Genomic DNA, 142,792 nt, shown 5'->3' on the forward strand with positions numbered 1-142,792 from the left:
TTATCAACTGACACAGGTAATTTGACAATTAGTGGCTGCCAAGAATTTTTTTGTGATATGAAAATGGTAATCCTATATTGAATTCTATGTGGAAATGTGCTCGGAAAGAAATGATAAATAAAATTAATTTTCAAAACACATGAATGTGATAAGGTATGACAATAATAATTGTCGAGCAAAATATGAAGACAGCTATCTTTCACTGCATTTTAATACTCTTATATGTCCGCTATATCATTCACAAATCCAATGCACCAGCACTTTTCAATTCATTAAATAGTGAATATCCATATTCTAGCGAAGTTTCTTATTTGCATAAAAAGAAAGTATCATTTAGTAATAAAGTAATTTCACATCTGAATATCTTTAGAAACAAGTGTTGAATTGCAGATGCATTGTATAACACGTAAAAGTTTCTACATAATTGTAGATCTGTTTCACATATTGCAGTTAAAGCACCCATGTGAGAGTTCCCACTTATGTCCATGGCATTTATATGTTGTCAATAGTAAGCTCTAATTCTAGCCATATATTAAACATACGAATACACAATTACAATTAAAAGAGAAAACTTACATGAGGTCCATATATCAGAACATGTCCAGGTAGAGGAAGATTATAAGTGCCAAGCAGCACCCCAGAAGTGAGAGACAACAACGCTATGGTCCCTGCAGATACATGAAACTGGAACATCACGGAAACCACAGAGCAGGAAGAGAAGTAAAGATTGTGCAAGCCAATTATTCATGTAAGACATAAGTTGTTTTGCAATGTTGAAAGTTCAACTGAAGAAAAGAAAGAAAACAAAAGAAATGGTAAGTAGTATGAACACTTCATTCGGTCAATGTTTTGCGTTTCGAAAACATATCGGAAACTTGGCGTTTCAGACTTGTAACCTCATTTTTAACATAAGAAACCTTAGAATAACAACGTTTTTCCGTGTCGAAGTGTCAGTTTTCTATTGATGCTGCATAGGCTATATGGCACAACACATTAGCAAATGCAATTAATTCGTAGACAAAAAGTAATGTTATGTAAACGCAATTAATTCGTAGACAAAAAGTAATGTTATGTAAGCATGACATCAACACAGAACCATTGTATGCTAAAATCTCAAATTAAGCTTTCTGATGTACCAGTTGTTGTGTATGCGTGCTTGTGAACAAGTATAGACAGAACAAATCAGTCTAAGCATGACGAATGTTCAACTGAGAGCTACAATAAATGAAGTGTAAGGATTTTTAGAGAGAAATACCTACTGTTAATTACATCAGTACTAGCAGTTCCCATCCAGCTCAAAGATGATAAATTTTCACTAATTACTTTGTCGGAGTTTCTCTCCTTGATTGCATACAGGGAGACAGGATCACCCAACTTCAGTTTTCCATACAACCCATGACCTCCTAAATTGTCCGTTATGCTTTCATCAAAAGGAAGCTTGTATGAGATAACTTGTGTATCATGCAGAGATTCCTCAGAAATAGTCAGCACAAAAAGAAATTCAAGCGGTAATTCACCAGTGCTTTTTGTAATCTGGGGCAATCCATTTGAATTAGATGTTGCATGTACTTCAAAATTCCTATCAGATTCCACACTACATTCATTTACTGCAAAGTGAAGTATAGTCTCTTTTCCTAAAATTAATGACTTAGCTTCAGATCCAGCAGTTGAAGCAATAGCATCAAGTTGTGCAGTAAACCAAGCTTGCAGAAGTCTTCTTAATCCTTTCCTATTATCAGATTGATTTTCATCTTCTTTGCGAGGAGAGTCATATGAAAAAGCTGCAATAATTTTGTCATGAATTGACCAGTCCGTGGTTCCTATATAAGAGACTGAGCCAGATCCCGAAACAAAGTTTTTTGGCTTTTGAATTCTATGGTTATTGAGCACTTCTAAATTATAATTATCAATAGCCTTATCTAGCCCAAGCATCTTAAAGTGGCAAGGAGAAAGTGATAGGGAGGCAAAATCCTCCTTCAAATCCATGCTGCATATCTTTAAATAAACCCCTGAGACGCAAGAGAACAGTCTCAGTCTGGAAATTAATAATACAAATGAGAATCAAAACCAAAATGCTGAGCTATGCATATCTAAGAAAATCTGATGTAAATCAGTTAACATTCCTCCAATGATGTTTATTAAAACATATGCAGGACCAAAACTAAAATTGATTTGCGTTGAAATCATTGAGAGTAACATAGCGTTGAAATCATTGAGAGTAACATACATGAGTGCAAGCTTGCTCTCAAATAGAGACGAAGAGACCGTGCTATCATTAGATGTCCTTTTGCCACTGAATCTGAAACTAAAATGCGAACAAATGCTTGGCGACATTCCTTCTTGTCAGATGAAATATCATTTTTGAATTCCTTGGGAGCAGAAGAGTTTTTCGTTCTTAAATCATCACTCTCCTCTGTCTTTATATTCTCTTTTGGTGACACTTTTGGCACAACGGTGACCAACTGACAAGCGTCCAATGAAAATCTTGTGGCAGTTTCAGGATGCACATAAGCAACGGAAGTGAGCACCACACCAAGCTCAGCACCTTTAACTTCACTTTTGTGAAACAGTCTTCTATCTGAATCCTGAAGACGCAAGAGTGCCTTTGTACCAATGAACTCATGACTAGATGCTCGCAGATTCTGTTTGTTTAAATCTGTTTTGCGTCTCTTAGGAGCAACTGCAACTTCAGTTCCTGGCACAAGTTGAACTGAAAACAACCTCACACGTCAGTCACAACTCGCAACTCCAGTAAGATATGCAATCAGAAAACATTCTGCAACAAACATGCTACACAAATTATAAAGTAACATAACTTAAAGAGCAATAAACTGCATTGATGAAACATAATAGCATAAAATAAAAGAGGCACGGAAAAATCCAAGAATTGGAAAGCACAGTTGGCCCCAAAATACGTGAGAAGCTACTAAATATGCTATTATGTTGTAAATGCTATCATGCTGCGAAAAGTTAGTGCATGCGCACGACGAAGAAGATACAGCCAAAATCAAAGAGGATCAGACCTACACCGCAAGGACTGCAATTTTTACTTTGTTATTTAACTTAGTAATACAAAAATTAACATAATCGAAGAGTCACACAGAAATAATCTTACCCACCGCTTTCTTGGGATCTGTAGAAACCACAAGAAATGTGACGATGGTACGGCCATGCAGCCACAACGGAAATCTCATTGTTTCATGAACAATCCTGACCTGTTACACAGCAAAAACAATCACATGAACAAACACTTGGAGAATAATATTCAAACCTAACTACCAAAGAAATACCTGATTCAAAATAACAGCCTCAGCTTGTTCAGCATTAAGTTCCATAACTTCCCAATCATCTTCACTACTAGGCTCTATCGTAACCGAACCAGCACTAGCCACATTAGGAACCGCTCTAATTTTAACTCTGATACCGTCCGGCAGCGAAATACAATCCGCAAATTGCCTAGCAATCTTTATTCATAAACACAAAGCCAAAAACAAACTGAATAATTCTACGAAAATAAACATAAATATTCAACAAGACCGATAAAAAAAGAGAGAGGAATCAGTACTTCGATTGCTGAGGTGGAAGAGGTGGCGCCGGACCAAGCGACGAGCCAGGGGCGGTGGCTAGAGGAGGAAGATCGGAGCTCGAGAGTGAGAATTTGAGAGTGAAATCCGCCGGGTCGAGTGGATTCTAGGGTTTGGATGAGCTGAAGCGGGAGTGAAATGAAGCAATTTTCTACTCCGGTGACATGTTTTACTTCAAATTCCATTGAGAAAAAGTAACTGAGAATGAATTATCAGAGAGGAGAGTGTTTTAGTGAGGATGAACTGTCTGTGGAGTGATTAAATTGAAGCTGACAGTTAATGGTATTCATAACTTTTATTGGAACCGCGAAATGTGACGCCAGAAGAAGATAAAGTTTAACTGAATTTTTTGCATTTTTGCGTTTCTCGATGTGTTTCGGTGAATGGACTGAAATTGGCAAAAGGTACTGATAGCCCTCCAAATTGTAATCGATGAAAATTTATACTGTCATATTCTATTTTGATACAATTTGATTCTTAAACTTGTAACATCAATACAGATCAGCCAAACCAAAATATAAACTAATTTACACAGAATTTATGATTTTAAAAGTCGGATTGCACCAAATTAATTTAAAAGTATAAATATGAGTAAATTTTTATGAGGCTCTTCATGTATGTGATAATTTATAATTTTGTCTCTTTTATTTGAAAATTAAACGATATGACCTCTCATGTTTGTTCTCATCAATGATTTAGTTTTTCCGTCCATTTTTAAAACTAGTCAACCAATTTAAAGGATTATATTAAAAAAAATTGGCTTTCTATTTTTTTTATCAACGATTTCGTCCTTTATTTTTGAAAATAAATTTATCTCTAAAAAACTTAACTCAGTTGACTAACATAAAAAATAGATGGAGGGACCAAACCATTGACAAAAATAAAAATGATAAATTATATCATTTAATTTTTTAAACAAAATAAATAGAATAATTTCCTTTATAAATGTTTATCAATCATAGCTTGAAGATGTTTCAAATTGTCATAACTATTTAATCTTAAAAATATATTTTTTAATTTAAACATCAAATAATTAACACTTAAAAGGATATTAAATTATTTAAAATTGATAATAATGATACAAATTTTTTAGTAAATTTATTCTATATGTCCTAATTAGTTTTATTCCAATGATGAACTAATTATACATCGTATTGCTATTTGACTGTCACTTTTATGTTTTTCAGTCAACTTTTTATTTTATAATTTTAAAATAAAATAATTAAAACATATTGGTTAGAATTATTTAAATTTTATTTTATTTATGGATAAAATTTTATATGATGTTTTAATTAAAAAAAGTATACGATGTGGAAAGAATAAAATATATTTAATTACTCATTATATTTGTTATAAATTTAAATTAAACTAAATTTGTTATTTTGGCAAATCTGTTTTGTATGTATCACATTTTTTCACTATCCAGAGAAGTTTTGTCATTGTATAAATATATTTCATAATCTTAATTTTATTTAAAATTGAAAAGGATGCATATACATACTTGATTTTTTGATAAAATAGTACTTTATATCATTAAATGCTAGACCCTTAAAATTATAAATTAGTACAACTCTAACTAAATTATTTAGAAAATTTTCACTAACAGTATTTCATAATGTTCATTTCTTTATGATGGCATAGATGGGGAAAATTGTTGACATAAGTGATAAACAACAATAATCTTAATGACAAATCAAGTCATCTTTTTTTTTCCTCAACAAGTCGAATAGTACTACTAGTATACATTAATAAGTAATACGACATTCAAGTCATATAAGCTCGAATTCGATCAAGAACAAACAATCAATCAATCGCATGAGCCACGCAATTAATCAATTTAAAAACTCAATCACAGAAGACGCCTTGGATTACGAACACTAATCAACTTAACATCATCTAACACAGGACCGCAAAGCGAACCAGAATTGTCACTCTTCATGCTATAAAACGAGCTCAAAAACATAATCCTCGTCCTTGTCGAAACAGCTTTGAACCGCAATTTAGCAGCCTTGAATCCGCCTTTGCCTTTCGAAACATATGGAACTTGGATACTGTCCTTGCCTGCATACGCTTCGATAACCATTGAGCCTTCACAAGCATTGTTGGCATCACCAATGTTGAATGTTAGGACATAGGTTTTGTTAGGAATGGTTTTAACTACTTGTGCAATGGCACTTTCTTTTCCTGCTACGAGTTCAATTGCTTTTTTGCCTTGTGGGACTGTGAAATGATCCGAATCAATGTATTTTACGGCTTTTAGAGATTCGATTATCCAGCCTGGTAATGGACTGTGATCATCTTCTATGTGTGATGGAATTAGTACTCCCCAGTCTGTGTTGGGGAACACATAGGGTCCTTCTTCAAAATTTCCATTCTTCAGCAGATTGTCTATTGAAATAAATAAATTAGCAAACAAGTTAATACACTGTAACAAACATCTCTATAATATTGCACGAAAACTTGTCGACTATTATGCTTCGATATTTCATTTTCAAAAACACTTCTGGAACTTTAAAAATCTATATTTATAAGTTATGACTTATTCTTGTAAACGAAATATGAACATTATAGAACTTGATGTGGATATTCTAGTGAACTAATTTTATGAGTACATGCCTAGTCTGATTGGCTCGAATTAGACATATGCTTGGGCCTGGATGGTGAGGCCCATCCAAGCCTGCCCAGCTTGAGAGGATTTGAAATAATTGATTTTGATATCAAATTAGGGGGATATCATTCCCACACTAAATCTGTCTTTTTTAAATTAGGGGGATATCATTCCCACACTAAATCTGTCTTTTTTACGGACAGGCTATTGCTTTTAATTTTAATTAAAATTACATGTAAACTCAAAAAAGCTCAATCCAAATCCGTATAAATCTCATTGATGGGCCGGGCTTGAACTTGTATATAAAAGAGTCAAGCCCGGTTGGGCCGGTCCGAATCCATCAGATACGGACTACGGAAATGAAAATGTAACGCTAAAACGTAAAATTCAATAAATTTCCGTACAACATAGAGAGTCAGCAATTGTGCTAAGAGCTATTACCTCTTGTACGTTTGGGATTGGACAAGTACTTCACCGCAACCGAGTCGAGAAGCGGTCCGCAGGCCGGATCCTCCTCGACACCCGGGTTATGAATACTGATCTCAACTTCAGAGTAATCAGCCTGAAAAGCCCAAGAATACGAGTCCCACCCATTGCTGCTATACATTGTCTGCATTGGTAGAATCCCCCAGTCATTTGGCTCATTATTTGGTGAAACAGAAACATTTAATTTCTCCTCTTGGGCACATGTCCGAGCCACATTGAAAGTTATAGCATAATAGCTGCCTTTTTTAACACTAATCTTCTGCTTAATGGATGCTTCATTGCCTAATCTTACTGCAAAAGCTCCACTAGGCACAATTAGAAGCATGTCACCCTGTTTTTGCCCTGATTTAATGTATTCAACATATCCTGAAATTTCCCAGTTTGGGATGGCTTTTTTTGCTGTTATTACTGTTCCTTTCAGTTCCGATGGTTTCGGTCCGTACTCGAAGTTCCCATTCGGTAATAATCCTGAAATTCATGTACATGTATTAGAATTCAGTGGATTTAGTCGATCCATTACGGAAACGGAAACAAAAACGGAAAATTTTAAATTATTTATGTGCACGGTATTTTATTAATTTAGACCAGCAAAGCTAGACTGTGTTTGCCTTCAAATGTAAGCTATCAATTAATAAATGCTTTTGGTACCATCACATGGACTGTTCCTCCTAACCCTAACCCATGTGATATAAAGAATTCTGTGACAGGGGATTCTTCAATTTCTCTCTAAAAACAAATTAGGTGAGCTATTCTATTCTAGTACTCCACAGTTTATTGAAATGATAAAAGTTAAATAAGGAATTTATTCATGTGCATTAATTATTTTCTGCTTTTTTTAGTACAACTTCATTAACTACCTGGCTTGTGGTCCAATTGGGAATTAAGTTAAATTAACATTATTGCTTTAAATAAAGAAAAATAATTAATGTTTCTGTAAAATTTAAGGCTGAGATTCTCAAGAAGTAAAGGTTGCTATTCAAATCTATCTTGTAGTACTAGTAATTCTTATCCAACAACCAAGAACATGAAAATAAATGCTCTTAAAAGCTGAGTGAGCTAAAATGATAACACTAGCAAATTTAACTCGACATTGGAAATTTTAATCATGTACTATATCTATCTACTTTTGATGTATATTTGCCATATATATTAGTATGATTTTAAAATTTTATCAATTCAGTCAATATCTTTTGAATATTGTTAATATATTTATAATTCATTTATAGCTGACATGACGAGCGTCGTATGTGTCAAATATAACTAATTTTATACACATGAACGTATAAATGTCAGCTATAAACTAGTTGTGGATAATATTTAACAAAAACCGAAATATGATGGACTAATTTAATAAACTTTCAAAATCAAAATATATTTAACAAAGTACATTCTGCATTTATAATTCTATATGACAAAACTAAATCCTTACATAAAAATTTGTTTTTTTTGTGTGGCATATAACGAAACTTCAACAAACATAAACATATACAAAATTTGATCTTGCACCAGCAATATTTTTAAGAAAGAATCCAAAGAAATTATTAGTGCACTTATAAAAGAAGGGTAAGAAATGGTAGGTTACCATCAGTAACTGAAAATGCGACATGGAAGGTGGTGCAGAGTAGCAGTAGCAGCACAGTCTCTCTGTACATTTTGACTGTGTAGATCTATGGAGGAAGAGAAATTAGAAAGAATGAGAAGAAGAACTGTGTTTTGAATATGAAAATGATAGAAGCTGAGCATGGGCTTTTATTTGATTTAGCCAATGAATAAGACATTGGCTTTGCTATTTATTTACATCCATGCCACTGGAACTATCCTTTTACATTGCTTTTGTTTCTTCCTATTTCCATGCAATGTATTCAAATCCCTAAAATGTTTGTAGGATATGTTTTATTGAAGACAAAGTAACAATATATTTTTTTTTTATCAGAGATAGAATTTGGTGTTAGCAAAAACTAATTAGTATTAATATTTATTTTTTAAATTAGACGAAACAACTCTGTGGATGTACAGAAGGACTTAGCCATTAGGCTAAATCCTCAAATACACAATATTTAATTTTATAAACATGAAAAACTTTGGTTTACATCCTTAATTTTATGGTCTTGTTATGCCGGTTTAATTTGACTAGATGCATAATTTAATTCCTGAACTTGTATTTTTATCCATTTAATTTTTTATCTTTCATTTTATTTATTTCTTTGACATTCTAATTTTAATTTTTTTAATCTTTAAATAGAGAGTGGCGCATAAACACACCGATGTAACAAGAAAGGTGACTGAACTATCATCCAGTTTGAGATGGAATATAAGATAATTCAAAACGGAATATCAGAAGTCAGATAAATGAAAAGGTACAAGATAATATAAAAACAAACGTAGAATCGTTTTAATAAAAAGACTCATAATTATAGAATAATTAAAATCAAATTCAAAATTAAAAAAAATTATGTTTAGTTTAAAAGTTATAGATAGTGTTTTTATTTTTTAAGTTTATTTTATCTGTAGAGATGATTTCATTTTTTTATATATAAAAATAAATTTAAATTTAAATTTTATATGTTACTATATTTAAACTTTATTAATATCAACATTAAATAAATATTTTAATGTACAATGATTTGTTTTAAATTTTAGAAGGATAATTTTAAAATGTTGTTCTAATTTTAATACACTTTATCATATCAACATTATCGATTTATTTGATCATGCATGGATTTTAGAAGATCATTACCACAATTTAAGGACCGGATATCTTGGTATTTGTTACTAAATTCAGATACTGAAACCAAGCTTAATTAGTTAATTATTAATTTGATTTGGCTCTTTTTCAAAAGGAAATTTAAGTAGATATCATTTGGGGAAGGTTGGAATTATTGGCAGTCTGTTGCAAAATGGTTGTCTAAATACACAGTGGATGGAGAAAATTTTAAGTAAGTCGAGTCTACTACGTTATCCGTACACAAAATTAATTATATTATAAAAAATTAATTAAAATAATAGTAAAATTGTAATATTATTATTAAAATCTGAACACATTTATTATAAATATATGAAATATAGTTTTACTATCATTTTAAGAGATGTTATAATAATAGATTACAGATGACGTGATTAACTCGGTTTACCTAATAATTTTCCGGATGGACTATACTTTGTCTTGCAGTACTGTAAATAGGGTGAGATGATGCACATGGGACTCAATAATGAAAAGGGATACGTGGTAGTTCTGAGAAGGTGATTGCTGTCTGCGATCTATATATACACTAATTGACACCAATACCCTTCAATCACACACCACATTTCAATGCTAATTTCCAAGATTTGATCAAATTTTCTTGTCTGTAGCTCGTGTGCAATTAACACAACGCATCAGACCCAAACGTGATCATGAACCAGATCAAATGGCTTGGCAATGCAAACCCATGTGCTACAAGATGAGCATAATATTTTTTGGTTGAATAAAATATAGAAATCTTTTTTTTAATCAACATAATAATCTTTATATTACCTCGGAACAACAACAACAGTTACAGTGTCCGAATCAGGATTAAATTATAAATCTGACAAAAAAGATGATCGATGCTATAGATATAAACGATTTAATCGCAAATCTACCTTACAAACCTATAATTAAAAGGTGAAATCAAATAACTACGCTATAGCCAGAGACGAAGCTAGGGTAGGGCCAGGCTGTGCCTGGGCCCTACCTCAAGCTTCTATAAAAAAATATTTTTAAAATATCTTAATTGATTTATTAATTTTATAAGGCTTGATAATAGAAAAAACCCTCCATTTAATTTTTTTTTTCATTTCGACGTTACAATTTTATCCAAATTACTCGAATTCACACATTTGGTTTTCAATTTCACCCTAAAAAATTAAATCATTCACTTGAAAAAAATATCAATTTGATCCTTTATTTTTAGCATAATATTTAAAAAATACTAAATATTTCAAAAAGAAAAAAAAATACTCTTCTCCATAAATTCACATAATAATAAAATTTTATTTTAATATTATTATATAAAAAAGAATCACCGCTACACTTCTTCGTCCACTCCGCGTTTTTCCCGACTCTGACATATGTTTAAATAATTAATATTTTTTAATTAAAGGATATAATTTGTATTTTTTTTAAGTGAAAAAGGGTCAATTTGGTTTTTTAGGATGAAATTGAAAACTAAAGGTGCGAATTTTGGTGAATGGGACAAAAATACAACATAGGGGTGAAACTGAAAAGGGATTAAAAAGTCGGAATTTTATTTATGATTAAGCTATTTTATAAATATACCTTAACTTAAATTTATAAAAATGTACTTTAAATGTATATTTTTCATGTCATAATATTTTAATTTATTTTAATTAAATTGTGCCCTACCTCAAATTATGGTCTAGCTTCGTCACTGGCTATAGCTGAATATAAGTTTAATTTTTTTAGAAAATCTGCATCTTGTAAACTTGAAATGTCTCGAAAACTGCTGAAACCAACATAAATTTGCTACAAATAAATTTAAACCATAACAAAAACTGCTTATATATTGACAACATAATGATAACACATCATAGCGGCGAAACAACCTCACCGGTATTGTAATTTCGTTAAGTCAAATAATTAACCGGCAATACCGTGAACAGATCTATCGAGATACAACATATATATAGTATCCCGGTAGAGGCTATACGAGATACACCAAAGGACGATCGAGACACAACATATAGCATGTATCTCGGCTCGTAATAAGCTAAGTAACCAAGATATAAAAACATAACTGGTATCTTGATGAACACAATGTCTCGGGAAGTATGCGCGCTTAACAACTTTACCACAGAAGAATATCTGACACGCGAGAATGTTCCCTACGTTGCACGCATCTTACAGCACAGCTCGGGACATAACGGAATATGCCAACTCAGCTAACAGAAAATGGGGACCAGAGAAGGAGAAGGAAAATCTCGGCAAAGGTTTGCACGAGTTGGTCTATATAAACCAACTTATGTGCAAACCCTAAAGGTACTTTTTTATTTACTCATTTTAACTCTTTCTTTCTCTTCTTCTTCTTTCTCTCACCAAACTAACTTGAGCATCGAAGCGAACGGCCGGTGTCCCCCACTGGTATTCCATCTGACCTCTGTTTTTCCTTTATTCTGATCAGGTAACCCGGAGCTCGGAGCTTCAATAAATTATCATATAGTTTTTTTGATTTATTCAAATATACAAATCTTTAATTTAACTTAAATATAAAAACAATTATAAATACAAATCTTAAGATAAATTGAATGATCGGATAAAAAATACTCCCTCCGTCCCACTTAAGAAGGAACATACCCATTTTACACATAAATTAAGAAAATATTAATTACTCTTGGTTTTTTTTATTTTGCCCCTATTAATTATTGTCTTCTAGTTTGTGTGAAGAGTATTAGTTTTAATTATAGAAAGACAAAATAGGGGTATAAGAGAGAATTCTTTGTAAAATGGCACAAAATTCATGATTTGGCCTTCTTATGTGGGACAAAAAAAATTGAGATATGTCCCTTCTTAAACGGGACGGAGGGAGTACTCTTTTTGTCCTGTTTTAAAAGGGACATCTCATCTTTGTATGTCCCATTTAAGAAGTCCATGTCGTAATTTTTATATCATTTTATATAAAATTCACTCATAATCCTCTCTTATCTTTCTAAAATTAATGACTATTGATTTATACACAAATTAAAAAATCAGCATTAATAAAGATAAAATAAAAAAATAAAGTTTTTTTTAATTCATCAAAATCATTAAACCAAAAATGAAACAGTTACATTATAAGAAATTCAGGACAATTTAAAAATTAAACACGATGACTTGACATGAAACAGAACATATTGTCTTATTCGCAAATTTTACTTACGAAAATAAAAATAAATTATTAACTATGCTAATTTAGTGCAATCTTCAATCAGTTTTTGATCAAACTTCTCCAATCACCAACAATGGCATCTGATTCAACCACCGCCTGATAGATCTTCCATAAAAAAGGGATAACAAACTTTTAAAAAAAAAGCAACAAACCTTTCATAAATAAAGGACAAAATAAAATTTTCAAAAAGAGACAAAAAATAAATAGAATTAATATACGTCGTAGATGATTTTATTTTATTGTTGAAAAATTTTCAATTTATCTTCACTTCTTGATAATTTGATTGGATATGCGTTTCTTTGACAAATTCTAATCGATTAAGAAAAAATAAAAAAATTGATCTATTTATTATAGTTTCCTATAAAACCAAGATAATATAGTTTAACCATTGACGATTGTTGAAAAAGAAATAAGAAAAAAAATTAGGCGGTTAGGGTTTTTCAGAAAGAAAATAAATATTTTAATAATTTTTCTTCATGGTTAAACTTTCTAAATTTATGTGTAAAAGTCATTTGTTTCTTTTTAAACGGGACGGATATATCTTACAAATTTTTAAAAAATAAATTAAATAATTGAATAACAATTAGTATAAAATTTAATTCTTTGAAAAATCTACTACAGTAGATCCTCTAATAATTAATACTCAATAAATTAATAATTCTAGTAATTAATAAAATTTTAGGGAGCCAATTTGAATATTACGTCTTATAAAGTATTTAATAAATTAATAATTTTAATAATTAATAAATTTTTAGTCCACCATGTATATTAATTATCAGAGGGTCGACTGTACTTAAAACCTTAAGTTACAATAGAAGATCATTCATGATAATAAAATTTTAATCGAATATAAAAAAAATATAATAAACAAATCTCTCGAACAAAAATGGCAAAAAGAAATAGAAAAAAGTTGGCGAGACGCTTTAGCGAAGCTTAAGGTATGTAATCACTTGAGCGAAGCGAGAGGAGGAGACTCTGACAATGTTTTCGCTTAATGAAATTCTATCGTAGATCGGACTATAACACAAATTATTTAGTAAGAAATCAAAGATTATTGTCTCATATCTTCATCCTTAAAATTGAAGCTCAGAAAAAATAGATATCAACGGTCGTTTAGTTAAAATCAGTATCCCGTTATGTATATTTTATTTTTAAGCATAATATTTGATTCGAGTATAATTTCAGTTTCTTGATGCACATTTACTACGTACCCAACTAATTTATGAGTTTTGGTTTGCTTATATTCGTTTTTTGGTCGGCAATTATGCAATAAACTAATGTTGGGTAACATGTGCATGCAGTTAGTGAACTCATGGAGAGAAGGTATCAAGAAAAGCTGACATTGGTTTGATTATATCAAGATTTATGCTGCATTCTACCTGTCATACTCTGACTCTAACTGCTTTTTGTTTTTATTTTTATTTTTATAAAAGGATAATTTGGAGATGTTTATGTCCCTGCAAAATTTGTTAAAGCAAATGCCCATTTTCTGGAAAAAAGAAATGAAGATTAACTCTGACTCTCTTCTCCCTAAAATCAAAAAACTTTTTATTCTTCATCTTCTTTAAGAATGGGAAAAAATGATTTTTCCGATTAACCGAAAAATTATTTTTTTTTCCGTCCATAATACTATTAATCGAAGATCTGCTCTTCTTGTTTCAATAAGTCTTATTCTATGGTGTTTGTTTGAATTTCATTTTTATTGAATAAATTTTTAAAGTCTTTTATCTCCTCTTTGATCTATTCAAGCTTTAAATTTATGTTTTTATAGATCTAAAAATTGAGATCACTTATAGATCTATATTGAAGATGGGATTTGAAAAGTTTGAATCTTCAAGAATCAAGCGGTTTCAAGATCGTATTTTCAATTTGAACCATGTATGTTAACTTTTTGATGGTTGAAAAAGCCCTAATCGATGACTGTATTAACAGCTCTCGTCATTATTTTTGAATAGTTCTTTTAATTTGTTGAAGAACCATTCATCAATGTAATTTTCATTCTCATCAATGAAAGTTTTAGCCTTTGTTAAAAAAAACAAGTTGGAGGCTATACACGATAAAAATGAGAACAGAAAATTACAAAAATAAGATAAAAAAATTTACGCAAGTCGAAGGTAGCATTATTCTGTCAAATCGACGTGGATTGTTAAGCGCTGTATGCACGCAACGGCGAAATAATTGTTATTTGTATATAATAATTCGAGTTAATTAATAATTTGTCTATTTAATTTCTATCTTTAAAAAGAAAAAACCTAAATTTAGTTATTAAAATAATATAACTTTTATGGTTTATATTTTTTAATTTTAGCCGATTTTTAGATTTTAATTTATGATATAACCATTTATTTCGTTGGCGTATAAATATATCAATCATATTATTTCATGTTTAAAATTATTAATAATAAAAGGATAAATAAAAACAATAAACTATATTAATAAATCATGATAGAGCAGTCCTCTAATTCACTTTTGGATAGAGAACAAATAGTGGTCAGAAAGAACGTTGGAGGAGGGTCTACAGGTGTTTATTTTGACGCTCAAATCAACTTTTCTACTAGGAAAAGAAGAGGAAAAAGAAAGTAAAAAATATCAAGTGAGTAAAAAATTACTTTTAAGGTTTCTTTATAATGTGCCTTATATAATTGGTGGTCTCCCGTAGCATTGGGTTCAAGAGGATTGTTGAATTTAAGCTATCTCTAGTGGCTAAATTGAAAATCGAACATATAAAATAGAGTATAATTAGTTGTTTTACAACGTGGAGATGCGATTGAAAAAGTTCAAAAGTCAGTGGTTCTTTTTAGTAATTTGGCTTATAAAATTGAGTTCAGTAATAAAGGAACACTATTTTGGGTTCAACTTTATTTTTATACGTTTGATTAATTAAAAAAATCTATTTCTCTATTTCTCTTTTTTTCTTTTTATTTAATTTTTTTCCATCATTTTTTTATTTCAGTTGTTTTAGCACACATTACGCTCTAATTCCTCTCAAATTTTAAAACTTTGCTTCTTGGCTCTGATTTTACTTTTATTTCTTCTTTTTTGAAATCTCTTTTTCATTCTCACTTCTCCTTAACCTGATGTTTTGAATCCAGATGTTTTGCGATGGGTTAAAAATCTACTTTGCGATATCTTTGTAAACACGGTGATGTTCAATTCTTTAAAAGGTGACTTTTATTCTTTACCGCATAAATTGACTAAAATTTAAAATTTAAATCGTTTCTCGTGGTACAACTACAATCGGAAACATCATGAGAGTCTCATACTAGTATTTGTAATTGTTACGGATAATTATTTATAGTCTCATTTTATTCTAAAATATACTACTATTTTAATTTTAAAAAGTTATCTAACAGTTAATCAAAATCAAATCTGCAAGTTGATTTGGTTAAGGTTTAATTATTAAAAAAGTTTATCCATAACGCCTAAATTTATTTATTTATTTTTCAAAAAATAAATCCATGGAATTATTACAAATTCAACTAAATTTTAAAAATAGATTATAATTATTTATTAAACTATAATATATTATATAATTATTTACTTGGTATATTTTTTTATTTCTTATAAAAAAATTGTTATAATAAAATTCATTGTTTGTTACCCCTATCAGTCAAATAAAAAAAATAAAAGGATCGGTTATCTGAGAAGAATCAATCAAAGAATTTTGTGAATTTTATTATACCCCTTATAAGATCGTCTCTTTTCGTCTGGTATTTAATAGGAATGAGAGAGAATGTTTCTTTTATTTTCTACAGTAGAGAATGTTTCTTTTCTATATTTTATTTTTAACCAATATTAAATATTTTTTTTCCGAATTTTACTGATTTATCGATAAATAATCATGCTTGTCATAAGAAAATATATGGTGAAAGACCAAAATGAGTAAAATCAGATTATCAATAAAAATCAGATAATATACGATTTCAATAACACCACCTACTTTTAATACAAAAACTTTTGTTTTATTTAATTTTAAGATTAATGTCACCTTATAGCGCAACTTTACGCGTTTTTTTGATTTAGGCACATATTAAAAAGTGTCTCATCCATTAGCAAATCTTTCCAAACTTTTCATTCTATATAGACATGGCCACGGTCAGGAACGACCGATTCCGGTTCGAAGCCGACAGTTCATGTTTCAATAAAAATGTGAACCGGCCCGAAACTGTCTAAGAAGCCCAAAATTGCCTGTTCGGAATCGGTCGGTTCCGGTTCACGGTTTCGTCCGGTTCCAAAACTTAAATAAATTAAAACTTTATTTTAAATTTATTTAAATTAAAATATATTATTTTTTATGTCAAAAATCAAAATTTGAATTAAACTAGTAAACTTATTAGTATTGGATTACTTTCTTTAGCCTTATAAGGCTTCAATATATAAACTTATAATTTCTAAGGAATATGGGATATTTCATAGTGTTTTTTTTATCAAGATTGTAATCTCACATGGAAAAAAATATAAAAATAATAGATAAAACTAAAGAATAAATATAAGATGTATACATATGATATCTATATATTTAAGAGTTTCATTATTAATGGGCTTAAATGATAGATTTTTATTATATTTGAAGTTCATAATATTAAATAAACAATTTTTGTTATACTTAAATATATATATCTAAAATAATCAAATTTTTACGGTTTGGACCCGGAAGCAGCTCATAACCGTTGAACCGGCCCGAAACCGACCTTCCACATGTTCCGGGCCGGTTTTTGCCCAGTTCCGGATTTGACTGGTTCCGGGACGGGTTTGACCATTAAAGCCAGTTCCATGATCACATATACTATTGAAACATTCGGGTATTCATATATAATGGTATAATAATTATGTATCTATTTGTATTTGTATATTATCATCACTCCTCACTTTAATTGAAGTTTGAGTGAAATTTTTAGATATATATGATAAATCACAGACTATTAATAAGAGTTTGAGCTTGATAAATCGAAAGAAATCCATTTAAAATAGAAGAATAACACGTCAAAGATATGACAGGAGCGTATTTTAAGATACTATTCTGACGGTCAAGTCAATTTAAATAGGAGAAAAAAAAAGTAGTAGCTGATGCTTTACTTGATTTGGGCTTATACTGGGGATGCCGACGTGGCCGAGTTTGTTTTGAGTGACGTGTCCCATTCGCTTTTTTTTTATGGGGTGTCAGACGTTCCAATATCAGATGTTCTATTGTTAGATGATCTTTTATGGTCCTCTTTTCTTTTCTTTCGTGCTAAACTATATTGCTCATTAGGTTTCTTGAGACCGAGTCGTATATATTGAATTGGTTCTTATTTAGAATCCGAGTCCAAACATGCCTAGTTGGATCTTATCTCGGGTAATTCGTGTCAGAATTTGTACTGCCAACCGTTACGATGTATAATTATTTATATATAAAAGAAGAGAAATTGAACAAATAGGCAGATGCCAGAATCTGGTAAATCATATGGAAGAAGAAGATAGAGGGTGGATGCATGATAAATAAAGTGCAAAATTAACCATCCATGCCCATACACGCCATTAATGATCAGAAACAGTCGTCTAAGCTAACCAGTAACCACCATAACCTGAGCCACATCTTTGCTTCCTCCAAATTAGACATGCCATCATGGTCATACAATTCTCCATACCACATATTTACAAATTTAATAACTAGCCAGTTTCCAGAGTTTGTACCTTTTCGTTACCTGTATTTATGCACATATATGGATAATTTTAGTATCTATTCATAAATTATACAAGCAAAATGTAGGTAAGATTATATTACATATATCCAGACAAATAAATTATTTAGGTGAATTGATAAGATGAGCAAGTGACTTCAGTGTCACATTATCCAAATTTTTATATTTCCAAGCCAAATTTATTAAGCTAGACAAAACACATGCTTCTTCACCTCTAATTAATAGTGGACCCTTTTGAAATGAATAAAAGGTCTGCGCCCTTTAAACTTGTGACATAGGGTCATTTAATCCAGTTTTAACTTATTTGAACAAATAACCTCAAACTCTTTATTTTTGGGTCAGATAACCCCATAATTTATTTTTTATTGCAAAAAATAAATTTAGAATAATTTTATCGCAACAATTAGGAAACTTTTTAATTTCTATTTCGCATTTTCCACCTCCGATTTGTATTTTACGCGTTTTTAAAATACAATTATGGAGTATCTGACAAAAAAAAAAGTTGTGGTTAGTTGCTCAAACAAGTTAAATTTTAGTTAAATGATACTGTATCACAAGTTCAGGGGATGTGTTGATCCTTTATTCCTTTTGAAATATATACACACTACTTGGCCAAAGGCAGTAGTAGCTTGGAAACAGTCAATGATATGAATTACGCTAATCAGATCTCCAATATAAAAAGTATGATTTTTAATTTTAGTCTAATAGACTCTTCAATTCATAATTTTTTAATTTATTTTATTTTATATTAAATAATATTAATCTATTAATTTATTTATTTGTAATTCGTTTTTATTATCTTTAAATATTAAAAATAAGATAAAATTATATTTTCAAAAGCAAAATCATTAAAATCCTTTTAAAATTTAAATTTTTTGTTGATAAGATTTGAAGTAAAGAGCGAATTTGCCTCTTTACATGTGGACATCCAAATTCACTTTCTACTCTAAATTTTAAATATAAAGAGTTCATTGAAATTTATATTTTGCATTAAGCTCTTTAAATTAAAGAGTTTTATGTTTTTAAAGAGTGTATTGGAGATGCCCTTACTACTCCTTCCATTTGAAAATAGTTATCACTTTAACCATTTTCACACAAATTAAAAAAGTAATAAATATGTCTAAATTTATAAGTATTTTTACTAAATTACTTTTTTTGAAATTTGTTGACATTTATTATTATGACCCTTTGTTTATATTTTTATATGATTTCAATGAATTGATAAAGATTATATATGAGAAAATAATAATAAATTTTTAATGATATTTTTTTTGATGAATTTAATGATATTATAAAGTGACAATTATTTTGAAACAATTTTTTTTTCTAAAACGACAACTATTTCAAAACGGAAGGAGTATAATTTAATAAAAATAAGTACATATTCAAATTAAAAAATTTAATAATTTATAAATTATATTTTCTTAAATTATATTTTATTAAATATTCATATTAATAAATTGCAAATATTTTAATACTTATTTTTTAAAAAATACAATATTTATAGTATATTAATTTAAATAAAAAATCGTATATTAAATTAGTTTTATACTTAAATATATTTATATTAGTTAATTATATATAGAAAGACTGTATTCAATCATTTTTTCGTGAGAGTGTATTTGAATGTGTGCAGTATTTTTATTTTAACCAATTCATTAGGTAATAAGTCATGTTTATCTGTATTGAAGTAAGCAACTATAGCAAAAACAACCCTAACCTCTTTTTTCTCTTTTCTCTCTAAAAAACTCTAACCGTCCATAGCTCTTTTTTCATTTTTCTTCAGCTGCCGTTAATGGTTTAGGTATATGCCGTTAACTGTAGTCATCTTCTTTTTATGTTATTTTAATTTTATATAGTATAATAAATAGTCAAATCGTTTTCATTTTTTTTATGGATTAACATTTATCAACAAAGCGCAAATCCAATTTAATTTTTTATAAATCAAGAATCGAAGATATAGATTGGAGATCTTTTAACAACAAAAATGAAATCGTTCATGGGCTATAATAATTTTTTTTATTTTTTTAATATTGTATTTTGTTTGTTCTGAGAATTTTGTTTTGTCCTATTTATATGAAATGTTTGTTGTTCTTTCTATGTGAAAGGTTATTATCCCTTTTTTATGAAGGGTTTTCATGTGTTAATTGTACCCGATGTCACAGCTGTAGTTTCTATAAATTAATTTGTGGATGATGGTGAAGATTGAGCGAAGATGACATTTTATTAGCGAAACAGTTAAATAATTTATTTTTTATTTTTATAAGTAGATCTGCGAATGAGACAGCATCTGTTCCATGTCAGGTCATTGAATTTAGTTTTTAAATTTTTTAATTTTTTTCATAAAATATAACTGTTTCATATTCGATTAATAAAATTTGATAAATTTTTTTAAAAAAGTTATATTTATCTTATTTAGCGATTACAGTATTGGATTTTTTTAACAAGTACCTATGTAATAATAAAATATTCTCAAAAATACTAGTCATACTTTTAAAATTGAAAAATACAATACCCACTTTTCTTTTTTTGCAAAACTGTACTTTGTTAATTATAAAAATATAATAATCATTATATAAGGAATGTATTTAGATGAAAGTCAAGACTCTCCTACAAACAAAATCTTTTCAAATAAATTAAGATCTTTTCAATTAAGATTTTTCCAAATGAAATCAATTAATATCTTTTCAAAATAAAACCAATTAAATATCTTTTCAAATAAAATCAATTAAAATTTTTCAAAATCAAATTTAAATAAAATCAAGGGTAATATCTGGTAAACGTTTATCTTGATATATAATTAAAGTTGATTATATTCAATATTCGAAAAAATACGATTTGGTTAACCAATGGTATACTAACATGTTACTAACGGTAGACTTAAAACAAATTTTATTTAATTAAAGCTGATTATATTTAATATTCGAAAAAATACGATTTGGTTAACCAATGTTATACTAACAGGTTACTAACAGTAGAATTAAAACAAATTTTATTTAAAATGCCCAATTAAGGTTTACTAAAAAATTATTCATGATATACTAAATAATACTTAGTTATATGTTTGTCAACGATTAACTTAACGTATACTAATAATGTACTAAAAACAAGGTTATTGGTGTACCATTAATACACCATTAGTTAACTAGCAATAAAAATAAAATTCAGCAACAATTTACTAACGATTTTATTAATAATATATCAAAAGTAAAATTTATTACAAGTTAACCAACGGTTTACCCAATGTTAACCATTAGTTACCCATCCAAAAACATTACAATTCTTATAAGCATTTCTTCAAACACCTAGAGTGCAGGCTGAACATTGATTCTATATAATCATCCACGACAATCCACCACCAACCTCCACAATAAGCCCAACAAAACTTAATAATCCAGTCACATCAAAGAACAAAACAAAGCCTGTTATAAAAGAGAGCAGCCGCAACTAGTGGAAAAAGAGAGCGGCATCTTCGAACGGCGCATCGCAGCATAAGCGGCAAAGAGGTGGAATGGAGCGGAAGCAAAAACGAGACGGAAAGCGGTTACGACGTTGACAGCAACATAAAAGAAAGATAAAAAATCTCAATAGCAGCAATAGTGAAGATGACGACGGCGTGAGTGAGTGAGATTTAAGCTCAGAGAAGAGAACGGGAAGAGAAGACGAAAAGAGACGGCGCCGGGATGAGAAAAAGAGAAGAGGCGGCGAGTTATTTAGGTTTCTTGAATGAAATTAGGTTTTGCTGCTTTAAAGGAATTTATTGGAGTAAGAAATATTTGTGAAAAAGCAAAAAGGTAGAAATCTAATAAAAAAAAGTCAAAACGTAATTGTCAAAAATGAAATCTAGGCCCGTATTTTTGAGATTAAAATGATATATTGTAGTATATTGTCTAAGTAACTCTGCAATATTTGGCTTTTAATTGTGCTGACCTCAGTTCAAGAGAAAAATTGATAACTACCCACTATAAGCATAAATAATCCCAAAGATACGGGGCTAAGTTTTCAAATTGATAATTACGATTCTCTTTTTATTTATTGCAAAAATATACTTTCTAAATTGTAAGAATATGTTAATCATAAAAATAAGGAAAAGAATCAGCTCATGATCCACACATTCTTAAAGTTGCTCTCAATTTTTAAAATTCAAAATCAAAATCAGAAAGAATAAATGGAATTGTATCAGAAAACAAAGAAAAAATCGAATTGATCAGAAGATTCAGCGCGGACGTGGAGGTCGCGATGGTGGAGGCCGTGGTGGCGAGTTTGCGTTCCGTGATGAAGACCGTCCTTCTTTTCAACAATGTCCTCTTCTCCATCTCGTCTTTGTATCATCAACGCTAGCAGCGATGTTATTTTATCAACTCGCCGTCGTTCCTCGGAAGTGAAAACGTCGCCGTTCTTCCCACCATTAGCAATGGCACCATCACTGGAGGCAGCGATTGTTCTGCTTTAATGTTCCTCTTGTTTTCTTATTTAATTTCTTTGTAATTTGAAGAAGTTGTCTAATTTGCTGGTTGTGGATGATGGTGGTTGTCGGGGTGGTCTGATTTTGATGTTGCACTCTAAGTGTTTGAATAAATGCTCATGAGAGATGTATTGTTTCGGGTGTTGGTTAACTAATGGTTAATCTTTGGTAAACAGTTGGTTAACTTGTAATAAATTTTATTTTAAATATATCGTTGATAAATTGTAAATAAGTTGTTGGTAAACTATAATTGTGTAAAAAGAATTATTAATTTTACTTTTAGTATTCTATTAGTGAATTGTGAGTAAAACGCTGAAAATTTATAGTCTATTAATTAGTCATCCAATGGTCAACCAAACGATGACCAACTATATACTGAATTAGACCAGTTCATTTGGTTTTAAAAGTTAACCAAAAGTTGACCAATAAAATTCATCACCGCCTCATTATACTAAACAATAACCAATTGTGTGCTAAAAATATTGTGAATTAATTAACACAATTTAACTAATTGAAGTTCTCATTCTATGCTAAAAACATATAGCTAACAAAATCAAAATATGTTGCAATCTGAAGTCACACAATATATTGCAATTTATGGTATAATGGTTAACTAGCAACAAAAAAAAAATTCAGCAACAGTTTACTAACGATTTTATTAATGATATATACAAAATAAAATTTATTACAAGTTAACCAACAGTTTATCTAATATTAACCAATGGTTAACCAATATCCAATATATTACAGACATTAATAGATATTCTCATAAGCATGTCTTCAAACACCAAAAATACAGGCTGTGCAACACCAAAAAATCGAACCACCACCGTCGTTCACAAAAAAAAAAGACTGCAACACCAGAAAAATTTATTACAAGTTAACCAATAGTTTACCCAATATTAACCACTGGTTAACCAACACCTAAAATATTACACACATTGACGTTCTATTCTCATAAGCATTTCTTCATCTTGCTTCAGTAATGATTTTACTGGTAATACACAAAGCACCTGCCTAAAAAATAATTATCTACATTCAAGGTGGATGCTTCAGTGGTTGGTGCTTGACTGCTTTAGTGATGGCGGAGGGCTTGCGTCGGAGGCGAGCTTACGATGATTTCTGCTGTGAGCGATGTATAGCGGCACATCATCTATCCAAAATATAAAACTCTACCAACTCCATCTATCCAAAATTAAAGCTTTAACAATGTCACGACCCAAATTTATGAGCCGCGACCGGCGCTAGGGAATGGGAGTGGTAGCTCCAAATCCCGTAGCAAGCCTAAAAACCTGTGTAAATTTTTCGCAAATCAAAACATATTCCATATATTAAAATACATGTGACCCCATTTACAAATAATATCAGAGTTAAAAACGCGTTATACAAAATTCTAGTTAAAATATCTAGACTACTGCGGACTACTAGAATGAAAATTTTCTTTTTCTTCTTGTACAAATGACTTCCGAGAATTAAAACTTCGGAAGCTTGACTCTTCAAATCATATCATGCTATCCCTGAAAAATGGGAGGAGCAACGGGGTCAGTATAAAACTGAGTGAGTTCACCAAATTACACGCAATATCACATAAAGGGTTAAAACATTTGAAAACCCATTTTATATATAGAAAATACTCTTTTGAAATCATATTGTGTACTCTATTTACTTTCCTTCATAACTCTTTGTTTATTTCATAAACTTATAGTTTATACGTATCTGACATCTTTGATTTCTTATTATGGTATTGATATTTTTCTTTCTCGTTTTGTTGTAATAGTTTTCGATCGGATCTTAAATCTTAGGTTATATCATCATGATTCTAAATCGAATTAAATCATTGGCAAGTCTCTTGTGACTTGATCCTTATGGTTGGGTCCCGAGATAGTTCAACCGAGTTACCCATAACCATATGGTACAGTCCCGAGATAATTCAACCGAGTTACTTGTACCATTTCTCAATCCCAAACGATCGATAGGAGTCCCGAGATAATTCAACCGAGTTACTCCTTAGACACGGGTCCCGAGATAGTTCAACCGAGTTACCTTCGTGTCTACATTCGGACTCTGCACCCTGCAGGTCTTTTGAACTTAACTGTCGATTCATATAATTTCTATTGACATTTAATAGGAGTGTTTGTTCACATTGTGTCTCGATCTTGTTTCGTATTGATTCTCAATGTATCGTACTTACTTTTTATTACGTATGAGTTCCGAGGATTATCATCGAGAATGGATGAGATACAGGTTCCGGGATAATTCTATCGAGTTCAACCTTGTATCTCAGTTCTTATTATTGGGTGTACCATAGTACAATTCTCATTTTACGTTTACTAGTTGATTTTGTATTTTTCGTTATGTTATATTGATCCTTTATGGACCATGGCATGCACATTACATCCACAAGCATACATCTATAACACACGCACGTATGGGTATTTATTATGTTTGATAGTACATATCGGAATGTACTATATTTCCTTATTCATATTTGATTCGATTCATGTCATTTTACTTTACCCATCCCCGGTGCCTTAACATTTATGTTATTATCAAAATAACACATTACGATAAAACATGATTTTCAAAGCATACATACGTATACATTTTAAAAACAAACATTTCAAATATATAAATATTCATATAGCTTTTCGAATTAAAATACGTAGCTTTATGAATATTAGCGAGTAATTTAAAGTGTACTCACCACTTGCTATCCAAATTCTTTAAATAAGCACGACGATATCTCGATCCATTCGCCTCGAGCCTTATCGATAGTCGCTTCTTCGAGTCTACGCAATTTCGATAACGCTATGAATTAATAAAATTTCTAAGTATAATTAATTTATCAAAAAGCTAATTTTCTAGTCTACTTCAGCTAACAAAACTCTTATCTAAAAATAGTCCGACCCCAAAACAAAATTGACATTCTTAAAGTTTAGAATGTCGCCTTCAACTTTCGTTTAGGTCTCGGACTATGAAACGCACCCGAAAGTGTCGGAATCTAGCCCAAAAGATTTTTACGTAGGGCTGTCCTAAAACTGTAGACCTGCTCTGAGCAATAAAATGTTCTGCTCAATTTGATCATCTTAGAGGCAGAATTAGAGAAAACTTAAAGCTAGACAATTGTAGTTAACATCTCAAAGTTTCCGTACCAACAAACGGAACTTGATTTGGATTTATACAGCCCGAGATATTGCCTCTGCAATATTTCTGTTTTGCAGAAGAACATTTTTACAAAACGCCAACTAGTTTACGTAACTCTTAATCGTAATTTGCGATACCTATAATCTATCAAAACCATGCTTTATCAACAACACAATCCAGCCACCTTAAATATCAATGCCATGTACAATCCATCACTTAAACATATCAATTCCACTTAGTTATGAAACCCATCTAGGCCAAACCTATTCATCCATTTTCATTTCAAAGCTTTAACAATCATTCTTGACTCAAATGCAATTTATATTCAGCCATAACAACATGATCCAATGCCAATTATCATCATTTGAATTACATTCCTTTAACCCTCATCATGGCCAAATACTTAGCTCTATTCATTCTAAAATTTAATCAACCAAAACTTACGATTTTCTAACACAACACCATCAAACGTCAATCATTATAAACAACACATGATTGCCGAACCATAAGCTATAAAATTCATCAATATTTATCAATCAAATACTCATCAAACTTAGAAACTTGCTCACCTTGAACGATGCCTCTATGTCAAATGGTTCTAGTATGAACAATCACCATCAAATCCCTTTAATCAAGCTCAATTTCACCTTACAACACACAATCAAACAAAAACCCCAATTACACATCATAAACCCTAATCTTTACTATCATCAATCCATGAATACTATCCATGAAACCTAAAATTGATTATCTTACCTTGAAAACCTTAGCTCCATCATCATTTTGCATCCAATTCAAGCTTATAAACTCTCTACAATCAACAATTAATCATTATCATCTTTAAACCTAAAAATCCCGAAACTAACAGCTCAATTTTCAACCAAATAAATCTATTTTTACCTCAAATTAATGCCACATATTTGTAGATAATCGTTTTCTCGTTCCGTGGCCGCAAGAATCGCTCAATTTCGTTGAGAAACGAAAAAGTTATGGACATGTGAAATTTGGAGAGAAATGGAGAAGGAGGGTTACGGATTTTGGCTGCAATTTCTGTTTTGAATGAATGAATATTCATTCTTAATTGATGATAATAAGTGGGAAAAGAGTCTCTTTTAGTCCTTGAAGTTGCCACCTCCTTTTTCTTCACTTTCTAACTTTTATTTTGTCCGATTTAGTCCATCAATCACTTAATCATTCGATTCTCGATAAATTCCGTATTATTTATTTCCAAATAAATTATTTTAATTCCATATCTTATAGCTTTACTTTCCAATAATTTATTTTGGCAATTTTGGCTAAAAACGCTCAAATTTTCATTTTGAGCTAACTTGCACTTTTTCGTCCAATATTTCACTTGAATGACCATCGATAACCACTTAATCGATATTATTTTCTTATATTGAGAAAATAGAGTAAAACACAACTTCCTCCGGAAGTTTGTGGTTAAAAGTCCACTTTAGTCCTTAGAGTGGCTAATTTGCACTTTAATCCTTATTCTTAACCAATCGTCAAATTATCTTCTAAAACGATTTCGTATACTTACGAAATTTTGACGATCGTTTATTAATAATATTTCACGGACCTTGGCGTGAATATTATTCGCTCTGACTTTCCAACTTATTTTATTTTATTCTTTTTTTTTTGTCTCGATTAAATCCAATTTATCGCATAATAATTTTCCATTTAAATTATTATTCTACGATAATTCCAATAGACCCGCTTCGGTCTAAGTCCTTATTATCCAACCCTAATCCGATATTCTCGTTCTTAATCTTTAAGATTATGCCTCGTGGCACTACACGTAACACCTCAAAAATTTAGGTTATTACAATCTTCCCCCCTTATAAAAATTCGTCCTCGAATTTTCATAATCTTCTTATACTACTTAACCAATCCTTATTCATAACTTATCATTCTTTTCCTTCCACGCTTTCGCTGCAATACTCTGATTAACTATTCACCAACTGTTAACTTTATAGTTAGGTTTACACAATCATTCATCTAATACTGTTTTTAGGTGAAAGTGTCTCGATATACTTATCGAGTAACTTCTTATGCTAACCATTATAACCATCTTATTACTACTTGATTCATAATTATTATGAATCAATTCTCTTTATTCGACCTTTTTGAACAACGTATGTTTGTTCGTAGGGTTCATATCCCCTAACGTAACTAACTTCTATGTTCGATTTTCTCGTCCTAGAGGTAAACGTGCTTCAAATTTAAACACGTCCGCTGTCACTTTACATGTTTGTAAAGTAGCGTCGTTGTTCTTGTATTTAATATACAAGACCATCTTAGAGATTTGCAATTCAAATCTCAATACGTTGCGATTCGCATTACACTACTCGTCGTTCTATATACTTGTCGTGTTACATACGTATGTTTTCATATAGGCCTAACAAGATGATCAGTCTTGTCCTATGCCTCTATATACAGAGTCCCTGTCTGAGCTTACTTACGTTTAAAAACTTATCCGCTTAAAACCATGATACCTTTCATTTCTCAAATCATGTCATAATTGTGCACCGGTGTGATGACTTCTCTCATCACAAGAGTTGCAATGACACTCCTCTTTTCTTTTCAGACACACAATGTATATGATGCATGTCCTACTAGTGAATGCAATATGGATGTAGTGATGCAATTCTATTCGTGTCAATGCAATGTTTTTTTATGATTCGTGTCCGGGCACAATTATGTCTTTTCAAAACATTTCATTTCGATCAAATGCTTTTCTTTTCACAAAATGGGTTTTACGTAAGTTTCTCTCGACATAAGACTCTGCACTATCTATCGATTATCGTTCTATCGTTCGCAATTTATATACATCTTTTGCATATGAAAAGATGTAGTTCTATTCGTCTGCTTCCGACGTCGTTCGAAGAGTACACCCTAAGCGTTCGTGTTTACACTAGACTAGCTCAAAAGGTCTGGTTGCTATTGAGCTTCTAGCGTTCGGACTTCACGATGTTCGCTTCGACTACGTAGTCTATCTGGTTGTATCTAACCAGAAACTATCACGAGAACTATGTCATTCAGGAGACACTTGATTCGTGTCATCCGTGGTATTCCACTACACGGAATGTGAGTATTCCTTACCATAATGACCTTGTTGTCCACACCGACTGCATACATCTATCATAGTTTGACCTTTACCCAAGTGACTTCTGCCGCATTGCGGGCACATGGGATTTGCAAGGTTGGAACTTCTTTGTTCCGAAGATGGACTGATAATGCTAGCCCTCTTGGCTGCCTTCCCTTGTCTATCGTTCTTATGAGTCCGGCTATATCGCCTTTTGGTCTTTTCGCTTTTATCGTTCTTCTCGATCATCTCCTATTATATTCCTCATATTAACCTTCATCATATCTTCTAGTCTATGTGATACACTTCGTTTATTCACTCCTGATGAGTTTCTCGATTTATTCAACCTTTCTTACCATATGCTGCTTTTAGCAGTTTCATTACTTCCATTTATGTTACTTATCTTGCTTATCGACTTTCGGGTATGTTAACCCACTCTCTTTGATTTATTTGAGTCTATCTCCTTATCCTTGCGGGGAGCTTTGCCAATTCCTATGGCACTTGTTAACATCCTTTACAATCGTTATGATATCCTGATCCTCCTGATCACTATCGTGTTCGAATCCTCCCTGCCACCATTTTGGCACCTTATAACTTATTTGCATAAGTCTTCTTTAGACCTTGCGTCCCTTCTCACTGTATTCTCACTATTCGCAACAAGGCGAATTCGTCCTTTAGGCTACTATTAATTATAGCATTAACTCTTGGTATATGCTTATCATTAACATCTTACTCATTTATCCAAACGTGTGATATTCATACTTCTTATGTTTACTTTTTATTTGACCTCCGTCATAATGGACCAGTGCACTTTCTATTTTTCTAGCACTATCAACAAGCTAATTAGATTCTTTATCAGTCTGGGTCAACTTTCCCACCACTGTGATCCTAATCCTTTCTCCAATATCATATAGATTCGGACTTGGTCTGTCATCATAATCTTGAGTTTATTTGTCTCTTCGAGTTAACGACATTAGCTTTTCTTGATTGTCCTCAATCAAGGCAAATGGTAGAAAGAATTTCTTTAAGTCGGGTCACTAACTCCATCCATGTTGCTTGACCCATTATCGGTGAAATTACTTATCGAAACCATTCTTTAGTTGGACCTTTCATTGACATCTTGATCAACCATACCGTTTGTCCTTCCTCCGTTCGACGTCTACGGGCATCTTAATTTACTTTTCCTAGAAGATCTAGCATATCGCTTGATCCGCCAAACTTCTTTAGTTTTAACTTCATGTAAGCCAATATCTAATCTCTATATGTTTTCCTCTCTTCACTTTGATACTGTCTCTGTATCCATCATCCTATTATTGGCATACTATTCCTTTAGTCAGTTACTTCTTACCGCTAACTGATTCATATTGACGTTGGGTTGTTGCGGCACTCTCAATGCCTATACATTCCACCTTGTCAATACTAGGTTCCTCTGACCTTCATCTCGTTCCTGAAATCTAGTGGCCAAATGGACTGGTTTACATTTTCTTTCGTTACTTCTGGCTTCATCACGGGGCCTTAAGCACTTACTGTGCAGTGGCACACGTTCGAGTAGAATGTTTTATGCGTATTACTATCGTGGGTATAAGCAATCTATGTTGACCGACTTCAAAGAAAATTTGTATCCCCTATATTTTTTTTTTTTTTTTGGCTATGCATCGCATCTTAAGTCTTGCGAGGATTTCGCTCAACATAGACTTAGCTAAATATCAAGAACGTCTAGTCACAGCATTCATGTTCTATTCGTACTTTACGCATATTTATAAACAGCCTATATTGGTCAAATCCAAAGAAAATCGGTGTCACCTAGATTTTCTTCGGCTATTTCGCGTATTTTAAGTCTCGCGAGCCTTTGGCTCACCATAGACTTACCAAATTAAGCAACGTTCAATTATAAGGCACAAATCCTATTCAAAGCAATCAATCATGGTATACACATTTCATGTATTATATAAATTACCACAGGTTTACGTACCTGTGAGCATATCACTCTCCTGAGTGATTGCACTGCAAAACAATTCATATCTTATTCATCAATCATATAATATTCGATTAACTCGATCATAATCCATAACAACATTTTTATACAATATGAGTCTCGAGAGTGTACAACTCTTCGGAGACTATATATACTCGAAAGCGTATTGCTCATTCGAGTAAACACAGTTCATAGATTGTGTAATACACACATCTAACTCGACTCCTAAAAGCACATATAGAAGAGGACATTTTTGGTAAAACGTTTCAAAAATCGATGAAAATGATGATAACGTTCAAAAGACATGACTGGAAATCCCTATAATCCGCAGTAGTTCCTAGGATGTAACTGACTATTTCCTAAACTCCAATCACAAAAGAACAATGGCCTAGGAACACTAAACCAGGCTCTGATACCACCTTTGTCACGACCCAAATTTATGAGCCGCGACCGGCGCTAGGGAATGGGAGTGGTAGCTCCAAATCCCGTAGCAAGCCTAAAAACCTGTGTAAATTTTTCGCAAATCAAAACATATTCCATATATTAAAATACATGTGACCCCATTTACAAATAATATCAGAGTTAAAAACGCGTTATACAAAATTCTAGTTAAAATATCTAGACTACTGCGGACTACTAGAATGAAAATTTTCTTTTTCTTCTTGTACAAATGACTTCCGAGAATTAAAACTTCGGAAGCTTGACTCTTCAAATCATATCATGCTATCCCTGAAAAATGGGAGGAGCAACGGGGTCAGTATAAAACTGAGTGAGTTCACCAAATTACACGCAATATCACATAAAGGGTTAAAACATTTGAAAACCCATTTTATATATAGAAAATACTCTTTTGAAATCATATTGTGTACTCTATTTACTTTCCTTCATAACTCTTTGTTTATTTCATAAACTTATAGTTTATACGTATCTGACATCTTTGATTTCTTATTATGGTATTGATATTTTTCTTTCTCGTTTTGTTGTAATAGTTTTCGATCGGATCTTAAATCTTAGGTTATATCATCATGATTCTAAATCGAATTAAATCATTGGCAAGTCTCTTGTGACTTGATCCTTATGGTTGGGTCCCGAGATAGTTCAACCGAGTTACCCATAACCATATGGTACAGTCCCGAGATAATTCAACCGAGTTACTTGTACCATTTCTCAATCCCAAACGATCGATAGGAGTCCCGAGATAATTCAACCGAGTTACTCCTTAGACACGGGTCCCGAGATAGTTCAACCGAGTTACCTTCGTGTCTACATTCGGACTCTGCACCCTGCAGGTCTTTTGAACTTAACTGTCGATTCATATAATTTCTATTGACATTTAATAGGAGTGTTTGTTCACATTGTGTCTCGATCTTGTTTCGTATTGATTCTCAATGTATCGTACTTACTTTTTATTACGTATGAGTTCCGAGGATTATCATCGAGAATGGATGAGATACAGGTTCCGGGATAATTCTATCGAGTTCAACCTTGTATCTCAGTTCTTATTATTGGGTGTACCATAGTACAATTCTCATTTTACGTTTACTAGTTGATTTTGTATTTTTCGTTATGTTATATTGATCCTTTATGGACCATGGCATGCACATTACATCCACAAGCATACATCTATAACACACGCACGTATGGGTATTTATTATGTTTGATAGTACATATCGGAATGTACTATATTTCCTTATTCATATTTGATTCGATTCATGTCATTTTACTTTACCCATCCCCGGTGCCTTAACATTTATGTTATTATCAAAATAACACATTACGATAAAACATGATTTTCAAAGCATACATACGTATACATTTTAAAAACAAACATTTCAAATATATAAATATTCATATAGCTTTTCGTATTAAAATACGTAGCTTTATGAATATTAGCGAGTAATTTAAAGTGTACTCACCACTTGCTATCCAAATTCTTTAAATAAGCACGACGATATCTCGATCCATTCGCCTCGAGCCTTATCGATAGTCGCTTCTTCGAGTCTACGCAATTTCGATAACGCTATGAATTAATAAAATTTCTAAGTATAATTAATTTATCAAAAAGCTAATTTTCTAGTCTACTTCAGCTAACAAAACTCTTATCTAAAAATAGTCCGACCCCAAAACAAAATTGACATTCTTAAAGTTTAGAATGTCGCCTTCAACTTTCGTTTAGGTCTCGGACCATGAAACGCACCCGAAAGTGTCGGAATCTAGCCCAAAAGATTTTTACGTAGGGCTGTCCTAAAACTGTAGACCTGCTCTGAGCAATAAAATGTTCTGCTCAATTTGATCATCTTAGAGGCAGAATTAGAAAAAACTTAAAGCTAGACAATTGTAGTTAACATCTCAAAGTTTCCGTACCAACAAACGGAACTTGATTTGGATTTATACAGCCCGAGATATTGCCTCTGCAATATTTCTGTTTTGCAGAAGAACATTTTTACAAAACGCCAACTAGTTTACGTAACTCTTAATCGTAATTTGCGATACCTATAATCTATCAAAACCATGCTTTATCAACAACACAATCCAGCCACCTTAAATATCAATGCCATGTACAATCCATCACTTAAACATATCAATTCCACTTAGTTATGAAACCCATCTAGGCCAAACCTATTCATCCATTTTCATTTCAAAGCTTTAACAATCATTCTTGACTCAAATGCAATTTATATTCAGCCATAACAACATGATCCAATGCCAATTATCATCATTTGAATTACATTCCTTTAACCCTCATCATGGCCAAATACTTAGCTCTATTCATTCTAAAATTTAATCAACCAAAACTTACGATTTTCTAACACAACACCATCAAACGTCAATCATTATAAACAACACATGATTGCCGAACCATAAGCTATAAAATTCATCAATATTTATCAATCAAATACTCATCAAACTTAGAAACTTGCTCACCTTGAACGATGCCTCTATGTCAAATGGTTCTAGTATGAACAATCACCATCAAATCCCTTTAATCAAGCTCAATTTCACCTTACAACACACAATCAAACAAAAACCCCAATTACACATCATAAACCCTAATCTTTACTATCATCAATCCATGAATACTATCCATGAAACCTAAAATTGATTATCTTACCTTGAAAACCTTAGCTCCATCATCATTTTGCATCCAATTCAAGCTTATAAACTCACTACAATCAACAATTAATCATTATCATCTTTAAACCTAAAAATCCCGAAACTAACAGCTCAATTTTCAACCAAATAAATCTATTTTTACCTCAAATTAATGCCACATATTTGTAGATAATCGTTTTCTCGTTCCGTGGCCGCAAGAATCGCTCAATTTCGTTGAGAAACGAAAAAGTTATGGACATGTGAAATTTGGAGAGAAATGGAGAAGGAGGGTTACGGATTTTGGCTGCAATTTCTGTTTTGAATGAATGAATATTCATTCTTAATTGATGATAATAAGTGGGAAAAGAGTCTCTTTTAGTCCTTGAAGTTGCCACCTCCTTTTTCTTCACTTTCTAACTTTTATTTTGTCCGATTTAGTCCATCAATCACTTAATCATTCGATTCTCGATAAATTCCGTATTATTTATTTCCAAATAAATTATTTTAATTCCATATCTTATAGCTTTACTTTCCAATAATTTATTTTGGCAATTTTGGCTAAAAACGCTCAAATTTTCATTTTGAGCTAACTTGCACTTTTTCGTCCAATATTTCACTTGAATGACCATCGATAACCACTTAATCGATATTATTTTTTTATATTGAGAAAATAGAGTAAAACACAACTTCCTCCGGAAGTTTGTGGTTAAAAGTCCACTTTAGTCCTTAGAGTGGCTAATTTGCACTTTAATCCTTATTCTTAACCAATCGTCAAATTATCTTCTAAAACGATTTCGTATACTTACGAAATTTTGACGATCGTTTATTAATAATATTTCACGGACCTTGGCGTGAATATTATTCGCTCTGACTTTCCAACTTATTTTATTTTATTCTTTTTTTTTGTCTCGATTAAATCCAATTTATCGCATAATAATTTTCAATTTAAATTATTATTCTACGATAATTCCAATAGACCCGCTTCGGTCTAAGTCCTTATTATCCAACCCTAATCCGATATTCTCGTTCTTAATCTTTAAGATTATGCCTCGTGGCACTACACGTAACACCTCAAAAATTTAGGTTATTACAAACAATTTAAAACAAACTGATTTTGAAGCAAAATTCACGATTAACTATACTTGAACTCAAAAAAACATCAAATAAAACATATCAGAAAATAAAATTCAAATGTGAAATGGGTTTAGTAAATTTATCTGAGAAAGAAGAAAGCAGAGGAAGCCAATTCCACCTTGAGCAAACTTTAATTGGTGTCATTTGTCAGTTCAGCACCAATCCCATCTATTGCTCTAATTCTCTCGTTCGAACCCCTTTCAGTTTCAATCCTTAAGATTCCAACCACAACCCTAACAAGAAACCGATTTATCCAATGGATGATGATAGATGGTTTTGACGAGCGGCGGCTAGAAAAATATGAAGATGACTCGCGGCGGAGAAAAACGACCCGGCGGAAGCAGACGATCGAAGTTGGAGAAGAAAGACTCAGCGATTAGGATCGTATTTTTCTCATTTTGAAAGTGTAAAAATTGAAATTACAAAGGTTAAAAATCGAATAATATGAGATAGAATGACAAATATCAATTTTCAAAGTTAGTGCCGTGATTATCTAATTATTTTGGGTTAAGCCAGTATTTTGTCTAATTAACTCTCAGTTCAATGCTAGATTATTGTTCGGCCCATTGGTCTGTATCCAAGCCCTGTTAACTGGAGCTAATTATTGTCAAAAAAGACTAGGGGTAATTCCCACATTTCTATTTGAGAAAATTAGGAAAAACACTCTATTTTTTAAAATAATAGTAAATTATACCTCAACAAGAAAAAGATAGAAAAAACACCTCACCTTTTTAGCACTTTTATTTTTTTACTCTAGAGTCTTTTTTTATTATAATAATACTTATTTTTATTATTCTTTTACTCTAATCATTTTATTTTTACTCTCACATGTGTATCTCCCTTTTTTCTCTGATTTTTTCTCTCTCCTCTCTCTTCTTCTCTTTCTCTTTCTATCTCTTTTTTCTTCTTCTCCACCATTTTTTCTTCTTCTTCAATTTCTTCTTCTTCTTTTTTTATTTTTTTTTCTTTATCACGTTGTTGCTCCACCTTCGCCGATCCGCCTTCGCCCCGCCTTCATTTCGTCTTCACTCCGCCGTTCTTCCACATTTTAGCGATTTTTTTAACTCGTGGTGATAATTACGATTTATTTTAACTCTCAGATCTAAAATAATTGTTCTTAATTTTTTTTAGTTTGAGATCTGAAAATCTGCACTAAAAACGATTTTATGATGAAAAAAATGATTTTCTACAGAAAAAACGATTTTCTGCAGAAAACAGCGTCTGATTATCATATTGTTATCACTATGACGTTATCATATCATTATCATAACACTGCAGAAAAAAACGATTTTCTGTCAAGAAAAATGCTTGATTATCATTTCGGTATCATTAACGTTGGCATAACTGTATCATAACATTATCATATCAATACCATAATATTACGCGGTTATGATAATATTATGATAAGGTTATGATATAGTTATGATAAAGTACGTCATGATAATGTTATGATAATAATTTTTTATATTGTTATGATAAAGTATACTGTGATAATGTTATGATAATAGTATGATAAGTTTGTGATAAAAAGTTACGATATATTTATAATAAAGTACGTCATGATAATATTATGATAATGTTATGATAAAGTATATTATGGTGATGTTATGATAATTTTTATAAGAATAAGTTATGATAATAATATGACAAAATTAATGATAATAGTATGATAATGTTCGAAAAATAAATTTTTATAGAAAAATTATGATACCGAGATGATAATATCACTATTGCTTTTATAATAATATTATGAAAAAATTATTTTTTTTACAGATTGTTTTTTTATATTTTTAAATCAGTGATTAAAATAATCAATTTTTAATTAATTACAAGCTGGAATTAACATAAATTATTAAGAATATTTATTTTTAAAAATGATAATGTGATGATGAGGTTATGATAATGTGATGACAAGGTTTTTATCATAATAAGGTTATGCTAAGGTTATAATAATATTACGATACTATTATGATAATGTTATCTAATTTTGTACAAATTACGTAAAATAAGTTATACAAAAAATTATGATAAGGTTATATGATAATAATATGATAATAGTATTCTAAGGTTATGATAATAATATGATAAAGTGATGATAAAGTACGTAAAACAATTTTCTATTAAAGTTATCATAAGGTTATCATAAGGTTATTATCATAATAAGACTATAATAATAATATTATAGGATTGTGATAATATTATGATACTATTGTGAAAAATATTATTTATTTTTGCATAAATTATGAAAAATAAGTTATGTAAAAAATTACGATAAGATTATGATAATAAAATGATAAAATTATGATAATAATATGACAATGTTATGATAATATTATGATACTATTACGTAAAATAACTTTGCATAATAAGGTTATGACAATATTATGAGAACGTTATGATAAAATACGTAAAATAAATTTGCATAATAAGATTATGATGAGATTATAATAATATTATGACAGGGTTATGCTAATATTTATATAAGGTTATGATGATATTTATGATTCAGTTATGATAATATTGTGATAAAGTTATGATAAGATTATTTAATTCTTCATAAATTACGTAAAATAATTTATATAAAGATAATGAAAAAGTTGTGCAACAATTATAATAATATTATTGATAATATTATAATAAAGTTATAAAAATATTATAATAAAATTGTTGATAATATTATAATTAGATTATGATAAAGCATATAAAATAATTTTATATAATATATTATAATAATATTGTGATAAAGTTATAATAAAATTATGATAAGGTTGTTGATAATATTATGATAAATTATATCATATAATTTTACGTAAACATTAATAACGATATTATGATAATAATTTAGTAAAAAATTTGATTTTTCTAATATTTGTAAGTTATAAACAGTTTAATGTATCGAATAAAAATAAAAATAAAAGAATCCAGATTTATAATAGTGCTATCAACAAAAATAAGTACAATCATTCTATTTAATATAGTGTGAAGAAACATAAATGAGCATGCAACTTTTTCTTGCCCAGCTATGTTTATTTGGTGTCAGGAAGCACGTGGAGGGAGGTAGCACGTGTAGGGAAAGGAAGAGATCAAATTGCATGTCTATATTATAAGACATGCAATTTGATCATATAATAATTTTATATGAGATCAAATTGCATGTCTATATTATAATTTTACTCTTATTATATAGCCTATAATAATTTTACTCTTATTATAGGCTATATAATAAGAGTAAAATTATAAATTTTCAAGACACGCGGAGTAAATATATAAAAAGGCTAAAACAGTGATGTATTTTTTCTGATTATTCCGCATTGAGATATAATTTACAAATACTTTCTTATTCTAGGTAAATACGTAAATCTCTCTTTCTATTTACCACTAAGACCTAATTTTCAATAGGACTGGTTATGGATCGATAATGATCCTCGAGATATATTTATAAACCGATCTATAATATTATAATTTTAAAATTAAAAGCTTAATTTAAAATATAAAACAGTTAATCATCTAATCGATTAACCATTTAAGAATGGATTAAATTTCTTGTTTTACGGTTTTTAAATATATTATTATTAAAAATGCTAAATTCAAAAACAAAATAAAATGTTAGGCATAGTCTAATAAAAATATCTGAATTATCAAAAAATATCTTAATATGAACATTTAGAAAAGTATATAAGGTTGATATATATAGGATGTTACTTTTTTAAATTTACCGATGATCGAGTAATGACAAAACATATTTATGTGATTTACTTATAAAACAATGATTTAAAATAAAATAAAACTATGACACTAAAATAATATATTTTTAAAAGTTCACATAGTGCTGGTATAATTTATTTTATATACTTCCGCTAATTATAATAAAATATATTAAAAATAAAATTAAAAACACCAAAAGATAAAAAATCATTATTGTATTAAATAAAAAAAGTGTGGCATCTTAATTATAAATTAACTCAATTTTTTAGATATAATATGTTGTTATATATTTATTTTTATTATATACTGCCTATTAATTTAGAACAAAAGAAGCATTAGTTAAATTATTATTTTTATTAACTTTATAGCATTATCTTAAATTTAAAAATCTAAATTCTTTAAATATTTTTAATACTTTAAAACAATCAATTGCATTCTAGAATTAAAAATAATTTTTAAGCAACTAAATCTATCATCATTTTTTACATCATGAATAATAGATGATATTTTAATTTTATTATTTGATTTTGAAAAAATACAGTTACCTACATATTTTTTAATCTGAGTTTGGTTAACGAGCTAGCCAGGTCATGTGTTAACATTACTCATGACATCAATCATTTAAGAAACTTTTAGGTAATATGATATTGCAATTTTGGTATCATTTTAACGAGGTGATAAATGTGATTAGCTTATTATAAATGAGGTGGTAAACTTGGATTATCAAAAAAAATAATCCAATCATTTTTTTCAATCAGCCGAAACAAATACTGGATTTTAAAAAAAAAGACACAAATCTATGGCATTTTTGTGAAGGGACGGTTATACAAACAACCTCAAAAAGTGTTAGAGGCGGTTTTTTCTCTTGTATTATCCCTACAAGTGCTAGTTGCCACAGTTTCACCATGTTTATCACCATTTGATCTTTTAAATAGTCAAATATGAAAATTTCGACTCTTTTAAATTAGAGTTCTGCTTCCGTCCCTGAGTCGAACGATGAATGGTGTGCCTATGTTTTTTTTAACTATTTTAATATATAGACATTAAAACATTTTCCATCCGTTTCTTTTAACTTCTATCGAAAAATTATGTTCATTTTCAATTTTTGTACAATATGTTATGACACAAAAAAAAAAAAAAAAACTTCAGATTTTATAAAGTTCGGCCTAAAATCATACATGGGTCCCACCCTACATACGGTCAATATCACATTAACGATGAACAATAACATTTCCATTTCCATTGATACAAATCTAACAGTCCACAGTTAAGAGTAACACATTAAAAACAGGTGTTCCCAACCGCACAGAATAAAATTCAAAGCCAGCTGTTTCTAAAAAAACCACAACCTAACCAAAGAAATTTCGACAAATTGATTTCAGCTTACCGGATTTCGATTCACTAATCGGACCGGTCCGATATATCCGAGGCGAGACGAGAAGCAATCGCCGAGTGGTACATTATATCGTGAAACGAACTATTCTCAGCCGTCTTCTTTCTCAGCTGCCTAGCTTTCTCCTCCGTGAAGCAACCGACGGAGAATTTAGATCTAGATTCCGACTCCGGTGTCTCAGATTGTTTATAATCAGAACTAGTTACGGCGGTGTTAATGTAGTCAGGATCGGAGGACCAGCCGAAAAGAGGAGCCCACCAGGAGGAAGAAGAACCGGTTTTCTTGAGATTGGGATCCGGTTTTCTACCGGATCCAGCCGATGCTCGGACCGGAGCAGCGGCGAGAGAGCAGTTGAACATCATTGTAGAAGCCATTGATATGAAAATGTAGCGAGAGATTTTGAAAAAATTAGGGTTTGGTTTGAGAGAAACTTTATTGGATAAAGCTGTGGGTAAAGGTTTGTATCACGTGTTATTGTTTCTACGTGTATCTGTTTTAATGTAGTGTAGATTTGACTTCAAGGGTATTTATGGAACAAGTGAACAAACATGAATCGGTTTCATTTGGGGGGTAACGTGGTTTGGGATGTAGAGGATCGGGAAAAAGATTTTGAAATGGATAAGGCAGTTGACGTGGATAAAGGTCAATTTTGGAATTTCCTTTTTATAACTTTTACGCTTTAGTTGGGTTAGGTTAAGTACACTTTTTAAGGATAGTTTGAAGAAATGGACGTGAGGATTTGGTGGGCTTGCCAATGAACAAGATGAGGATATTTAGTCCGTTCAGGTACATTACCTTTTTTAGCCTTTACCTTATTTATCTTTGAGATGAGATAGTAGTGGTGGTATAGTCATTTACAAATGCAAATTATGCAATAGTAGAAATATATTTATATTTAGTTAATTTTAAGTTTTTTTAAAATTATATTTTTGTTTTCTATAGAAATTAATTATGTTTTGTTTAAATTCTAGAAAAGTTGAATTTTTAAATAAATTTTAGAATGTGATGTTTTTTAATAGGCCTAATGTCTTAAAAAACCCGACCTTTTAGCCCCTTTTCAATCATACCCTGACGTTGAAAATTTGTCAATTTCACCCTATTTTGCATTTTTGTGTTTCAATTGTACCCTGAAAAATTAAATTAACGTCTTTTGCGTTTGAAAATTTGTTTAAAACATTCTCCATGTCTCGCATATATTGATTGTATATTTTTAAAATTTATTTAAATTTAGTTAAATTAATTAAGAATTTAAATTAATGTTAATTTGATTATGGTTTTTAGTTAGTTTTTAAAAATAAAGGACTTATTTGTACTTTTTTGAATAAAAAAGAATTTAATTTCATGTTTAGACTTAATTAATTGAATGATTTCATCATTTAAGTAAAAAAATTAACAAAAATTAAAATATTGGGGTACAATTGAAAACGGAAAATTTAAAAGTGGGTAAAATTGACAAATTTTCAATGTCGGGGTGGAATTGAAAAAAAGTTTAAAGGTGAGGGGTTTTTGAGTGATTAGGCCTTTTTAATATAGTGTATATATATTCTTGGTATTTACAGAGAACAATAATGAATAAAAATAAATCAAACTCTTACAAATATTTAATTAAATTGCTGTAAAAATAGCATTAATGGCTTGCTGCAGCTTCACCAACACTAGCTGTTTTTCTTTCTAATAGAAACACATTGATCAAGTTTACTTTTAATCCATCAACATGAAATATGAGAGAGTTGTTTATGATGATGATATTGATTGATATCTCAAACACCCTTAAGGCATTACATTATCATCCGATCATTAATCCGATGATCTAACGTAAAACACCCAGATTAGGTAAGAATTTTCAGTTTTCTCTATTCTTGCTTTTCTCATGGATGAACATCTCAATTTCCCTTTCTTTTCTGCTACAATTACATGGAATCTGTAGTTTTAGCAGAATGTACAAGCGACGATTACGACAAATAATTTATCCTTGGTCATCCTTGAACTCACTCTTCTTCCACAATATCTTCAGGATATATCTGCAAATCAAAAACAAAGTTGTGCATATGTCAAAACTTTCTGATACAGGTAAATATTCCAGAATGCATCAATGAATCTAAATCACGAATCCTACCTGACCGCGAGTTTCCTCCTGGAAGCTCACATTTCTAACTTTAAGCTCTCCTCTGCTAGTAGTTAGCTCATCTAACATCTCCGCATTGCTCACTACAACTTTACCCTCCTCATTTCCTGAACCACTTGCTTCTTTTTCCTGATAAAGTTCAAAGAATTAATTAACTAGTACGATTAAACCATAGGACATCACATCGATTTGAGAGATAGAGATGTGAAAAAATAGAATACTCTGAAAGAGAGGCTTAGAGATAGTCGTGGAGTGCCGGTGATTTCTTCATATTCGGCTGCATCCAATTCTCTAAGATGATGCTGGCTGAACACCTTGGGAAGAACGTACTGCCTTATGCCGATGAGAACGAAGAATAGAAGTGGGAACAGAATTCCGGCGATTGGAATCCATGTCACACCAAAACATACCAGAAAATACACCAATTGGAAGATTGTAAAGGTAGCGATAAATTTGAAAGGAACTGACTCCACAAAAGAAGCATGAACCCCCTCCAACACCCTGAGGAAAGCAATTATTAGTCGCATGGTGAATTTCTATATTTCACAAAAGCTTTTCGAGTCCTACACTCTAATGTTTCTTCTGTTTCTGGAAATGACTATGAAACTCTAAATCTGGTTTCATAGTTTTTCGTTCAGCATTTCCATTTTCGTATATCCCGGCTAGATTGCACGAAAACGACAATGCTGGAACATAAAAACAACTACAATAAAACAGTATATTTCAGGCTATGAATAGAGGTTTCGTTTCTCAAACATTGTAATAGGCAGTAACATCAACAAAAGAAAACTTACTTGTAGCGCCTCGCGGGCATGATGAAAAGAAGTAGGATTCTTTCCCAGAACTGGTTTCCAGGGAGACTGTCAATGGCCATGTAACCAAAATAACCCCACAGGACTGATGAAGGTATCTTCTTTATTACAGGAATAGCAAACACCGATGCGGCCACCAGTAATGACTGCAACAAATTGCTTACTCTTTGTTCATTCACTCTGACAGGCAAATTGGCATCAATATGCTTCTCAGGATCAAATGCATCCTTTGTATTTTCTTCCTTGTTCATGACTGCCTCCTTTAAGTCTTGTAGCTCTTTAGTTACTGTAGGCTGCACATAACATAAAAACCATAAATGTCATTCTCAGTAAAATGACTGCTAGCGCACTAATGTTGCACCGAAACTTTTTGAATGCTATATCTGGGTGTTCCTTTTTTGTTTTTATTATCGGAAACGCCTACGAACTCTAAAACTGTGTAGTTATCATCTATTTCTATTGTTTTCATAATATCATTATGTTGCTCCTTATTTCGGTATTTTCCATTTCAGCTTTTTTCGTTTTCCTGCTGAAATGTAGGTAAGGAACATGGACTTACAACAGGACTTATATCCATCTCTATAAAAACAGCTTGCATCTTGCCATATATTTCGGAGTTGCTAGCTTTCTGCTTGATGCTTTCTTTAGCACTCTCCACCATCTTCCTCCTAATCAACTGCGCACAGTCGATCAAATTCGATAAGCATACATTAATTAACACTCACCTGCACATATCTATAGTATTTACTTTTAAGTAGCACTCTAAAAATCTACCTGTCTTTTGAGAACAGCAAGGCTCTTTGTGTGCATTGGAGACTGAGGTAAGACTCCATTGGAAGGAGGAAGCCCGAGTAATCCACAAATCAAAGTCTGAAACAGATCATTTTAAAGAGAGAATGTGAGTCTATTGGAAGAATGAAATAGAAAATTACTCAGCCTTAATAGACAGCATATGCCTGTACTGTACCATGAATCCCAGCAGCAAGATATCATAATGATAAGCAGACGGTTTCTTAAGATTGAATTCCTTTTGTTGTGCTAGCTGCGACGCCACACTGTGGTCGAAAAAGTAGAGTCCTGCTATCATCACACCAGGAATAATTGCAGCAAAGATGTATGCCACAGGAACTGTCCCCATATCCTGAAATTTTGAGTTTGCATAAAGCTATTCATCAGCATCCAATACCTCAAACCTCTGTTTCCCTTTTACAGGTTTTTCATTTCCGTGCAACAACTATGTAGCACGGAAATAGAAACCTCGAAACGACAAATACGAGAACCAAAAACAGACAAAACCAAATAGTATTTTACAGAAATGGTTTATGAATATAGAGTTTTGGAATTTGAGAAGTGTTTTCATTTAAAATGGAAAGGCCACAATTGAGAACTCGTCAACTTTCTGTACTGATAAAGACAGATAACAGAAAATTTCATTACCTGGATTACAGTCCAATGGTGTAATGATGCAGAATCCCAAGGAAGAGGACTAAAGAGTCTTCTAGGAACTCCAGAAGGAACTTTGCTCGGTACGCAAAATGAAAGTGCAGTCCATACCACAACCATTAATGGGACTCCATAGTCTGCAATCAAGCTTCTAAACAATCCTGTAAAATATATGCACAGGTTTTCAGATCATGCTTCTTAAAGCTAATCGGTCTGAATTTTCAAAATTTTGTTTCACAAACCTGTGCCGTACCACCAGGATCTTGCCTTTCTGCTTTTTAAGGCAGTGTATAGCAGGCCAAAGGTGAAAATTATGCCCAACAATCCATTTGTGTAAAGCCATTGAAATTGATATTTCTCTAACTTTGGATCTTGAAGTTTTGGAATTTCAAACTCGCTCACCATTCCCTGTCATTCAAGCTTTGTTACACATGCTAATTATCCAATTTAGTAAAATTTCATACTTTTTGTTTGTTTGACTTACTTTAATTGCCTCTTGAATGAACAGAACAGCAATCAACATGCCGAAAAGTTCCCCTGCAACCCTTGTGAACCTGTTTATTATGGTGCAAGCATTGAATACAGCAAGAAGGATTAGCAGAAGAGCTGTCCAGACACATACCCTGCAAAAATTACATGTGAAGAAAACAACTCAATACTGAAAATCAAGATTAAGAAGAGAAATTACGTTACACGGAAACATAAACACTTAAAAGGAAAACAACGAAAGGACGTTAGAATATATATTATATATAAAGTTTTGGAATTTTTAATAGCGTTTTCAGAAATTAAAATGAAAATGCAATCCCGAAACATAGGACTCGCAAGTTTCCGTGCAACGATGAAGAAAAGTAAAGGCGGATTCCACGTTACCATCCAGCCCAAGCTAAGAAGAGCTTTTGTCCCAAATCTTCTCTTCCTTTAGCAAAGTTGTACAAATAAGTGTACATGATAATAGTAGGTTCTGCAACTCCTAATATCAAAAGAGGCTGTCCACCAAGAATTGAGTGTATAATCCCACATAAAGCTGTCGAAGCTAATGTTTCTACTGTGCTCAAGCTTCCATCTGCAGACATAAACGTACACACAAAAACTCATCAAAAATCAATTCAGTAAGCAAAAATTAGACAACCATATGTAGCATGGAAACGGAAATTTTAAACTGAAAAACGCCGAAACCATACTTTTCTAAAGATTTGTTTATAAATATAGATTTACAAAGTTCCAGAATTGTTTCCATTTTAAAAGTTAAGACCGGAGTAGTTTCCGCGCAACATAGCCAATGAATTTTGGCTTAGTGGTACTCGTATCGAATCATCTGCAGACTGTGTGGTCCCGAGTTAAAACCGAGTTGGAATTTAATTTCGGAGCCAAAATAAAACAAAGAAACTGGAGCCATAAGAGGAAAAGAAGTAACCTGTGTCTCTACTAAGTTGTTCACCAAAGGCAATAACAGGAAGAGCAGAAGCAAAGAAAATATAAGTTGTAGGTGCTAATATTCTGCCATAAAAAAAAACCAAAATTTAAATATTTTAACACTAAATTGAGTCTGTTCTTTAAAAAATATCAACAAAATATAAACCTGAATCCTGAACAAATCCCAGCAATCCAATCTTGTTTGTAAAAAAATGCCCTTCCTCTAACATCTTTAATGATGCCTCTAAACGGAGTTTTCAAGTGCTCCATTTCTGCAACATTTTTAGTAATTTTCAGTCCGTGCCTAAACTATATTCTAGCAAGTAAAAAAAGAACTGTATTTAAAACACAGGCAGGTAACTAATTAGCCTGGATAAGAAGAAACTTATGTTTGGTTACCAAGAAAACGTAAGAAAACATAAGAAAATTTCATATACACTTGAAATATTACAAGGCAGTGAAGGTTCTGTTTTTCCTCCCTAGCAGCCGGAATTTTCTTGCGGGAATTGCGGTGGAAAATGCAGCGTAAGAAAAAATATGTAACTGAAGACTGAAATGTGAATGGTGTAGCTCAGAACTAATTCTCTCTGTTTCTTTTTATAGACAAAGGAAAATTCTGCACACGTCTTTATGTAAAATACCATAATTACTACATGGAAAACAGAATATAAGACAAATTTAAATTGCAAAAGATTTGGACCCAATGGGAAAAATCCGTATAGAAAATAGTAGATTATTTTAATTATTTTTTATTAATATTTAGTAAGATGTTTTTTTATTATATTAGGAGAAGGAATTTAATATGTGAAACATCCAGATTTGAAAAATATATTCCTACTATTAAACTATGTTCCAAGAAATTGACAATTAAAATATAAATTGAGGAAGTGAAAGTGAAAGATAAGAGACAATATTTTTAAAAACAATTATATCAATCCTGCCTGAATTATATTAAATATTCTATTTTAGTGTCTGATTTTTTAAATATTGTCATTTAAATATTCGTTTGTTGTTCATAAGAGACGAAATAATTTCATATTTTTGATATAGTTTATCAACTTAGATTTTACATATAAGTATTCATTTGCATTTATTATAAAATAGCCTTGTTTTATAGTATTATTTTAAAAATTGAGATACCAATTTAAAGAATTAAAAATTCAACTACTGAAAAAATAAACTGAAGAAAGTTCAAACACCATTTTCCTATATTTTATTCTAACTAGTTTACTAAATATTGTGTGCAATCACAATCATACAATTTTAGCCATTCAGTTCATCCTCACCTTGAGACTGAAAATAGGATTTAATTGCTATATATTGCATTTTTAATTGTTATAACAACCGAGATATTGTTACTTATTTGATCAAAATAAAAAGATATTGTTCCTTAAAATAAATATATCTTAACTTTTTTACCAACTCTTTTATGGCATATATATTGCTCATTAGCAATACCAGTCAAAATAATAATAAAATTAAGGTGTTATCATCCAAAAGTTCTCCACTTTTTTGAATTTTTTCATTTATATCCTATATTTTTAAAATCGTCAATTTTATTTTATTTTTAATTTTTAGTTTCAATTGTACCAATTTTTTAAATTAGAATTTTTTTCACTTAAAAAAGGTACAAACATGTCTTTCATATTTAATATATATAGCCTATTTTTTGTATTTTTATATATTAAGGACTTATTTAGACTATACGTGCCAAATATGTAGTACATATTTGAATCTTATAAAGAATAAGAAAATTTCATTTTAAAAATGGGTACAATTGAAACTGAAAATTAAAAAATGAGATAAAATTGACAATTTGAAAAGTTTGGAATAAAATAAAAAAGTTGAAAAGATGAAATATTTAGATAATTAAACCTAAAATTAATTATTTCAAAGGAAGATAGCTGCCTAAAATGTTTGATTAGAAGCTATTTTTAGCTTAGATTAAACTTAAAGTGTTCTTCTATTTTTTTCCCTTTACTAGAATGCAATAGTTTCCTGTATTGGCTATTGCAAGTTTCATGGTAAAGTCTATTATTTATTTTCTTCTTTTGAGATGCAAATACCAAAAACCTTAAAAATTCCATGATTTTGACACCTCCTATTGCTGGAAAGAAGCCAATTAAATATTTTTCATGTCTTAAATAGAAGTTGCCACTAACCAATACCAAATGACTTAAATTCGAATTCTATATTTGTAGTTTATTTGCAGTTAGTTTTAAAATGAACTTCTTCCATCAGTTAGTCCTTGAAAGTTATAAATTCTGATAAACTAGTCTAAAATTGGTCTATTGATAATAAAGTTTAGAGACTAATTTAAAAATTATTAGACTAACTTATAACAAAATTGTTTTTGGAGTTAATTAGATCGTAACTTGTAATTTGAGAGGGCATTTTAATATTTAAGTCTATACCAAAATAATCTCTCAACTGAACCTCGTTGTCAAATTCTTATTCTTGTCAACGAGGACGGTGATCTCCAAATTTTTAGTCGGAGATCATCGTTTCTTCACTCGTACATCTATATGCATTTTAAATAAACTACTTGGTTATGATGTTTCTGTTTGTTTTTTTGGTGTAGTTTTAGAATGTTTCAATGTTCATGTGTTTGTTAAAAGGCTTCTGTGGAAAAACTTTGTAATTTTATACTTGAAAAATCTTACCCAGTTTACAACTTTTACATCTACGTGCTAATCATTATTAATTTTACAATTATTTTTATAAAATATAATTTTAATTTTACACAATTGTGTTCTATATTATTATAACTTCAATATGTGATGCCTTGACTTATAATCCGCGATTTAGAAACTAAAATTTTAGCTAATTGTCACTTAATTAGGACTTTGTGTTTAAAACAAATACTCAAAAAATGCTCGTTGCGGTTGAAAAATGTTAGAAAACTTTAAAAAAGAAGGAAAATTGTTCATTGTCGCTGAGAAATGATATTGAGCCATTTTATTTTATTTTTCTTTTTTCATTTTGTACTTTTGAATAGACAAATATAATCATTTGAATTAGATTTTGATTCATATGAAATGGCTCAATCTAAATTTTTTGACTAGACAAATTCAAATTTCAATTCATATCAAAGAGGTACCGAACTCTTACCTATGTTTCAATTCGGTTTTCAATTTTGCTACTAAAATATTTGACAAAATGACCTTCTATTTATCATATCCTTAAATTTTTATATTATTTTCTATTTATGAATTTTAGGAGTTTGATTTTTTTTAACAAAACGATAGTAAACAGTTAGTAAAATAACTTATCTTTTATTAAACTAATAATAAACTGTTAGTAAACGGTTATAAATTAACTATACTTTATATTTAATAAATTAACTATACTTTATCTTTAATAAATTAACTATACTTTTTAGTAAACGGTTAGTAAATTAACTTCTCTTTTCGTAATCTGATAATAAATTGTTAATAAACGGTTAATAAATTAACTAAACTGTTAAAAAATAAACTAATAGTAAATTTATTTTTTAAGTAAACTGATAGTAAACTATTTGTAAATTGATAGTAAGCTTTTTGTTAGTAAACCATTAGTAAACTATTAGTAAACTGATAGTAAACTTATCATAGTTTCGCAATTAAAAAGTCTACTTTTAAAAATCAAACTGTTCAAACCGTATTTTTCAAAATGTTTACACACAGTGTGGGTATTTTTAAAAACTTTTTAAAAAAAAAGTCAATACCAAATGAATTATCAAGAATTATATTAACTTTTGTTGACTTTTTTCTTGTATAATCCGGAATCTATAAAATATTTGGAATAAAAGAAATTGTATTAATTTTATGTTGTGTCATTTGTATTTTACTCAAGCCGGAATAATTAATAGACATTAGATTAATATATATTTATAGAGTTTTAATATTGTAAACAATGAGACTTTGCAGTCTGGTCAGCTGTAGAAGCTAAACTGACAGTGGGGTGTGGCTAGATTTCATCTAAATTAATTTTAAAAGAAGTCTATGTATTTTGAAATTTTGATAGGGGCCAAAACTTAAAGAAAAAAAAGAAAAGAGGGTCAAAACTTTAAATTAAAAAATAAATTTAGAAAGAAACAAAATACCTATAAATAAGAAAAATTTGAAAACTAAAAAAATTGACATTTGTGACTTTGATGTCTGTGGCAGATTGATAATTTAAAATTTATATAATACAATTAAAATAATTTTATGGTATAAGCTGTTTTTTCTCGTCTTCTTCTATAAAAATGACAACCCTTTGTAAACAAAATTACATCAACTATAAGCATCTTTTGTCGCTCTATTTTCTAAGTTGGACCCTAATCTTTGAAATAGTTTAATTTGGTCCCTCTATATATATTATTGGTGATAAGGACTCACTCTACTAAACCGAAACTCAATATTATTGTCAAACTTCAGAATATGGACCCCCCCGCAAGCCCACGTACCTGATAATTCCGAAGTACAATGGCCAGCAACCCGACTTCAACCGCTCCATATTAAGAAATGATGTAGTTGGAGTTCGAATCTGCGACCTTTGTCATCCAGATGGTTGAGGTATAAACCATTAGATCAAATTCGCACGGATCTTCCTCTTATATATTGAACTTCTACCTCTGAGCTAAAATCCAAACTTGGCCAGTGGCAAAGCGCCAAATATGTTTTGAATATATATATATATATATATATATATATATATATATATATATATATATATATATATATATGTGATAATGATACCAATAAATAATATATAGTTCTGCTAATTATGTTTATTTTATATACCAATAACCTGTTAAAACAAACACATTTAGCCAAGGTTACAGAGACAAGCTAGTCCATTTTAAAATTAAAAAATGGGATAAAGTATTATCTATAAAATTCGAGAGGATTCCAAATTAAGCCAAACAAATCAATGATAGAAGAGTTAATTAATTGTAAATTATTTAATTAAATTGTTCTCAAACGTCATTAATGCGGTCATACTTTGTTTAATTATAACAACTCTGATTTCGTGACATATTATATATACACATATATACATAGGCAACAGATAGAGATTGGTGCCAAATCTGTTTGAGAAGAATAAGATTGGTCTCAGCTGATTGGTGACGCATAGAGATTTCTTCACGACAATACTATGTTTTGGTATTATATTCTGTAATTATTACATGTAAAATGAGCTCCACATGAAATTCACTATTATATTACATGTATATATAATTTTATTGTAATAAATAAAAAACAAAACATACACTTGCGATTACAAGATGAAGAATTGGCCATGCATGCATGTAGAACAAAAGTGTTCAGATCAACAAGTCCATATTATTCCCAGTTGGCTCTGCCAGCCAAAAGTTTGGGTTAATTTTTGTCATTTTTCAGGGGATAGATTTGTGCCCATGAATTCAAGATTGATGCCACTATGTGGTGTGCAATTCCTTGAACAATAAAATTCAAGGATTGTGAAGTAGCTACCAACTAAAGGAAGAATATGTAATATTTGCATCACAAGTGGACCAATTTTCTTTGCCATGAAAAATGGCTTACATAAACTTGACTAGGAGACAGTTTGGGGGATTTCACATGATTTTTCAAACAAAATTTGGAAATTGATAGGTGGTATATATGAGAAAATAAAGACCTAGCATTTCTTTTGAAGTGGGACCAATGCCAAATCACTTGAAATGCTGGCAGAGGTGGGCATGAGACAGGTTGAACTGTGAACCGACTTGGTTACATCGGGTCCAAAACCGGTCAAATTTTGAATTGGGTTCAAACTAGACCGAACTTGGAAGGAAGTTGATTTCTGGTCGGTCCAAATTTTTTATTTGGAACTGGAATCGATGATTTCAAACTGGCGGTTCCATTTTCTAACCATATCTTTAAAAAAAACACATTTTAAATTATCCACTATATATGTATTTATAATAAATTAAATATACTATCATTACTTTTAACTATAATAAATTACTTATTTTCAATTTAATTTCAATTTTAACTTAGTGATATGTATTTTATATTTAACTTTAAAAGTATATTTTTTAAATGGCCAAAACTATAACCCTAAATTGTACCAATTCTGAAATGGCCTAGATTCGTCCAAAAGACGGTTCAGAACCGGTTCAAGTGTTTTTTGGACCGTTAAGTTCATGGACCATAGACACCTCTAAATGTTAAGTTAGTTGTGTCTTAACTCACTCCTTTGAGTCTATCGGACTGGTCTTCTTTCATTAATCAAGCTTGAGTTGAAGTCCCCATTTGTCGAGTCAGAAAAAGAAACCTCGAGTAGGAACACGTATTAGAGGAACGACATGGATCGAAGGTATGAAGGGAGATAGGAAAAATAACAAATCCATGATGTTAAGCAATTAAAATTGACCTTTCTCGTGCTCAAACGAAGAATCCATAACTTTTATTGTTGCCTCTTACTCTACCAGCTAATGTTGACTGAAACTGCTATCTGATAAGAGTAATTCAGTGCGTATTTTGTTTGATTTTTGCATACTTGATAATTTTATCAGTTTATTTTGTGTTTTATTATTTGTTTGAGCATTTCAGAACCAATGTGCATTTACTGAAGAAATCCGAACTGAATCGGAAGTATTTGGAAGTTGGTGAGTGTCAAAATTAAAGTAGAAGATTGAAAAGTTGTGTCAAGGCATTTTTGGTACTGTGCGAACTTATGTGTATTCGCACACATTTTCTCATGTGCTACGCGTCGCACAGGCAAATAAATTTTTGATGTTCAGTCGCCAAAGTTAGCTAAAAAGAGAATCGCGCGAGCATGAATAGGGTTGTGCGAACGAACACCCTAAGGACAAAAAGAAGGGTGCGATCGCACACCTATAAATTTGTGAGCAAAAATTACAAAATTTATCCACAACATCAGCCGATCACCACCAAATTCAATGACATTCCTCGGTTTTCGCTAGGGCTTGATCTAATGTTGCTTGTTGAGTCGGGAGGCTTGTAAATACCACCTTTGACATCCAAGGGTTCGCTTATTATTAGATATAAACCCTATAATTAGTTTAGTTTAGTTATTTTTCATCCCTTTACTCTAATTTTTGAGATTAGAAATCAAGCGACAAAGGACACATCGATATTAGAGAGAACGACTGTTGTTTATAACATTTAAATTATAAATTCTATCTGTATGATTATTGTGTTTTCTTTGATTATGAGTAGTTAAATCCATTATTGGAGATTACTGATTTATGCTTATTTAATTGAACTGGATTCTTGCATTTTTATTAAATCGCGTATTAATTATTATTTTTAATGCTTGACTTTTTTTGGCAAATTAATTAATTGCCATGTGTTTAATTTTAACTTGAGAGAGTTAAATTGAAACAGATCATAATAGCCATTAACATAGGAGTTAATAACGCGAGACTAAATTAATGAATACATATTTTTAGGGATTGCTTAGTAAATGCCAACTTTTTGATATTTTTGATATTTCAAATTTTTAAAATCTTCAAATTTATTTTAACCATTTTTTCATCAAAAAAAAGGCCTATCTTTTGCGGCCAAAATGGATTTTTATACCAAAGTTTTAAATATATCTATTCCGCTAATAGTCTAAATAAATCCTTTTTTTTAATACTAAATCTAGATGAAAATTTTGTCTTTTCTATTCGATTTTAAAAATAAAAATTAGTTGTATTTTAATATAACCCGAACCAAAAAAAAACCGAGTTGACTAATTTGGTTTGACATTTTTTATATTTTAAATTTTTAAAATCTTCAAATTTATTTTATTTTTTAATTTTCAGTTTCAATTATACCAAAGTTTTAAATATATCTATTAGGGTAATAGTCTAAATAAATCCTTAATTTTTTTTGAAAAGGTACTAAAAACCTATAATACTAAATCTAGATGAAAAATGTGTCTTTTCAGTTCTGTTCGATTTTAAAAATAAATATTAGTTGAATTCTAATGTAATCCGAACCAAAAAAAACAACCGAGTTGACTAATTTGGTTTGATTTGTAAAAAGTAATTCTTTAATGTTTATGCCTATTTTGGTTCTAACCAACTGATTTTTTTAATTCGATTCAGTGGGGTAGTTTGAAAAAACTTTTTAATTCGGTTTGATTTTGGACAAAAATAGTTAAAATGTAATGTAAAATGAACCAAAATAAATGAACCAAAAACCGACCGACCCAACCATTTCAGTTTGGTTTGAAAAATTTAATTCTTTTCTTTTCAGTTTGGTTTTGAAAAAATAATTTTTTTGGTTCATTATAATCTTAAAAATGAATAAATTGGTTCGATTTGTCGTTCTATAATTTTTTTTGGTTTTTTTATTCCATTTTGGACATAAAAAAATGTAGTTTATTTTTGATATAAATTGAATTGAAATAACCGGAAAAAGTAACCAAACCGACCGATGTGTTTTTGCTAAAAAATTTAATTCTTTAATTTTTTTTATTAAATTAAGTTAAAAATGAAAAATTTCAGTTCGCTTCGATATAAAAAAAATAAATCTTTGACTCGATTTTGAACGTAAAAAGATTTAGTTAAGCTTTACAGTAAACCAAATCAAAAGATTTAGATTTATTTAGACTATTACCCTAATAGATATTAAAAAAAATTTATATGATTGATTTAGACTATTACCCTAATCAAAATTTTTTTTTATGTATACAATTCTTGTCATATATGAGAAAAGATTAAAAAAAATTTATTTTTTTTAAAATTAAAAAATTATTTTAAAAAATTAAAAAATATTTCTTTATTATTTTATATATATTTTTTAAAATAAATATTTAAAAATAGTTTTTTTAATAGTTATATATTTATTATTAAAATATTTTGTTAAATTTTGATTTTCATTCTCTAAAGTCCATTCACATGGAGTAGAGGGGGAATGGATGATTCCTATTAAAGGGTAATCACTTTCCCATTCCTTAATATAATTTGACAAAATAAATACAAATAATGAAAATTATTTTCATTTCCATTTTCTTTTTATGTGGCGAATCAAACGGCCATAAAACTCTAATAGTTGAATTTATTCTTTTAAAAAATATTTTCACCGTTTTTTATTTCGATATTTTTGTTTTCGGCGTTTCCGTTTGTCCACTAAAAAATGAAGGTAAGACACATGGACCTACAACAGAACTTCTAGCCACCATCTTGCGGAGTAGCTACTGCTTGATGCTTTCTTTAGCACTCCACCACATTTTCAACTTAATTAACTGCACACTCTGATTAAATTCGATAAGCATCCATTGCCCCTCACCTTCACATATCTACAATATTTGCATATGAAATAGCACACAGATACAATTTACTGTCTTTTGAAGAACAGCAAGGCTCTTCATATGCATTAGAAACTGATTTTAAACTCCATTGGAAGGAGAATGTCCGATTATTCCACAAATCGACGTCAGATATTAAACATTCTGGATCACTGAACTTACCTGTTATTACAGAAAGAGTATCAAATTTCATTTTGTAACAAAAAGATCACGTAGTTACACGTTTTATTACAACGGGTGGCAAACCAAAATTATAAAAAAGGATATAACTGAATGACCTTTTTGTAATTCACGATAAGTTCAGTGACCTTTTTATTTTACAAAATTTAACCGAATCCACTGCAACAATTTTGTATCTTTAACTATCAATAGCACACTAAATTGGGAAATTTAGACGATTTTATTACTAAAATAAAGAAAATTTTAGAAAAAACTAAATTTAAAGGTTATATCATATTGTTTTTCTATTTGGACAATTTCAAACAAGTTCTTTAGTATCATAAGGAAAGTCTTGTTGCTGGTCCTAACATGATAATCACCCTTTTTCTGTACATCAGATATATATAATATGATCATATTTTTTTTGATAATTTAATATGATCATATTGCATTAAGTTTTTCCTACAAAGTTATTCAGAATTGATAAAGGTACGGATGATGCCTTGCTGGTCCTAAATGACTGATTCAGTCTAACTTTCTCCGGAGAAAAATTTAAAAAGCCCACTATTAAGGAAATCCAGTTTTATATAATTAACAGAAATATAATTTCATTTATGTGAAAATTAATAATTTCATTATGTATATAGATAAATAGTTTAGTATATATTTTTATAGGAAAAAGGGCCATTTATGCCTCTAAGATTTATCTCCAGGATCAAATAAGCCCTTAACGTTTTTAAAACTGAACAATCAAACCCCCCAATTTCGACAATTAGACCCCTAACGTCTCATTTATAAATCAAAATGAGGCCTGGTTGTTCACTATTTTAAAAAGTTGGGGGAATTATTTGAACCTTTCCGAACGTTGAGAGCTTACTTGATTTACGAGCCAAACCTTATTAGGGGCGTAAATGACCCTTTTTCCTTTTTTTTTATAATTACGAATTATTTGTTTAAAGTTTAATAATAAAAATCTAATATGGATGTAATAAATTAAAAATAGAATGAGTATATAGAGAAAATTAGGAAAAATACTCCCTTTTTGAAAATAATATGATTTCCTATCTCAATAAGGAAAAGATGGAGAAAATACCTCACCCTTTTAATATAATTATTTTTTTTACTTTAAGACATGTTTATATTATAATTATACCTACTTCTTATTATTATTTTACTCTAATTATATTTCTTTTACTCTAACCAAATTTTATTATAACACCTGTCACTTTTTTCTCTCTCATTCTTTTTCTTTTCTCTTTCTTCTTCTTTCTCTTCTCTGCTTTCTTTTGTTTCGCCATTTTTCTTCTTTTTCTTCTACTTCCTCTTCTTCTTCTTCTTTATTCTTTTTTCTTTTCTATTTTTATTTTTTTCTTCGCCGTCGTTTCTTCATCGATCCGCCGTCGCTCCGCCACCGTTCCGATGTCACTCCGTCGTTCTTTCATATTTGATTTTAGCAATTTTTTTCTTAATTCGTTTTGATAAGTACAATTTATTTTAACTTTCAGATCTAAATAAATTACTCTTGATTTTTTTTCAACTTTTGATCTAAAAATCTGCATAAAAAACAATGTTATGATGAAAAAAACGATTTTCTACACAAAAAATAATTTTCTGCAAAAAAACAGCATCTGCTTATCATATAATTATCACTGCATTATCATGTCATTATTATAAAACTGAGGAGAAAACTATTTTTTTTATAAAAAAAGTCTGATTATCATATGAGTATCACTGCATTATAACACTATGATAACTAGATGATAATTAAATATGATAAGGTTATGATAATTGGTTGATAACGTACGTGAAAATATAATTACAAAAAATTCATGAAATCAGTGATAACCAGATGATAATTAAATAATAAAGTTATGATAATAACATGATAATATGATACCTATATAGAAAAAAATTACATAAAAATTGTGATAACTGGATGATAATGAAGTATGATAAGATTATGATAATTGGATGATAACGTACGTGAAAATATAATTACAAAAACATTCATGATATCAGTGATAACCAGATGATAATTAAATAATAAAGTTATGATAATAGCATGATAATATGATACCTATATGGAAAAAAAATTACATAAAAATTATGATAACGAGATGATAATGTGAAGATAATATGATAATAAAATTATAATAGTATGATGATATATACTTGCATGAAAAAAAAAATTACAAAAAAATATGATAATGAGATGATAATAATCTGCTACATACGATACTGATAATGACATGATAATAAGATGACAATGCAATATGATACATTGATAATTATATGATAAGGTGAAACTGTGATAATCATATGATAATGTAATACTGTGATAATCATATGATAATGTAATACTGTGATAATTATATGATAATATGATATTATATTTTGTCTAATATTACCTAACAGTATCATCACATTATCATATAATAATATGCTACATATGATATTAATAATGACACGGTAATAAGATGCTAATGCAATATGATACATTGATAATTACATGTTAAGGTGAAGCTGTGATAATCATATGATAAAGTGATACAGTGATAATTATATGATAAGGTGATCATGTGATTTTGTCTTATATTATCCAGCAGTTTCATCACATTATCATACAATAATTTGCTACATAAGATATTGATAATGACATGATAATAAAATGTCAATGAAATATGACATACTGATAATTACATATTAAGGTGAAGCTGTGATAATCATATGATAAGGTGATACGGTGATAATCATATGATAATGTGATATTGTAATTTTTTATTTAGATCATACAATTTTTGACTATGTTATTAATATAATAAAATATCTAAGTAGTAGCATAAATTTTTAAATTATAAAATATTTGATAATACTAAAATAAATGAGAAGAAAATATTTTAGTTGTTGGTAATTTATAATCTGTATATTTATTAATTTAATGAATGAAGAAATAAAAAAAAAACTGGACATTTGAATAAAAAATAATTAAATTTGTCAACAATTTGTAGTGAACACATCACATGTATGGTACGCAGAAAGAGAAAGAGAAAGAGAAAGGAGAAAGAGAGAGTGGGAGAGAAAGAGAGTGTGAAGGAGAGAGAAAAAAAAGTGTCAGGTTGCACATGTTATAGTCAGAGTATTGTTCTAATTTTTTTAGACACGGGAGTACAAACATAATAAAATTAAAAACGTGATGTATTTTCATTGACTTTTCTACATTGAGATATAAAACCCTATTATTTTTCTATTTGAGGTAAATTTCTAAATCTCCCGAGTATATATGTATATAAATTGGGTTCTTCGGTTATAGTTTCGGTTATTCGGTCCGGTATGGATCTCAGTACGGAGATTTACTTAAGATCCGAAACCGCATCAATTAAATTTTCGGTTCGATTCGGTTCGTGGAAAGTCAATAGTCAACATATATTTTTCAGTTCTTGATATTTTCAGTTCGAATTTGGTGATCTCGGGGACCCGTACACAGCTCTAACGTCGATATAACTTCAATTTGATATAAAGAAGATCGAATTTGATGGTCGCAGTATGGAGAACGAGCCGCAAAAGATGAACATACTATAAGCGTTTTTGAGAAAATTTCAATTGGTAAATGTGAAATTAAGCATATACGAGATATATATATAGAGGATGGGTTGGAAAAAGTTCAATCCAGTTCCTCCTTATCTTCCTTAGTCTCAAATGAATGCTTGTGTTCTTGGATTTGTTTTAATTTTAATTAAACAACCACTTTCAAAAATTAATAAAACATTATTTACACATCCAAAAATTAAATAATTAATTGACAATTTAAATTACACTTTAAATTATGTTATTCATAATTTTATTCACAATTTTAAATATTTAAAATATATCTGAACCACGAAACTTTTTAAATCTAGTCTTTGAACTTTTATTCCTTAAAATCGTTCATTATTCAAACTTTTCAACCGCCAATATACTTAATTGATTAAAAGTGAGTCTAATTAACCCTTAATTATGTTTATTAGCTTATTAAAAATTCAGATTGTTACATAAACTGTAATTATAAAAGCAAATTAATAAATTTATAAACATAACAAAAATAATGCACCAACAGTGGCGATTATCACATTACAATTACGCATAGTTAAAATGTAATGGCAATAATAGAACTTAAAAAAAAAGGCCTAATGTCCCTAAAAAAAAAGGCCTAATGGTAAATAAAAACCAAACCTTTACGACTTGTTGCAATTATATCCAAACTTTTTAATTTTTGCAATAATATCCAAATTGCATTTTTTTGTTGCAATAATATCCAAATTGTATTTTTTTGTAGCAATAATAGTCAAATTGATGGCTAAACTTGTTGTTTTCAATTAAGATATTAGGCTATTATTATGTGTTGATGTATAATAATATAGTAAAAGTCACCAAAAAAATGGCAAAAAACTCAAAAAAATCATATAAAAAGTGCAATTTGGATATTATTACAACAAAATAATACAATTTGGATATTATTGTAAAAATTATTAGGTTTGGATATAATTGCAAAAAGTCGTAAAGGTTTGGGTTTTTTTCCCATTAAGCCCAAAATAAATTAACAGTATAAGCATATTATGGATGGGTAAATGTATTGATATAAAAAGGGAAAAGGGTCATTTATGCCCTTAAGATTTGCCTTCAGGATCAAGCAAGCCCTCAACGTCCGGAAAGGTTCAAATATGCCCCCAACGTCTTAAAAAATGAACAATCAGGCCCTCCAATTTTGACAATCAGGCCCCCAACGTTTCATTTATAAGTCAAAATGGGGGCCTGGTTGTTCACTTTTTAAGACGTTGGGGGTATATGTGAACCTTTCTAAACGTTGAGGGCTTACTTGATCCTTAAGGCAAACGTTAGGGGCATAAATGACCCTTTTCCCATATAAAAACCAAAGTATACCAAAGAAAACCCTAAATTTTGACTGCTTGGCCATTGAAGAATAAGAATGTCAAAAATGTCGTTGGATGTGTTGGGCGACGTACTAAAGCTTTTACCAGTCAAGTCCCTCCTTCGCTTTAGGTGCTTATCGAAAGAGTTTTGCTCTTTAATTGACAGCCCAGATTTCATAACTCTCAATCTCTCTCAATCTATCCTCACAAACACTAACCGTAGCCTCATATTTTTCCAAAGAGATTTTCAAACTGTGATGGATTTAGATTCTCTAGAATACAAGCTAGATTATGATTTTCATGATAACTTGAAAATTTGTATTATATTTGGATCCTGTAATGGCTTACTCGCATTGTACGATCCTCGACAAGGCATGATACTGTTTAATCCATCGACCAAAAAGAAACAAACGCTCCCTGATCTTTGGGGATCAAGTGGTACTATTTGTGGCTCTTATAGTCTACTTGTTGGATTCGGCTATGATCGTGTCAGCAACGATTACAAGGTGGTCATAATCTGGAAATCTAGAGCTATGGTTTATAGCACAAAACGTAAATCTTGTAAAAGGATCGAGGACTTACCTTATAATTCGAGTAACCCTTATGAATTGGGTATTATTACGACTAATAGAAAGTGCGGCGTTCTTGTAGGATCTTGTTTGCACTGGATTGTTTCTGAACCAGATAATTTTGATGCTCGGCTGATCGTTGGTTTCAATCTGGAAGACGAAAGACCCTTTACGGTGCCAATTCCTGATATAAAGACAGCGTCCCCGCCCGGTATGCCTGTGGAATTAGGGGAAGTAGGAGGATGCCTTAGTGTGAGCATGTTGGCTGACGATGGTAACTTGTTAGTCGAGACACTACAACAAAACAGAGTTATGGAGGCGGTATTGTAGGTGCGGTTATATAAGCAGCCCCTATAATTTGTCATTTAGAAACTAAATCCTTTTATGGGGGCGGAAATCATAAATGCCCTTATTGTTGTGTAATTTTTAAAATAAAATCTAATTTAACGAATCAAAATTCTTCTTTTAATTTTTTCTTCTCTCCCGCTTCTCAGCTTCTTCTCTTCATCCTCTCAAACATGATGATTGCCTAATTCTCAGAGGATCTCTTTGCTCTCCAATGGCGAATCTGATTGACATATATTACTTCTCTCGATTTCATTAGCAGCGAATCTGATTTGTTCACTTCTCAGCTTTAGCGAATCTGCTCATTTAGGTTTCTGATTTCACTTTATTTCTCATGACTTCTTCTTTCAGATTAATTTTTAGGGTTCAATGGTTTATGTTTCAATTTCTTCTCAATAGATCGCTACTCAACCATAGATTGTTGCTCTTTCAGGTAATTAATTGTCTTTGATGCTTTATATACATTTTTAGGTTTTATCATTTAATTTTATTTGTTTCATTGTGTACATAATAAGCTCTTTGATTTTGTAATGCTTCTGTTTTTTTTTTCCGGATTCCATTGCAATCACTCCACTTAAATATAAATTTGTCCATTGAATTTACATGCAATGATCAATGAACACCATAGTTGCATGAGTTAGATCATGGTTGTTGATGTTTACTAATACATATTAACTTTCTTGTTGATTACATGCCTTGTGCTATGGTTGGAGAATCTTTCATTGGAAAGGAATTGATGTGAGAAGCTACAATGGTTTTTGTGTTGCACACAAGGTCTGTTACTTTAAGCAAGTTATAGAAAGTTATGTCTTGGTTGAATATAGCCAATGCAATTTAGTTGCGTTTTATTTTCTTACTGATATTCGACTATTAGTTTCAGGTGTGCAAATGCTAATATTGAAAAAGAACAAAAATAGACTATTGTCTTGTTGTTTTTCAAGTTATTTATGCTTCATCTCTTTTTATATTACGGTTTCACATTGGGATGGAATGAAGTTGCCTCTATCACAAAGCAAGACATATATTTAACTGAACTGGGTCATTTTGGTTTGAGCTATAACATTTATAATTGACTTCTTGTGCAGGTCCTGAATTTTAGTTCTAGGAGTCTTTGGTGGGCTACTTACGGAGCTATTTCTGGTCTATTTTTCTAGTCTGCTGCAGTTTCTAGCAACTACCGCTTCCTGCAATCCCTGTTTTTGTTCAGCTGTTGCTATTTCTACAGGCTGTTGTTTTTGGTATGTTGTCGCTGAACTAACTGATCTAATAAATTTCAAATGCTTTTATAATGTGTATTCCAATTTCAGTTCTTTCATTTAATTTTATTGACATTGTTTGTTCTCGCTTACATCAGTCCATGAAGATATGATCCATATATACATGTCTTGAGACTTGTAATGTTAAAACAGTAAAAAAAACTCAAATTCAAATGTCAAATAAATGGGTAGCTAACCTATCTATCTTCAATGCGACCATTAAGTCCAATATGGCGTTGATGTTTTGTTCAATTTGAATTTGAATATACAAAATATGATTACTATTTTAATTCATCCATTGTGGATTAATTATTACTAAATGGGATGGAGGGAGTATAATCTAATGCGCAACTATATGCCTCTACAACTATAGCTTGAGACTTGGTATTGATGTTCTAGGGTTAGTTCATTCGTCTCTAATTTATTCTTGTTTCTATGTTATTTTGCTCGAATTCATAATTGTTCCTGGTTTTAGATTGTTATTTGTTAATTTTAGTCTTAGATCAACAAAAACTTATTGTGTAAGCTTTGCTCAACCGGTCTAGCAAGTGATGTCATCATCAAAGTTGGAGAAATATCCTTCCATCTCCACAAGGTATTATACAATTCAATTTTTATTCATGTACAAAATTGAGTTTCATAATGTGCTTAAATTTGAAGTGCAATAGCCTAACTATTCTCTTGCTAAAATAAAGTTCCGGCGTGTTGTCTTCATCTTTCTTTGTGCAGAAGTGATTTGATGCCTTCTATTTTAGTCATCTCATCTTTAAAAAATATGAAGAATATTGATTGCCATATGAGCCTTTTTTGACATATCTACAGTTGGAAACCTTGAAGGGACAACTGAAGCAATCGCTAAATGATGATAGTTCACAAGTAAGATCATGTTTTTATGTTCTTTTCTTGAACTATTGTATTTAGCAATTTGTTTTTTTTTTCTCGAACTGCTGTATTTAGGATGTTTGCTTCTTTTGTTTCTTAAGAGGCGCTAATTAGTTTTTCTTCTATTTTAAACAGCAAAGTCAGACTGTTGACATTGAAACTTGTGACTATTCGCTTCCTAAAACCTATTTTGATAAAGGTAATACTGTTAAACTTGCTTCATTTTGTTCAGCATCACTTTCGCCTTATATACATTATGGCTATTATGTTTAACCTAACCAAATTCTGAAGCTACCACAAATTTTGTTTCTTTTTTGATTTGTAGTATGCATTTTACATTCTCATTGTTGGTGCTGCAATTTGGGCAACTTCTTGGGCAGGTTTTTTCTTTGTGACTTATTGTGCACTTATTTTTAAGAATGTGTGAAAACTCAGCTTCTATAATTAACTTTAACTGTATATGCGCAGATATCATGTTGGATATGGACTAGAGAGACGGTCAACTAAAGGATCAAGTATTCAGAAGCAGCTTTAAACCAATTGTTCAAATTTGAGTTGTGTTTGCTTTCGTTGTGGAATCGAGATCATTACAAGGATATTCATCAACATTGAACCTAAATGTACTTTGATGTTTACCTGTAATTGAAAATGATCTTTTACATATAAATATGTGGTTCTTTGGCTTAATGGAGTTCACAGATGCTTTACCTTAATATTAGTAGGAAAGTGTAAGTTCTGTTGGGGCGGTGTGAAGCTGCCCCAATATATTTTTTCAAAATTCTAGGAAGTAGGGGCGGTTTAAACCGCCCCAACACTTTTTAATTTCTTCTATGTATAACTGCCCCTATAATTTCGTCACAAAAAAATACTTTCCCTGGCAGGTGCTAAAACCGCCCCTATGACGTAGTGGCGCCCGGAGAAACGGCGGTTTAGGGGCGGTTTTGAAAACGCAGTAACCCCTTGTATGGGCGGTTATAACCGCCCCTACGAAGCAAAAATACTGCCCCTGTAGATATTTTTTGTTGTAGTGAGACTTGGGTGATGAAGGAATATGGAATAAGGGAGTCATGGACTAAAATATTCTCTGTATACGGGGCAATTCTTAAGCCAATAGGGTATTATAAAACTGGCAATAAACTTTTAGTATTGGACAGCCGTAGCACTGATTTATTATTGTACGACGCGGAGGGTATATATCGGGTAGTGTCGCGTCTTTCGACATTCCCCTTATGGTATTACAATTCATTTATATGCACAAAAAGCCTTGTTCCGGTCGATTTTAATGCTAATCAAAAGCAATATTCATTTCAAAGCTTGAGTGTCTATTATTATTCCTTTTGTTGTCTACTACTATATGATACTATTTTGGGTGGGGATTTTTGCACTCCACCTATTAATAACTGCACTCCACTTTTAATAGTGAATGACTTTACTATCCTCAATTAGATATTCTCTATTTTTCGTCTTCTAATATTACCACAGTATCCTTATTAATGCTTTAGTTTAACTCTTTCATTGTGTATAATCCTGCTTTATGTAAAACTTTTGGTTATAAACAATTTGTTTAACTCAGTCTTATTTTTTTAATCTCATTTATTCATTTATTTTTAAATATTATTTAGTGTTCTTTAAATATATCATTCAATAGAAATATTTATAATTTTATTATTGTTTAGATTATATGTTCACATCATATGATATATTTTATTTCTTTAAAATAGTCTATTACTAGTCATAAGATTGTGCATTTGCACGGAATCTAATTAATAATTATATTTTAAAAATAAATTTATATAAATTAATGACTAAAATTAATATTTTATTCAATTTAAAACTAATGAGAATTATTTAATAATAATAATTTTTAAAAGTCAAAATAAATATTTTATTTAATATTAAAATTTATGAAAATGCTTATTAATATAAATATTTTATTTATGTTGAAACTAATGAAAACTATTTACTAATAATATTTTTTTAAGACTAAAGTGTTTTAGGTAAATTAGGAACTAATGGAAATATTTTTTTTTCTTCTCAATTATATAAATATATAGATTATTTTAGTATTTTTAATTAGGGGTGGGCATGGACCGGTTAACCGGTCCACGAGGGTAATATGTAAATCGGTACATAGTAGTTTGATTTTTAAAATTAAAAACCTAAACCTAAAATTTTAAACGGTTAACCATTAAATCGGTTAACCATTTAAAATGGTTCGGTTTTTCGGTTTTACGGTTTTTAACCATGTAACCATTAAAAAAATTAGATATAAAAAAGATAAAATTTATAGATAAAATTTATAGATAAAATTTTAAATATAGTCTAATAATTAACTTTAATTTTCATTCTATTTAATTATTAAAATATAAATTTTACTTATTCCTATTTCAATTAGGTATATACATATTTTATTAATAAAAATAAAGTTTTTTTCAATATATATATATACTCCTAAAATAAAAATATATTGATAAATAAAATATTTTTTAAATATTTTTTTGTTTAGAATTTTTATATATGTGTAGATTATAAAATATATTTTATTTGAATAATTAAAATCATATGTATGTGTATATATATATATATATATATATATATATATATATATATATATATATATATATATAATTTACCAAAATATATATTATTTATATACCGGTTAACCACGGTTTTTAAAATTCCAAAACTTAACCTAAACCATTAACCACAAAATTCAAAAATCAAAATTTAAACCTAAACTCTTGGACCGGTTAACCATATTTTCCGTTTCGGTTTTACGGTTTCGGATCGGTTTTGCGGTTTGACCGGTTTTTTTGCCCACCCCTATTTTTAATTAATGCATTTTTCATATATGTATAAATAAGTACAGATAAAATTATAATTAACTATAAAATAGTTAGATACTAATGGCATTTTTTATTTTTAAGAAGTGCAAATATTTTTACATGTTAAAAAGTAGGAGTAATTTTTTGTTTAAAATTTTTATTAGGCGCCGGTGAAACAAAAAATAATTTTGAAGAAAAACAACTAATAACATAAGTAATGGCTAAAAAGGACAGTCATGGAATATTGAAAAATAACAAAAGAAAGGATAGTTAATAAAGGACTGCTATGTCATTTACAATTACATTTGGAGTGCGGATATAAGTGGTGGAGTGCGAAAATCTCCACCCTACTATTTTAGTTGCAATTCATCGGTTTCTATTTTGTTTTTTATACCCTTTTGATGTTGCAATGTCCCTGTCTTGCTTTAGTTTTTAACTTGCTAATCAAATGAATAGGACTCACTACAGTTTAGAGTAATTAGTAGATTAAGTTGTGCTGATTATAATTTGTGGTTGTGACAACAAAGTGTTCATAATTACCAGACTGTTCAGGGGAAAATTTATATATAGCTCCCCCACTATCCACTAGAGGGAGTGTCATTCTCATTCTTCAGTTTTAAATAATTTTCTATTCAAAATAGTAGTTTTGCTGATTGAAATAGTCTTCCGTAAAACCTTTAAAATTTTGTAATTCTATTCTGATTTTATTTTTCCGCTGTAATTCTGTTTAACTTTTTAAAATCGATTTAATTTTACTTAAGTGGTTTATGCTTCATGCTCATTACCTCAATAGATAAAATTGGATTTCTTCAATAGTGGTTTTTCTAAATTTTCCCTCGCTGGAATTACCATTAAAATGATGCTTCATGCTCATTACCAATTACATCATTCGTGCTGCCTAGCATGCATAGGCAGCATGAAATTCCTGCAACCTGTGTGTTCGAGGCTATCACATCACAGTGTTATAATTGTTTCTTAAAGTGGTTAATTATTCAGTTCAATACTGATTAATTAACCACTTAAGTTCTAAATTTTTTAATATAAACCATTATTTGAATTGAATTACGAAACTTAAAATGGAATTTGGTAAGTTCATATGCTTAATGCAAGCAATCCCCAACGGGTTTAATCTCAACTAATTACATGTTATATATGCAGATGATGGTACCCACAGTGATGAAAGTTGCTACACTTTCATAGTTTCACTTGATAATTTATTTTAATTTAAAATCTGTTTGTTTTCTTTCTGATCTAAATGAAAGTCAAAGATAATAGAAATATTAATTATTATTATTATGATCATAAGAAATATTAATTATTAATTATATATAAAAGGTATTCGATTGAATATAGAGAATAAAAGAACAAAAAACATAAATAATTTACATTATTGTCATTTTCATTCTCTTAAAATTTAATAATCTGTAATTTTGAATTGGTGTTTTCTGCGTATTAATGATTTTGCCAAAACTTTGAACTCTAAAGCTTTAATGGTACTGTACGTAGGGTAAAGCCATCCATGTTGGATTTAGTAATTGATGGATACCGAATTCTACAATAAATACAGTGGAGCCGAGTCACAGGAGATCCATTTTCGGGTGATACCGAACTCCCCACGAAGATCTGAATATATGAAGGAGATACCGAATCCCTTGAGATTCGGTAATATGCCGATAAAAACCGAATCCCATAGGATCCGCCTAAAGCGCGTTAATCCGGGATTCGGATAGATCGCCAAATCTGGAAGTATTTTCCTATTTGGACACAAACTCCGAATAGGATAAGCTATACCTTAGGAAGATAAGACTATTTAGGAAGACGTTGCTAAATAGGACTCATCAGAATAAGGTAGATCTCGACAAATCAGGGTGAATCCCTACAATGTAGCCAGATCCCTACAAAGTAAGATTCACTTACCTATTACGACTCTACAAGGTATTCGGCTACTGTAAAAGGAGTACGAGGTATGCCTAGAATCACGATTACATTGACATACTCTAAACGCTGCTCAAAACTCTAAACTGACTTTAGCATCGGAGAGTTAATCGAACAACTACCGTCCGGTTAGCTTCTACCTTATTTTGCAGATCTTACTCACCGGTTCAGAAGGCAAACTCCATCAGTAATATTAGCTTTGACCATAATTTGATGGCCATCAGTAATGAAGTTAACCAAAATTTAGTTTTAGCTTTCGTTTTTCATTGTTAATAGAAGTTTATGATTAAATATAAGGGGCTATAGTGGTTAATTAATCAGTATTGAACTGATTAATTAACCATTTTATAGCACTGTAATGTGGCAGCCTTTCACACGGGTTTTAGCTTTCGTTTTTCATTGTTAATAGAGTTTTTTTTTTGTCAAAAATAGTCTACTCTAATTGTTAGCGGGAATTAGCGAGAATTAATGTTAAACATTTTTTAAATAGGCACTCTGTGAGTGTTGAGCTTTAATTATATTGAAAAATAAAAGATTACCACATGGAGGGAAGGAATTGAGCTTTGCCTAATTTTTCCTCTTGAAATATCCTAAAAAGTTCATTACATACTTTATTTTTAATTATAAAATAATATATCGTTATACAATCATATATTTTATGTATACGATACACATATTTTTGATATTTTTTTAATTGTTAAAAAAGAAGACATAATTTCAATACAATTTTAAAATAAATCATATTTATCTTTTTGGTTCCAAAATTTATGATTTATACCTTTTTTTGGTTCCAATTAAAATAAAAAAATTGAAGAGATGAACTACTCAAGCAAATGGAAATTGGGGTGAAGATTGTAATGGAATGTATAAAAAAAAATGAAAGAAAGTCATATCAACAATCAAATTTGATTATTCATAAAAAAAAATATTCAAATTTAATTTAACTCTTATTCCTTATCACTTTATTAAAATATAAAAAAATTATCCTAATTAAACTTTAACTAGTACCAATCATTTATTTTAGCTTCCTAAACAGAATTTTGATAGCCAACAAACTAGCTAATTGGCAGAAAAATAATTATCCGATATTGACTTGTTCCCTGGACCAAGGAAACTTGAAGTTCAAGACAATAAAATAAAATCTAAACAAGTAAAGATTATTTAAATTGAGTGCACGAAAAGAAAACAAGTTTTATTTCCAAACCAAAGCCATTGTAGTGATATATATATATCTCCTTTCTCCCTTGCCAAATAAAACCCTAAATCTGACTGTTGAACTATAACAATGTCAGAAATACCATTTGATAATATGTATGGCATACTAAAGCATTTACCCGTTAAGTCTCTTCTTCGCTTCAGGTGCTTATCAAAAGCGTATCGTTCTTTAATTGACAGCCGCGATTTCATAAACCTTCATCTCTCTCAATCTAAAACTACAAACACCAATCGTGTCCTCATCACCGCTCAAACAAATTTAGAGCAGCCTGTCTGGGATGACGAGAATGAAAACAAGAAAAGCTATGCAATGAATTTAGATTGTCCAGATCACCAGCTAGTGGAATTTAACCATCCTCTCTCTGTGATTTCTGGGAGTTTAAATCAGAATTCTTATTATGATGATCACTTGAGAAATCCTGTTATATTTGGTTCTTGCAATGGCTTGATCGCATTGTACCATCCTGATCAAGGCGTCTTACTGTGGAATCCTTCCACCAAAAAGCAACAAAAGCTGCCTAATTTTTGGGGACCGGATCATAAAATTCATAGCTCTGATAATCTTCTCGATGGATTCGGCTATGATCCCGTCAACGACGATTATAAGTTGATCAGGATCCGGACAGCCAACGACGAGAGGGAAAAAAGATCCAGAGCTATGGTTTATAGCGTAAAACATGATTGTTCTCGAAGGATCCAAGAGTTTCTTTATGATGCTAATTATAATCATAAAAGAGATTCGGGTACTCTTGTTGGTTCTTGTTTGCACTGGATTGTTTCAGAACTAGATTACTATGATAATCTGATCGTTGCTTTGAATCTGGAAGATGAAAGATTCCGTGCGGTGCCCACGCCTGATCTAAAGCATGATAATTATTGGCTTATAGAATTAGGGGAAATAGGAGGATGCCTTAGTATGAGCATGGATGACAGTCGTGACTTATTAGTTGAGATTTGGATAATGAAGGAATATGGAGTTTGTGAATCATGGAGTAAAATATTCTCCACATACAAACCAAATCTAGGTTTATATGATTATTTAAGATCACATGTAAAGCCAATAGGGTATTCAAGAACTGGCGATAAAATCTTAATGGGCGTTAATAGCGGTATGTTATGGGAGTATATGACATAGAACAAGAGGAGGAGGAGGAGGAGGATCAAACATCACAGCAAAATCACATATCCAAATACCGCAGACCGCCCGACAAACGCGTACGGAGAATTAAGATATTAGGAAGTAATTTCGTCACCTGGGATTATTCATTTATATGTTTAAGAAGCCTTGTTTAGGTCAATATTTGATGCTATTATGAGCAATATATTCTTATTTATTTTGTTGATGAAAACATCTTATATCGTTTCCTCCCATTTTGGACATGCCAGGGTTCAAAGTATTAATATTATTAATCAATACAGAATTGATAAAGGTACGGATGATGCCTTGCTACTGATCCAGTCTAGCTTTCTCCGGTTTGTAAAATTTAGAAAAACCACTATTGAGGAAATCCAATTTTATCTATTTCATTAGACCGCCTATTAGAGCATCCACAGTCGTTAGACTGTTTTTGAGTCTGATAGCCATGCCACGTCAGCTTTTCATAAAATCCATATTTATTATACAATCTCCACAATAGTTAGACTTTAAAAAGTAAACTAATAAGGGTCCCACATTTTTATTTATTACATTGAATACAATTTAAAAGAACAAAACAAAAAATAAAAGAGAAGAGTGGGTCCCTTATTGAGTGGTTGGTGCATATCAACCACTCAATAAATATTGAGCTCTCACAATGGAAAGTGTTTAATACCAATAGGTTATTGAGCTTTAAAAACTCTCCATTGTGGATGCTCTTAGGATGCCACGTAATTGAATAAAATCATCATTTTATATGAAATTCCAGCATGGTAAGCCACGTGAGCAAAATTAAATCGATTTTAAAAAATTAAATAGAATTTGAGCAGAAAAATAAAATCAGGATAGAATTACAAAATTGTAAAGGTTTTACTGAAGACTATTTCAATAAGCAGAATTACTATTCTCAAGAGAAAATTATTAAAACTAAAAAATTAGAATGAGTCGTGAATCGTTAAACAGTCTGGTTAAAGGTTAGAAAATTATGAACTGCATATAATTATGAGCACTTTGCACCCATAAATTAACCGGCACAACTTAATCTACAAATTATTCTAACCTGTAGTGTGTCATATTCATTTGATTAGCAAATTAAAAACTGAAGCAAGACAGGGACATTGCAACAATATAACAAAATAGAAACTTTAAAAGTTAAAACAATGTTTGCTTTGAAATGAATATTGCTTTTAATTAGCATTAAAATCGACCGGAACAAGGCTTCTTGTGCATATAAATGAATCATAATACCACATGGGGTATCTCATAAGACGATCCTCTGGCACTACCGGAGATGTTTCCTCCTCGTCGTACAATAATAAATCAGTGCTACGGATGTCCAATACTAAAAGTTTATTGCCAGTTTTATAATACCCTATTGGCTTAAGAGTTGCCCTGTATACAGAGAATATTTTAGTCCATCCATATTCCTTCATCACCCAAGTCTCTACTAACAAGTTACCATCGTCAGCCAACATGCTCACACTAAGACATCCTCCTACTTCCCCTAATTCCACAGGCCAACCGGGTTCGTACGCTGTCTTTATATCAGGAACTGGCACCGTAAAGGGTCTTTCGTCTTCCAGATTGAAACCAACGATCAGCCGAGTATCAGAATTATCTGGTTCAGAGACAATCCAGTGCAAACAAGATCCTACAAGAACGCCGCACTTTCTATTAGTCGTAAAAATACCCAAATCATAAGGGTTACTCATATTATAAGGGAAGCCCTCGATCCTTCTACAAGATTTACGTTTTACGCTAAAAACCATGGCTCGGGATCCTTCTCTCCTGCTGAGTTTCCAGATTCTGATCACCTTGTAATCGTCGCTGACACGATCATAGCCGAATCCAACAAGAAGACTCTCGGAGCAACAAATTTTACGCCTCGATCCCCAAAGATCAGGTAGATGGGGTAGCGTTTGTTTCTTGTTGGTCGATGGATTCCACAGTATCATGCCTTGTTGAGGATGGCACAATGCGATTAAGCCATTGCAGGATCCAAATATAACACAGTTTTTCAAGTTATCATAGCAATCATAATCTCGCTGGTATTCTAGAGAATCTAAATCCATAACAGTGTAAAAATCTCTTTTGAAAAAAGTGAGGTTACGGTCAGTGTTTGTGAGGATAGATTGAGAGAGATTGAGAGTTATGAATTCTGGGCTGTCAATTAAAGAGCAAAACTCTTTCGATACGCACCTAAATCGAAGCAGAGACTTAACAGGTAAAAGTTTAAGTACGTCGCCCAAAATACATTTACCCATCCATATACTCATTTAATTATGGGTTAATCTATACTATATATAAAAGCACGGATGGGATTGGGGGGAGGGGGGAGGGGGGGGGGGGGTGATAGGCACTTTTATGCTAATGCCCTTGATATTTTTTTTATATAATTAATGTAAAATACTAATTGAATTAAGATATTCCTAATACAGTTAAAATAGACTACTAATCCTAATAAACTACTACTTTATTTATTAAGATAATCGATTAAGAATGCTAATTAAGGTGAAATACTTCCACTAAATTATTATTTCACTATTATTTGAACATATATTTATTGTAAGAGTAAACTTCCGTGAGTTTTGTTGTATTCTTGATTTCATACAAAAAAACCATTAGTATAGTCTATGGTTTTTAGTTTGTACAAATTGTTATGTTCATTCCTTAATAATGTATGTTGTTAACTATTTATATTATGTTGCTGAATATAATACAAAAAAAATGTGGTTTAATTTTTTTTTATTAATTGGAATATTATGTATATCAATAAATAATAAAATTTATTTTTTATATTAAATATCAGTTTCTTTTATATTTTATATAGGGTATGTTTAATGAATCAATTAATTAACATTACTTACTACTAGTTTAATTATAAATAATAGTCTTAGTCCAAATCTTTCAAAATCGGTTATTTTAGCCAATTTTAAAATATTTTAAACTTTTTTTAACCATTCTTGAATCGAACCGTAAAAGTGGACACCTCACTCGCCACGTCGCTGCAAACTCAGTAGAAATTACTAAAATAAAATACTAAACCTTGGTAAATTTTGTCAGTTATATTCAAATATTTCAAAAGCGGCCAGTTTAGCCAATTTAAAAATATTTTAAACATTTTTTAGTCATTCGTGAATGAAGCCGAAGAAGTTGTCATCTCACCTGCCACATCGCTGCTAACTCAGCAGAAGTCATTAAATGAAACTAAGTTAGCAGCATCTAAAAATACAACCAAACTAAAAGTATCTCTAACCAAATTATAAGATAAACAAACCAAAATCAAAGCCAACTTTAAAATTTAAAATCTAATTAAATCTAAATTTCAATTAAATAAATTTATTTAAATTAAACATTAATCATCTTGAGATTTTATTTTTATTCCGAAATGAAATCTAATAAAATCTAAATTAAATAAATTTATTTTATCAATTTATTAAATTTATATAAAATTCTATTTAATAAAATATCAATTTATCTCGAAATTTAATTTTTTATTCCAAAAAAAGTTATTTTAAAATCTAATTTCACCGCCGCTATCTCACACTCCAGCCAAGTAGCTCCATCAATGGAGAAGTGGCCGAAGTTGGAATGAAGAGGCGAAGGTGGTCGGAGTAGGAGACAGCGGTGGCAAAATTAAAATTTTATAACAGTTTTTTTTTTCGGAATAAAAAATTAATTTTCGAAATAAATTGAGATTCAATTGAATAGAATTTTAAATTAATTTTAATAAATCCATTAAATTAATTTAAATTTAATTAGATTTTAAATATAAATTTAAGTAGATTTTATCTCGAAATAAAAATAAAATATCAAAACGATTAACGTTTAATTTAAATAAATATAATTTTAATAATTTTATTTAATTTTAGATTAAATTAGATTTTAAAATTTAAATTGGATTTGATTTTGGTTTGTTTTTTATGTGGTTTAGTTGGGTTTGTAGATGATGCCAACTCAGCTTCACTCAATAACTTATGCTGAGTTGCCAACAATGTGGCGAGTGAGACAGCAATTTTTTTGTTTTGATTCACAAATGGCTAAAAAAAAGTTTAAAATATCCCGAAATTGGCTAAATTAGCCGATTTTGAAAGATTTGGATATAACTGACGAAACCCGCAAATGTTTAGTATTTTATTTTAGTGACTTTTGCTGAGTTGGCACCGATGTGGTGAATGAGGTGGCAACTTTTTCGGTTCGATTCACGAATGACAAAAAAATTCTGAAATTAAATTAGCCGATTTTCAAAGATTTGGATATAAAACAGAACTCGAAAAAGTTTATTATTTTATTGAGACTAACCCTTTAATTAATTAATACATCATATAATTGTAATATACTCATATGCTTATACGGTTAATTTATTTTGAAATTTTATTATTTCTATTACATTAATTTGGAAAAATAAAGGTTAAATGTTTTTGAGATCGCCGAACTATAATCTTATTACGAAAAGGCCAAATTATAAAAGTTACAAAATGGTTCCAAATTATTATTTTCTTACAAAAAAGGTCACCTTACTATGGATCTTTTCCTTATCTATATGATCAAAATTGTTTTGGTGGCCGTTTTATAAGGTTTTAAAGTTCGTTAACCGTGTTGTGAAAAAGCTATAATTCAATAATAATCTTATAATTTTTTGTAATTCGGTAACCGTTTTATAAAAATCATAGTAGTGTGATTAAAAAAGATATTTAACCCGAAAAACAGAGAAGCAAAAGTATCATCCTGCTTCAGATATGTTTGTCCAACTTTAACCCTTTTGCCAGCTTTAATTCTGTTATAATTAATAATTAGCCTAATCGCTAAAAAAATATGTATAAGGTTCACGCAGCATAGCAATAGCATACTAAATTAGAACAAAATTTCTCAAGTGATCATCATAACTGTCAGCGTAATGCATAGGAAGTGGGTGATCAAATTCCACTAAATTCCACTAGACAATAATCTGGAGAATCTAAATCCATCATATATGTTTTACATAATCACACATCATCCCTACAATTATCAATTATGGTCTGCTTGATTTTTTCAGGAAAAACTCAATGCAATTAATCTATACTCTTATCAAAGTATTAGAACAAAGTAATGTAATTTCATTAACTAAGTATCAAAGCAATCAGCTCATAACACAACTGGTGAAAATGCATCTAGATAGTCAATTCCAGATTTCTGTGTGTATCCCTTGGCTACCAACCTAGCCTTGTGCCTCTCAATACTCCCATCTGAGTTGTGTTTGATTTTGAAAATCCATTTGCATCCAATTGCTCTTTTGTTTGGTGGTAAAGGTGTGAGTTCCCATGTGTTATTTTTCTGCAAAGCTGTTATTTCAGCATTCATTGCTTGCTGCCAACAACTGTGTTGAACTGCCTCATCATATGTTGTAGGTTCTTGAATTGCTGATATGGATAATGAGTAATTTTTGTGTTGTGGTGATAACTTGTGATAAGAAATCACTTTAGATAGGGTATGAGGAGAAGTGTTTGGTCTGGTTTGTTTAGATAGGATGAAGTCTTTAAGATGAGAAGGTGTTTTGGTTTGTCTGGTTGAATGTCTTGAAGGCTGAGGCAGATTTGAAGTAGGTGAATTTGTTGGTAAGACATTATCAACTGGTGGCTGATCTAGAGTAGATGAACCTGAATGAATTATATCAGTTTGTGTTCCTGCAAAAGTGTTAGTCTCACATTCAAAGTCATATGAATTATCAATGTTTGGTAAAACTAAAGAAGAAGAGAAATCTGGTTGGAATGCAGAAGTTAAAGGAAAAAAATTTTCTGTGAATATCACATTTCTAGATACAGATACTTTATGAGTTGTGACATCATAAACTCTATATCCTTTGACATTTGAAGGATATCCTATGAATATGCACTTAGTTGCTCTAGGATGCAGTTTGTTCCTATTGGGACCTACTGCAGAAACAAAGCATTGACAACCAAAAATACGAAGATTATCAAAAAGGGGATGGGATTTATGCAAAACAAAGTAAGGACTATTGTTGTCAATGAGAGGGGAAGGAATTCTGTTGATAAGATATGCTGCATGTAGAATGCAATCAATCCAGAATTTGAAAGGCAGTGAAGCTTGAATTCTAAGTGATCTTGCTACATTCAACAAGTGTTGATGTTTTCTTTCAACCACACTATTTTGTTGTGGTGTGTAAATACAAGAAGTTTGATGCACAATGCCTTTAGAAGCATAAAAATCAGTCATATCAAACTCTTTTCCATTATCTGATCTTATGCATTTGATTTTGTATGAAAACTGAGTTTCAATAAGATTGACAAAATTGACAATAAGATTTCTGACTTCAGATTTTGTTTTCATTGGATATATCCAGACATATCTACTTTTGTCATCTACTATTGTTAAGAAATAGTAGTGACCATACAAAGAAGCTACAGAAAAAGGACCCCATATGTCCATGTGTATTAGATCAAAACAATTGTTAACAGAAGTAACACTTACAGGAAAAGAAGGTTTCCTTTGTTTTGCCAAATGGCATACATCACAATCAAAATTCTGATTGATAGTTATTTGATTATCTAGTTTAGACAAAGCTTTCATTCTAGGAAAAGAAGGATGGCCAAATCTGCAGTGCCATAAGTTTTCAGAAGAAACTTTACAAGAATTAACAAAGACTTCTTTTGAATGTGAAAATTGTGCAACAGGCTGCACTAACTGATATAAACCATTGCAAAGTTCAGCTAAACCAATCGTCCTCCAATGGATAATGTCCTGGATAAAACATTTTTGAGAGTGAACAATTAAACAACATTTGTTAGCTCTCAGCAATTGACTAACAGATATTAAATTGAAGGTGAAGTTGGGAACAAATAATGCATTTTTCAAAATCAAGGATGCTGATAAATGTACATCACCAGTATGAGTGGCTTGAACAGTATGGGAATTAGGTAGCTTTATGAACACATGGGAAATAGTTTTTGCATTTGTTAACATATCAAGAGAACTGACTATATGGTCAGTTGCTCCTGTGTCAATTATCCAAGAGAGTTTTGTAAATTCTCTGTTAGCAGAAGTAGAGTTCAGAACAATACCTGACTCCTCCTTCTGATTGAAATTTGCAGCAATTGTGTTTATCTGAGGCATAGCAGCATTATTATTCTGAGCAGCAGGATTCTGAATCAATCCAATCAGCTGATTGTACTGATCTTTAGTAAGAGTCATAGGTGAATTGTCATCATCACTATTGTTGATATAAGATTCACTATTGCTGGTGGGACTAGAGTAATCCACATCCACTTGATTCACTGATCTGTTTGGTGGTTTGTAACCAGGGGGGTATCCATGCTTCTTAAAGCATTTCTCAACTGGATGACCATATCCTCCACAGAAAGTACATGTAGGTTTCTTGTTGTTGTTGTTAAATTTCTTAGGTCCAGAACCATATGAATTCTGTCCAGAACCATTAGGCACATAGGAATTCTGTCCAGAACCATTAGATCCATAAGCATTGTACTGAGGAAATCCAATGTTAGGTCTATAACCATTCTGATTCTGATTGTAGCCAGAAAAATTTCCTCTTCCAGCAAACAGAATATTCGATTCAATCATCTGTGGTTGAGCAGAAGTGCTCTCACCATTCTCTCGTTCATGTTGTATCACAAGTGCAAAAGCACGATTTATGGAAGGCAAGGGTTCCATTAACAATATTTGTGAACCACATAAAACTTGTCATTAAGACCTTTTAGAAATCGTATCACAAAATCTTGATCATGATATTTTTTCACAGTTTCAACAAGTCCACAACTGCAATTAGAGTTACAATGACAAGTAGGTACTGGCCTGAGGTTGCTCAATTCATCCCAAACAGTCCTCAAATGAGTAAAATAATCAACAACAGTAGAATTACCTTGTTTCAAAGAATAAATCTCATTCTGAAGATCAGAGATCCTCACAGCATCTCCTTGAGCAAATCTGTCATGCAGATCATCCCACAGATCTTTAGCATAATCTATCCAGATCACGCTTTGAGCTATGGATGGAGATAATGATCTCATAAGCCATGAGAGCACTAATGTATTGCAACGTTCCCAAACATCATATGCAAGATCTTCCCTTCCAGGTACAGGGATAGATCCATCAACAAACTTGATCTTATTCTTGGAGATAAGAGCCATTCTCATCGATCGCGACCAGGAATGGAAGTTGTTACCAGTTAAAAGAGAAGTAGTGAGAACCAGAGATGGATTCTCATTAGGATGTAAGTAATATGGACTCGAAGGCAAATCTTCTGACCTTGCAGTGTTCGCCATTGAAATAGCTACTCAACGAGCTAAGAAAGATTGAAAGATTCAAAGAAAACAGAGAGAACAAAGGTGTTTGGCTGCTGAGAAAGTGACGAGAAAATTCTTTTCAGAGAAAAAGAAATTGAGCTGATTGCTCTGATACCATAACACAATGTGTGTTTGGGAGAAAAGAATCTCGTGATTGTATTCAATGAAGAAGAGAAGTATATATACAACCTAAGAAATGTAACTGCTCCTAACAGATTGAGTCTGTTACTCTAACTGCCTTGCTGACTCAGCATTACATGCTGATCTCATGTGCTTAGCACAGTAAATAACTAACTAATCTAGCTAATTAAATATGGACAAGTGGCACATGAAAGATGGATGATGTAAACATTCTGTTAAAAAATAAAATCATTTAGCATTAAAATTAACCGGAACAAGGCTTCTTACACATTTAAATGAATAATTCCATTTGATTTCATCATCATCAGCATCTAAAATCCTAATTCTCTGAACGCGTTTGCGGGGCTGATGTTCAGATGTTTGGTTCTCCTCGTTCTCGTCCTCGTCCTCGTCCTCTTGTAGGTCATAGCTCAATAACAAACATCTATGAACGTCTAATAAGAGTTGATCGCCAGTTTTTGAATACCCTATTGGCTTAACATGTGATTGAAGACGATATACCATGCCTAGATTCGATCTACATACTGAGACTATTTGGTTCAGCTGTTTCTTATAGTTGGTGGCTGTTAGTTGTTGCTGATAGCTGTTAGCTGTTGGCTGATAGCTGATAGCTGATATATCATAAGTGTTTGGTGAGATTTAATTAACTGTAGCTGTTTATATATAAAATGACCGTAAAAGGCATAATTTTTGTTTTTATTTATTAATTTATGAATATATTATATCATATATTATTTAATAAAAGTATTAATAATTATTTTTTATAAAAAGCAATATTTAGTTTAAATTTATTTAGATATTTTTTTGATAAATTTATAATAAATTTTTCAAAAAGTTATTAAATTATATTTGTTTTAATATAAATAAAATAATTTTATATATTTATAAATGATTAGAAAATTTAAAAATAAATTAAATAATTTTATATATAAAAAACGATATATTCTAATAGGGGTAATTTTGTCTAAATAATGAAACAGCTATCAGATGTTGGCAAAAAGCTCCAAAATGCAGCTTTTCAAACAGCAACTGTTGGAGGTTCAAAAAGCTCCAAAAAACTCTGAAAAATTTCTCACCAAACACTTTGGTGGAGCTTTTTGAAAAGTAAAAGCCAAAAGATCCACCAAAAAGCTGAACCAAACACCCCCTTAATCCATGATTCTCTTTTCTATATTGCTTCATCACCCAAATCTCAACTAAGAAATCATCATGGTCATCCGTACACATGCCGAGGCATCCTCCTAGTTCCGCTAATTCTATAAGCCGACAATACTCACGATTTAATACATTAGGAATCGGCACTTCACGAAATCTTTCGTCTTCTAGATTAAAAGAAACAATCAATTGATATGCATGTTTTTTAAATGCAATCCAGTGCAAACAAGAACCAACAAGAGTACCCAGAACTCTTGCGTCACGCCAACCTACTTTATAAGGAAAGTCTTGGATCGTTTTAGAACAATTATGTTTTATACTATAAACCATAACTCTCGATCTTTTTTCCCTCTCGTCGTTGTCTGTCCGGATCCTGATCAACTTGTAATCGTCGTTGACGGGGTCATAGCGTCGAGAAGATGATCAGAGCTATGAATTTTATGATCCGGTCCCAAAAAATTAGGCAGCTTTAGTTGCGTTTTGTTGGATGGATTCCGCAGTAAAATGCCTTGATCGGGATGGTACAATGCGATTAAGCCGTTGCAAGAACCAAATATAACAAGATTTCTCAAGTGATCGAGATGATAAGAATCGGTTTTATCCCCCAAAGAACTCTCAGAAGACACAGAAAAAGGGTGGTCAAATTCCATATGTTGGTAATCTGGAGAATCTAAATTCATTATATAGGTTTTATTGTTAACCTGTTGTAAATCTGTTTGAGCAATGAAGAGGACACGATTGGTATACTATACCCTTTTAATTATAATTCATTTTATAAAAGGTATACTATACCCTTTTATTCGACCGATGGAGTTTCGATCACCACATCTTTTGTTTTACTTAACAAAACAAAACAAAAAACTTGAGCACTATTAAACTAAATCAACCAAGCTCAAGCAATTATGATTAGAAATAGTATAAATTCAATGATTTTAATACGGTGATGACATTCCTAAAAAAAAGGCCTAAGAGTCTAAAAGTATCCAAACTTTTTAATTTTTTTCCGTTTATAGCCTTAACTTTCAAAATCTTTGATTTTAGTCCATTTCTCATTTTTCAATTTCAATTATAGCTAATTGCTCAAATATGAGTGGAAAAAAAATTCAAAATAATGCTTGATATTTGGAATTTTTGATGGTAAAATAATAAATTAGAATAATATGAAACAATATGAACGACATATTTAAATTTTTTTCCACTTTTATTTGAGCAATTGACTATAATGAAAGTGAAAAATAAAAATTGGGCTAAAATTGAAGATTTTGAAAGTTTGGGTCATAAACAAAAAAAATCGGAAAGATGGAGTATTTTTAATGATTATGCCAAAAACAAATATGTTGATGACAAATTATTATTTATTAAAAATGTTTATCCAGTATTTTTTAAATATTAAACCCTTACTTACTGCTTTCACTAAATTTTATAAATAATTTATTTATCTATTCGTAAAATTAGATCTGATTATATGGTAAATTAAATTTTATAAGGTTCATAATTTCATTTTTTTTATGTCAAATTAAATTTTATAAGGTTAATAATTTCATTTATTTTATATCTTTCTACATTAGAGCATCTCCCAAAAGACTCTTTAAAATTTGGAGAGTTTGACAATAAATTAAATCTCCAGCGAACTCTCTATTTCCGTATAACATTGATTATTCCGTATTTTCCCAAGTCTGATATAATGCTGATGAAAAACTTAATGCATACTGAAAATTTCAGGATATGGGGAAATACTCTGCAGCATTTGATCTTAAGAAACTTTCTGCTTACCATTACAATGTCTTGTTGCTGGGATTCATGTCCAAATAAAATCTCTAAGAAAATAAACATAAAATCCAAATCCAAATACAAATACAAAATAAATCCCAGCAACAAGACATTGAATCACATAGAGGTTTAATTCATGAATCCTAGGATCAAAAATCAGCTAGTATAGCGTAAATCTCTAAATCAGTTTCGATTTGTATAACATACTATTCCGCGTCAAACATGGACCGGGACAAGGCTACTTACACATATAGTTGAATCAAATCGGGAGAATTTGCCTGCTTCTAATATGTTAATCCTCCGAACGCGTTTGTCGGACACCTTTCGTGCTTGGTTGAACCCGGAGATGTGATTTTGCTGAGATGTTTGGGACTCCTCCCCCTGTAGGTCACACTCCAATAAATATAATTTAGGGCCACCGACGTGCAGTAAGAGTTTATGGCCAGTTTTCGAATACCCGATTGGCTTAACACATTTTAAATTAGCTTTGCATACAGAGAATATTTGAATCCATGAGTCCCTCACTCCATATTCCTTCATCACCCAAATCCCAACGGACTTGTAGTTCTCATCCACGCTCATACTCAGCCTTCCTCCTAATTCCCCTAATTCCTTGCACTTATAGAGTTTATCATCAAAATCAGGAATCGGAATCTCGCGGTACTTTTCGTCTTCCAGATTGAAACCAACGATCAGCTGATCGGATGAATTACGTGGTTGTGAAACAATCCAGTGCAAACAAGAACCAACAAGCGTGCCACAATTTCTATACCTACTAACATTATAATTAAAATCCTCGATCCGTCTTGAAGAATTATGTTTTACGCTATACACCAAAGCTATGGATCCTTTTCTCCTCTTTCTATCAATTGCCCGGATCCTGACCAACTTGTAATCGTCGCTGACGGGATCATAGCCGAACCCATCAAGAATATAACACGAGCTAAGAATCTCCTGACTCCGTCCCCAAAAATCAGGTAGCTTTCGGTGCCTTTTGGTTGATAGATTCCACAGGAACATTCCCCGTTGAGGATGATACAATGCGACTAAGCCATTGCACGAACCAAATATAAGACAAGTTTTCGGGCATTCCCAAATATCTTCAGGAATAATAGAAAAAGGGTGATCACATCCCACTAGATAATCTAAATTAATAGTATTGATTTTATTGTGATCACATTCCGCTAGGTGGGGGTTTGAATAATCTAAATTTACTGTATATATTTCGTTATTCATACAATCGTATTTATTTGGTTGAACAATGAAGAAGTTACGATTGGCGTTTGTATTGTTAGATTGAGATAGATGAAGGATTATAAAATCGCGACTGTCAATTAAAGAACAATATGATTTTGATAAGCACCTGAATCGAAGGAGAGACTTAACAGGTAAAAGTTTTAGTATGTCACTTATAATATCAAGTGGTAAGTCTGACATTGTTGCTATCAAACTGCTAAGTAGTCAGGTTTATTTTAGGTTTTTCTTTGGTGAAGGATAAAAGATATACCGAATTTTTAAATCCATGGCCTTATTTATAACTAAACCCTATTCTTTGAATTATCACTCATGCACTCCAAATCCTTCCATCGGTTGGATTTTAGTTTGACCCGCTACTTGCTTTTCGGTCAATTTTGAGTCTTTTACGTTCCATAGATTTACTTTTGCACTAGACCATTATTTATGTTGATCCCATTCTTATCTCTTTTTATCTTTGATAAATTAAACTAATCAAAATTAAAATTTTAAAATTTTAAAAGTTATGCGGTTATGAAATTTGAAAGTTTTAGTTTATTATTAATTTTTATGTGAAGTTTTGCAAAAGGTTTTTAAAAACAGATACAAAATTCCAAAACGTAGAACTTGAATAAGTTTCCGTGTAACATTGGTTATTCCTAATTTATTCTTCTTCTTTTTTGTCAAAGATTAAACTTCATTAATTGAAGAATGATATATACAATTAGAAAATGACTTCTCAACAGTCAACACTAATGAGTAAGACATTTCATAAGTAAATGATGAGACCTGCAAAACAGTCATCCACAAGGGCTTTTTTAGCCACCGAATGGGCCACCCAATTAAAATCTAATTTCTAAAAATTTGAAATTAGATCGAGAATAATTAAGACTACTCTAGCATCTTTGTCATCAGTGGTCTGAAATCAATGACTCCTCCATTGCTGTTCGTAGTCCTAGTCCATCCGCCACAATTAGTTCTATAATGCCAAGAAATCGTCGTGCCTATATAACAACTGAAAAAGGCAAATCGTACGAAAAAATAACATAATATATTTCGCCATTTAAAATAGGTCTATAGTTACTTTGTTTTCAAAAAAATAAATATTACTTTATCTACTTATTTTTATTAGATGAATTGTAATGACATTCATCCAATAGTGAAGTAGATAAAGTAAATTAAACACAAAGTAACTATAGAAACGGCCATATAAAATTATATATATGTTGTCGCCATGTAATACGCATTGTATATAAAAAAATCATTAGATGATCAAAATTTCCAAAATCCATATACAATTTCAAAAATTGATGAAAAATATCAATTAGTCTTTAGATATAAGACCAACAAAAATTTAAATTAAATGTATAAGAAAATACCAGCATAATCATCTAATTTTATATTTAAATCATTATCTTTATAAATTTAAAGTTAAATTTTATATTTGTAATTTTAATAACTGGATAAACTATTATCCATACAAAATATATTTATATTGCATCCTACAATAGATCTAACATAATTAATCAAAATCTGTAAATTTTACACTTTTTTACATTTTTTTTAAATATTATGGTAAAAACCATGCCAGTTAATAAAATATTTTATAAAAAGCATAATACAATTTTTTAAAAAAAAATTATTTTGACTAATTAAATAAAATAAAACCATTAGAAAAATTAATAAAAGTAATGAAACAAAATATCGACAAATAAAAGAAAATGATATAATAAATAAAAAAACGGACTAACCCGAATTAGTCGTGCATATGATTGCAGTAATCTTTCATCGACAATGACTAGCTCCATATTCTATCCAAAATTTAATTTATTCTTCCAAGTCTCACATTCTCTATTTAAAATAAAAAGTTTCAGACTTTGATTGTATATTAAACACTTTAGGTCATTGAATTTACCTGTTATTATAGAAAGGATACTATATTTCATTTTGTTATAAAAAGGTCTTTTGTTAACGGGGGTTCACTGCGGCGGATTTGGTTAAATTTTGTTACAAAATGGTCACTGAATTTATCGTGAATTATAAAAAAGTTACTGAGTTATATCCCTTTTTATAATTATGGCTTGTCACGTAAGCAAAAACGGAGCGTTTTAGTGTGAAACAGCGCGTTTTATATGGGTGGCCTCCCGTTATAACAAAACGTATGACTCAGTGATCTTTTTGTAAAAAAATGAAGTTCAGTAACCTTTTTGTAATAACAGGTTAGTTCAATAACTCATAATGTTTAATATCCTACTTTGATTTGTGGAATAATCAGACATTCTCCTTTGGAGTCTTAACTCCGTCTCTAATAGAAAAAGGGTGATCACATTCCGCTAGGTAATCTAAATTAATTGTATAGATTTTACTGTGATCACATCCCACTAGGTGGGGGTCTGAGTAATCTAAATTCATTGTATAATATTTTATTATTCATACCACAAAGAGTCTACTTAATTTAATGCTAGTATTAGTATGTTTTACAAATTAAATCTTATTGTTGGTGGCACTCAAGAATGTGGATTACTAAACGACATCGTTACTAATGATACTGGTATCGTCTAATGCCGAAGAACAGATGGACTGGTGAGCAGTTGATGGGTGATAAACCTAGATGGTACGAACAATTTATTCAATCAACCTAATCTGTTTCGAAAATGTGTAGGAAATTATCATCACCATATTGTTGGCGGAATAAGTGAGTCTCGTAAGAAGAAACTGAGAATTAGGCACATTGTGAAATCGATGCTATTGCTGGTGCAACTGATGCTTCTGGTCGTGGTGATGCGATGCTTGTGGTCATCGTAATGGTGGCGGCGGTGGTGCTTATGATAGTTTTGTTAGTTTTATAAGACAGACAATGTTTCATATCTGTAGAGCAGATAAACATACTAGGGTATATAAGTGTTTTATGAAAAAAATGATAGTTCGGAACCGTTTGTAAGGTTTTATAGTTCAGTAGCCATTTTGTAAAAAAACCATAATTCGCTAAAAAATTTATAACTTTTTATAATTCGGTAACTATTTTTTAAAAAATTTATAATACAGTGACCTAAAAAATATTTAACCCAAAAAACAGAGAAGCAAATGTAATAAAGTATCATCTTACTTCAGATATTTATCCAACCTTTTAACTCTTTTTCCAGTTTTAATTCTGTTATATAATTAGTAATTGGCCTAGCTAATCCTCAAAAATAATTATTAAGGTCCACGCAAATAAGTTAGAACAAAATTTCTCAAGTAACCAAAATACTGTCAAGCATAATCACACCCTACCATTATCTATTCTGCTCTGCTTGATTTTTCAGGAAAAAGTAAGTGCAATATATACCTTTATTTATCAAAGTATTATAACAAAATAATATCTTCTCATTAACTAAATAAAAATAAAATTAATTAGCATTAAAATTGAGCGGAACAAGGCTCGTTACACATTTAAGTGCATAATTCCATTTGATTTCACCATCATCTCCTAAATTCCCAATTCTGTGAATGCGTTTGCGGGGCTGACATTCAGATGTTTGGTTCTCCTCCTCTTCTCGCAGGTCATAGCCCACTAATAAACAGCTATGAACGTCGAATAAGAGTCGATCGCCTTTTTTCGAATACCCGATTGGCTTGACATGTGATGGGAGCCAATAAAATGACATGCCTACTTTCCCTCTAAATTCTGAGAATATTTTAATCCATGATTCTCTTATTCCATATTCCTTCATCACCCAAATCTCAACTGACATATCATCATTGACATCCGTGCACATACTCAGGCATCCTCCTACTTCCCCTAATTCTATAAGGCAATGATCCTCGCTCTTTAATACATCAGGAATCGGCACTCTGCCAAATCTTTCGTCTTCCAGATTGAACGCAACGATCAGCTTATCATGATCATAAACATAATCATCTGGCTCATAAACAATCCAGTGCAAACATGAACCAACAAGAGTACCCCAATTTCTGCTCTGATGAACATCATAAGGAAAGTCTTCCATCCTTCGAGAGCAATTATGTTTTACACTATAAACCATAGCTCTGGATCTTTTTTCCCTCTCGTCGTTGGCTGTCCGGATCCTGATCAACTTGTAATCGTCGCTGACGGGATCATAGCCGAATCCGTCGAGCAGATGATCAGAGCTATGAATTTTGTGATCCGGACCCCAAAAATTAGGCAGCTTTTGTTGCTTTTTGGTGGATGGATTCCACAATAACATGCCTTGAACGGGATGGTACAATGCGATTAAGCCGTTGCAAGAACCAAATATAACAACATTTTTCAAGTGATCGAGATGATAAGAATCAGTTTTATCCCCCAAAGAACTCTCAGAAGACACAGAGAAAGGGTGGTCGAATTCCACATGTTGGTAATCTGGAGAATCTAAATTCATTATATAGGTTTTATTGTTAACCTGTTGTAAATCTGTTTGAGCAATGAAGAGGAAACGATTGGTGTTTGTACTTTTAGATTGAGAGAGATGAAGGTTTGTGAAATCGCGGCTGTCGATTAAAGAACAATACGCTTTCGATAAGCACCTGAAGCGAAGAAGAGACTTAACAGGTAAGTGCTTTAGAATGTCACTCGCATTATCAAAAGGTATCGCTGACATTGTTATAGTTCAGCAGTGAGATTTAGGGTTTTATTCGGCAAGGGAGAAATGAGATATATATATACATATATTTCTCACTACAATGCCTTTGGTTTTATTTGTTTTCTTTGCGTGCACTCAATTTAAATTACTTTTACTTGTTGAATTGGATTTTGTTTTATTTTTTTAAACATCAAATAAACTGATTGGTTACTTATTTAGTTATTTTTTTGCCAATTTCCTAGTTTGTTGGCTATTGAATCTCTGTTTAATTAGGAAGCTTTAAATGACTGAGGGACAAGGAAAGGAGTTAAAATTTTATTTGGACAAATATTTTTATATTTTTATATAGTCTCCTAAATATAAAAATATTAATTCTTTTAATTAAAACCTGTATCTAGATCTTAAAAGTATTAATATAAAATTATTATTAATATAAAATTCTTTAAAATGAAACAAAATTAACTTTTAACTATATCTGTTTGTTTAATAATTGAAAACTATTGGCCGGCAACTGTCACCGGAGGAGGCAGTAGCATTAGTAACTACACTTTAATTATTATTTCATTGCCAAAATTTCTGGAGTCTTAACTCAGTCTCTAATGCATATGAAGAGCCTTGCTGTTCTCAAAATTTCTGGAGTCTTAACTCAGGATTCTACTTCATATGTAAATATTGTAGATATGTGAAGGTGAGAGTGTTAAAGAAAGCATCTAGCAGAAAGCTACCAACTCAGCAAGATGGTGGTTCGAAGTTCTGTTTTAAGTCCGTGTGAAATTTACTGTTTTGGCATAGTTGTTTTTATCTTTCAGCATTGATTTTCGTGCGATCAAACCGATAAACACAAAAATAGAAACCCTGCACGAAATCTCTGAAAGCAGTTAGCGAAACTTCATTTATCTACAAGAATAAGTTACAAATATAAAGTTTCATATTCATTTCCAGAAACAGAATGACCATCAAAATATAGGACTCCGTAAGTTTTTGTGAAATATAGAAATTCACCATGCGACTAACGGTTGCTTTTGGCAGGGTATTGCAGAGGGTTCGTGCTTAGAGATAGCTATATAATTTCAAATAAACATATCAAAGTTGAAACTTATAAATTTTTTAAAAATGTGTCGTTATGAAAAAAATGTCGAGATATATATAGTATTCAAAAAGATCCCCTGCAACATAAAGCAGTCATTTTATTGAGAATGACAATTAAGGTTATTATGTTATGTGCAGTCAACAGTAACTAAAGAGCTAGAAAACTTAAAAATACATTCTCGTGGTTGTTTTTATTTTTCAGCATTTTCATTTTCGTACAATCTAGCTGATAAACACTAAAAAATGAAATGGCTAAACGAAACTCTAAAACCAAAGTCACGAAACCACTGTTTTTACAAGAATAATTTTTTAAACATATACTTTCATAATCATTTCAAGAAACAAAACAAACATCAAAATGTACTTAAGACCCCAATTTTTTTTCCGACAGAGAAATTCACCACGCGACTGACAATTGCTTTCGGTAGGGCGTTTGACAGGGTTCTTTTGTGGAGTCGATGCCTTTCAAATATATAGCTATCTTTACAAATCTTCCAATAGGCGGAATTCTAACCATCCGTCGTTCTCATGGGCATACGGCAGTACGTTATTCCCCAGGTATTCAGCTGGCATCATCTTTGCGAGATCTGGATGCAGCCGATATGAGGAAATCACCGGCACTCTATAGCTATCTTTTAGCCTCAATAAATAGATGTAATTTTCTACGGATTAGTGGTACTAATTTAATCTATGAACTATATCAGGAAAAATAAGCAAGTGGTTCAGTAATACTATCCAGCTATAAATCTATAAATTTATGAATTTCATATATGAGATTTGAAACTCAGAATACTCAAATTAACTGAATAAAAGAAATGGCATTACCAGAACTTTTAATGACTATATAAAACGATAACAAAAATCCAATACAAAATAAAAATAAGACAAATTTTTTAATTCAATAAAACAAATATTAAACAGTTCCAAAAGTTGTTTAAATCATGAATTCTGGGATCGAATATCAACTAGTCGAGATGAATATGCATCAAACATGGACCGAAACAAGGCTTTTTACACAGTTAACTGAAGAATAGCAGCAGAAGACATCAAATCCTAAATACTTAATCCTCCGAAAACGTTTATCGGACACATTTGGTGGTGGTTGATTGAAATTGGAGAAGTGATTTTGAGATACCTGAGATGTTTGGTCCTCCTCTTGTAGATCATACTCCCACAGACAGCCATTATGGCCATATAATAAGAGTTTATCGCCAGTTTTCGAATATCCAATTGGCCGTAATGACCTGTTGTGTATCGATGATATTCTAATCCACGATTCCTTCTTTCCGTATTCCTTCATCGCCCAAATCTCCACATAATCCGAAATATTCACAGTTAAAGTAAGGCATCCTCCTACTTCCGCTAATTTCAGCTCCCAATATCTATGATTCTGAAAACCGCCAGGAATCGGCAGCGCTCTGCATCTTTCGTCTTCCAGATTGAAAGCAACGATCAGCTTATCAGAATCATCTGGTTCTGAACCAATCCAGTGCAAACAAGAACCAACAAGAGTACCGCAATCTCTATGCTTATTACACTTATAAGGGAACTCCTTAATCCTTCTAGAAGAATTATGTTTTACGCTATAAACCATACCGCTGGATCGTTTTCTACCATGGCCGACGAGTCCCCGGATCCTGACGACCTTGTAATCGTCGCTGACAGGATCATAACCAAATCCATCGAGAAGATAATTACTATGGCTACGCATTTGACAACATATTTTTCGGTGCTTTCGGGTAGATGGATTCCACAAAAACATACCTTCTTGCGAATGATACAACGCGATTAAGCCATTGCAAGAACCAAATATAAGACAAGAATTAAATAGAGGGTGATCACATTTCGCAACATGGTGCTTTGGAGAATCTAAATCCACCATATAGGCTATATGAATATATAAGAAATTTGATTCAAACAAAATGAGGCTACCATTAAGGTTTGTATTGTTAGATTGAGAGAGATGGAGATTTATGAAATCGCGACTGTCGATTAAAGAACAATATGCTTTCGATAAACACCTGAAGCGGAGGAGAGACTTGGCAGGTAAGAGCTTTAATATGTCACATAAATTGTCAAATGATATTTCTGACATTATTGTTATGGGAATTAGGTTTAGCTGTTTAGGGTTTTCTTTGGTGAGGGATAAAAGAGTTTTGTATGACTTGGCTACTCTCTTTTTTTTTTGGGTTAATTTGCTAATCTGTCAGGTACTGAAATTCTTAGGAATATACCACGACCCTGAGTTTTTTGAAAAATAACACGCAACCGTTGCGCCATGTCATTTGTGCAACAAACCAATGATGCATTAGCTATGTGGATAATGAATAATAAAAAAATTAAGTAATAAATAAAAGAATTTTTATCGCAAATTCTCATTGACTTGTTGTAAATATGACATGGCACAACCAATATATGGGATAAAGACTCGAGTTTTTTTATTCCATACCGATACAAATTCCATTGCTAAATTATTGTTTGTCCGTTGTAAATTAATTGAGAAAACAAATAAATTGCGTTATACCTTTCCCATGGAATTTCCTTCATGATCATCTTTTTCATATTAGTGATGGAAGTCTATTTTCCATTGGCAAAAACTTTTCCATCCAAGAGTTTAGAATTGGAAATTTATTTGGAAATTTGTTTTCATTGGGCAAAATTCCTGAAAAAATTACCTATTGAGACGACCAACAAATACTTCTCATTAATTCTCTCCCAAAAAACATGCCCATTAATTCCCACTTATTTAAAACTACTCATTTTAATTAAATTTTTAATTTAAAGAAACTTTCTAATTTATATAAACTACATTAATAATTTTTTAATTGCTTATAAGATAATTCATAAGAGCAAAATCTTTGCCTTATAATTTTCTATTTTTTAAGGTAAAACGAATTATAAAAACTAACTAATATACATGTAAATTACTTTTATTTTTACCAAAAATTTGGGATAAAGAGATCGAGTTAAGATATAAAAGAGATACTATGTTAATTACCTTTACCTTTATCAATTTTTCATATGATTTTCAAGGAAATCATAATAAGTGAACAAAATTCTGAGATAAGTCTCATATAACTTTCAATAATAATCATTCAATTAAATTTTAGGATGGTTGTCATTATGAATTTACTTAATTTCTTAATTTCTAAAATACTTAAGAGTTTCGGTAAAGATAAAATACTTACTACTTTTAATTGATACCAAACCGAACAAATTAATTTTCCACTACATGTGCATTAATTTATTTTATTTCTTTTTTTAAGAGTATTTATCTAAACTAGAATTAATGTAGTAGAAAATTAATTTGTCATTTCTAAAAGGTTATTATTAACATAAAATTTTATTTTTAAAAAAAACATAAAATTCTTGCGAATTATCAGTTTGTATAGACCCGATCAATTATTATCATCGATTTATGTAAGAATCAAATATAATAATTTTAAAAAGATTTTGATTTAATTCACTACAAAAAATAATTTGTCATTTCTAACTTTTTTTTGCTGAAAAAAAAACATTTTGCAGCAATAATTTTAAAAGTTGTTTCCATTAGTTAAGATATAGCATCATTTTATAGAAAATTTTGTTGTCAATTACTTAAGACAACGTTTTATTATTAGCAGAAAACTTAAAAATACATTCTCGTGGTTGTTTTTATTTTTCAGCATTGATTTTCGTGTGATTAAACCGATAAACACAAAAACAGAAACGTTGCACGAAATCTCTGAAACCAGAGTTAGCGAAACTTCATTTATTTACAAGAATAAGTTACAAATATAAAGTTTCATAGTCATTTCCAGAAACAGAATGCCCATCAAAATATAGGACTCCATAAGTTTTTGCGAAATATAGAAATTCACCATACAACTGACAATTGTTTTTGGCAGGGTATTGTGGAGTCTGTGCCTTTCAAATATATTGCTATCTTTACAAATTTACAATCTTCCAATAGCCGGAAATCCGTTCCCATTGCCATTCTTCATTCTCATTGGCACAAGGCAGAACGTTCTTTCCGAGGTGTTCAGTCGGCATCATCTCTGAGGACTGGATGCAACCGAATACGAGGAAATCACAGGCATTTCACGACTATCTCTCAGCCGGTCTTCCAGTGTATCCTATTTTTTTCACATCTCTATCGCTTTAAATCGATGTAATTTTCACATCTTTACTGTAATAAGGATTAACGGGCGATGTATTAAAGTTAGAAATGTAAGCTTCCAGGAGGAAACTTGTCGCTCAGGTTTCGTGATTTAGATCTATTGATGCATTCTGAAATATTATACATTGTCGGAAACGTTTGACATATGCACAATTTTTTATTTTCAGATATATCATGAAGAAACTTTGGACATGTACATCATTTATTCCTCCTATTCAATCTTAACAAAACTCACTACAACAAAATTTACATATAGGGGCGGTTTTTTTGTTCAGTAGGGGCGGTTATAACCGCCCCTACAAGCAGTAACAGCGTTTTATAGCCCCGCCCCTAAACTGCCGTTTATCCCGGCGCCACTACACTGTGCGGGCGGTTTTAGAAGCTACCGGGGTAATGGTTTTTTTGGGGCGGAAATGCAGGGGCGGTTCAAACCGTTGAAAGCTTTCCTCGCGATATTTGGAATCAGAAACCCTAAGAATTTATTCTATTTAGAAATAGAGAGTATAAATAAAGAAGAAGAGATCATTGATTTGGCGAAAAAGAAAAATTGTGTTGAAGAGAAGAAGAGAGCATGATTTTTCTTTTTTGTCGAAGAGTGAGGTTTTCATTTAAAAATGCCCCTAAGATCGAAACCGCCCCTGCAAATCGTCACTAATACGAAGACTATTTTTTAAAATATAAATTGTAGGGGCGTTTAATTCAACCGCCCCTGCAAACCTTCACTAATACGAAGATTACTTTTACAAATATAAATTGTAGGGGCATTTAATACAACCGCCCCTACAAAACCGCCTCCAAAAGCTCTTTTTCTTGTAGTGAATTCTGCTTACCATTATCATATATTGTTGCTGGGATTTACGGTATATTAATGCTATCCTACTAAAATCTCTATAAATTTATGAATTTCAAATATGAGACTTGAAATTCAAATTCATTAATGATACTCAAATTAATTGAATAAGATATGGCCTAAACAGAATTTTTAATGACTATAGTGAACAAAAATAAAAACCAAAAAGACAAATTATAATTTGATAAACAAATCTTTGCCAGCCCCAAAAGTGATTTAAATCATGAATTCTGATATCAAAAATCAGCTAGCCACGACTATAGATTCTATGTATATGAAATCTGAAAAAAAATTATTTTAATTTATAAATTATGAAATTTAAAGAGTTTAATTAAAGGCTTAATTTCTTAAAAAAATCTCACCTTGCATTTTTTTTCGTTTATACCCTGACCTTGTAAAAACACCATTTGTACCCAATTTTGAGTTTTTATGTTTCATCTCTACCCAAAAGCATTAAATTGTACTCTTTTCATTTGAAAAAAAGTTTAAAACAATCCTTCATTTTTAACTTATATACGAATTAGATATTAATGTTATTAATAGTACAAAAATACCATCTTTTTCAAAAAATTAAAAATAATAATAATTTTTTTTTAATTTTTTTAAAAAATATTTCGAATTTTTTTTAATTTTTTCAACTTTTTTAAAAATATTTCCGACAAAAAAAATTAAAAATAATAATACTTTTTTTAATTTTTTATTATTTTATCAAATTAAAAAAATTAATTAATTATTTGGATGTATTTGATTATTTTTTAAGTTTAAGGATTTATTTGTACATTTTAAAATAGAAAAAAGTATGTTTTAAACTCTTTTCCAAATGAAAAAGTACAATTTAATGCTTTTGGGTAGAGATGAAACATAAAAACCCAAAATTGGGTACAAATGGTGTTTTTACAAGATTAGGGTATAAACGAAAAAAAAGTGCAAGGTGGGGTTTTTTTAAGGAATTAAGCCTTAATTAAATAATTAATGTTTGTAATGTAAAAAACAAAATATATTTTCCAAATATAATCTCGAATAAAACAAATTAAAGTTGAAACATATAAATTTTAAAAAATTGTGTCGTATTGAAAAACAAATGTCAAAATATAGAATTCAAAAGTTCTCGTGCAACATAATGCACCGGCATTCATTTTACTAGCCAATAGTAAGTAACTAAAGAGCTAGAAGACCTGAAAATACATTTGATCTTGAGAAACATATTGATGCCAATTTGTTTGTGAGAATGAAATGAACAGAGTAAGCAGTTTATTGCAGTCATTCTCGTGGTTGTTTTTATCTTTCAGCATTTTTATTTTCGTGCAATTTAGCCAATAAACACTAAAGAATGAAAAAGCTAAACGAAAACACTAAAAACAGAATCAGCGAAACCACATTTTTTACGAGAATAATTTTTTAAACATAAATTTCCACAATCATTTCTAGAAATAGAACAAACATCAAAATGAACGAATTTTCTACGGATTAGTGATACTAATTTAATCTATGAACTTTATCAGAAAAAAGAAGCAAGTGGTTCAGTGATACTATTCAGCTATAAATCTATAAAATTATGAATTTAAAATATGAGATTTGAACTCGCATCACGCAAATTAACTGAATAAGATGTGGCCTAAACAGAATTTTTGATGACTAGAAAACATAACGAAAACCCATTATTTAATAAAACAAATATTAAACAGTTCCAAAAGTTGTTTAAATTATGAATTCTGGGATCGAAAATCAGCTAGTTAAGATGAATATGTATGCATCAAACATGGACCGGAACAAGGCTTTTTACACAGTTAACTGAAAATTGACAGAGGAGGACAGCAGCTCCTAATATCTTAATCCTCCGAAAACGTTTATCGGACACATTTGGTGGTGGTTGGTTGAAATTGGAGAAGTGATTCTGAGATATTTGGTCCTCCTCCTCTTGTAGGTCATACTCCCATAGAAATCCACCAGGGCCATACAATAAGAGTTTATCGCCGGTTTTCGAATATCCAATTGGCCGTAATAACCTATTGCGTATCGATGATATTTTAATCCACGCTTCCTTCTTTCCGTATTCCTTCATCACCCAAATCTCCTCATAATCCGAATCCACAATTAAAGTAAGGCATCCTCCTACTTCCGCTAATTTCAGCTCCCAATATATATGATTCTGTAATCCGCCAGGAATCGGCAGCGCTCTGCATCTTTCGTCTTCCAGATTGAAAGCAACGATCAGCTTATCATCATCATCTGGTTCTGAAACAATCCAGTGCAAACAAGAACCAACAAGAGTACCGCAATCTCTATGATTATTACACTTATAAGGGAACTCCTTAATCCTTCTACAAGAATTGTGTTTTACACTATAAACCATACCTCCGGATCGTTTTCTACCCTGGCTGGCGAGTCCCCGGATCCTGACGAACTTGTAATCGTCGCTGACAGGATCATAACCGAATCCATCGAGAACATAATCACTACCGCTACGCATTTCATAACGTAGTTTTCGGGTAGATGGATTCCACAGAAACATTCCTTCTTGAGAATGATACAACGCGATTAAGCCATTGCAAGAACCATATATAAGACAAGAATTAAAAAGAGGGTGATCACATTTGGCTACATGGTGCTCTGGAGAATCTAAATCCACCATATAGGCTTTATGAATATATGATATATTTGATTCAAACAAAATGAGGCTACCATTTGTATTGTTGGATTGAGAGAGATGGAGTTTTATGAAATCGCGATTGTCGATTAAAGAACAATGTGCTTTTGATAAACACCTGAAGCGGAGAGAGACTTGGCAGGTAAGTGCTTTAGTATGTCGCATAAATTATCAAATGATATTTCTGACATTGTTGTTATGGGAATTAGGTTTAGCTGTTTAGGGTTTTCTATGGTGGGGGATAAAAGAGTTTTGTATGACTCGGCTACTCTTTTTTTTTTTTGGGTTAATTGGCTAATCTATCAGGCACTGAAATTCTTAGAAATATATTTCTGAGTTTTTTTATTCCATTGCTAAATTGTCGTATGTTTTAGCCTTTCACAAAAAAAAATTATATCTTTGTCGTAAATTAATTGAGAAAATAAATAAATAAAAATATTTTTAGACATGTCGAGTATTTTCTTTTATCAATTTCCATTCACATTATATACTTTTCTTATATAGAAAAAATTAATTGAGCATAATACTATTATTTACGCATTTAAGAGCATGTCAAATGGATTGTTAAAATAAAGTACTAATGTTATAATTTAGCATTAAATTTTAAAATACAACTTCAATATAGTCCTATAATTTATGGTAAATTTAGCATATGCTATATCTTATGCTAAATTTAGCACTAACTATAGCATGTGCTAAACTATAACATCCAATAGAAATTCATTATTAGTTACAATTTTACCGCAATTATCTTTTCGCATTTATTATTTCAACATTTTTTTAACTTTTCTTAATTTAAATTTTACGTTTTTTTATAATTTTACAATGTCAGTGAATTGATTCTTTTAATAGTAAACCATATACCAATATAATAATTAAAAAATATATTTTTATATAGTTCATCGATTTTCGTAATACTCCCTTCGTCACATTAGAGTTGTCCATTTTGTCTTTATCACACAGTTTAAGAAAAACAATAATTGTTTATGGGTTTTGTAAAAAAATTCTTACTTTTCTTGTCATACCCCTATTTAATATAAGATCCATTTACAATTTGCTTTCAATTTATTCATTAGTGGATTTTAAATAGGGGTAATATAGAAAAATTGAGTGTAAAAGTTAATTACATTTTGAAAGTGGACAAGAATTTTGGGACAAAAAAATTTCTCAAAGTAGACAACTCTATTGGGACAGAGGGAGTAATTTTTTATTTAAAAAAAAACTCATTTTATCAAAAAAAATATTACATTAACTTGTACTATTTAAAATATATAATAAGAATAATTATCAAATAATAACAAATCAATAAAATTAAAAAATAATTGTCATAGTAAATAATTATCTATAACACTTATTTTTAAAATTTTGATTTGGAAAAAATATTACAATGCTATGTTTATTATAGCATTTTACTAATTTTTTCATGTTAAATTTAGTATAAAAATACCACTACATTGGAGATGCTTATGTCTCATTATTTTCTTATACTGTAATTAATTGTAATAATAAGATTTAAATTAATGAATACCAATGAGATATGGCTCAAACGGTATAAATTTTAGACAGCAAGCTGTTAAAGTCGTGGAATTATTTCCTTCCACAAGCATTTTTTTCTATTCAATTATAAAAAAAATTAAAAAATAATAAATAATCCGGGTTTTTTTATTATTACTTTGTTTTTTACAAAATAAATCATACTTTGTTATCTTATCACCTTCATCCCAACAGTGAAATGGACAAAATAAGCCAAAGACAAAGTAAGAGTAATCTTTCCCTTGAAGATCTATTCTTTTCTCTTAAATTCTATAACATTAGTTATGTTTATAAATAGACAAAAATAGACATATATCAAGAAATTTGAGCAGATTATTATTAGGATATCCATATTTATCATAATTTACACTTTAATTTCCGATGTTTGCATATCCCTCATTTTTATTTCTATCAACAAAAATTAAATCTTTTAGTATGGTTGGATTTTGGTTTGATTAAATTCTTTTAGGGGTGTTTTGGATGTTTCATTTTTTTTGAATTTTTGGTGACGTAGCGCCACCAATTTTTTTTTTAAATGACGGTGCCAAAGGTATTTTCGTCCACAAAGGTCGTGAATGAGCGCCGCCATAAATACAGAAAATCTACTGGAACTTTTTAAAATGCAGAGGGTTTAGTGATAGAAAGTTTTAAGTAGAGGGTTCGTGGTTGATTATTAGCCTAAATTGTTTGATTTATACTAATATTAATAAAAAATTACATTTAGATCTTATTTACATTATATTTTATATTTTAAAAATAAATTTAATAACTTTTCTAAAAATTGGCCGATTTTACGATATAGCTGATTTAATGGTTTGCAGGTTTGGATAGTTTTGTTTCGATCCCTTCTAATTGAACTTTTTTTAGATTTTTAGCAAAACCACATTCAAATTATCCATCAGCCAATCCGATTTTCTTTTTTGTTTTTTCTCATATTACAATTGGAAAATTGGAAAATCTGGGCACTCTTGAAACACATCGACTATAAAAGATTTAAAAAATTTAAAACCAACATATATACCACTTGAGCAATAATTCATCAAAAAATTTAAACCTCCGTTAATAAAAACTAAAAAGTGAGGTAGGTGGGGGTTTTTATTTTCTTTTCTTTTTTTGGTTGTTTGGTGACGTATACATAATCCACTCCCAAACTAAACACCATCCACGTGCCACTAAAGCTAACTAAGCAAATCCGTAAATCCCAACAAAACAGAAGCCTAATTTCGTCAAAACCACATATAAAATCCTCTGTTTATCCATCCCGTCAATTCAGATCGCCACAGTCTGTCTGATTTTCTCCTGTCCGAATCGCCACCTCCGTTCTCCGTTCCATTTCAATTTCCTTAATCAGACCCAAAACGAAACCCTAATTTTAAAATCGGTGGGTACCTGAAAAAGGAAAGAAAATGTCAGGGAAAGGAGCTAAAGGGTTGATTACAGCAGCGGGCAAATCGACTGTTAACAACAAAGATAAGGATAAAAAGAAGCCTACCTCTCGCTCTTCTCGCGCTGGTCTTCAGGTCTATTATTTTATTTTATTTTTTAAGTTGGGTTGGTATGAGCATGTTATTGTGTATGGTTTGGTAAGTGAAGTGTTGATTTAAGGTAGAACTGTCGTTTTAATGATGTGTTTTAATGTGATTGGCTAGTCTACAGATGACGTTGTAGACCGAGTCTACTTTAAAACCCTGTGATCTGTCAGGACTTTAGGATTCGCAATTCTTAGGCTTCAGCTTTACTGTTAGGAGACTTGTTGACCTTTTTTTGGATTCTGTAGATGAAGTTTTTTTCATTTAGAAATCTTGAAGGTTAAAGTTATGAGTAAGTTTTCTTTGTGGAAATAGCTGTTAATATGGTGTTGTCTTCCCATTGATCGCATGCGAATGTTGTGCTATTTTAACATTTGTAGTGAGCACTAGTGCATAATTGATGTAATTCCTGAATTCATGGTGTGAGACACTTAAAATGTATGAAGCGGAATGTCGAATAATTAGTGATATAGATATGATCGGCAAATGGTATTTAGTATTTACGTTGCTTTGTTCTATGTAATGCTATCATGCAAGGCTACACCATGTTTGTGGATGCGCCGCTCATGTAGTTATCTAGTTATCTTAAGTAAGTGTAATCCATAGGGATACCATTTGTCTGAATGATCAATCCATCTCAAACAGCATAGACTAATCAGCATAGCTTTTTTGTATGAACAAATAGGAATTCAGTTATAATGTTTTAAGTAAAATTACCTCAATCAATGGTTTTGATATGTGCATCTTTTGTGGATTGCAGTTTCCAGTAGGACGGGTTCACCGACTGTTGAAGACCAGGGTTTCTGCGAACGGGAGGGTTGGGGCAACAGCTGCTGTATATACAGCAGCTATACTGGAATATCTAACTGCCGAAGTGTTGGAGTTGGCCGGAAACGCAAGCAAGGATTTGAAGGTGAAACGTATAACACCGAGGCATTTGCAGCTAGCGATTAGAGGGGACGAAGAACTTGACACACTCATCAAAGGAACAATTGCCGGTGGTGGAGTTATACCGCACATTCACAAATCACTCATTAACAAATCCACCAAGGAGTAATGTGATGCACTTCATCTCTTTTGTGTTGTGTTTGTATCTTAAAAGCGGATAAAATGTATGAGAAACAATGATAAGCAAGGAACCAATTGTGCTTTTGATAATCTTTTTTCAGCAGTGAATTGGGGACTTGAATGTTGTTTGGTAATTCATTTTTTTTAATCCATGTTGGCCTCAGTTTCTATTGCTCTTTGAATTTGACCTATTCATCCATTAAGGCAAAAAAAAAAGATCGGCTATTCAGCTTTTACCAATTATATCCAAATTTTAAATTGTCATTTGCAATCTAATTTCGATAAGCATATTTTAATTATAGTCGACTACTCAATTTAGAGGTATATTTATTAAAAAAATAAAGTCCTATTCACTTTTTTAAATTTGTTCAAGTAATTTTCAATTAAAAGAGTTAAATTTGGTATGAATTGAAAAAAATTGGTCTTTATTGATGAATAGACCATTAAATTGGATAACAAGCTATAACGGAAAGATCTTATTAAAATTGGGCTACAATTAAAAAAATTAAAAATTAGTTAAAATTGAAAAAAAAAATCAAAAACATTTACCCTTTCTTTTGATGAATAAGCCTTGAATTTTTTATGTTAGGAAGTATGGAGAATAGCAGCAGAACCACTCTTGTAGCTCATCTCTTATGCTTAACTAGCACATGAAATAATGGGTAATTAGGATACAACAGCTTCAAGTATTATTTTCTGCTTGTCAAAAAGTTTTATTTTCTTGAGCAGAATAATAACTCTCTTACTAAATACACGAAACATAAAGAACTGCAAAACTCTAAAAACCTTGATCTTTCTTCGAGTACAAAAATACTTTTCTTACAGAGATCATCTTCAGACATTCTCATAAACTCCACAAAGAGAGAACTACCTGAGACAGAGACATACATAGATCTAAAGAATAAGATTTCAAATCAGAAACAAAATAAACCAATTTTATTTTGCAAAACTAAACCTACAGCAAGAAACTAACCAAATTAAATAAGCCAACTATCACCCAAATTCATGCTAACCGCAACCCCTGAAAAACTGCTACGGAATTTTTTCAGACAAGAAGTGTTTTTTTTCCCTCAAAGTTACCACTGATTAATTTGGATAAGAATTGTAACTGTATTTTGATACAAAAATGTGTGTGAACTGCAGAGGTGGCTCATAGGAGATGATATGAATGAATGAATCAATTTACACTAAAGTGACTCCTATCTAAACCTTTCTATGATTTACAATTTCTTCCCTTCCAAAATGGTATTACTCCACTCTACAAAAACAAAAGTTAGCGACAGCAAACTCCCAAATCCGCCCCCTCCAGTCTCCACACTTGACCAAAACAAAAGATCATATTTCCCTGCAAACAAAAGAATCGTTTTACTTCGAACAGTAAAATGTCACCGCTATTGATGCGGTAACAAGAGCATGATAATTAAAATACAGCAGTCAAAAGAAATGCTAACCAAATCAACAAGGCATTTCCTCGTGTGCAGCTTTACAAGTTATATTTCCCCTTTGACCGACTCTTAGCATCTTCTATTTCCTTTGCCTGCCGCTGTTGAATTTAAATTCCTTAGCAGTAAGTAAGTAGTTCTAGAAATTCAAAAACTGCATTTCTATATCAACATTTATGTTCATTATGGATCCATCATGCCGCTGATTACACTCCTAATATCATGTACATAAATGAGACATGCACATCACAGTGACATCATAAGTCAACTAGCCCACGGTCACACAGCTTATGTTCTTACATAAGTCCTCCAAGTTTTGGCCTAATTAATATACCAAAGAGAACGATGAACAACTGAAAATCATGATTTCAACATTCTAGTAAATGCTAATTTTACATATCTATTTCAGGGTGTAAATAATGTGATGTTAGAAGAGCATTAGTATCACGCCAAGAAGCACGGAAACTTTGACAAAGTTGCGCGTCCTGTTTTGGAAACATTTAAGAAACCATAAACTCCTAGAAACTCACAAGGGAACTTTCGAACCATTTTGGTAAATAAACAAAAAGAGGCAATTGTAAAGAACAATAAAAAAAATCTTTAACAAATAATTATTTTAATCAATTACCCACAATTTTTATTATTCACATCACCAACAATAAATCTTATCTTCTTATTTTTATTGGGTAATGTTTGATTTATTGTATTAATTGGCATAAATGTATAAATAATATTTAACATATAGCATTTTGTAATTTTTAAAATTATTAATGTATCCCTATATTTTTATTATTTACACGTTTCGTGTCCTTCATTTTAAAAAAGGTTGTTTCTCCATGTCCGTTTTGTGTCGTTTCCGTTCCCGTGCTACTTAGGTATCACGTCCATGTGATATTATATGAACTTTCTAAAGAAAATCATGAATATTGATTGGATATTAAAACATCCTAAAGTTAAGAATTGTGACAGAGACTTAAGCTCTCAATTCATTATGCCATGTGCACAAATTGAAAGTTGAGAGCTCAACTATCCTATCCACATTAAAAATTAACTGAGAACTACAAAGATGGGTCTTGACGAGTGATCCACTTTTTCAAATTTGAACAGATTGTAATGTAAATAGTGCATTTGATATAACAGTTGAAGCACCGCCTATAGAGCAGAACAAACAAACTAGCATTTCGATCAATTATGCACAATGCCATTTATATTACTCTTTCTTGCTACTTTAAGCTATCTCAACAGGAATTTAGCACATAGTAAATGGATAATGTGCAATTTTCACGGAAGAGAAGCAAAGATCAGGATTCATGATATGCATCTCACAGGAATGCTCCAAGGAATTTCTAAAGTATGCATTTTGTGTCACAGGGAAAACACATTTAGTGATATGTATACAGGAATATAAATAGAGAGGCATGAGATAAGAGTTATTAAAGGTACCGTTTGTAATGCATTCCACCACTTAGCAGACTTCTCCTGCAGCAGGCACCACTCAACTGCCATATCATATTCAATGGTATTGCACTGGGCATGGTGTGATGTTGATACTGCTTTTTTCTTAGCAAAGAGAGGAGGAAATATAAGTTATAAGTGTAGCTCTTCAAACAGAAGTAAGTATTCACAAATAACAGGAAAATTAATTGCAATTTAGATAAAGAAAAATCAAAACTGCTTTGTTATTATATTCTACCCTTTCTTCAGATTGGCCTTTCCTACATTCAGGAAGAGAAAGATGACCAGCAAAACCAGAACGTTTCTCAGGAACTTTTACAGAACCTCGGCTACCAACAATAAGTCTGCAGATAAAACAAATAATCACTGAATATGATACTCCAATTGTCTGAAAATCTTATCACCAGGGGCAGCCCATTCAAAAGCTAAATAATTTCAATGTGTTGCTGATTGAATCTAATACATTTATATTGTTATTGATGAGTAGTAATTTAATTCCATTCTGTCTGTTTTCAAGACAACAAGACTTCTTACATGAAAAAAAAAAATATGAAAGCCTTCAGGATTCTAGTTTATAACAAAGATCCAAGGTGGCGATAAGTGGGGTACACATCACAAAGGATTTAGCATTCTAGAATCACATGAAATAGGAGGCCAGTCAAATGAACAACTTTCTGTAAGTAAGATCCTCTTTCAATCAATCAAATATCATTCCACTTCCTCAGTATCACCAGCTACTTAAAAAAAAGTACAGAACAACTTTACCTTAGTAGGCTATTGGATGACAGAAAAAAGGTACCGTAAAATGCAATATGCATGCCAATAAAACAAGTACCTCCCATCTGTCATCGTCAGGCATCCCGACTGCAACTTAGATAGTGCACACTCAGCTGCATCTTTTGATTCAAACACAACAAAAGCTTTACCTGTTAGCATACAAGAGTTCGGGTCACGCTCATACATTTTAACATTATAGCCTTATAGGTAAATATCATCGAATATCAACCACAAAATCATGCATCTTGTATAGATGAATAAAAATACCATAGCCAGTTAGAAAACATTACCATAGTCTGGGCTTGAGAAAGTACTTTGTCCTACCATCTTTGCTTCAACCTGCAGCTTAAATGCATCCCAGACCAAATCCTGAGGCAACGGGTGTTCAGTTATTTCCAAGAAAATACGAACTGAAAAGGGTAAGAAATGCATCATGGTCACATCTAACTTATGTTAGATTCCATCTTAAAACCAATTGGTCTCAAGTGGAGGTGCCCAACTAATATTTAAACACATGTCCATTCACACACACAATCAATGTGGGATTTCCCACTTCAACACTCCCCCTCACGCGTAGCGTGTCCGGGCCGAGTAACCAATCCCCCCTCACGCGCAACTCACGTGGGCCGGGCCAAATTCAAATTGTGTGAATGGACAAGGCTCCGATACCATGTTAGATTCCATCTTAAAACCAATTGTTAGATTCCATCTTAAAACCAATTGGTCTCAAGTGGAGGTGCCCAACTAATATTTAAACACATGTCCATTCACACACACAATCAATGTGGGATTTCCCACTTCAACAACTTAAAACCTCCTTCAATCCTCATTTTAACGTTTAAGCACATAGCTATTAACTTCTATGAGCTTATAATGAGTAAAACTGAATATTACTTTCAAGACGTTAAATCTAGAAATAGCAAAAGGACCAACTTAATGTATTTGCAGTTCCACCTCCACCCTATGTTTTGACAACAATAAATATTAGAGCGGATAATAGCCATTCAGGAAAGCACATTCTGATTAATCCAGTCCGACACTAAAGGTACATTCAGATGCAAGCATTCAAAACCATAACATTTTTATGGGATAATGATTGTAAAGTTAATAAAAACAATAAGTTCTTTGAGCTTAAGCCTTAAGCTGCCAAAGGGAAAATCATTAGTTGCAAAAAGATGACAGCACACAGTTGATTAGGTATACAAACTCCACGGGACTCCAATTACAATTTCCCCTGAATACAAAGTCTACTTAACTACAAGTACAAATTACATTGACAGAAGTTCTTTTGACTAGGAGAGCCATTGATACCTCTACTTCTGATGATGCAAGAATTGGATCCAAATTTCCAAGCAAGACCAGGGTGCCTTTCTCTTCAGCTTTTTGTAGTTTATCTTCCCAAGGCTGTAAGACATGAAAATTTAATAGCAAAGTTACACACAAAAACATGCCAACCTATCTTAACTTATCATGTTAATACTATGCGTCTGATAATGCGAGGTATACAGGTGATAGATTCAATAACTTACAGCAGTAAAGAGTAACGTAAGGAACTTATAACAACTGGAAATGAAAATTGCATCAGAGACCATATTAATACAGAAATTTAGAAACCACTACTTAAGAATATAAGAGGAAGCTACTTTATTGACAATCACAACACTTGTATTGCCAGAACATAATGAACAAGGTCGGCAAAGCATGAAAAAGAAACTGCTAAACTGAAGCACAATTGATCAGATCATGAATGCTACTGTTAAAAGAAAGAGCAAAATGAAATTTGGCAAAGCAGTGACTTACAGTTGCTCAACATTACATATGGACCCCCAACCCTGTGTAAAAAATAATAGGACAGCAATAATAATCATGTGCAAAGCTTATAATTAAGCGCTATTTTGCGATGCTCAGCCACAAGCTTGACTTTTAGGTTAAGCACTTCTTTGACCTGATATCCTAACCAAAATGAAGCAAGAAACCTTATGTGGGATCAGCAACTCATATATTTATGCTGATGTCTATACATTGTTGCTCTCCTAGAACTTTAGTGCATTTCATGCACTATTCAGACCTATGAGCTTCTAGAACATGAATCATTACTACATAGCGGAGCTGCTCTCAAAAGCTTTCCTCATATAGACCACGCTTATAATGCTCAACAAATTTTTTTTAAAATAAGGCGAAGATAGAAAAGCTTAAAAGGGCATTGCTATTATTCTTGCAATTGCTGATAACTTCTGCAGATATTGAGACATGAGTAGCACACATAATTTAAGATGGAAAATCTCACATTTCAATAGATGTTAGCTCTTAATATCTCCAATAAAGCAACTATCCTTTCAGTTTCCTTTAAAAGTTACATTTGAGGTATTAAATTTCATTTTGTTCTAATTCTTTATCACTCAGTTTCCATTATAGTTTGAGGTCCCTACGTTTTAAAGATTTCAGGAGATGGCTTTCAAAAAATAGTTATTTCAGCTCAAAAAGAATGATGTGGAAACATCAAGGAGAAAGTCGGTGAAGGAAATAAAATGAAACTCACTTGTTGCTCGAACCAGCGTCTTCTCCCCTGCAGTTCAAATCATAACAAAATTGATTAATAACCACAGTCAGAAGTGCTAGTTAAATAATCAATTTGAAAATTTTTTGATCAAATTTGTAAACATATTTTCTTGCAACTGATGAACCATAGAAAGAGTGTAATGGCAAGGGTTCAAGATAAACTGTTATCCTATTTTCAGTGCATGTGATAGGTCAAAAAGATTGAATTTCCTTCTCTGTGCATAAATTCTTATGAACATTTTTCTTCTTCTTGACTTTTAACACACTTACATTTACATTTCGATAAGCTCATACAAAAGAGGTTCATATATAAGTATGTTGTAAGAGCATGCACTTCAAGAAACCTATACAAATTATTCAAACACCTTCATAGACTGAATAAATCTTTCATAAGATAACAATTTCCATAAAGAGGAAATTCCAGAGGAAACTTACATCACGAGGCTTGGTAGAAATATTAGGAACAGCTTTCAAGCCCCTATCTACTGCAATTTGAGAACATGCTATATCAGAAACTTTCCCTTCCTCCTCATTCTGAATTAATTTTCTCTTCTTGAAAGGCTGGGATGCATTTGCAGTCAGAATAGAGGAGTCACCAAAATATCTTTTATTTTTAACATTGTCGTCAACTTGGATGCGTGCAACTTTGTTACGCCCAGCCCCATCACTGTCAATAGGAGTTCTACGCCTCAGTATTGCAGTCTCGTTGAGAGCTTGTTCTTGACCAGCTGTTACCTTTGGTTCTGTAAATGTTGGATAAGACTAATTTTACCTATAACTCAAATTTCAAAAGTAGAGCATGTTAGGAAATTATAGAAATAACCTTTCACCACTGGTCTACTGCTGCCAGACTTGTCAACATCCAGTTTAACATTTTTGTTAGGAACTGGTGGATCACCAGCAATTTGATGTTTCCTCTTGTTGAAAAAATGTTCCACTGCAGAAAAGTTTGGCTCATAATCAAAATCCAGACTTGCCAAGAATTTACTAAAATATGCCTCCATTACTTGTAAGACATCACAAAATCAGATTTGTTTTCTTTTGTTTAAGAATAAGAACCTTGGTGCTTATGCTGAAAACCCACAAAAGAAAAAAGATAGACCAATCATTGTAGTTCAGAATATTTTGTGTCATCAATCAAACCATCTTTCTATCTAACTTTTGGCATAAAGGTAAGAGAGCCAAAAGAAGGTTTGCTAAATTAGAAAAGTTCGATATCTTTCGAATTGGCTGTGCAATCACGCATTGCCCCTGAGATTTAAAAATATGTAAAATAAAATATTTTAACCATCTCAATATTAACAGCGTAATCTCAAACAACATAGCACAACAACACAGCCTGAAATTGTAATTCGATTCAACAACAAAAACAAGATAAACAACTAACCTTTAAATCCATCTACATAATCTGCAAAGTTCTTAAGTATCCTACGCCTTCCTACATGAAAACTACGATAAAAAACGAACTCGGCCAATTGCAACTCTTCTTCAGTCGGTTTTGGATTTCTCTCATCATTTGATGCACACACGACATTACATTTGTCTACAATTGCTTCCTGCAAGAAAAACAGAAAAGACCAATCATTTCAATAACTTTCAACATTAATGTAAAGACTAGTTAAGTATCTGTGATGAACAAAATATTTTTAGTATTACTATCAACCAGAAGAAAAAAAACTTGACCAACTTAATCGACAGAAATTTAATGAGCATGCCAAAATCCAATGACAAGATCCATGGCAATACTAAAGCTAATTCACTTGAGAATCAACCATAACACTATTTCTAAGTTAAATACAGTCAAAGTAACTAATTTTTACATAGTGCTTCCTAAGCTACATGTATGTGTGAGCTGAATATAGAAGAACAAAGCCAAAATAGCGATATACAGCTAAAACATAGAATATGTGAAGTAACATCACATGAGTAGAAGTACAAACAGTGAATCTAAAAAGTAAAGCAAATTAAGCAGGAATATGAATAGATAACAAAATTGATTTACCAAAGGGTTAACATTGGAAAGTCCTTTACCCTCACCAGATGCCAGAAATAGCTCATTCCACTTCGGCTCATAATTCCCTAAGAAATTGCGGATTTCACTAGGACGAAAGAACCATACCACCTTTACCTTATTTTCCTTAGATGGAGTTTCATACATTTGAACAAGCTTACCGATATAGGTATCGACATCAGACTCATTGTGGAGGTAAACACAATCATATAAACAGTACTCTACACCATAATAAGTGAATGAGTTGTAGAAATGAATATCTTTGTTTGTCCGGCCATTGCACTTTTTCGTACCCCACTTAAACATATCGCTAGTTCGTGGCAATACTTCAATAATCTTTTCTGAACCTATCATATCAAAGATGAAAACTAATAATCAGAATGCCTCTTCTACAAATGAAAAGAACCAACTAAAATAATTGGACCCTACTGCATTTTAGTATATATGGTGCACAACCCAAAAAAAAAATTAAAATGTGTAGCATAAGAAATTAAAAAAATTAATACATAGACTTAATCATCTTTGGTTAAGTAGCACGGAAACGGAAACAGAAACGAGAAACAAAAATGATATGGACATGGAAAAACGGTATTTTTTTTATAATGAAGGACACGAATAGTGAGAGAAACGTGTAAATAATAAAAATATAAGGTTATATTAATAATATTATAAAATGCTATATATATTAGTAAATTTTATCTATACATTTATGCCAATTTAAAAATAAACCAAACATAACTAAACCGAATAAAAATAAGAAGATAAGATCTATTGTGGATAATGTGAATAATAAAAATTGTGGGTAATTGATTAAAAAAAATATTTGTTCAAAATATTTTTAGATTTTTTTTACAAGTGACTAATTTTTTATTTACCGAAACGGCCCGAAACATTTTCTTTTGAGTTTCTAAGAGTTTTTGGGACACGCAACTTTGTCAACTTGATCAGAACCATTTCTAATTACAAACCCCACAAAAAAAGGGGTAGTAGAAACCAAAGTTGCTAGGAACAAAAAAAACAAACATAAAACAACGAGCGATTATGTAAAAAAGATTACATCATAATTTTGAAAAAACAAATAAATACAACTAAATAAATAAAACATTTCGAAAACTAAAGTTTACGATTAAACAACAGCCTCATAATCTGTTGTCAACTGTTAAAATTGTCAACTGTTAAATATGGTCATCATCTTGAAACCTTAATGAGATGTTTGGCTAAATAAAACAGAACAAAAAAAAACTTAGAATGCAGATGTTAGTTTGAAAAAAATCAACAAATTAGTCCAAAAATTGCAGTAAGCCCTAACTATAGAATGCAAACCAAGCGCGGCCTTAGAACAACACAAAACTCAAATAAAAATATCATCAGACTAACGTAAGCACTACAAAACTGGAAATCAATTTTTACCTCAAAGAAACACCAAACGACATGGCGCCGAGCGAACGAACGAACGAACCTGCACTGCATCAACAGTAGAAAAATTACCAAAAAACTTCAAGAAAACAAAAAAAATCAAGAAAATAAAAACTATATTTTGTTTTTACCTTAAACAGAGTGTGTTTGGGAAGAGAGAAAATGTATGAAAGTGAATGATTAAAAGAAAAGAAAAATGAGAAAGAAATAGGTGGTAGTGGTAGGGAGTGTAGACGTAGCAGAGCAGAGGCGCAAATTAATCAAGAAATGCAAGAGAGAGTACTAACGTGCGCTAAGTAAGTCTGTATTACACGAAATAGGGACTCACTGCAGATTGACCGTACTATTTATCGGACCCATTATTCTTGCTGTTTTTGGAACTACTCTCCTTTCTGGTTTTTGAATGTCACGCGTTGGCCCGTGGAGGATGATTTTTTGTCCTTATCCGAATATAAAGGTTGTTTCGAATTCCAATTGTACATATATATATTGGTCGGTTTGATTTGATTTGGTTTGGTTCGTAAAAATTACCCAGCTAAAATTCATTAAATATTTAAATTAATTTGAATCGAGTTATAAATGTGGATTATGTTAAATCGAAATGAAAAGTTCAGTTCGATCGGTTTGGATTCGGTGAAACAATTGGAAAAAAAAATTATTTTAAAATTGATTTTAATATTAAAAACTTATTGTCTAGTAATTATTTTTATATTTATTTCTTGGATAAAATTTGTTAAATTCTATGTCAACTATAATTAAATATTAAAGATTTAAAAAAATTACAAAATTTATATTCATTTTTTTATTCGGATTTATATTTTAATTTTTAAAATGACCAACCAATTGAAAAATTGAACACTAAACTTTTACATTTTCAAATGCTATTACTTCTCGTCGCATCCGTCTTTATGGCGACCGAGGTCCAAGATTTCACCTCAAAGGTGAAAGATTCTTTCTCGGAATTTATTTTGAAAATCTCTACTACAATTATAAGCCGAAATAAATTATACTCCCTCCGTTTTTTTTTAGTTGTCCATTTAGACAATTTTATTTGTCTACAAATAGTTGTCCATTTAGAAATCTCATGTGATATTAGCTATTTATTTTCCAAGTTTATCCATCCCTAATAAATGACTCTATGTTTTAATTTAAAAGACATTTATTAACTAATAGGGCTATATTAGTATTTTTCTTTATAAATTAAAACAAAGAAGGACTATCTTGGTATGTGCAATATTGGCTAAATGGACAACTAAAAAAGAACGGAGGGAGTATCTATTAGATAATCGAACTATAGCTACAGTTTCTATTTAGTTCGACCCGATTTTATGGTTTTTTTTACAGTTATTTTGTTTTTAGTTTATTTTATTAATTTTATCATTAGATGAAGCTGATAATAATTCATCTAACGGTCATAAATAGATAAGTAAGATTTACTTTGTAATGTGAGCGTGGAAGAGAGGGTGGTGGTGAAGCGGAGCAGCTAGTTATTAAAATGTCATTCATAACCATAATTAGCATGACCTTTTTGTTTTTTGAACTGATACTACCATGACTTCATTCTGCTCACACTCCACTACCAATTTTGGTTTAGTGCTTAACCTGTTCGGTAAGGGTTGCTAATTCTGAGGGAGCATCTTTAAATCTTTCCTAATGAAATTTAGGATCTGTTTTCCTCCAAAGAGAAAATGTATATATATATAGTATATAACCGAGGGGTGATATCAAAATTCAATTTAAAAAGATCGAAATTTTCTCACTCAGCTATTTAGAATAATCAAACAACTTGTGTATGATAATTAGCACTTGTAGCCTACAAGAAAAGACCACCCTTGGCATTTGTAAGGGCGGTTATAATCGCTCCACATTTGTATTTTTCAAATTATTCTTCAGCGAGAAGGGTTGGCCGATCTTACTGGACTCTCCAGATCCGCCTCTGCATGTCCTCCTCTTTTAAAAAAAAATAATTTTTTTTGTGTATAAAAAATTTACTATTAACACATTTAGATGTATATATATATAACTGATATTTGTAGCAAGGAAGCCTTTTATTTATATAGATTGTTTTTTTTATATGAATATTTATGTAGATAGTTAACTGTTGTTCATTATCGTTTACAGTCTTAATCAGCCAATGTTCCTAAAGTTTTAAAATAAGTCGGCCAATGTCCTTAAAAATTGGACTGGCGGTCATAAAATCTTGACATTTGGACTATCATTCATCTAATGTCCCTGAAATTTAACCTTCAACCACTCTTATAATATTCACAGTTCATCACCATCAACAAAGATTTATCATAAATAGTTGAACATAATAGATTCAAAATCCAAAACTTCATTAATGAAAAACAAAATTACACATAACAAAGTACATTACGACATAAGAAAGTAAATTAAAAGACAATCCACAGTGCAATCATCACAAAAACGACCAAAATCCATATGGCACTATAACTGCAGTTCGATTTCTTTGTCACATCTTTCTTTTTCAAATCTTTTCTGCTTGAACTGTTTCTAACCTCTCAATCTTTCTTAATAATTCATTTTGGGGTGGACATGGATCGTTTAACCGATCCATAAGAGTAATTTGTAAACCGGATTATAATAGTACTGTTTTTAAAATTAAAAACCTAAACCTAAAATTATAAATGATTAACCTTTAAATCGGTTAACCATTTAAAACGGATTGATTTTTCGGTTTTGCATTTTTTAACCATGTAACCATTAAAAAATTAGATATAAAAAAAATAACATTTATAGATAAATTTGAAATGTAGTCTTATAATTAAACTTTAATTTTCATTCTATAATTAATAAAATATAAATTTCATATATTCCTATTCAATTAGGTAAATATTTTAAAAGAAATATATATAATTTATATAAATATATATTATTTATAAACCGGTTAACCGCGATTTTTAAAGTTCCAAAATCTGAACCTAAATCATTAACCATAAAAATTAGGGATTTTTAGACAAATACCTATAAAACACCTAAATATTCTCAAAAATACCTTTTGACCAAAATTAGTTAAAATTTACGGTTTGACCAAATATTTTTATAAAAATACTTTTTTTATTTGCAAAAATACGATTTCAGTTTATTAACGGTTTACTAACGGTTTACCAAAAATATATTCACTATAAGTTCACTAACAGTTTACTAACAGTCTGCTATAAGTTCACTAACAGTTTACTAACGGTCTACTATCAGTTTATTTAAAAATCAAATTACTATTTTTTATTTTTAAATTATAGAATGCTAAAATGAATTATTACTTAATTTACTAAAATTACTGGTGTGCTATTAGTAAATCATTGGTTAACCAAACAACAAAAATATTACAGATACACAAGTGAAAAAAAAATTATATAAAAAAATTGAGAGCATCATAAAAACAATAACTATAAAATTTACCAACGGTTAACTTAATGTTTACTAATAGTATTACTAAAATTAAATTTATTGGTATACTATTGGTAAACCATTGGTAAACCAACAACGAAATCATTACATAATTTACTAAATTTTTTGGTGTACGATTAGTAAACCATTGGTTAACTAACAAAAAAAACCATTGCACATACACAAGTGAATAAAAATATTATATAAAAAAATCAAGATCATCATAAAACAATAATTATAAAATTAACAACGGTTAACTTAAGATTTACTAATGGTATTACTAAAATTAAACTTTAGGTATACTATTAGTAAACCATTGGTAAACCAACAACGATATAATTACGATCATTAATTACAAAATAAAATCACAAAACATAATGTTTTAATTTTTCTAATTCGAGCATAGACTCCATCTTTCTTCCAATACAGAGGTCCTATACTATATCATTTTTTTCCGAAAATCCTTGTACTATTTTTTTAATTATTCTAGTCCCTCTAGTTATTCAATTTTTTATTTTTAAGGTCTTTTAATTTAATTTTTTCCATCCCTCTACTTAATTTTTTTCCCAATCAGGCATAAAATCAAAAATGAAATTAGTAAAAGGAACTAGAAAAAAAGCAATCTTTCACCATAAATAACACTTGCACTAACACTCATACTAACACACATATGATTAGCATCACAACTTAAAATGTATCTATTTTATAAATTTACCAATGGTTGGCTATCAGTTTACCAACGGTTGACTATCAGTTTACTTAAAAAACAAACAATTTACTATTGTTTTTTTTAATTATTAAATATTAAACTTATGATTTATATCGGTTGACTAAATATAAGTTTACCAACAGTTGACTATCAGATCACCAAAGGCAAAGACAAAAGGGTTATAATGTTTACGTTAAAATGTAAAAATTAGGCAAAAGTGTGCAAAGAATAGGCAAATAATAAAAATATGGTTAGAGCTCAATAAATATGAAAACTAATTGAATCTTTGAGTAACTCTAGCCATAATTATTTCACATAAATATGTTTCTTGCAGTGTATTAATCACAACTTCAAAATTATATAATAAACACTTTAATATATTTTGAAAGTGAATATTAACCATAACTTGAAACACAATAATACATTTTGAAATTTCCTTGTTACACTTGCTACATGTATAATTTCATATTAAATTAAGTAGCATCCAATATTAATGACTCTGCTATTATTATTTTTTTCTCCATTTCATTAAGTGAATCAAGGACTTTCCCATTTCATCGAGTACATAAACAGTATAAAAATCTCTCTCAGACTTTTCATCAAACACTTTATGTGCAACTTTTTTAACTCTTCCATTGAATTCATTCTTTTTATACAGTACCCATTTATAAAAACAAGTTTCAACAATCAAATCAAAATTATAAATTACATGAAATTATAAATAAAGCACAACAGTAGCAACTCGTTATCGGGAATTAGGGAAGATTATATAGTTTTTTTTAGGAGTAGATTTGTTGATTTCAATTTAACTACAACTGAATCAACCCAACATCGTAATCCTTAGCCAATTCAACGAAAATTTCGCATCATGGCCGGAAAAGTCTCAGCGAATTTCTATTCCGACAACGGATTTATCATCATTGGCGGAGAAAACGGTGGTTGTCGGGGCCATTTGTTAGATTTGGATATGAAGATAGCATCGATGTAAAATCAGTAGTTGAAGTGATAAAGATTAGAATCGAACCCAAGCGGAGATAGTTGGGCGGGTTACGGTAAAAACAAAAAACAAAAAATCAAAAATGAAAGGAAATCAGTTGAGGTCGTAGTCTTAGAAGGATGACAGCCGCATCGTATTTGTGAGAATAAAATGGGTTTTGATGGTGGTGAGCCTAATTTCCTCTAAAAATTAAAGATTAAAATTTAAACCTAAACCTAAACTCTTGGACCAGTTAACTACATTTTTTGGATTGATTTTACGGTTTTGGTTTAGTTTATCGGTTCGATCTGTTTTTTTGTCCGCCCCTAAATCCATTAATTATCATCCTTGACATAGGCTTAACTATTGGATCCACCCAGTTAAAAAAACGAACATTCCTTACCATCGTCATATCTCGAAGATCCAAAAAGTATCCTACCCGGATTAGGACTTGTCCATGTGGTTTTCAAAACGTCCGGAAAATAGCAATGACATTGTGGAATATTCGTCTCCTCCATTTTTAAATGGAAAAATATCATATCTACAGGGAAAGGAGAACAATAATGGAAAAACAAGAGGACAAGAATGAAACAAAAAAATGAGAAAGAAATAAACGAGAATTATCAGAGAAACAATAAGGATTTAAAAGAAAAAGCAGAACGAGAGGAAAGAGAATAATCGAGAGAGAGAGAGAGAGAGAGAGAGAGAGAGTTAAATAAAGAAAAAATAATAAAGAAGATGAATTAAAAAAATAATTATTTTTTGCTGTTAGATATCAGGCCTCAAAAATTTATTGGAGCTGATCTAGCGTTAACAAATAAAAAAGTTAGCTGATGTCAATTTGTGTGGCAAGTTTTGAAGTCAAGACTGAGTAAATCAGTGTCACCGCGTCATCCACTTCAATGAAAAAGAGACGGTGTTGGTCTCAAAGTGGACGGAGGGAGTTTACTGGCCGAAAAATCAAAGTTCATGGAATTTACAAATCGAAAACAAAATTTAGGAATGTTAATAACAAAAAGCCCAAAAATCAGAAAGGAGAACAAATATCATAGCAAAAGAGAAATGGTTACTTTTCATAATGACCTTAGTATTAAACCAAAAAGCACAGAAGTCTTCTCTATACCTTTTTGCACTTGTATAAATATCTATATTTTTTCTGTCTTTGTAAAAAACCCATATTCGTTCCACTTCAACGTGAGCGTACACAGCCCATTTTCATGTTGAGCTAAAAGGTAGCTCAAGTCTGCTCAGAAGATCCAGAAAAAAGGCTTATAATTAGCTGAGAGAGGCCATTATATACCTTAGAGAGGCTCATAATTAGATTAGAATGCCTGGCTTTACACTCCGAATTCTGAACAGTAAAAATAAACATTGCCCGACAGAAAATTATTGGGTATGTTCGCACATAAATGAAGAAAATAAAAAGTTTAAGGTATATGAACACGCCATTCTCAAATGCATTCCAATCAGATAAATGTACAAAGGATGCGCTATTATCCACTCATTCAGTGGAAAACAGCAAACAGCTTTTCAAACTAATCTTTGAATTACTGTGAATTACCAAACCTTATGAAAATTAAAAGATTACAAGTGACTCTGAGACATCTATAAACCCTAGAGAATCAGGGCTTGAACATGGAAGAACACCAAAAATACCCTCCGGGGTAGAACGCTTGTAAACGAGGAAGGAAGAAGAATGGGGGGACGGAAAGGGTAAAGGGTAAGAAAACGAGTGAAAGAAGTAAAACCCTACAGCAGATACAGGCCTATATAGATTATAAATAAATTAGAAGAAAAAAGAAGCATCCTATTGACTTTCCAGATCTGGTCTCAATAACAGTCTGCTTATAAATGGCGACATTGCTGCAAGTAATGCCCTCGGGCACTCCTCGTGTGGAAGATGACCGCATCCGGATATGGCAACTAGTCTCTGCATGAAATTAAACACAAAAACAATAAATTAAGCTGTACGCTAAGAGTTCGAACTATCTCTGCATTGATTTTAGTACAAGAGATTGCAAGTTGGATTAATTCCTCGAATTTTTAAGACCGGGTGAATTTCAACTATCTGAAATAGTCAGGTTGGTTATTCCATATCCTCCAAAGTATTCAATCCATCAAAATCCCATGCTCTGGGAGCATTGTCTCAAGAATTGCTAGACTCAATTTCAGTAAATCCTATTTACAGACTCTTAACATTGTATGAAGCTGAAGAATACGGAAACTTACAGAATTCACAAGTTTGGAAGCCATGACTTGAGACGACTTTAGAGGGACAAGGGCGTCTTCAGCACCCGTGATGACCAATACTGGAATGTCTTCTACTGCCTTCTGCAATGATGCACAAACTTGTGGTTGAAGGACTGTTTCACATGAAAGTTTACCCATCTCATGAAGTGCTTCATCCCAACCTTCCACGTATAATGGAGCCTAGTTGTATAGAAACAAAGCAAGCCAAAAATCAATATACTCATAAATACGAGAACAAGGACTTATTCTAATCAGGCCATGCATATATTTTTCTTTAAAAAAAAAAAAGGAATTCCCTATTTCGATATATAGGCTTAAATCTAGATGGGAGTGCAATGAGTTATTCTTCAATTTGAAGGCGTGCAGCTTACCTTGTATAAACTTAATGTCTCTGCCGTTAGCTTAGTAGCATCATACCATGCACGCCTGTTAACCACTTGAACAATTTCCGTTCGCAGTAGAGGGCGAACAAGATGCTTTTTCCCAAGTGAAGTTCGAAGAAGTATCCTAGCAAAGGCAGGAACGACTTCTCTCGACAAGCTGACATTTAGGAGTACTAATGCTTTTATTGTAACCTAAATGATGCATAAAAATGTAAGAAATGAGAAAGATTGAGATGCATTAATGAGTTGACAATAAAAATTGATAAGTACTTCTATCATTACTTATAAGTTATAATTTATAACTCAGTTGCAAAATTCTAATATCCCTCTAAACCGAACAGCCATACAAGATTTTTTTTAGTAAAAGGCATTTTATAGTTAAAAGAGTTTTGCATAAGTCAGCAGAACAAGAAACACAAATAGTTAAAGAACAACTCTTTCTTCAGAGATTGTACTAAGAATAAGAATGAAGTACACATGACACTGATAAATATTGATAGCGGGCCTTTGACTAGTGATGAATTAAGTGATGTTATCCCTTTAAGCAATACTGTCAGCCTTACAGTCCTAGCAACAATCATCATAGCTATCTGGAATAACCCAGATAGGGATGGCAATGGGGCGGGGTGGGGACGGGGAAGCCATCCCCATCCCCGCGTCTATGGGGAATCCCCGTCCCCATTTAATTAATGGGGATAAAATCATCCCCGTCCCCATCCCCATGGAGATCCCCGTTCCCCGTACAATTAAATATGATTTATAAATAATTTTATTATTTTCATAAGATATTTAAAAAAAATTAATTATAGAAAATAATATTATCTTTTATAATATTATATATTTATGACTAAATAGAAACTAATAAAAAAAATTAAGTTAAATTATTTAAAATTATATATAACATACTAAAACTTATGATATAATATAAATATGTATAAATATAAACCGGGTCCCCATGGGGACGGGGATGGGGATCCCATGGGGTGGGGACTATACTCCCCGTCCCCATTCCCGTGGCTGGGGAATGATTTTTCCCCATCCCCGTACCCATGGGGGTAATTGGTGGGAATTCCCGCCCCATTAGGGGCGGGTCCCCACGGGGAACGGGGAATTCCCTCCCCATTGCCATCCCTAAACCCAGAGCACATCATAGTAGCAATTACCTGCTATTAACTATTCTTTCTGGTGCTCAAATTGCTCAACTTTTTTTTTTTTTGCATTTAACATTTTGTTAAGTAATTATAAGTAAAACTACAGAATTCAATTCTTGAGAGAAGCACAAATTGAATTTATGCCAAGAAACCTTACTGACATTGAAAGCATTCATTGACGTTTGAAGTCTTTGAGCAGCCATCAGAGCAAGCAAGCCTCCATCATCATGACCAACAAGTACCACCGAAGAAAACCCCATCTCAGAACAGAAAGCAAGAAGCAGATCAACCTGTCAAACACAAAATAAAACACTTCAATAAGAAAACAATCAAGATGATGGAAATATAAAGCTTATGAGACATTTATAAAGACCCTATGCACTATGCTTCAGTTGTTGGAAGGTGCGTCTCTCTAATTATCATCATTGAAAAATCATTAACCATGCTGCGCAGTGTGTTACAATGACAATTCAACTGAGCCTTTGCTCTTTAAATTTTGTGCATCGTATATGCCTGCTATAGCATTATTTTGAGCAACATATATTAAATAGTAAATTACCTGAGTTTCAAGCTTATAAGGATTTGGCAATCGTTTCTCTTCCCAATCCTTTAGGCGAGGTCGAGAAGTTAATCCCCAACCAGGCCGATCAAAAGCAGCAACTGTACAACCAATCTGCCGAGCCAGAACCCCCATTACATGCCTCCATGAGAATACTCCTCCCCCAAATCCATGAATCAGAACAACACCCAACTGCCCATTTTCCTCCAAATCCAGTTCAGGAGATCCAGAATTCACATTATTCGTTTCATTGTCCACAGCAGTATCATCTAGGTTAAGAACAGGAATATCTTCCGAAAGAACAGGAGAATTTGGAGCAACGTCTAGTAACGGAGCATAGAGGGAAGAAGAACTATGAAATTGATTACTATAACTCCTATGAAGATTATGATGGGCTTTCAATAACACATTGGACGGCTGCTTTTCAAGTTTCAACCTTCCTACTGTCATCTTCGGCAAGTTACAGCTAGGAGGTTCAAGAAAAGCCGTGGAAGACAACGAACGAGGAGGCGAACCAGGCAAACAAAGTTTGTAATGAACAGTAAGTCCCTGGCAATTGATGAATAAGCTATCAATATCAGCAAGCAATCTAACTGGCCATTCCCCTTCAGCATGAGCCGGTCCAAAGGGCTTTCGCCTCACTTCACTATCACTTTTCGGAGTTCTCCCAGCAGTCGGCGTGGGAGACCGTGGCACCTTTTGGTAAACAGAGAACACATTTTTGCAAGATAACACCTGCAATTTCCATTCAATAGCTAGCCAAATCAAAACTAATTCACATATAATTCATTTCAAAAAGAAGCTAGACTTACAGCTTCGGGGTCAACCCGGTGAAACATAAGCTTCCTCCGGGCTCTACAGCTCGTCCTATAAGCAACCACAGTATGACCAAGAGCGAAAACAACTGAAGAAAGAAACAAAACAGGCATTCCCCACGACTTTTTAAGATGAATTCTTTGCCTCGAAATAGAATTCGAGGAAGCCTCAGCCTCAATTTGCGAATTCATAGTGAAAACACAAGCTTTAACTGATAAAACAAGAACTGAAACTATAGAACAGAGTGTCACAGTTCCAAGGTAAGGTCCATGAGATAAAGCAGGCGAATCACACATCAAATAAACACCTGTGATCAAATTAAAACACAACCAAATAATCTAATTAAATTGATTAATTCAATAAAAATAAAAATAAATAAATAAATCTAAAATAATTTAAAACGTACAGATGATGAGAAACGATCTGAAAACGGAAACCAGAGGAATATCAGTCAATGAGCTTTTAAATGAATATTTATGTAAATGTTCTTTAAATCCATAGCAACTCAAGCAACTAAAACTCGTCACCAATACACACGGAACTATCACATCTCCGACCGCCACTAAAACCGGCATCGACGACACTAACAGCGACGCCACCATCGCCACCATAAATATCACCGTCCGAACACACCTCCTCGCTTTATCAACCATCATCGCACATCCTTTAGCCCCCGCCATCAAAACAAATACGATAAAATCAACAAATTAGTATTCCTAAATTCGAAACCCTAGCGGAAATAAGATCCTCGTCAGGCGGCGGTTTATCGACGGCGGCGGCCATTGTTTTTTTGTTCTCTCCGGCGGGGAGGGGCGGGGGTGGAATGGTAAATTTGTGATCAATGATGGGATTAAAAGGGCATTCTCTAAGATTCTTTCGCTAGGGTTTGTTGATTCTGCAATGGCAGAAAAACAAGGAAAGCGAAGAGAAAATAAAAGAGAAGCTTTTTTTTGTTTGATTTTTTTCTTCTTCGGTTTCTTTTTTGTTGAGTTTTTCAAAATAAAGATTGAAAAAAGAAACGTTTTTATGTGCTGTGTTTTTTTTTCTTTTGAAAAATTTATTTTATTTTTGTTTGTAGTTTGTACCGTTAATTATTATGAAGGAAACTGTTTAATGGGTAAATCATGATTAATTAGAGAGATTAACAGTGTTAATTTGTCTGCCAGGCCAGCACTTGCTTCCGGTCACTCTGCTTATCTGGCTGCTTTTCTTTTCCGTTGACTAAAATACCCTTATTTATCTTTTTTTTTCTTAAATGTAATTATTTTTGACATTTTAACCTATTTTTTGAGCCATATTCTAATCATTATATTATGACCATACTTGCAGGGACCTTTTTGTACTTTCAGTTTATGTGATATTCAGTGTTATAACTGTCTTTGAACAAAACTTAACAAATTTTTCTACAAGAAAATGAGAAATGTTAGCAATACTTGAAATATGTTAATTTTCTTAACAAAATTAGCGAAGTAGGGGGAGATTAGTCAAGATTGGTTCATATAAAATTTTGATAAAATGCATGAATCTGTCTTATATTTATAATGGCCACCATAAAGTTTAGTAAGAAGTTATTTTGCCTTAAATTTAACATTTCATTTCCTTTGTAAGCTTTTACTCTTATTTTCTTTTCAAATAAGCTTTTACTATCTTCAATCTAACACTTTATATGAGATGCTAGGTATATTAAAGGTAAAATCTACCCAATTTAATAAAAAAAAGTACAAATTTAAAAAATAATAATATAATTGTCACATGAACAAAATTAAGTTTAATAATTCAGTTGAGCTACCTAGGCTACAATGAGAATAATTTTTTTTCCAAATCAAACAATAACTAGTAAATTTTAAAAAAATCGATTACAAAAATTTAGATGATTGAATGATTTTAGACGATTAAAGTTCCTACATTCTGCATTATTTGATTTTTGAGCAAAATTAATGAGTTATTTATAAAAGTAAAATTAATGAGTTTGGGAAAATTAAAAAATAACAGCGATACATTTTAAAAATTCGTCAGTCTTCAACAAAAAAAATTCATTTCTTATTTAGGAGGTTGGAAAGATTTATTAGACCGTCAAATATGAGAATAAATAGTTAATGGAATTTATTTTTTTGTTAATTTTTTAATATAAAGTATTACATTAAAAAGATTCCATTTTATATAATTAATTTTATTTATACCTGTTTGTGTGCTGAAAGTACAACGTTATGTAATTTTGATGATTAGGTAGAAAAACAAAGGCTTAAGGTCTGAAAAACTACCGACCTTTTAAATTTTTTTCAATTGCACCCTCACCTTGTAATTTTTTCAATAGCACCCTATTTCGTATTTTTGGCTTTCAATAGCACCCCGACCTTGTAAAACAGTCAATTTTACCCTATTTTGTATTTTTGACTTTCAATAGCACCATAAATTATCAAATTAAACTCATTTATCGAAAACTTATTTGAACTTTTTTTAAGTTAAAAGACTTGTTTAAAAGTGTACAAGTAGAAAAAAGTATGATTTCACCTTTAAATTTAGTTTTTTGAAAATTTTCATCCTTATAGCAATCAAATCATCTAATTTTTTTACTTTAGAGTGCTATTGAAAGTCAAAATTACAAAATAGGGTGCTATTGAAAAAATTATAAGGTGAGGGTGCTATTGAAAAAAAATTGAAAGGTCGGTAGTTTTTCAGACCTTAAGCCAAAAACAAAAGACAAAAAGGACTACAAAATGGAACAAATGGAAGGATGAAGTGAGAGCAGAAAATAAGTAGAATTAACAAGATGACGGCAACGGTGACGGCAGGGAAAAATTCAAATCAAAATTTGAAAATGCAAGAAACGGTCGTAACAAAGAGAAGATGACCGTTAAAAAAATGTGAAGGGAGAATGGGAGCAGAAACCAAAAAAACCATTCCCCCACCGAACCCGGGTCACGTCAACATCCACCACTCTGGTCCCACCTAAGTTTTCTGGGTCTCTGCCACGTTTTAACCTCCTGACTGGCTCATTCTTCTCCTAAACTACAGCTGTTTAGCTGCTAATCCGTTATGCAAAAAGCATTTTGTTTTTTATTTTTGTATTTTAGAAATAACTTAGGGTTATGAAAACAAAACAAATATTTACCCTTTTAGGGAAAAATAGGCTGAATTATGAAAATCAAAATATTTTTAATACACTATTACTATAAATTTATTTAAGCAACAAATTTGAAATTTTAATAACCAGAAGTTTAGCTTACAAATATTTCTTGATACGCCCCTATTCTACTTCCAAAAATACCATACAAATAAATCCATTCATACTCAAATTGAACAAATTTGATAGTTTTTAACATGAGTTTTTTAGACAAATACACCTAAATTGGCTAAATAATCTCACGGCTACCACAACAATTTAATGCTAACCATAATACCGTTTGTCATAAGTTTTTTATAATAAATAAGCTTCCTGATTTGCCAAATTACGACTCTCTTAAATAGGAGCTGTTCTCTTCCAAAATTGAATCAATCTCCATGTCGCAAGATTCTCTCAAGATCAAACTTACAGTTTCCATTCATAATCAGTAATTCAGAGACGATTCCAACAAAATCAAACGCAGTACCCGATTCAAGATAAAAATCGAGGAATCACAGCTGATATGAGTTTACTAAGTGATTCAGGTTAGTCTCTGATCAATCGCGACTCGAATTCAACAAATTCTTTTTCAATTTTGAAATTGATCAATCGCGACTCAAATTCAACTCATTCTTTATCAATTTTGAAATTGATAAATCGCGACTCAAATTCAACTGTTATATCTGATATATCGCATAAATAGGTTTCTGTTTTCAAATTTAAATTGAATGATTTTATAACTGAATACATTGATTTTTTTTTTTGCAGTTCTTAATTGATAATTCATTCAATTTTGTGATAGTTAGTGATTTTTGAATTTACTAAAGCTGTTATTGTAGTTTTAATGATTATTGATGTGTTATAGTTTGCTAAATGGTTAATAAGGTTCTACTAATAGTTTGAATGAACATTCATTCAATTATGTGATACTTAGTGTATTTTTAGTTTGATAAAGCTGTTATTGTAGTTTTAATGTTTAATGATGTGTTATAGTTTGCTAAGTGGTTAATAAGGTTCTACTAATTGTTTGAATGAATATTCATTCAATTTTGCGATAGTTAGTGTATTTTTAGTTTGATAAAGGAGTTATTGTAGTTTTAATGTTTAATGATGTGTTATAGTTTACTAAATAGTAAATAAGGCTCTACTAATAGATTGAATGAATATACATTCAAGTTTGTGATAGTTAGTGTACTTTTAGTTTTATAAAGTTGTTATAGTAGTTTTAATGGTTATTCTGTTTATAGTTTACTAATGGTTTAATATGTGTTACTAATGTTAAATCATTAAAATGCAGCAAAAGGAACACTGAAGGCTCTTGTGCACTATGATGGAGTATGGGATGAGCATTTTAATTACTCCAACTACAAGATGAAAGGAATACTGATAAGGGAAAACACAACCTTTGAAGAAATTAAGGAATTGATAGCAGGTAAACTAGAGGTAAACAGTTGGGAAACCAAAATGGAAATCAGATTTCAGTTAGAAAGCAACTACCAAACTTTACAAATTGAAGATAATGTCAGCCTGCAATTCTACATTGAAATGAAAAAAGATGAACCGCGAGTAACCAGTTTTCCATTATGTGTTACAACAAACAAATTTGAAGGTCAGCCACAAATACAAAATATCAACAGTGAAGCTTCTATTGGAATTATTGAAGAACAATTTGTGGATACAACGTCTAGTAGTGGCACTGCAATTGATATTATAAAATATGCAGAAATATTATACAACCAGACAAGAAAAGAAGATGAGGAAGCTGAAAGTAAACCACAAGAAATCAACATCGTCACTGATCCAAAAATAACAGAAATCTATGTTGGACAGATCTTCAAAGACAAAGAAACTATGAAGACAAGTTTCTGTTTCTACACGATTGCTAACCAATTTCAGTATAAAGTTAGTAAGTCTTGCAAAAGAGAATATATAGTCATTTGCATTGATGAAGATTGCAGGTGGACAGTGAGAGCTTCAAGAGATGGAAAGACAAATATGTTTGTGATTAGAAGAATGATAAACATCCACACATGCCCACCAAATATAAGAATGGATGACAAAAGGCAAGCAACAGCTTCAATAATAGGGGAATATATAAAAATGAAGTTCTTGGATATAAAAACAATCTATACTCCAGCTGATATTATTGCAGATATTCAGAGAGATTTTGGGATTGTTTTGAGTTACAATAGGGCATGGAGGTCAAAAGTAAAGGCACTAAACCAAATTAGAGGTAGTCCGCGCGACTCGTATTCAATTTTGCCTGGATATTTGCACATGCTTCTACAAACTAATCCAGGATCAGTTGTAGATCTTCATACAACTGATGAAAACAAATTTGAATATATGTTTATGGCTCTAGATGCTTCTATTAAAGGTTGGAGATACTGTAGACCAATAATTGTAGTAGATGGAACATTTTTGAAGTCGAACTACGGTGGAACATTAATAACAACAAGTACACAAGACGGAAATGGTAAGATTTTCCCCCTTGCTTTTGCAGTTGTTGATTCCAAAAATGATGATTCCTGGAAATATTTTTTTTTTAAATTGAAAGAAGCATTTGGTGGAAGAAATGGGCTGTGTATTGTTTCAGATAGGCATTTGAGTATATTGAATGGGGTCAAAAAGGTTTTTCCTGAAGCAAGTCATGCAATATGTATGTACCATTTGCTAAGTAACATCAAATCAAAGTTCAAACACGATCCGGATACATTGAGAGACTGTTTCTATGGAGCTGCAAGATCATACACAACTAAGGGATTTGACTACTACATGAAAGAGCTTGATGCCATTAATGCCGGAATTCGAAAGTACCTAACAGATATTGGGATCGAGAAGTGGGCAAGAGCACATTGTAAAGCTAATAGGTATGACTAAAAAAAAATTATATTAGTTAACTGATAATTCTTTATAAGTTTGATATGACTATTCTTTATATAGTTAACTGACAGTTTCCTTTATATTTACTGTAAGTTTGTTATATAAATTACAACAAGTTTGATCATAATTTATAAAATATTAGGTACTCGACAATGACATCGAATATCGCCGAGTCTTTGAATGCAGCAATCAAAGCAGCTAGGGAATTACCAATAACAACGCTCCTTGAAAGTTTGAGGCGTTTGATGCAAGAATGGAGTTATGCTAACAGAAATATTGCAATTTGTACATTTACTAAGCTGACAAACAAAGCAGAACATGAACTCAGAAATCACTATGCATCATCTTTAAGAATGAAGGTAAATTTTCAATTACAGTACATTTTAATTTCAACTATACTATATTAGCTAACTGTTTTCTAAGAGTTGCCTAATGGTAAGTTAACTGTCAAATATATGTTTTTCACAACAGGCTTCAACATCTGTTAGAGGTTTGCACAGTGTGGAAGATGGTGATAAAACCTTTATAGTAAAACTTAATGAAAGAACATGCACATGCTGCAGATTTCAATTGGATGAAATGCCATGTCCACATGCTATTGCTATATTAAACAAACTACACCAAGAACCATATCAATACTGCTCAGACTTTTTCACTAAAGAAAATATGCTTTCCACATATGAAGGAGTTGTCTATCCAATGCCTAGCCAAAATAATTGGGATTTACCTGCCAATGTTGAAAGTATGGAAGTTCTTCCGCCAATAGGAGCAATTCCAGCAGGAAGACCAAAGAAAAGAAGAATCACGGCACCAAATGAAATAAAGAAGACAAATCAGTGTGGAAGATGCAAACAAAGAGGACATAATAAGAAGACATGTAAAAATATACCAAAATAATAAAATTTAGTTTTCAAATATATTTCCTAAATACATTGATTAAATGATTTGTAATTCATTGAATTTTGGCTCAATTAAAGGATTTCCTTCTTTTTTTTATTTGTTTCTTATAATTTTAACCATTTACCAATTATTTACTACTGTGTTACCAGAGATATATCAAAAAAGTATATGTCACTACATATTAAGACAGTGATAAATAATAAATTACTTACATATTAAGACAGTGATAAATAATAAATTACTAAACTATTACTACATGTTTTATAAATTACTAGAGGTTTACTAATATGTTGCTTAACATATATTTATAAAGTTACTATAGGTTTCCTAATAGGTTACTAATAAGTTACGTAGCATCTATTTATAAAGTTTTATTAAAAAATTTTATTTATAATTTATTTTCTTTACTTAAATATTAATAATATTTATAATCTCATTTAAATCTATCAACTTTTTTAATATATTTAATTTGATATTTAAAATGATATAATCTTAAAAATTTCTTTATAGACTACTAACTATAAAGCACTACCTTACTATTAATTTACCAAAACAATATCAAAAGTATACTACAACATACAACTGATAAAGGAAATTTAGTTAATATCTATAAAATTATAAAAAATATTATAAGTTTACTAACCAGTTACCAAAACATTACTAACAGTATAAGTCAATTACCATTTACTAAAACTAAAACAGTAGCCATTACAAACAAAGTCATTCAAACAAAGTCATAATAGGAAAAAAAACAATATTGTTCAGATCTTGTTCAGACAAAACACTAAAAAAACTTAAAAGTACTAAGCTAAAATGATAAGCTTCAGATCTTGTTCTTCCCTTTCCTCTTTGGATTTGGGACCTCCTCTTCAACCTCTTCATCGCTAACAATATTTCTCTCTATCTTCATATTGCCATAGCGGTACAGAAGAAATGCAACACGCTCACGATAATTCTCAATATTAAATTCAGAAGGTATTTCTTTACGCAGACACAAAAACTCCGCAAAAGCAAGCAAAAACGCACCACAATCGCTGAATAAAAAACATAAAAATGAATTATTCAACAAAACTGCATAATTTTACAAATAGTAAATTTGAAAACATACCAATCCTTTTGATTTGGAAGATCATCCACAGTTTCAATACGGAAAGCATCAGTTGAATTCTTATTCAAATAAGGCTGAGAAGTCAGATCAATGTCACTGCGCAACTCATAAAAATTCATCTGAGATAAAAAAAGTGGAATTAGAACAGAATATTTTGTAGTTGCTTCAACTGCAGACTTCTTCGCCACATTTGAACTCATAGAGTTATACACATATATGCATCTTTCTTTGAAGACCAAACGCCCCAAAATCCAGTGCTTCTGCTTCTTCATGTTCATTGGAAACAACACCTCATCTACATTCTCCCAATGTGTATTGCAAAGCATCTTGTATCCACAAATATACTTTGCAATAAGACTACGATCAGTAACTGAAGTAGATTCAGGCTTCTTCCTCTTCAAGTATGCCACATAGTATGAAGTCATTCTATCATCGAAGAGGCAGTCAGTTGTCGTAATTCGCACACCACCAACAGGTCTATACTTGGCTCTTTTACGAATGTAGTACATAACAATGTTGATATGCTGTAAAGAAAAGTAGAATTATAAATAACTATAACAGTTAGTAAACATTTAGTAGATAAGTAGAACATAACATCAAATGGTAAAAATAGAAATACTTACACGACACTGTAATAATTCACCCGAGTAATTAAGCGAATGAAACCAATTTTTGTTATCCACCTGATCCACGCCATAATTGAACGGAGTTTCGATAATGTCGAAACCTGCTTCATAAGCATTTCGACTACAAAAAAGAACAAATAGGAGGTAAAAAAACATTCAAGCAATCCTTCTAGCAAAAAATGGTAAATATAACATATCACAATTATAGTCTTACTTAAACTTTTCGTCAACCCAGTTATTAAACTCCATCTGTCCCGCATAACCTGTATCTCTACAAATATCATCATCAAGAGGAAACAATCCCTTCTTAAGAACCACATCCGGCTTAGCCTTAACAAATGCTAGAGGCACCACATCAGCAACTTTGAATTTAGAGGCAATCTTTTCAATTTGCTGTAATTGAGAAGAAAAAGAAAAATGCAATGAATAAATGATAGTTACTATTATTAAAATAAATATGATAATAATTAGTAAACCATTAGCAAACAATTAGAGAAAATATGAAAAGTAAAACTGTTCGAAAACACTTAGAAAAATAACTGTTAACTACATAGTAAACAACTAGTAAACTCTTAGAAAATAAAAAGTAAAACAAAAACATGAAAAATTCTATAGAAGTACTATAAAGGTAATTTTTATTTATATTTATATTTACAAAATAAATATGGTAATGATTAGTAAACCATTAGCAAACAAATTAGAGAAAAAAATGAAAAGTAAACTGTTAAAAAACAATTAGAAAAATAGTAAACCACTAGTAAACACTTAGAAAATAAAAAGTAAAACAACAACATAAAAAAATCTATAGAAGTACTACCTCAGATGGACTGCCTCGATACACAGCAATTTCTTTCAAAGCTGCCTTCTTTATCTATATAAAAAGCATAAAAAAATGTATTGGTAAAGTACTAATATGCAAATAATAAAAAAACAAAAATTTTAAAAAAGTAAGATAAAAAATATACCTCAGATTCTTGTTTTTCAACAGAATCAGCAGCTTCCTTTTTCAACAAAGCATCAGTAGCTTCCTTTTCAATCTTATTGACCATATCAGTCAGTAAGGACTCATCATATCCGACATCCTCATCAACGCCATGGCCCAACATCTTATCAGCAGCTTCTTTCTCAGCAAGCTCTACAGCTTTTGTAAGGGCATTAAGTTCGCTAGAATTGAATGTAGAGCAGGTTTCTGCCCCAACGGTACTTTGACTACTTAATTCATCGAACTTAAAACTTGGACCGCTATCAAAACAGAAACCCTGAAGAAAAAAAATTAATAACAATATAGAAAACGCAGCAGACAATTTACATTAAAAACTTAAAAAGTAAAAGTACCCTTCCACTATATTTCACAGCTGTGTCAACCACTTTAGAAACTATATGACCCTCATCATATTTCTTCTCGCCCCTATCAACATCATCCTGCTGCTCATGTCCACTATCATCAGCGACATTTCCATGACTTGAACCATCGTTCTTCTCATTATCCTCGTCTTCATCCGGTTTCTTACCATCTTCTTTAGTCTTACCGTCATCATTCTCATTATCATCGTCATTACCGTCACTATCTTTATCGTCATCTTCAGAATCTTCATTTTTATTGTTGTCGTCAGCAACATCTTTCTTTGCATCTTTCCCACAAGCCTGATTAAAAATACAAAATTAGTTAACCATTAGAAAACTACAAGTAAATTATTGGTAAACTAAAACATAAAATAATAAATTCAAAAACTAGTAAAGCATTAGCAAACAGCTGGTAAACTACAAGTAAATTGCTAATAGTGTAAAAACCTCAGCAGGAGGAACAGCAGCTTTTTTTTCAGATTCCATTTTAAGAACAGCAGCTTCCTCAAGGGCACTAAGATCGATGGAATCAAACGTCGAAGAAGTCGCTACACCTATAGTGCTTTGAGTGTTGACTTCTTCAACATTGGAAGTTGAACCATCTTGCAGTGAAAATGCCTTAAAAAAATAAACTTTATTAGTAAAAATATAGATATTAGAACTTTTACTTAAAAATATAAATATAAATAAAAATTACCTTGATATTATCTTTTGTAACATTGTCACCCTCATCATCATTTTTTTCACCACTACCAACAGCATCATCATCTTCCAACTTATATTCATAATTGAACCTCTCACTCATAACAGAATCAGAAGCAAAATTACCAGCACCATCGTCCTCTTCATCATCGTCACTTTCTTCTTTCTTATTATCTTCGTCTTTGTTATTATCCTCCTCTTTTTCGCTGTCATCATTACGATGAAAATCATTCACACCATTATCATTATCTTCAACCTGAAAAACAGTTCAATAAAAAACAAGTAAATACACAATTAAACTAAATGAACAAGAATGGTTTACTAACTGTATACAACATAGTAACTAAGTAATTACCTGAATAGGTTGTCCACCAACACCATTTTTTATCAAATCTTTCAGTTCACCAAACTGAGTATTAATACCAGAGAACTGACTCTCTACAAATATCTTGAAATTCTGAAACTCATGGTAAAACTTAGATTGATCCCAAAACAATTTATGAATTTTAGTTTTCATTGAAATTCCTTCACTTGCTTCTGGCTCATTCTCAACTTTACGCTTTCCTTTGACAAACAAACCTTCTAAATCCAGCGATGACCTCTCCTCGCCAGTGGGATGTAAATTGCTTAATTTCAACTAAATATAAATGATAAAACTGAGTCAGTTTACTTAATGGTTACTAAAAGTGAACCACCAGTGTACCAGAACTATATTGCACAAATAGATATTTAATTAATAACTAGACTAATGTATTAAAATACCTGGTCAGCAGTTTGATCAAATAGGTTTCGCAAGAAATACGAGCGTTCTTGGACCTCTAACACCTCCCAACGCAGTATACGAGGAATTTCATTTCCTGAACTAGTTGCAACTGCGCTTTCAATTGTAGGACAACACTCAAAAAACCAAGTTTGGAAAGCCAAAGGGAATCCATCATATCGAGAGGAATTAGGATGACCAGTTTTTGAACTTTTTCTCTTTAAAAAATCACAATTTTTCCAAGTACTGAGTTTACTTTTCAAATACTCCACTGTAAAATGAAACAAATCCTTCCCCCAAGGAAAATTTTCAAACTCCCCACTACAAACAAGATCAAAATGCTTATCACGAACATTTGACTCATCTTTGTTGTTATATAGAAAATTCTCAATAAAATACAAAACAACCATCTGAAAAGCCTCTTCCTCGTTATTCCAACGCTTAGAAACAAAGCTATCCTCCAAAAACTTTTTTGAAACTTTCCTTACATTTCCAAAACAGTTTTTTCTAAAGTCAGAAGACACAGTATTCTGAGACTTAAAATCAACACTGCCATTAACTTTCAAACCGGTTATTAAAGCAAATTCGTCGATTGAAAACTTAAGAAACTTTCCTGACACCTTAATCCACAACTCATATTTAACAGGCTGTTTAACTTCTCTAAGCAGTAAACAGTGAATCAACTGCCCTTGAAGTTTATACTCTTTCATGCGTAAAAAATATCCAAAAACAGATTTTGAAAACCTTTCTAAAGTTTCAGGTTGTAAAAGATTTTTGATATTTGAAATGACAGAAACACCAGCATTGTGAATAATCTTGTGCGGAAAATGCTCATGAGGCCTAATGAAATAGTCCCAATCCTGAAAAGTAAAATTAAAACTGATAAACATATGAATAGTAAAATATATAATATAGCAAAAAGAAAAAACATCATTAGAAAACATATAGAAAACCATATAGATATTACAATAATATAAAGTAAAAAGCTAGATTCCCATTAACAACCATTAGGTAAACTATGATTAAAACTAAATTTGAACGGAAACATTTGTAATAAAAAAATGAATGAAAAACAAGCTCTTAACTAACACATAGTAACACAAAAACAAATCTATATACAAATATATGTATATTATAATAAAATAAGAAAACAAAACTAAAAACAGATAACCATTAGAAACTAGTAAGATAATTATAATATAAATTAACAATACTAAATAAACGAGTAAATTAACCACATAAGCATTCATAAACTGATTAAAAATTCCAAATCACACAATATTCACATTATTAACTAATAAATAACAAATAAAATGCAATTAATAAAAAAATGTAACAAACAAAATAATTAAAATACCTTAACATTTCTAATAGCTTTAGAACTTTCACCAACAGAAAAGTTTGATTTCATTTTTTTCTTAACTTGCATCGGAACTTCCTGGAAATCGTCGTCATCGTCATCATGATCATCTGAAACTCTCATTTCAGTAGTTGCAGTCTCCACAAAATCAATCTTCCGTTTCATCGCTGGATTCTTTCGTTTAGGGATTTTAGCGGGAGATTTAGGATTTTTTTTCGAAACTGAGCGAGTAGTAACCATTTTGTAAAGAGTATGAAATTAAAAAACTGAATGCAAAGAACACTAAGTAATCGTGGATGAGCAGTTAAGAAAACACAAAATCAGTAAGGAAATGGAGCGGTTAAAAGAGAAAAAGAAGGAAATTTAAACATGCAATGACAGACAAAACACCTAGATTATAGCGAAAGATTAATAGCTGTGAGATATTTGAAATGAGATTAACGGTAAAATAAGAAACGAAAAGTACTAATCTGCAATACAAAAACAATAAGGTCGTAAAAAAGATGGAGGCTGGGCCGCGCGGTGCTGATGAGAATATTTAGGCCTTTTAACGTGCTGGGCCTAATTTCCACTTTTAACATTCTTTTAGAATGTTCATTACTGAAACTAAAATAATTAGTACATTTGTACAATAGTTTAAGTGTGACTGATTATATTCACATAAAGACATTTCTCCTTTCAAATAAAAAAAGACATTTTGGACAAAATAAATTGAAAAATTTATACTAATGATTCCTGAGCTTTTATGGATTTGCTATTATAGTTTCTAATCATCTATTTTTGAAATATTCACTCAAAAATATCTCACATTTATTTTATCTATGTACAGTACCAACATTTTAGAAATATTAATTTTAATTTATTTTGATAAGTGTATCTCAATTATACTCATTTGTCTAACTTTTAAAAAAAACTACGGTTTTATTTTTATTTTTCATTTATGTTGTTTAGCTCTAATGTCACTGATGATATTCAAATGTCCATTAGTAATGAGCTTTGTGTGGCCAGTGTTGATGACCAGGGTAATTATCTAGGGCTTCCGTCCTTAGTTGGTAAGAACAAGTCTCAGATTTTAGGCTTCATTAAAGACCGCGTTTGGAACAAGATCAAAGGTTGGAATTCTAAATTCCTCTCTAGAGGCGGGAAAGAGATTCTAATTAAAACGGTTGCGCAATCTTTGCCCAACTACGTGATGAATGTCTTCTTAATACCGCTTCGGCTTTGCGATGATTTAGAGCGTATGATGAACTCTTTTTGGTGGGGAAGAGATCAAGTTAATCGCAAAGGCATTAATTGGGCAAGATGGGAAAAATTATGCGTACCCAAGAAGTTTGGCGGTTTGGGTTTTAAACGCATTCGGGCATTTAATGTTTCTATGCTTGCTCGTCAAGGTTGGAGGCTTGTTAACTCAAGTGATAACCTTATGGCAAAAGTATTTAAAGCCAAATACTTTCCTGAGGTTTCTTTTCTTGATGCGAAGTTAGGGTCGAACCCTAGTTTTGTGTGGAGAAGCATTTTTGAATCCCAAGAGGTTGTAAAGAAAGGGGCTCGTATTCGGATCGGTGATGGCAGAAATTCTAAGATTTGGCATGACCCATGGCTTCTCAGTTCAGATTCTGGCTACGTGGAGGGTGAAGCTCCTGTTGGTCTCCATGAAGCTAAAGTTTTTCAACTTATGGACACTGCAAACAGGGTGTGGGATTATGGTCTTATTAAGGACATGTTTGGGGAGCAAGATGCCAATCGTATTTTGAGTGTTCCTCTTAGTCACAGGGATGTCGTGGATTCTTGGACTTGGGTTTTGGAAGGTAAAGGTCGGTTTTCAGTCAAAAGTTGCTACAAGGAGCTGTGTGGTGTTTTTGACGATCCGCCGGCGAGGAAGTGGGGTTTAATCTGGAAAATAATGGCGCCGCTGCATGTTCGTAATTTCCTTTGGCGGGCATACTCAGGCTACCTTCCTACGGTGGATGCATTAGCTGGAAAACATGTGTTCTTATATGATGTGTGCTCAGTCTGCTCAGGTAATCCTGAGTCAGTGTTGCACTTATTTTGTGCCTGTCCTGTGGCGTTGGAATGCTGGAGGTTAGCTGGACTTCAGTTCAGTTCGTCTTCTTGGAGTTCGTTTGGTGACTGGTGTGACTCTTGGATGACATCCCTGAATAAGGATAATGCTGCTATTGTATCTCTGATTTGTTGGAATCTTTGGCTCAACCGTAATGCAGCGGTCTGGAAAAATACTCAGTCGACGACGTCGGACATTATAGCAGCAGCAAGTAATCAGTTGGTGGCTTGGCAGGCTGCTAACATCTCGTCGAAACAACTCAGATCAGTGGGAGTTATCTCAGGTGATGGTTCTATTCGGTGGTCGGCTCCTGCTCCTGGCGTTTGGAAAGTAAATGTGGACGCTGCAACATTCAAAGATAAGCACAGTGTGGGTCTTGGTATTGTTGTAAGGGATCACTTGGGGTACGTAATTATGGCTCGCATGGTTTGCTTGCATGGTGATTTTAATGCAAGGCAAGCTGAGATGATGGGTTTTAGAGAAGCTCTTAGTTGGTTGCGTGGTTATGATAATTTTGTTATCGAGTCCGATGCTTTGGAAGTTGTCCAGGAAATCCGAAATCCGAATTTGATTGATCCGGACTTGCTTGTGGAGGATGTCACTAGTTTAGCGAAGCAGTTTAGTAATTTATCCTTTTTATTTGTAAGGCGATCTGCGAATCAGGCGGCGCACGTGTTAGCGCAAAACGCCCGTTCCATTTCAGGTCATCAGGAATGGTTTTCCCATTTCCCTGAATTTCTTACGTCTGTAACTGCTTCTGATATCCTTTAATATCATTATTGATTTTCAAAAAAAAAAAAAAAAAGTAAAAACTATGTATTAAAATAATAAATTTTAAAAGTTCGGATATCATTGATATAATTTGTCAATATATTAAACAAATATTTGAAAACTTGTACCCATAAAATAATAGTAACTATTTTTTATAAATTTGAGATAGAAAACACTGTAATTTTTTTGTGTGAAGTTTCTAGAGGGATAAATGTTATTAATTCCATTATTAAATTAAGGATGTATTATTTCTAAAATTGGCAGATTGGGGAGCTGGTCCTAGTAATATATGATTTTTGTGTCTTTAATTTTGACTAGTTGAATTGAAAGAATGAATTAGAGATTGGTTAGGGGATTGAATAGGTTAGTGGCAGTGGGTAGACAAATTGGCTGGAAGATGAGTTATCCCCACTTTGCCAACTATATTTTTGACCATTTGCTTATCTGCCTGCAACACTCCCATAACATATTTGTACCTTTTCTATATCTTTGTTTATCATTCATTTCTCAATAACTTTATCATACAATTATTCAAACAAAATTAAATTAAATAAACTCTAACTCTTTTGTCTAATTATGTAAATGAGGATTGTTTTCTTTTTATATATATGTTAATATAACAGAAAATTATCTCTCACTTAAAACAATTGTAATTTTATAATTTTTAATTACTTATTGTTAATAAATTATTCGTACATCCCATTGTTAGAGTATGATAAATATTTTTAGGATTTTTTTTTTTGAAAAACTGCCTATCAAATTCACTATGGTGTGATTCTGTTCAATTTATGAATTTTGCTCAATTTTATTTTGACAGCAAATATAATAAGTTTTAGAAAACCGATCAATTCTAATGGCCATGTTGAAAACGTATTTTAAATTTAAAAAATAAATGGATGTAGTTGCACTATGTTGCGAAATCCCAACTGTACCGTCCAGTTCGACCGGAATAACCATGAACCGGACTAGGTTTAGTTGGGGTTACTATAATAACCCTCTATGCAAAAAAACCATTAAATTTTTTCAAACTTGGTCGGTTTATTCGTCATCCGGTTAATCCAGAGAACCGTACATATTACCTGTCAAATTTTATCTGATACGGTCTGATTTAATTAAAAATTGTCTCTTTTTTTTGGTAAATTAAAAATTGTCTTTACTCAACGAAAATAAAAGAAATCAGACATGTTAAAATTTGAACCTAGAAAATTAAAAGTTAAAGACAACAATTCCACCTCTAGACTAGCGATATTCTTTGATCTTTAAATAGTAAAAAGGATAATTATGTACAATAAAATAGTAAGCATTAATGCTATATGTTTTTGACAAAATAATATTTAAACATATTACATATCGGAAAATTAACATAACTGCTGCGCCACGACATTCGTGCAATAAACCAATAGTGCGTTAATCATGTGAAAATTGAATGATAAACAAAATAAGTAATAATTATAAGATTTGCTAATTGGCTAGTTATACAAACAGCATGACGAAACAGTTGTATGAAATAAACACTCTTACATATCTATAAATCATAATACGGGAGAAAACCGATTTAACTCCGGTTAAATCTCAAATTCTTCACCCATTTCTGTTCGAACCATATTTACCAACATTGAGTTGCACATAGAATTAGTCAAATATTATATTGCACTATATTTTTATTTTTTTTTTAATTAACGCAAAGGCACAATGCCCTAATCGTTGGATAAGCCGGAGATCTCTAGGATTGCACATTGAATGAAACAACACTATAATGCAGTTGTTGTTTGTTGTTTTTATTTTAAATAGAATTTTTGTCTTTGTTGCATTGGACAACAGTCTTTTATCAGCAAAATCAGGGATTTCTGCCAAAACTCTGGAAACAGATTCATACAGTTACAACCCAAATCATTTCATTTTTTGGGACTATCTCTTTTTGGCTTAATTATTTAAAAACCACCCACCTTGAACTTTTTTTTCGTTTATACCATAATCTAGAAAAAAATTAATGTATACCCTGACGTATGTGTTTATGTTTCACCTCTACCCCGAGGCACTAAATTAACCTCTTTTCATTTAAAAAAAAGTTCAAAATAGTCCTTCATTTAGAGAAAAATTCATTTCTAATTAATCTCTAATTAGCTTAGGTTAAAAATGAAGAACTATTTTAAACTTTTTTCTTAAAGAAAAGAAGTTAATTTAGTGCCTCGGGGTAGAGGTGAAACATAAATACATACGTCAGAGTATAAATGAACTTTTTCCTAGGTCAGGGTATAAACGAAAAAAAATTCAAGGTGAGTGGTTTTTAAGTAATTAAGCCTCTCTTTTTAGGCTCTAAAGTTTCAACAATGAAACAATAAAACCCAAAAATTGGAAAAATTCTAACAGAAACTAAATATCATTTGAATTTATGAACAATTTATTAATTATAGTAGCATATATTATTGTTGGATGTGATAGTCAAACAATAAAATATATTTAATTCAAATTAAAATATTATGAATTAATATAATATTTGTTGATTTATTGCTAGATTTAATAATATATATTACGTGTCATATATTTAATACATGGTTCACATTCCTACTGCATGAATTAAGATCATGGCAAAATTTCTCTGAATTTTTTTCTATTTATGAGATGGATCCAACTTTGTTATTATAGAATTCATATTTTAAACTTGTGGAGGTAACTTAATTATTCTTGTATGTACAATGTTTTTTGGTTTTTTCGTTAATAATGTTATGATTTATAAATAAAAATCACATTGTAATTTTTAATTTGGGTTGCTCTATATGGCCATCAGATTTATTGAGTGTTATTTACTTTTTTTTTTATCAAGTGTCATTAGTCTCACCCCATCAATTTGTCCAGCTTGCCACGTAAATTTAGGAAAAAAATGCAAATTTTATTAAAATAAGAGAAAAAAAACATTTATATCCCTAAAGTTCAAAGTCGGAGTCAAATAAATCTTAAACGTCCGAGAAGGTTATCTACAGCTTCTACGTCTGAAAAATTAAACAGTCAAACCCTTGCACCGTTTCATTACTTCCCCAACTTTGTTCGTGTTCGTGTAATCCTACGTGACTAAGGAAAAACAGTTACCTATGCCTCTAAAGTTTGAAACCAAAATTAAGTGATGTACAAAAAGTTCATATATGCTCCCAATATTTGAGAAAATAAATAGATAGACCCTCAAATTTGATACTATCTCATTTTTTCATTATTATAATTAAATATTTAAATATGGCAAACTACTCTTTAGTTTTTGTACGAATACCATAGTACAACCTTTGCGTCTAACAATTATTCAAAATTAAAATACAATTCGAGCAATTATTCCAAGAAAGCATTAATATATCCGTAGAAGAAGCCAATAAAATTGGTCATGGTATGGCATGATACTGATAGGTGAGATCACTTTTTTAATCTTTTTGTCAAAAGATGATCACAGTTATTCATTTGTTTAAAACCGGCGTGCGCATATTCACTTTGATTATTCATTTTCTTGTAAGCACCTTTTCAGGATTTTATGAGTTAATGCTTTACTTTTTCCTTATAATAATATAAAAAACATTGTACTAGTATGATTTTACTGTATCTTCCTTTTTAAATAAATAATTATTATAAATCAGTTAAATTTGGCTATTAATCACCTATGCCCCTGATTTTTGGGCCTGATGTTTAAAAACAGACACAAAATTCTCTGATCTTTATGGCGGCGCGATTAACGGACCTTATGGATGAAAATACCCCTTATGTTTTGGCGGCTATAATTCTAAAAAAAAAAAATTGACCGGAAAATTTTCGGCGGTGGTTGAGCGGCGACGGTGGTTGGGTGGTTGGTGGTTGGATCGGTTGTTGGGTTAATCGAATGATCTAATTTAGATTGGGTTTGTTTAGTTTTTTTTATTTTTTTCTAAATCAGTGGGGGTATTTTAGATATTTGAATTTTTTAAGGGATTTTGATGACGTGGCAGATAATGTAGCGCCGTCAGTTTTTTTTAAATGACTAAAAAAGACTGCGCCAGAGATACTTTGGTCATATTTGGGGTTTAGTGGGTTTTGTGAACGCCGTCACAAAAATCAGGAGGTTTTGTGCCCGTTTTTAAAGTTCAGGGGGTTTTGTGCATGAACCCCAAAGGTCAGGGACCATGGGTGATTAATAGCCGTTAAATCTGCTATTTGCTAATGTAAGATGAGAAATCACAGAATGAATCTGTTTATATGATCCTAATAAAAAAAAAAATTGATAGAAACCGAATTTTAACATAACTATAATAGAATCGAGTCGTACAGAATTTACTATTACTCGAACATATAGCTCAAACGTATTGCTATACGAAGAATCATACTTGAAATAAACATACGAGATCTTTTTTTATTCGGATACAAACTTCTATCTAAGAGAATAGGAAGATAAGCTTATCCAGTAATTCCTGAATAAGCTTCCTTTAGGATAAAGAATTTCTTTTTATTTAAACACAACCTTACTACTAAATAGAAATAACTTTCCTATTTGAAGTTTACTAGATATAGGGGTGTGCATCGGTTCGGTTCGGTCGGTTCGGTTTCAAAACTGCCAAAACCGGCTATACCGAAGTTGTATAAATCATCAACCGAACCGTAGATAATTTAGCCAAAAACCGAAAAAAAAATATCCGAAATTGTCGATCGGTTCGGTGTGATTTCGGTGATTTGATTTCGGTTTGGGCCTGACAAAGAGGCCCATTTTTATACCCAAAAATACATACAAAAGCCTTTAAAATTAAGTAAAAATCAAACTACTAAACCATTTTGCTTGTAGTAGTACAAATAAAGTGTATATTTTGTACTACAAAATTACAACTTACAAGAAGCAAATCAATGTATATATTGCTATAATTTCTAAATTGCTATCTATTACATATCATTAGCATTTATAAATTACAATATAATCAAATGAATCTGTGTGTTTCTGTACCCTTTACAAAAAACAGGTGTATATAGCATCAAAAAAAGAGGCATGTAGGCATAATTTGCAGGAACTCAGAAGAAGTGGCAAAGCAGCAACCAGCAAATTCACACAACCAGAATTTCATTCTGTGTAGAATGAAAAAATTACAGTTTTAGATTACACAAAATATACCAACTCATTCAATCAACTTAAAGTTAAAAAGATACTAAAGTCTAAAAAGGTTTTTACAAAAAAGGGGCTCAGAATGTTAAAATTATCAGATTATTATAAGGCGATCCTATTCGCACGGTTGCTCTGTGATTAGCCATCTCATACAAATTAAAAGGCCTTATGTAGGTCAGATTTTGAAGTGGTGGAAGGTTCATCACAGCCCAAAAAAATAAGATTAAAACTGAGAAGGTAATTAAAATAATTTAAGTTTGAAATTTTGAATAGTAATGTCTTTGCAAAAATAGAATAGTAACAGTTTAAAGGATCCAGAAATAATACATGGTAAAAGACTTAAATTAAACATTCAGAATTTGACACAAAAGTTAAAACTTAAAAAATTCAGAAGCATTATATAATTAAAAACAGAAAGAGTTCAAAATTGTAGAGTCAAAATTTTAGTGAAAAAATTGAAAAAAAATAGAGAATGAGTTGAACACTTTACATTTTAAAAATGAAGATTATCAATCTGGCTTCCACCACCATTTCAGTTCAGGACTTGAGGCTTTTCAGTAGCCTCTTTGCAATCAAAACAGGGACAGAACCAAAAATAGGGACAGAACAAACACATCATGCTTATGCTTCCACCAAAAGCAAAAATAGATCACCAAAAGAGTCCAACCTCAAGTTGAAGGACTCATTCAGTTTGGCAAATCTGCATTTAACAAAGAAAACAATATATTAGCCAAGTACAAAATGAACCAATAAATAAAAATGATAAAAAGAACTGAGTTACAGGTTAGAACACATAACCTTTTTCAAAAATTTCAAGTTCATCCAGGGACTCTTCAACCAGCAGAGGAACAGTCTCTGCCTGAAGCCAATCCTGGGTGCACACCAATGCTTCCACCAACTTTGGAGTTAATGAACTCCTGAAACAGTCAAGAACTCTGCTAGAGGTACTAAAGGCAGATTCAGAAGCAACAGTTGAAATTGGAACAGCAAGTATGTCACGAGCCATCCTCGAAAGGACTGGAAAACGACCTGAGTTTAGCTTCCACCACTTCAAAATATCATAACCATCATCGTTCTCAACTAGGGGTGTGCATTCGGTTAAACCGAATCGACCGAACCGAAATTTTTGGTTTTTTAAGAAACCGAACCGAACCGAAATTCTGAAAAAATTTAATTTTTCAAACCAAACCGAACCTGCCGGTTCGGTCGGTTATTTCGGTTCGGTTCGGTTTTTCGGTTCGGTTTACGTGTAAAAGTGACTGAAATTTTTTACTCTAAAAACCAAACCGAACCGACCAACCGAAAATATTCTACTTTTTCAAACCGAACCGAACCAAATTTGTCGGTTCGGTTCGGTTATTCGGTTTCGGTCGGTTTTTGCACACCCCTATTCTCAACTGTGGCCTCACTCAGGTATAATTCCAACTCGGATTTCTTGCTGCCAGTTTCTCCCATTTCCTTATTATGTTCCATAAACTTTGCCTTCATAATAGAAATGTGCTTCTTAGCAGGAGGTGGCACTGCCAGGACAGGCATTTGAGCAAAAACAGACCATCCCTCACTAGACTTGT

General features: G+C 31.3%; 18 protein-coding genes and 3 long non-coding RNA genes across 36 annotated transcripts in view; 5 read left to right on the forward strand and 16 right to left on the reverse strand.

Moving 5' to 3' along the window:
* The window catches only part of LOC126680877 (peroxisomal ATPase PEX1), an 11,097-nt gene extending 7,146 nt beyond the window's left edge, over window positions 1–3,951 (reverse strand). For 2 of the 3 annotated variants that reach the window (XR_007641293.2, XM_050376136.2), the window contains exons 1-6: window positions 3,566–3,951; window positions 3,291–3,464; window positions 3,116–3,215; window positions 2,228–2,710; window positions 1,260–2,009; window positions 577–668 (exon numbers count right to left, since the gene is read on the reverse strand). Coding sequence is in view for 1 of the 3 variants with exons in the window: in XM_050376136.2 (XP_050232093.1) it covers window positions 577–668; window positions 1,260–2,009; window positions 2,228–2,710; window positions 3,116–3,215; window positions 3,291–3,464; window positions 3,566–3,769 (1,803 nt within the window). In the remaining 2 variants the exon portion in view is untranslated. The remainder of the gene's footprint in view (window positions 1–576; window positions 669–1,259; window positions 2,010–2,227; window positions 2,711–3,115; window positions 3,216–3,290; window positions 3,465–3,565) is intronic. The other variant, XR_007641294.2, reaches the window with a different exon arrangement.
* Window positions 3,952–5,251: 1,300 nt separating this feature from the next.
* LOC126682865 (protein DUF642 L-GALACTONO-1,4-LACTONE-RESPONSIVE GENE 2-like) lies at window positions 5,252–8,408 on the reverse strand. Its single transcript, XM_050378631.2, has 3 exons — window positions 8,261–8,408; window positions 6,634–7,146; window positions 5,252–5,972 (listed from the first exon to the last, which is right to left on the reverse strand). Exons 1-3 carry the CDS (start codon window positions 8,328–8,330, stop codon window positions 5,434–5,436), a joined length of 1,122 nt encoding a protein of 373 aa, XP_050234588.1. The 5' UTR covers window positions 8,331–8,408; the 3' UTR covers window positions 5,252–5,433.
* A 15,520-nt stretch (window positions 8,409–23,928) lies between these two features.
* On the reverse strand, window positions 23,929–27,175 carry LOC130015463 (uncharacterized). Of its 2 annotated transcripts, XR_008790672.1 has the most exons (4): window positions 26,628–27,169; window positions 26,441–26,518; window positions 25,432–25,516; window positions 23,929–24,244 (listed from the first exon to the last, which is right to left on the reverse strand). It is a non-coding gene; the product is annotated as an uncharacterized LOC130015463 (long non-coding RNA). The 2 variants fall into 2 exon arrangements; XR_008790673.1 differs by having other exon boundaries at window positions 26,441–27,175.
* Window positions 27,176–31,456: 4,281 nt separating this feature from the next.
* Window positions 31,457–34,581, reverse strand: LOC126679728 (uncharacterized). Of its 2 annotated transcripts, XR_007640964.2 has the most exons (5): window positions 34,191–34,576; window positions 34,047–34,101; window positions 33,860–33,937; window positions 32,851–32,935; window positions 31,457–31,663 (listed from the first exon to the last, which is right to left on the reverse strand). It is a non-coding gene; the product is annotated as an uncharacterized LOC126679728 (long non-coding RNA). The 2 variants fall into 2 exon arrangements; XR_008790666.1 differs by having other exon boundaries at window positions 33,860–34,101; window positions 34,191–34,581.
* Window positions 34,582–39,997: 5,416 nt separating this feature from the next.
* Window positions 39,998–40,982, reverse strand: LOC126682190 (uncharacterized). The gene has a single exon (XM_050377785.2). It carries the CDS (start codon window positions 40,631–40,633, stop codon window positions 40,268–40,270), a length of 366 nt encoding a protein of 121 aa, XP_050233742.1. The 5' UTR covers window positions 40,634–40,982; the 3' UTR covers window positions 39,998–40,267.
* An 846-nt stretch (window positions 40,983–41,828) lies between these two features.
* Window positions 41,829–46,641, reverse strand: LOC126682189 (boron transporter 4-like). Of its 2 annotated transcripts, none has more exons than XM_050377782.2 (14): window positions 46,507–46,641; window positions 46,222–46,327; window positions 46,057–46,139; window positions 45,513–45,705; window positions 45,124–45,262; window positions 44,882–45,047; window positions 44,634–44,800; window positions 44,164–44,337; window positions 43,971–44,066; window positions 43,756–43,872; window positions 43,179–43,489; window positions 42,606–42,885; window positions 42,376–42,513; window positions 41,829–42,280 (listed from the first exon to the last, which is right to left on the reverse strand). In XM_050377782.2, the coding sequence occupies exons 2-14, from the start codon at window positions 46,323–46,325 to the stop codon at window positions 42,248–42,250; spliced, it is 2,001 nt and encodes a 666-aa protein (XP_050233739.1). In that variant the 5' UTR covers window positions 46,326–46,327; window positions 46,507–46,641; the 3' UTR covers window positions 41,829–42,247. The 2 variants fall into 2 exon arrangements, with proteins under 2 accessions (XP_050233739.1, XP_050233741.1); XM_050377784.2 differs by having other exon boundaries at window positions 46,493–46,641.
* A 13,797-nt stretch (window positions 46,642–60,438) lies between these two features.
* Window positions 60,439–61,546, forward strand: LOC130015523 (F-box protein CPR1-like). The gene is made up of 2 exons (XM_056105846.1): window positions 60,439–61,216; window positions 61,437–61,546. The coding sequence occupies exons 1-2, from the start codon at window positions 60,439–60,441 to the stop codon at window positions 61,544–61,546; spliced, it is 888 nt and encodes a 295-aa protein (XP_055961821.1).
* Window positions 61,547–61,736: 190 nt separating this feature from the next.
* On the forward strand, window positions 61,737–64,112 carry LOC126680303 (uncharacterized). Of its 8 annotated transcripts, none has more exons than XR_007641091.2 (7): window positions 61,737–62,061; window positions 62,373–62,525; window positions 63,040–63,138; window positions 63,273–63,419; window positions 63,561–63,624; window positions 63,751–63,805; window positions 63,894–64,112. It is a non-coding gene; the product is annotated as an uncharacterized LOC126680303 (long non-coding RNA). The 8 variants fall into 8 exon arrangements; XR_008790669.1 differs by having other exon boundaries at window positions 63,366–63,419; XR_007641093.2 differs by having other exon boundaries at window positions 61,738–62,061; window positions 63,070–63,138.
* A 5,312-nt stretch (window positions 64,113–69,424) lies between these two features.
* On the forward strand, window positions 69,425–70,754 carry LOC126680322 (F-box/kelch-repeat protein At3g06240-like). Its single transcript, XM_050375427.2, has one exon. It carries the CDS (start codon window positions 69,471–69,473, stop codon window positions 70,533–70,535), a length of 1,065 nt encoding a protein of 354 aa, XP_050231384.1. The 5' UTR covers window positions 69,425–69,470; the 3' UTR covers window positions 70,536–70,754.
* A 968-nt stretch (window positions 70,755–71,722) lies between these two features.
* Window positions 71,723–72,799, reverse strand: LOC126681406 (F-box protein CPR1-like). Its single transcript, XM_050376945.1, has one exon. The coding sequence runs from the start codon at window positions 72,797–72,799 to the stop codon at window positions 71,723–71,725; it is 1,077 nt and encodes a 358-aa protein (XP_050232902.1).
* Window positions 72,800–76,935: 4,136 nt separating this feature from the next.
* Window positions 76,936–78,957, reverse strand: LOC126680290 (uncharacterized). The gene is made up of 2 exons (XM_050375391.2): window positions 77,594–78,957; window positions 76,936–77,273 (listed from the first exon to the last, which is right to left on the reverse strand). Exons 1-2 carry the CDS (start codon window positions 78,198–78,200, stop codon window positions 77,239–77,241), a joined length of 642 nt encoding a protein of 213 aa, XP_050231348.1. The 5' UTR covers window positions 78,201–78,957; the 3' UTR covers window positions 76,936–77,238.
* Window positions 78,958–79,201: 244 nt separating this feature from the next.
* Window positions 79,202–80,808, reverse strand: LOC126681407 (uncharacterized). Its single transcript, XM_050376946.1, has 3 exons — window positions 80,511–80,808; window positions 80,050–80,397; window positions 79,202–79,584 (listed from the first exon to the last, which is right to left on the reverse strand). Exons 1-3 carry the CDS (start codon window positions 80,806–80,808, stop codon window positions 79,202–79,204), a joined length of 1,029 nt encoding a protein of 342 aa, XP_050232903.1.
* A 1,195-nt stretch (window positions 80,809–82,003) lies between these two features.
* LOC126680421 (F-box protein CPR1-like) lies at window positions 82,004–83,368 on the reverse strand. The gene has a single exon (XM_050375549.1). It carries the CDS (start codon window positions 83,333–83,335, stop codon window positions 82,115–82,117), a length of 1,221 nt encoding a protein of 406 aa, XP_050231506.1. The 5' UTR covers window positions 83,336–83,368; the 3' UTR covers window positions 82,004–82,114.
* A 3,075-nt stretch (window positions 83,369–86,443) lies between these two features.
* Window positions 86,444–87,769, reverse strand: LOC126680423 (F-box protein CPR1-like). Its single transcript, XM_050375550.1, has one exon. It carries the CDS (start codon window positions 87,730–87,732, stop codon window positions 86,521–86,523), a length of 1,212 nt encoding a protein of 403 aa, XP_050231507.1. The 5' UTR covers window positions 87,733–87,769; the 3' UTR covers window positions 86,444–86,520.
* A 2,019-nt stretch (window positions 87,770–89,788) lies between these two features.
* On the reverse strand, window positions 89,789–90,898 carry LOC126681408 (F-box protein CPR1-like). The gene has a single exon (XM_050376947.1). The coding sequence runs from the start codon at window positions 90,896–90,898 to the stop codon at window positions 89,789–89,791; it is 1,110 nt and encodes a 369-aa protein (XP_050232904.1).
* Window positions 90,899–95,565: 4,667 nt separating this feature from the next.
* LOC126681409 (F-box protein CPR1-like) lies at window positions 95,566–96,444 on the reverse strand. The gene has a single exon (XM_050376949.1). The coding sequence runs from the start codon at window positions 96,442–96,444 to the stop codon at window positions 95,566–95,568; it is 879 nt and encodes a 292-aa protein (XP_050232906.1).
* Window positions 96,445–99,270: 2,826 nt separating this feature from the next.
* On the forward strand, window positions 99,271–100,723 carry LOC126683379 (probable histone H2A variant 3). The gene is made up of 2 exons (XM_050379251.2): window positions 99,271–99,512; window positions 100,282–100,723. Exons 1-2 carry the CDS (start codon window positions 99,399–99,401, stop codon window positions 100,576–100,578), a joined length of 411 nt encoding a protein of 136 aa, XP_050235208.1. The 5' UTR covers window positions 99,271–99,398; the 3' UTR covers window positions 100,579–100,723.
* A 935-nt stretch (window positions 100,724–101,658) lies between these two features.
* Window positions 101,659–110,656, reverse strand: LOC126683090 (protein ANTI-SILENCING 1). Of its 4 annotated transcripts, none has more exons than XM_050378920.2 (14): window positions 110,381–110,644; window positions 110,244–110,292; window positions 108,825–109,180; window positions 108,210–108,378; window positions 107,646–107,759; window positions 107,258–107,565; window positions 106,803–106,829; window positions 105,575–105,667; window positions 104,554–104,632; window positions 104,322–104,412; window positions 103,725–103,830; window positions 103,475–103,591; window positions 102,041–102,132; window positions 101,659–101,934 (listed from the first exon to the last, which is right to left on the reverse strand). In XM_050378920.2, exons 3-13 carry the CDS (start codon window positions 109,137–109,139, stop codon window positions 102,073–102,075), a joined length of 1,479 nt encoding a protein of 492 aa, XP_050234877.1. In that variant the 5' UTR covers window positions 109,140–109,180; window positions 110,244–110,292; window positions 110,381–110,644; the 3' UTR covers window positions 101,659–101,934; window positions 102,041–102,072. The 4 variants fall into 4 exon arrangements, with proteins under 4 accessions (XP_050234877.1, XP_050234876.1, XP_050234879.1 ...); XM_050378919.2 differs by having other exon boundaries at window positions 110,244–110,297; XM_050378922.2 differs by lacking the exons at window positions 110,244–110,292; window positions 110,381–110,644 and having other exon boundaries at window positions 108,854–108,988.
* A 6,119-nt stretch (window positions 110,657–116,775) lies between these two features.
* Window positions 116,776–121,490, reverse strand: LOC126681336 (uncharacterized). Its single transcript, XM_050376881.2, has 7 exons — window positions 120,908–121,490; window positions 120,498–120,808; window positions 119,686–120,420; window positions 119,288–119,416; window positions 117,964–118,167; window positions 117,572–117,772; window positions 116,776–117,272 (listed from the first exon to the last, which is right to left on the reverse strand). Exons 1-7 carry the CDS (start codon window positions 121,179–121,181, stop codon window positions 117,150–117,152), a joined length of 1,977 nt encoding a protein of 658 aa, XP_050232838.1. The 5' UTR covers window positions 121,182–121,490; the 3' UTR covers window positions 116,776–117,149.
* Window positions 121,491–123,271: 1,781 nt separating this feature from the next.
* Window positions 123,272–127,384, forward strand: LOC126681410 (uncharacterized). Its single transcript, XM_056105847.1, has 8 exons — window positions 123,272–123,331; window positions 124,373–124,405; window positions 124,470–124,489; window positions 124,598–124,608; window positions 124,902–126,474; window positions 126,630–126,863; window positions 126,959–126,970; window positions 127,051–127,384. The coding sequence occupies exons 1-8, from the start codon at window positions 123,272–123,274 to the stop codon at window positions 127,382–127,384; spliced, it is 2,277 nt and encodes a 758-aa protein (XP_055961822.1).
* A 1,034-nt stretch (window positions 127,385–128,418) lies between these two features.
* Window positions 128,419–129,994, reverse strand: LOC126681411 (uncharacterized). Its single transcript, XM_056105667.1, has 3 exons — window positions 129,939–129,994; window positions 129,119–129,514; window positions 128,419–129,019 (listed from the first exon to the last, which is right to left on the reverse strand). Exons 2-3 carry the CDS (start codon window positions 129,275–129,277, stop codon window positions 128,450–128,452), a joined length of 729 nt encoding a protein of 242 aa, XP_055961642.1. The 5' UTR covers window positions 129,278–129,514; window positions 129,939–129,994; the 3' UTR covers window positions 128,419–128,449.
* Between the last annotated feature and the right edge of the window lie 12,798 nt (window positions 129,995–142,792).

Source organism: Mercurialis annua, linkage group LG5, assembly GCF_937616625.2.
Source record: "Mercurialis annua linkage group LG5, ddMerAnnu1.2, whole genome shotgun sequence".
Classification (NCBI taxonomy): Eukaryota; Viridiplantae; Streptophyta; class Magnoliopsida; order Malpighiales; family Euphorbiaceae; genus Mercurialis; species Mercurialis annua.

What these genes read in the sequence shown, in the direction of transcription:
- LOC126683379 (XM_050379251.2), top strand. Translation starts at nt 99,399, where the DNA reads ATGTCAGGGAAAGGAGCTAAAGGGTTGATTACAGCAGCGGGCAAATCG. An exon ending in CTTCTCGCGCTGGTCTTCAG is followed by an intron (nt 99,513 to 100,281) that starts GTCTATTATTTT and finishes TGTGGATTGCAG; the next exon opens with TTTCCAGTAGGACGGGTTCA.
- LOC126680421 (XM_050375549.1), bottom strand. Translation starts at nt 83,335, where the DNA reads ATGTCAGACTTACCACTTGATATTATAAGTGACATACTAAAACTTTTA.
- LOC126680423 (XM_050375550.1), bottom strand. Translation starts at nt 87,732, where the DNA reads ATGTCAGCGATACCTTTTGATAATGCGAGTGACATTCTAAAGCACTTA.
- LOC126681406 (XM_050376945.1), bottom strand. Translation starts at nt 72,799, where the DNA reads ATGGGTAAATGTATTTTGGGCGACGTACTTAAACTTTTACCTGTTAAG.
- LOC126680322 (XM_050375427.2), top strand. Translation starts at nt 69,471, where the DNA reads ATGTCAGAAATACCATTTGATAATATGTATGGCATACTAAAGCATTTA.
- LOC126682865 (XM_050378631.2), bottom strand. Translation starts at nt 8,330, where the DNA reads ATGTACAGAGAGACTGTGCTGCTACTGCTACTCTGCACCACCTTCCAT. An exon ending in CGCATTTTCAGTTACTGATG is followed by an intron (nt 7,147 to 8,260) that starts GTAACCTACCAT and finishes CATGAATTTCAG; the next exon opens with GATTATTACCGAATGGGAAC. An exon ending in CAATCCCAAACGTACAAGAG is followed by an intron (nt 5,973 to 6,633) that starts GTAATAGCTCTT and finishes TTATTTCAATAG; the next exon opens with ACAATCTGCTGAAGAATGGA.
- LOC126681336 (XM_050376881.2), bottom strand. Translation starts at nt 121,181, where the DNA reads ATGGCGGGGGCTAAAGGATGTGCGATGATGGTTGATAAAGCGAGGAGG. An exon ending in CGTCAATGAATGCTTTCAAT is followed by an intron (nt 118,168 to 119,287) that starts GTCAGTAAGGTT and finishes TGCATCATTTAG; the next exon opens with GTTACAATAAAAGCATTAGT. An exon ending in AGACATTAAGTTTATACAAG is followed by an intron (nt 117,773 to 117,963) that starts GTAAGCTGCACG and finishes CTATACAACTAG; the next exon opens with GCTCCATTATACGTGGAAGG.
- LOC126682190 (XM_050377785.2), bottom strand. Translation starts at nt 40,633, where the DNA reads ATGGCTTCTACAATGATGTTCAACTGCTCTCTCGCCGCTGCTCCGGTC.
- LOC126681408 (XM_050376947.1), bottom strand. Translation starts at nt 90,898, where the DNA reads ATGTCAGAAATATCATTTGACAATTTATGTGACATATTAAAGCTCTTA.
- LOC130015523 (XM_056105846.1), top strand. Translation starts at nt 60,439, where the DNA reads ATGTCGTTGGATGTGTTGGGCGACGTACTAAAGCTTTTACCAGTCAAG. An exon ending in GAGCATGTTGGCTGACGATG is followed by an intron (nt 61,217 to 61,436) that starts GTAACTTGTTAG and finishes CCCGCTTCTCAG; the next exon opens with CTTCTTCTCTTCATCCTCTC.
- LOC126681410 (XM_056105847.1), top strand. Translation starts at nt 123,272, where the DNA reads ATGACGGCAACGGTGACGGCAGGGAAAAATTCAAATCAAAATTTGAAA. An exon ending in ATTTGAAAATGCAAGAAACG is followed by an intron (nt 123,332 to 124,372) that starts GTCGTAACAAAG and finishes TTTTTTTTGCAG; the next exon opens with TTCTTAATTGATAATTCATT. An exon ending in GCACATTGTAAAGCTAATAG is followed by an intron (nt 126,475 to 126,629) that starts GTATGACTAAAA and finishes ATAAAATATTAG; the next exon opens with GTACTCGACAATGACATCGA.
- LOC126683090 (XM_050378920.2), bottom strand. Translation starts at nt 109,139, where the DNA reads ATGTTTAAGTGGGGTACGAAAAAGTGCAATGGCCGGACAAACAAAGAT. An exon ending in TTTCTCAAGCCCAGACTATG is followed by an intron (nt 104,413 to 104,553) that starts GTAATGTTTTCT and finishes GTATGCTAACAG; the next exon opens with GTAAAGCTTTTGTTGTGTTT. An exon ending in CTGACGATGACAGATGGGAG is followed by an intron (nt 103,831 to 104,321) that starts GTACTTGTTTTA and finishes TTTTATCTGCAG; the next exon opens with ACTTATTGTTGGTAGCCGAG.
- LOC126680290 (XM_050375391.2), bottom strand. Translation starts at nt 78,200, where the DNA reads ATGGAACCCTTGCCTTCCATAAATCGTGCTTTTGCACTTGTGATACAA. An exon ending in CAATCAGAAGGAGGAGTCAG is followed by an intron (nt 77,274 to 77,593) that starts GTATTGTTCTGA and finishes TGTTTTATCCAG; the next exon opens with GACATTATCCATTGGAGGAC.
- LOC126681407 (XM_050376946.1), bottom strand. Translation starts at nt 80,808, where the DNA reads ATGAATTTAGATTCTCCAGATTACCAACATATGGAATTTGACCACCCT. An exon ending in CCCGTCAACGACGATTACAA is followed by an intron (nt 80,398 to 80,510) that starts GTTGATCAGGAT and finishes CTTATAAAGTAG; the next exon opens with GTTGGCGTGACGCAAGAGTT. An exon ending in AAGCTCCACCAAAGTGTTTG is followed by an intron (nt 79,585 to 80,049) that starts GTGAGAAATTTT and finishes ATGATATATCAG; the next exon opens with CTATCAGCTATCAGCCAACA.
- LOC126681411 (XM_056105667.1), bottom strand. Translation starts at nt 129,277, where the DNA reads ATGTTTTTTTACCTCCTATTTGTTCTTTTTTGTAGTCGAAATGCTTAT. An exon ending in GTGAATTATTACAGTGTCGT is followed by an intron (nt 129,020 to 129,118) that starts GTAAGTATTTCT and finishes TTTTCTTTACAG; the next exon opens with CATATCAACATTGTTATGTA.
- LOC126681409 (XM_050376949.1), bottom strand. Translation starts at nt 96,444, where the DNA reads ATGGTGGATTTAGATTCTCCAGAGCACCATGTAGCCAAATGTGATCAC.
- LOC126682189 (XM_050377782.2), bottom strand. Translation starts at nt 46,325, where the DNA reads ATGGAGCACTTGAAAACTCCGTTTAGAGGCATCATTAAAGATGTTAGA. An exon ending in ACCATTGGACTGTAATCCAG is followed by an intron (nt 44,338 to 44,633) that starts GTAATGAAATTT and finishes TCAAAATTTCAG; the next exon opens with GATATGGGGACAGTTCCTGT. An exon ending in AGGAGGAAACTCGCGGTCAG is followed by an intron (nt 42,281 to 42,375) that starts GTAGGATTCGTG and finishes TTTGATTTGCAG; the next exon opens with ATATATCCTGAAGATATTGT.